Source organism: Brachyhypopomus gauderio, chromosome 11, assembly GCF_052324685.1.
Source record: "Brachyhypopomus gauderio isolate BG-103 chromosome 11, BGAUD_0.2, whole genome shotgun sequence".
NCBI lineage: Eukaryota > Metazoa > Chordata > Actinopteri > Gymnotiformes > Hypopomidae > Brachyhypopomus > Brachyhypopomus gauderio.
The window spans coordinates 9357719-9479601 of NC_135221.1; the positions used below are offsets into that span (position 1 = coordinate 9357719).

At 42.1% G+C, this 121883-nt stretch overlaps 6 protein-coding genes across 16 annotated transcripts; 3 read left to right on the top strand and 3 right to left on the bottom strand.

Annotated features, from left to right (window-relative positions):
* Nucleotides 1-21243: 21243 nt before the first annotated feature.
* Nucleotides 21244-47463, bottom strand: kctd8 (potassium channel tetramerization domain containing 8). 4 transcript variants are annotated; one of them, XM_077021784.1, is made up of 6 exons: nucleotides 47334-47463; nucleotides 45892-45988; nucleotides 43622-43684; nucleotides 41760-43146; nucleotides 40473-41515; nucleotides 21244-23422 (listed from the first exon to the last, which is right to left on the bottom strand). In XM_077021784.1, exons 4-6 carry the CDS (start codon nucleotides 41795-41797, stop codon nucleotides 22896-22898), a joined length of 1608 nt encoding a protein of 535 aa, XP_076877899.1. In that variant the 5' UTR covers nucleotides 41798-43146; nucleotides 43622-43684; nucleotides 45892-45988; nucleotides 47334-47463; the 3' UTR covers nucleotides 21244-22895. The 4 variants fall into 4 exon arrangements, with proteins under 4 accessions (XP_076877899.1, XP_076877898.1, XP_076877901.1 ...); XM_077021783.1 differs by having other exon boundaries at nucleotides 41760-42626; nucleotides 42773-43684; XM_077021786.1 differs by lacking the exon at nucleotides 41760-43146.
* LOC143526954 (C-C motif chemokine 8-like) lies at nucleotides 31858-34080 on the top strand. Of its 4 annotated transcripts, none has more exons than XR_013134003.1 (6): nucleotides 31863-32498; nucleotides 32752-32866; nucleotides 32998-33033; nucleotides 33408-33446; nucleotides 33616-33724; nucleotides 33845-34080. XR_013134003.1 is itself a non-coding variant. In XM_077021790.1 (6 exons), exons 1-6 carry the CDS (start codon nucleotides 32432-32434, stop codon nucleotides 33930-33932), a joined length of 459 nt encoding a protein of 152 aa, XP_076877905.1. In that variant the 5' UTR covers nucleotides 31864-32431; the 3' UTR covers nucleotides 33933-34080. The 4 variants fall into 4 exon arrangements, 3 of the variants coding, with proteins under 3 accessions (XP_076877906.1, XP_076877905.1, XP_076877907.1); XM_077021790.1 differs by having other exon boundaries at nucleotides 31864-32498; nucleotides 33403-33446; XM_077021791.1 differs by lacking the exon at nucleotides 33616-33724 and having other exon boundaries at nucleotides 31858-32498; nucleotides 33759-34080.
* loxl3a (lysyl oxidase-like 3a) lies at nucleotides 47419-63725 on the top strand. 4 transcript variants are annotated; one of them, XM_077021782.1, is made up of 15 exons: nucleotides 47419-47559; nucleotides 47783-48065; nucleotides 48299-48462; nucleotides 51458-51675; nucleotides 55717-55903; nucleotides 56418-56598; nucleotides 56896-57050; nucleotides 57805-57975; nucleotides 58755-58910; nucleotides 59187-59346; nucleotides 59690-59933; nucleotides 60955-61070; nucleotides 61278-61414; nucleotides 61837-61948; nucleotides 63125-63725. In XM_077021782.1, exons 2-15 carry the CDS (start codon nucleotides 47786-47788, stop codon nucleotides 63196-63198), a joined length of 2355 nt encoding a protein of 784 aa, XP_076877897.1. In that variant the 5' UTR covers nucleotides 47419-47559; nucleotides 47783-47785; the 3' UTR covers nucleotides 63199-63725. The 4 variants fall into 4 exon arrangements, with proteins under 4 accessions (XP_076877897.1, XP_076877893.1, XP_076877894.1 ...); XM_077021778.1 differs by lacking the exon at nucleotides 58755-58910; XM_077021779.1 differs by lacking the exons at nucleotides 47419-47559; nucleotides 47783-48065; nucleotides 48299-48462; ... (1 more) ...; nucleotides 56418-56598; nucleotides 58755-58910 and having other exon boundaries at nucleotides 55767-55903.
* A 649-nt stretch (nucleotides 63726-64374) lies between these two features.
* On the bottom strand, nucleotides 64375-67077 carry tubb4b (tubulin, beta 4B class IVb). Of its 2 annotated transcripts, none has more exons than XM_077021787.1 (4): nucleotides 66919-67077; nucleotides 65961-66069; nucleotides 65730-65840; nucleotides 64375-65546 (listed from the first exon to the last, which is right to left on the bottom strand). In XM_077021787.1, exons 1-4 carry the CDS (start codon nucleotides 66973-66975, stop codon nucleotides 64486-64488), a joined length of 1338 nt encoding a protein of 445 aa, XP_076877902.1. In that variant the 5' UTR covers nucleotides 66976-67077; the 3' UTR covers nucleotides 64375-64485. The 2 variants fall into 2 exon arrangements, with proteins under 2 accessions (XP_076877902.1, XP_076877903.1); XM_077021788.1 differs by lacking the exon at nucleotides 66919-67077 and adding an exon at nucleotides 66175-66464.
* Nucleotides 67078-68063: 986 nt separating this feature from the next.
* aup1 (AUP1 lipid droplet regulating VLDL assembly factor) lies at nucleotides 68064-76064 on the bottom strand. Its single transcript, XM_077021789.1, has 12 exons — nucleotides 75789-76064; nucleotides 74589-74726; nucleotides 73967-74117; nucleotides 73219-73406; nucleotides 72578-72650; nucleotides 71600-71673; nucleotides 71184-71250; nucleotides 70581-70686; nucleotides 70219-70362; nucleotides 69909-70057; nucleotides 69204-69292; nucleotides 68064-68542 (listed from the first exon to the last, which is right to left on the bottom strand). Exons 1-12 carry the CDS (start codon nucleotides 75827-75829, stop codon nucleotides 68497-68499), a joined length of 1266 nt encoding a protein of 421 aa, XP_076877904.1. The 5' UTR covers nucleotides 75830-76064; the 3' UTR covers nucleotides 68064-68496.
* A 6958-nt stretch (nucleotides 76065-83022) lies between these two features.
* kazald2 (Kazal-type serine peptidase inhibitor domain 2) lies at nucleotides 83023-85863 on the top strand. The gene is made up of 4 exons (XM_077021555.1): nucleotides 83023-83509; nucleotides 84279-84439; nucleotides 84686-84833; nucleotides 85748-85863. The coding sequence occupies exons 1-4, from the start codon at nucleotides 83023-83025 to the stop codon at nucleotides 85861-85863; spliced, it is 912 nt and encodes a 303-aa protein (XP_076877670.1).
* Nucleotides 85864-121883: the final 36020 nt, after the last annotated feature.

Here is a 121883-nt window from a genome sequence, read left to right on the forward strand (position 1 = left end):
CACTGTGGAAAGGTGACAAATTAATAGTAGTAGTCTCATTTATTGTATTTGAGTTTTGAAGATACAACATTTTGCATGATGCAGTAGGCTACAATGAGTTCTTCTGGATATCATTGTAAAAGACTAGTAGGTCATTCTCATGCTTCTTAAGTAATTACATTAATATGTAATTAAGTAAAGTTGTGGTGTCAGTGGAAGCAACTCTGTCCCACAAAAATCCACTTGAAGCGTCCCTGGCATGTAATGGCAGGAACGAGAATGTTGGAATACCAAGCCTAACTGTATTGCTTACAAATTTTTGCCATTCATACTATAGCAAGTGTTGCTGTCAGTCTGTGGTTTACTGGATGATATTAAGTATTACATTCAGTTCTTCATTCTGTTATTTATGATGGTATGTGCTTGTAGTATTGCATAAAATGCAGTTGAAGGTTAATATAGTTCCATTTTAATAGTTTCACTCCCATAATTCTCAGTGGTCATGACAAGTACAGACATGTCCTGCTGATCATTGAATCTCCTTAATAACCACAAAATGACCACCAGCTCACACAAGAAGGCACTTCAATCAGAGGTCATCATGTGTCCTCGTATTTTAGCTCAATAATCATGCTCTTAAAAATTCACTCTGACATTCACCCTTTTTTTCTTAAATTTCTCAGAGAGAGAGAGAGAGAAAGAGAGAGAGAGATCCTGGGTGTGTAGGGATATTAGCCAAAGATTTGTATCGAGCTATGACTATGGTTTCTTCTCATTGCAAATACCAATGCATATTCACATGCACATATTATTACTCACTATAAGAAATATATCAAGATAAAAATACTCAACTTTTGGTTATGCAGCTGCTGGTTGTTGGTGCACATGCAGATAAATCTTTTATCTTAGCTGGACAGGGCATAGTAGCACTGAGTGACAACACTGTTGAAATAGCTGCTCTACATTGACTGCTGCTTTTATTTTAATAGGAAGAGAGCATGCAAAGAAAAAAAGCAGCATTTCTGTTAGTTATCATTAAAATCTGGAAAGCACAGATATGACTTCCATACAGTAAAAGCCCATGTTGATGAAATCCTCCACTCCCTCCACTTCCAGTGATACGTAAAAGCACATCTCTCCCTCGTTCCAATTTAAGGCTATTTATCTGTGCCTGAAGCCAAATGATTAGCCTTTGAGTTTGCCACATGTCCCTCTCGCTCTGTGTGAAAAGCAAGAGGGCCGGGTGTCTCAGCCTCAAAGCAGGATGACAAACGGGCAGCCAGCAGCCGGCTGGAAATGCCAGCTTCATTAGACGGGGTTTTCAAGCACCCCGCAAACCCAGCTGCTGGGGCCTTTGTCACCTAGCGATCAATATTTAGCATTTTAATTCCATGTGGCCCGTTTAACGGCAGCGAGTTATGTAAAAGAGCAGACGCCTGGAGGCGAGCAGATAGGACACTCCGGGCTCTTCTGAGCCAGCAGGTGCTACACTGTGGGGAGAGCGGGCCATGAATCTGTTTATTCAGTCTTTAATAATTCAAGTTCAGGTGGGATGCTAAGTGCTCATGTTAGCATGTTGCTTTCGGGGACCCCCGAAATGGGTCTTAAGGTAAATAAATAAATAAATACATCTTGGCAAACTGGTTCTTTGTGCAGATAATTTATTCCACTGCCATCCAGGTGCTGAGGGCGAACTGTGTGGAGACGTAGCTATGTTGCTGTGCAAACATTCACAGTTTGCTTATTCTCCCAGCCATTTAAACAAGATATGAAGGTATAAAAATATATAAGCGTATAAAGACAGATTGAGGACAGACAAGGGTGACCTGATGTAGCACTATTTTTTAGCTGAGTTAAAACATCTGTGGTTCTGTAACAATCTCAAATACATAGTGATCTCATGTTTGCCCTTAGATACTCAACCCTTAACCCTTAAGTGATCTCTCTCTCTCTCTCTCTCTCTCTCTCTCTCTCTCTCTCTCTCTCTCTCTCTCATTCTCTCTCTCTCACTCTCTCTCTCTCTCTCTGCTGAATTCCGGCACAGGTCCCGTGTGAAATGAAGCTGTTTCTTGTTCTCTCTTTGCTGTGATGACCAGAGTGGTGTGAGGCCCCGCTACAAAGCAACATGATCCTAGCACAGAGTGGACATTTCAAACGGCTTCTGCCTTATCAGAATTGGTATCTTCCTTGCCTTTCTGCACCAATATTTTTTTTAAGTTTGTAACAAAAAATAAGCATTTAAATATAAATGCATGTCTTATTGTACATTACTGTAGGTGGAATGCAACATTATATTTTGTTATCTGAATATAACAGAACTTCAGCTACATTCTGACTTATTGTAGTTTTGAATTTATTTAAATATAGAATAACTATATAAGGTGTCTTTGAGGAATACTTTAAAAAGTGTCAATGTTTGTTAGAAACGTATATATTGGTAAATTGATTGTTATATTGCTACTGCTGTGTTATTGCGAAGTGCATAGTAAATGACTAATCTGGCAACAAGACAGCCATGTGTGAAGCACCAAACCACAGATCTCACTTCACTTCGAGTGTTCATTCATTATGAAAACATTATTTCTTCTTTTAGTTTTTATTCAGGAATGAACCTGCTGACTGACTGTCACCATTAATATCCATTGTAATTCTCAGTTTATCTGACAAACTTCTTTATATCTGCCATTTTCTTTATATGTTATCACATTTATCTAAATGCAAACTGGCCATGTGACTCAGTAGTAACAGATGAGAAAGGTTTAAAAACTCTTATGGGAAATGAGGATGTAGGTAAAACAATTCAGCTTTAGCAGTGCTATTAGCAAACACTTGAACACAAAGACCTGAAACAAAGTAAGCAAATCTTAATGATAATGAGAATGATAATGAGGCAGTGACAGCAGGACTGCAGGGTGGAGACCATGCCAGTGTGCACCAACCTGGAGGAGAGACACCACCCACCCAAGTGTGAGATAGATGGTGTCATTTCCATGGTTGCCCTTAAATAAATTATAAACGAATAAAAGTAAACAAAGTACTTGTTAAGTATTTAAAAATAATTTTGGTGATTGAAAACCACCAAAACCATCAACCATCAAAAGTTGCAGAACAATCAATGATCTAATATTGAAAACATTTGTTTGCTGAGTCTAGCATGTTGAATGCATTTGTAAAAATCAGAATGTCTGAATGTGTGTGTGTATCTGGGGTTTTAGACAAGCTCTTTAGATAGCTCTTGCGGTGCCAGCACACACGTACACATTCTAAGCCAGTCTTGGTCTAACAGAGGAGGAATTAGCTATCGAAGCACAGAAGTGCCTAACGGGGGGAGGGGGAAAGAGAGAGAGAGAGAGAGAGAGAGAGAGAGAGAGAGAGAGAGACAGTACGCAGCACATTTCATGACGTCTTTCCACTCCTGCCAAATCTGTCTTCGAGACCCAAGAGCCTACAGTCCGTCAAGCCATCCTAATCCTGAACACAGCCTGAGCAATGCCTGGACCACAGGCCTGTGAAATCATTTGGTTATCTGTGTGTGTGTGTGTGTGTTTGTGTTTATTCCCCTTTCTCAGAATCAACCCACCAAATCAACCTTTCCAATTCTGTTGCAAGGTGAAGTACTTACGGTACTGCTCCGCTCAGTGGGCAGACAACCGTGGTTGAAAGTTTAAAATACTCTTTTTTAACAGAAGCCGCTCGAAGAAGAACTTTAGGCTCACCTGTTGAATATTCATACGCTTCAGACATGTCCTGAATGAGGTGATGTACTGTGAGAAAAAAAAATCACCGGACCTCCATTGGGCATGAATTGCTTCTCGGTTGATTCTGACCGTGTCGGCCGCTCCATTAGCTTGGCTATGAGGGACCATCCTTGAGAAGACCAAAGCAACACAGCAGACCCGAGACACTTAAAAAACAACAATTAAAAAATCTGCTTCTTATTTGTGAAGTTAGTAAGATATGTAAAATAGGTTTTAGATTTAAATAAATTTTTAATGCCATGGCCAATTTGTCGACATAATGATGTATTTAACACTGCAACAGCTTTAGATAATGCTGTCTTATTATTAGTATTATCCAGAGTTTGCATTGTTATCAGCAAAATCAAACACAGCTTATTGTGGGCACTTTTGCACACTCTAAACAATGCTGTGTCTCATCTTGTCCATTATATTCTTTGGGTAGCATTAACAGAATGCTCAAATGTTTCCTTGATAATGACTGACAAGAATGTTTGTCATTAAAAGCACTTGGTAGAGCGTCTGTACGTCTAAGGCTGAATAACCCCAAGACAGCTGCTAAGCTTTGAGTCAGTCTTTGATGAGACAATGCAGTATAATACAGGCTGCATTCTGGTCAGTGTCAAAGGGACTTTGGGTTCCATTGCCCTCTGTACTGGTGTGTAGTCCATCCCCACAGTCACTTCCCAGATGAAGTGAGACTTCTCGGTTCAGAGCACGTGTCTTTGTGACTAATTGTTCTTCATGCCCTTCAGATTAATCTATTCAGAGGAATGTGCCACTGGCCTGCTGGGACAACGGCAACATGCATGTCAGCATCGCAGCCATATCAAAGATTTAATCGCCATCATGTGTACATAAAACACACTGAGGACTGTTGTTATTCTTCTTCAGCCTGGGCTTTACAGCCCGTTCTCAGTTCCAAGGATAAAGGGTACAGTGCTGTAATATTATACAAATGGATTATTTGTTGGCATTCATTAAGCACTATCTACACAGACGTAATGTGCACAGAAGCTGTCTGCAGTCTGCAGAATTAACACTGTCTATTCTATAAAGATAGCCATGTGCAATTGAATATGTGTGTGGGGGGGTGTCATATTGGTTTCATCTAAAAATTAATAATTTTACCAATATGGCAGCATGTTGGACAATGCAAGTCTGAGGGGAGCATTTTTCTACACTGAGTTCTCATCGACTGGACAGGCAAGACAGAGATGGATTGGAATTTGCCGGAAGGAGGAACATGGGCTGGCTTGTCAGTGTGGAGCAGCTTTTCCCTCAGTCTGCTGGTAGGAGATTAGCCATCTCCCCTTAGCCGTGAAACAGCCCCTAATCCCAACTCCTTAATCCTACATGCCACACAGAGCAGCCCTGTGTTTATTCACCCCGTCTGCCAGAAACTTGCTCGCTGAAGAATTTTCTTGACATGTAAGATGAGGAGTTACAATTCCCTGGATGTGACTGCGCTTTCTAGGGCCCATGACTGCATCGTATATTTTCAAATCCATTATTTCTAATGTGTGTTTAAAACAATGACATATCCACAGTTAGAGCACCGTTCTAGGGTTTTGCACTGTGAATGAGTCAAATAGGTGAATCAAACATGCACTCTGCCAGGGCACAAAGACTTTCCATTTTGCTGCAGTGTGGCAAATTTCACAGAATGAAGAAAGAAGAGTTCCTCTTCTAATTCTGTTGCCTTGCAGAGCACTAGACCTACACCGGGGAGGAGTCTGATAAGAGGGACCGTCATTGCTGCCCCTGTCCCCTCTTTGATGGAAGAAAAAAAATAATACTGCACAGCACATACACAATTTTCTGCCAATTATTACTGACAGATGAAAGTATAACTGTTGAAAGTCAAACTGCCGTAGTAGAAATGCTGTGCCTTGCACTTGTAGCTGTGAGAATGGTTCTCTTATGAAGACGAGATTGGATTATTGAAAACAGAAATGTTCAAGAAACGTTTTTAATTGATTGAGAAACACTTAAAAGATTTCCTCATAAGCATTGCTCCTACAATAAGCACATGAAACATTATACAATGGTTGACTCATTTTACCATTATCATTTATGACCCTGTTGTGCCATAGTCTGGTAAAGAAAGTATACTTAAAATAACTAAACTAAATATAGCCGCAAGCGGCAATTGGCGGGTTCACACACGAATAGGCCTCTTGGCCTCAATAGGCAGAGGCCCAAAAGGTCCTTTAGACCCTAAATGTGAAAAGAAGCTGTTTGAGTGGAAAAAAATGCACAAATAAATTAATGTGCAAAAAAAGGTTCAATTGGGGCACTAAAGGCCCAAAAGGATCAAAATAATGTGTATTGGGAAATTGAGTCAGATCACAGAACTAAATCACATGCTGAGATCAGCTTTGTGTGTGTTTGTGTGGTATTTCATGTGAGCAATAGTTTTCAGTCAGTTTCGGTGTTTGGCCACTAGATGGAGCCCAAGTACTACCATACTGATATCTCATTAATCTCAGTAATGCAATGACATTTTGGTGAATTAAAAGGTTCATTTCCGGTCAGGCAGTGCACTTTTTGTTATAAGATGTAATTGCAATGTTATAGAACTTATTGATCTGGATCATACAAGACCAATTAATTGTCTGTATTCTGCATAACAAGATTGCAGCATGAGTTTTTATGTTTTCTTAGGTTTTTGGGTACTGTAGCGCCCCCGACAGGCCAATTTGAACCAAACTTGGCATACCTCACAAGGACTTCAGGATATAAAAGCCATTCAAATTGGGAGTTGATTGCATACATGGTTTATGAGTTATAGCAATATAGGTCATAAATGGCATGGCCACAATGATATAATGGGTAAATGGACCAATCAGAAAAATAAAAATCCAAAATTCTTTTAATCACTTTTTACCTACAGAGTCTACTGATTATGCTTATAGCAATTTTTCCATAATTGGATCAAATTCCTATGACTAGTTTGTAAATAGCTATTTTCAAACAATTGATGAATGTGACAAAAGTATGCATTTTTTAATAGGACTTGTAATTGCAAAGTTGTCAGGTCTACTGCAAGGAATAAAAATAAACAAGTTGCATGTTCCTAAGTGAAAATTTGGAGGAGTTATGCATGATTTTCACAAATAGCGCCACCTAGTGGCCAAATGTTTCAAAACTGCACAGCAAGACACATAGTCCTGAGATATGCACACTGGTGAGGTTTCATGTTGTTTGGCCAATGGTAAGTCTGTCAAATGGCCAATTAATTAAAAAAAAAAATTATTGGCTCATGGCGGCCATGTTTTTTGAGTGATGATGTCATCATTGTGTGTCTTGATATCACTTGGGCCCCTGATGATGCCTGTAAAGTTTTGGCTTGATGTGACTAATGGTTTCTGAGAAACAGTTTTTCCCATGTTATAGCGCCCCCTATTGGACAATCGTGGCCAGCTTTGACCTGTGACCTCGGAGTCATGTGCCCTAACAACTGTTAAAATTTTATGAAGATCCGTCAAAGCGTTGCTGAGATATGGCTGTTTAAGTAAATTTGGCCACGCCTCGGAGCTATTGATTGACATGTGACAGCCAGACTATATGCAAATCTCAAAATGTTTTTAATCAACTTTGATAATGAGATTCTCCTGAATATTTTGACACCAACGTTGTGGTGATCCGATAAAAAACCAGGGACTAGTATAAAAAAGTAGGTTTTGCATATTATGCAAATTAGCAAAAAATCTAAGTAGGCGGAGCTTAATGGTTCTTGAGGCTTTTTTGTTTGGCTTGAGCCAAGGAATCCATCAGAAGTGGAATTTTGTTTCTAGGCCCTACGGTTTGGGAGATATGGACCAAAACGCAAAATGGTGCGCTATAGCGCCACCATCAGGCCAATGTGGGTCTCTGTGCTTTAGCACGGTCTCGCAAAGAGACTACACCATCCTGCCAAGTTTGGTCTCCCTGGGCCTTACGGTCTAGGCTGCAGTATGCGTTTTATCAGTAGAAAAATAATAATAAGAAAGAAAGAAAGAAAGAAAGAAAAAACCCGACAATAACAATAGGTTTCCCACACTGTGTGTGTGAACCCTAAAAAACGAAGAAAAAAAAACCTTTCTACTTTAGAATTCTCACACAGGTACTGTAATAAGGATGAAATTCAGTGTGGTACAATTTCACTTCCTTCATTCTTTTCTGCTATCACTTCTAGATAAAATTCAATTTGCCAATCTGCCCTGTAGTCATAATCTATATCTCCCCTCATCAAAGAGTTAATGAATGACTTACTCAGTGAGAAATCAATCACTACACTGTGAATGATGAAACCTGTATGCTTAAATCAGCAGGCCACTTCTTCTCACAGTGCCTTACAGCCATTAGACAGGCTATGCCCCTCATAATCACATAAATATGTTCTGACAAATGCATGAACTCAGTGTTTATTTTTCGTCACTCAGGGTGTTTGGAAAAATTTGGAGGAAGCTCATTAGCAGCTGAGCCGTCCATAAGTTTTAAAAATCCACTTGAAAATGGATAGAGACCACAAATCCAGTTTTAATATAAGACTGGAAGCATTCATCATCAAAAAATATTTGCAGGGTTAGTTCCCTGGAATACGTCTAGAGTAAACACTGACACAGTAATGCCCTCAGCCACTCCTCCTATACAGAATAAGCAAAAACTGTGGGATGATCCCCAGGATGCAGAACAGGGCATTAACAATGGAAAACGTTCTTTACAATAAAGTCTAGAACATTCCCACCAGAGATGCAGCATCGTTGGTTACCCTGTCTGTATACTAAATACTGGAGCCAACCTCTCCTTGGGAAGCCTAAAAGAGCCTTTACAGCATATGAAGGTGCCCCATCCACCAAGTGGACAGGAGGTGACGTGGTGTCCTGCAGTGGACCGAGTGCTTCCGGACAGACTCGTAATTGAGCAGGGAGCAGAGATGTTATCTGGTTGATGCATTTCATGATCTTGAATGGGCTGATGAATGTTTGGCTGAACTCAGGAACCTCTCGGCAGCTCGGGTCTTGTGCCTTCTAATTGCCCTCACCAGACATCTACTGGCAAACGTTCACACTTTCAAACTGACTCTAAATCGGGGGCCTCCACTTCTTGAAGGATGGCTGAACAGATTGGAGTTTTATTTTGTCAAAATCACAATTCCATTGTGCAGAGGTGAACTTAGACATAAGAACTATTAGATGGAGCTAGAGTGGATCTCCCAGCCTTTATGTCAGCACAGATTCAACTCCACCTCAACGGAGTTCTCCACCTCAACCACAGCAAATTTTTATGGGTCAACATGAGTCAGGACTGGTGTGGTTTTTTAAAATTATGCTTTAAGTCGGTGAATGACAGCGACCAAGCTGTCTGTGTGGAGGGCAGTAAAGAAGCCGCCACATGGTACTTATGTTACTAATGAATTGTGGCGCACACTAAAGTATGGTGACATTTTTGTTTTATTGATCTTAATTATATTCTAAATCACAGTGAGAGGATCACTTTCACAAACATCTGTTCATGACCAACAGGGAAGCTCCTTCAGTGCCTCATAGGGGTTCTGCGATGGTATACAAGGGGAGGTGGCTGGGTGAAGTATTGCGTTATCTTTACTTTTCTTCAGACGAGCAATAGTTTGCTCTGAGGAAGCCCACTCATATATCCTGTCTGTGTTTTCTCTAATTAAATGGAACATAATTCAATGTGATGGTGGCTCAGTTCTTGAGACCTTTAACAGAAACACCGATAGAAGTTGTAAGGGCTTCACATTATGGATCTGAGGCCGTTCCTGTGCTGCATATAGCCTGTGCTCCTACATGCGCACCTGACCTTGAGCTGAGACACAGCCAAGGTAGATGAGAGGTGGATCTTGCAGACTTAACAAAAAGTCCATCGTCCGACAATCTTATCAAGATGGCCCTCATGAGGTGAATGTATTCCTTCAGGCTTGTTAAGTAGATGAAGGTTTTATTGAAGTAAATGGTGGCAGACCTGTAGAACACGTTACAAAGGACCTCATTAATGAAGCACTAGAATAACGACTATCTTGCATAATGATTTACTTGTACTGGCCAGATGATGTAGAGAAGGTTTCAGTTCCTGTCCTTCCTGTAGATTGGTTACACCCAGTATATGGTTACGCCACAAAAAACAGCATAGTGACTGGCAATTTACATTCACGTTTTTTCTGGAAGAAACGTCGTAATCCTATTTTTCTCTCTCCAGTCATTTGACTGCGTTTTAATTTTAATCATTTCAGAATCAGCAGATAGTACCTAACAGCTCTTTACTAAAAAAAGCAACAGTGAGCAAGATACATGATATATGTGTGCACCAGAAGATCAAACCACTTTTGGTTTGGGAGGAGGCCATCATGAAAGATGAACAAGCAGAAATTATAATGGAAAAGGAAGTCTCATGTTATTTATTTTACAATATTAAAATTAGAAATAAATTTTTTACAATGCTCCAGAAAGTCCCTCTATTCATAGAAGGCCTTGCTTAGTCATTACCTGTGATACAACACTTCTGTATCAGGAAGATACACAGAGAGCAACTGGATGTTAGTAAGTGTGTCAGATTCAAAGTGGATGTGACCTATTCAGAGGTTTGATGTTGCATGTCATGAAATTTGCTGTTAATGTTTTTGTTACTGCTGCAACATTTTCCTCCAAACTAGATTCTCCTGACCAACAAAGTTCCAGCTCAGAGACACAGGTGGACAGCAGAGCAGAACTTATGAGAATCAGAACAAAGAAAAAGGCAATGACAAGCACAACAAGACATTATAAGCAATGAAAATGGCACAAACACATGGGAAGGTGTAAGGTCTCGCAAATACCTTATATTGGACACATAGTGATGAATAAACCAGGCACAGGTGCAAACAGGAGAGGCACCCCACCGAAAAAACCCCGCCAGGGGTGGAGCAGTGAGAGTCATGTTGTGGACATATAAACAATTAATTCTATGGCAACCAGCCTACGTGAATGTAGCACTGTACACAATTGTGTTGGCAAAAAGGGTTTTAACTGAGAAACTTAAGCTAGGTTTAGCAACACCAGGATCATGGATTTGATTCCCAGGGAGCACCCATACTGTCATACTAATAAATATATAAGCCACAGAAAGAAGCCTAAAAGATTTTCCTGTCATTCAAGATGGCAAGTGTGTGTGCGTGTGTGTGTGTGTGTGCATGTGTGTGTGTGTGAGTGAGCATGTGTGTGTGAGCGAGATATTTTTGTTGTGAAGAAGCAGATCATGTGCAATCATGATTACACTGGCATGTTCTGAATCCTGACAAGAGGATGTGACCAAAAAATGGTCTTGAGCTCAGTATACTGTCCTGGTACCAGTCACTCTACAGACACAATCCAGGCACTCTCTACCTGCTCTCCATGTCCATGTCTGGCATGACTAGGAAATCTAGGTGTTTTGGGACAGCATAGCTTGGTTCTGACTATCAGCTGAGGCAATGCTGGTCCACTGGTAAGTTCAGCAGATTAGTGAGAGAAAACAAGACCTCATCAGTTTTTAAACAAGGACCAGCCATGAGCAGCACTTTTGTTTGTAAGGAACCTTTGCATTGCCATGGCTTAGATCAATACATAATTTAAGATACAACTCCTCAGAAATAAGGCTATTATCGGACTTGTTTATGTGGTCATCAAGCTGCCATTGAATTTAATCATTTTATGAGGCTTCAAACTGGCTTCACAAACAACAAATCTATATCTCCTCGTGTCCTTCTGCTGCTTTGTGAGTTTTCTAGTGAGTGATTGCTATAGTTTGGCCAAAACAGTGATTTAGTGCATGCTCTCCTCTAACTGTACTTCTCTGTGAGCTAAAAAAGAGTCAGAGCTAAATGAGTCAGTCTACACTTGGAGCTAACAGAAGCTGTACTGCTGCTAAGCCCCTCTGATCTCAAACAACAATATGCCATGGCACAGGGCCGCAGAGGCAATGCCTTCTGAATGTAAAGCATCTCTTCTGTCATACTGGCAGCCTGCAGAGCATTTCTTTCTTGTGTCCTGACTTGAACTTCCTTGAGCAAATTACATGCCATCATTTTGTGCAATTGGAATTGTGAAACTCCCAAATATACATGTGGATAAGACACCTCTCCCTAAATTAAATATATTTATTTACCAAACACACAAACTCATGTTAAGTAGGGTCTAATGAAATGGTCTCCTATTCTAGATGAGAGGCATTTTCAAACTGATTTGTTTAGAAGAAAGAAGACATGTCAGAAGAAATGTTGTGTTATTGAAGAGTTTCTTCTCAGCAAGGTCTCTTTGCCAAGTGCATCCAATCAATAGCTACAAATCACACTTAGCCAAGGACACTTGTTCCCCTTCCAAGATACTTTTTTGACATAAAAGTAATATGTTTACTCTGCAGAAAAAACTGTATTTACAGTGCAAGTGTAATGATTTTATATATATGTGAACGGAAGTATAAAGTGAAGCATGCTTGGCTTAGCAAGAAATACAGTGGGTGGCCCACAAGTGAGGCCCTTAGGCGCACTAAACAGATGTAAAAAACAACGTCATCCAGCCTCAGAGACACATAACAGAAAGAGTGACCAAGAGCAAATGCCCTCTTTTGCCATACAAATTATACTCAGTTACAGTGTTACAGAACCTTGACCGTGTTGTCCACCAAGCGCTGATGCAAAAGAGAACTGGAATAACATCTGGGAGAATGAATCACATGTGCATGATTAAAAATTACAAACATGAAGAACCAGGAAGCAATGCATACCCCCAAGCTGTGTGAGCATGTATGCCAAAGGGTATTGGTAACAACACTGGAGGCTCAAGGCATCATCAACTGAAGGACAGACCAACTTAAACATTGAAAAAATGGAATCACTAGAAGCCAATTATAAGCTGACTGCTACGGCAAGGGAAAGGATGTCGAAATGTAACAAGCAACAGCATTATTAGCTTCACTCTGCGCAAGTAGCGCTCACTAACCACATAGAACATTCAATAACACAAAGAGAGACTCTTGACAAAGACGAGCACAGAACATTACTTTGACGCACACTAAATACCTTGAAATAAACGAGACCCAAGTGTTAACGAGCCACAGGTGAGACGGATGAACACACTCACATTGAACCACACCCACAGGAAATACATACATGGACATAACCAGACATAGACCACACCTACACACACCCAAGGGGAGGGGCCAGGGGCTGTAACGTGACATTGATATGATGTAAAAAATTACTTACGCTCTAAATAAAATTAAGAAAGCATCTATTTAAAAGCTAACAGCTAATTACTTTATCTTTAAAATACTTCTAAACATGACAGTTGACTGCAAAATACCAGCGAGCATCTGTGAGAAAGTCCTCAATGAATGGGCACGAATGGAACTAAATGGCTAAAAATAAAGCCATCGCCACTTGTATCAGGACGCGGTACTCTCAACATGAACCTGATCAAAAGAGATAAAGTTGCTGTTGTCATGTTACCAAATGGTTGCTTTGGAGTACCAGGGGGTTGCTAGAGTGTTACCAAGTTGTAGCTATGGAATCCCAGGTGTTGGCAAGGTGGTTCCTAACTGCTTGCCATGGTCTTACTAGGTGGTTACAATGGTCTTGCAGATGCTATTGCATTATAGGCTATGCAATTACTAGGTACTTGCTATGTAGGTTCAGATGGTTGCTATGGACCTATTAGGTGGTTGCTATGGTACCTCAAGTGGTTGCTGTGGTGGTTGTTGCTAAGTGGTAAGTGTTTTCCATGGAGTTCCAATTGATTAATAACCAGTATGTATAACCAGTTAGTGTGTAATTAGGTTTAATGTGCACAATCGTTTTGAACATAGCAGCATTCATTTGCTGGGGGGAGGTGGAGTTGATGGATGCAACAAACCAGACATGCACTCAAAAAGGTGTATACACGCACAATCGGACCGAGCATTCTGGAGTCAACATCTCAAAAACTACCAAACAAGTTAGTGGACAAGCACGTAAATAACCACAATAGTGATGCACAATCACTTACTATTGAGCGAACCACTGTAACGCTTATTTCTTGAACACGAACACATAAGCTAGCAGTGACAAACCTGTTACAGTAATGTGTGTTATACTGGAAATCCTGCTAATACCACTGAATACAGGTACTGAATACACATACTGAATACAGCACTAAAATTCACCAGTAAGGTGAGTCTGGAGGCTGCTGGATATAGACAAGAAATTAGGAGGCATTATTTGAACTGCTGATGACAACTGAAAGAAAATGTTTTGCATCGAGTATCTTCTTAATTGCCATCAGCCATAACAGAACATTTTATGATTCAGTAACTTTCACTGTTTTGGACAGGTATCTGCAGCAAGCTGTCACATAAAATATTTCCAGAGTACAGTTCCAAAAGGTGGAGGGAACAAAGACACGTCAGAAAGTGGTGGGGACGTGTCCCCTATGTAAACTATGCCAGCTGACCATAAAATGTGTAATATACCAGTGTGTAATATATCAAGACATGCCCAATCCTCACTGCTGTTCTGCATAGGGTGAGTCAGATCATCAGTGAGACTGGGTGTGGGTACAGATTCACAAACAGAATGACCAACTGTACGTCGGGACAGACAGGAGCACAGGGGCACCTGACTAAAACTGACGAAGGATACTGGATAGTATTTTGCACTAAAGAATCATGGACGATTAATAGAAAAATGAGGAAAAGTGACCAAGACAGAGAGACTCGAACCACTACAAGGTCATACAACAGACAGCTCGAAGTATCATGGGATTCTCTAACCGCATGGGAGCCATGAGGCCGAAATAAGAATGATAGCTCCAAAGGGTGAGGCAGGTTCTCAAGGGCCAGTTGTTAGGACACACGCAAGACATGTGAGCTGAGGAACCACACAGAGTGGTGGAGAACTATAGAGAATGGTGGAGAAACACAAGGTTACAATCCTGTGGGACCTTCAGATCCAGACCCAGATAAGCAAGTTGTGGCAAACCACCCACACACTGATAGTAGATGAAAAACAGAAAGTAGCATTTTGGAATAGATGTGACAGACATGAGTGATAGAAACATCCAGAGTAAAGAATTTGAAGATGTCGTAGATGTACGTCGAATCTTAGCATTAGTGTTGTCTCAGTGGTGGTAGGTGCATGTGTGAGCAATTGTGTAGGTTTGTGTGAGCTGGAGCACTGGCTACCACAAAACACATCTGTGGAATGAGAACGTCAGTCTTCATCCAGAAGATGAGTGCTAGACTGATGAACAACAAAAAATATGTGCCACACCCTCAAACTCTCAGGCTACTAGTAGAAGGACAGAGTGGAGGGAAAGACGATTTTTTTAATAGAGTGTGCTAGTTTGAAATGTTTTTAAGTTCATGTCACTAGCATGTGGCTAAATTCCAGCAACACTGATGTTGAAAACCTCATTCTGGTAGCTCTCTTTGTTTCCCGTTTGGTTTCCTTTTTATTCAGTGTTATTAAATCCTTCAGGTGGAGACCATGTTTTGCTTTCTTCCTTTTTTCTGCACATTCTTTGTCCGTGACAACTGTGTCCTTCAAACATTTTTGGAATCCCTGGCAGACAAATATACAAATTCCTCTATTACTGGGAGCCTTTGATTACACAATGCACTCGCTACACTGAGGGAATGTAAGGGTAAATATGTTCAGGACATAATTTGCCACTACTGTGTAAGCTTTATTTATAATGGCGACACATCATCACTGGGAATATTTTGGGATTTTTAACAGACGTTGTTAATCTACACTGTTAATAATGTATTTGCTGTTGAACTCCTACCAAACACAATTCAGGGCAGAGGTGTCAATTCCATGTTCAGAGAGTAAAAGTCCTCACCAGAATTTTGCTCAGGCTTCCTGGATTGTGTTGATTCCACTAATTTTACCTGGATTAAACTAATTAGAAAATCTAGCAAGCTTGAGCAAAATCCTGGTGAGGACTTTTACTTTCTGGACCTGGAATTGACACCTCTGATTCAGGGAAAATGGCTTCCAGATGGTTTTTTTTCCCGCACTAGATCAGAGCTGCTCTTATGGGAACTGGAATAGATTGAAGCTCAGTTGTCTATAATCCACTGTGTTTCGTGTTGTTGAATGATTGCTCAGGTGGCCTTGAGAACACCCCTGTATGTAAAATGATGAATAGCAATAATTAAGATAAAACGGGTATTTTGAGAGCAGGCATGTGGAACGGTATTATGCCAGCCACTACACTATATGGGAGGATAGATAGACGTATGGCGTGAATGGGTTTGTGTGAGAGGGAGAGTGTGGGAGTATGAAAAGGGAGAGAAAGAAAGCGAGAGGATGGAACATGGTGTTGGTGTTCCGTTGTGATGGCGGCACAGCACCGTGCAGTGTGTGTGCGCGCGTGTCTGCATGTTTTGTCTGGGTGTATTATTAAGGACTTCTTGTGCATTGATTCATTGTTAAGCAGCATCAGGAATATGCCAGTAGGAAGCACAGCACACTCCTTCTATAGACCTGTGTCAACAAGTACAACAATGACACTGAATGGCCTGTTAGTCGAGAGCCACATTGGGATATGATGTGCCAATTAACAGTCTGAATAAATATGATTCGTTGTGTAAAGATATTTTTCCTTGACCACAAATGAAATATGCTGCTTCAGCTTCACTCTTTTGCATTTTGCCAGTCAAGTAACTAAGTCAGATTATATTAACTGCCTTTATAAATTGGTATAGGTTGTGACTTCTGGACTCATATATACTGTAGGAGCTATAAAAATAGTGAACTGAAATCTACTCATGATCGTTTTACTGGTAATGTACAAACAGTAATTTAACAAACAGTAACAGTGCTTGCTTAAGCACTGTATCATTAATTTTTTTGTAAGTTCTAAGAAATTTCTAAGCAGAGAAGAGTTGGTTGCACAGAGTTAAGGGACACTGCTTGTTTTGTTTGTGGAAGGTTTACAAACAAATTACCAAATGACTACAATCGATAGATGAAGGATATCATCGTATATGTCTTCAGGGTGGATGAATACAGATGTAAAATCATTAGAATTACAGATTAAATTAACATTTACATTAAATGGCATTTGTGTGACTTCACTGTCAGTTCTGAAGAAGAAAACACTATGAATCTGTTGTAGCTTTTGTAGTATGAGAGCACGCATGACACCCAGCATAGTTACTAGCCCAGGCAGTACAGGCTTACACAGATAGAGAGACAACAACATGGGCACTAAAGCACGTGTTGGACGTCATTGAGCCTTTGGATGCATCTCCACCCGGTAGATGTCATGTGGGTTCATGGTTTTTTTTCTAAACTAAAAGAGCAAAATGAAACGGGGATCTGAAAGAGGGCAAAATGGGAGGAACAAAGCAAAACAACCGGAGATGCATGTGTGGAACACAGACAAAGGAGCGCTGACGCCAACCCTTTCCAAGACTGGGAACCATGCAGGGTCAGAACCGAAGAACAGTTTGATGTATACAAATAACAGAAGTTTGCAGAAAAACATTGCTTCCCCCCCACACTGTACACTACCGCTGATGCATTTACGTAGTACTTTAACACAGAGGTCTCCGGATGTCAAAACAGAAGTAGACAGGTTTTGGATGTGAGGGATGATGCCAGGGTTTTAGATTAATGCACATTGCAAATGAGACACAAGAGAGGAACACTGTTATTTTCATTAAAATGTAGTTTATTTTTCCTGTGATCCTAGAGAATGTCTGCCAGTTAACTTCTTTCTCCATTAATTCACACCTGTCATTATGCATAAGTTTATTCTGCAGCATGAAACTGCAGTATAGAAAACTGCTGACATGAGTTTAGAATAATGATGGTGGCTTGCTGGCCCAGAAGGGAAGCCTGATTAAAGTTTCGTTGAGAGAAAGGGAATTTCATTTCACCAGTACACGCCTATTTTCTGCTTTGTGTTTTTTGCTTACTACTGTAGAATACTGCTGAGGTCATCTTACTCCATAACAGTTTCTCTGACAAGATTCGTGACTTCTATTCTGTAACATCAAGATGTTTTATTTTTAACCTCAAGTTCGCATGCTTTGTGGCTGCCACTCTTATCAATACTATTTTGAAATCCTAAATTTTGACATCTTTGGAAAATACCTTTTAGGCTGTGTGAAAACCATAATATTAGCAGCAGTAGTAGTAGTACTAGTAATAATGTTTCATTTATAAAGTGCCTTTCCATGAGGTCACTGTTCACACATGAGCACATAAAAACCAAACGATCCATAGCGAATGCAGATTTAGATACATATGAACAACAAAATGCTGAAATGACAGATGAATAGTGGATGGTGAGGGGGTGTGTTTTTAGTTCGGTTTTTAATGAAGCAATGGATGAGCAGTCGTTCCAGTCATTGGGGCATAAGCAGTCATTGGAGCGTAAGTCCTATAAGTCCTGCATCATACGAGACTAAATCATTCAGCACTGGTAGTTAATTTTAAAGCAGTCTCTTTGCATTTCCCCTCTGCTGCTCATGCTCTATTGTGATAAGCTGACAGCCTTCAACTAGTGATTTTTCTTTCTTTTCAGGAGTTGAAGAGGAGATAAGCCTACGTGCTGTTTAATTCCTCGGAAACTTCGTCATGTGGCAAGCGTGTGTTCCATTATGCTGTGCACTTTACCACATACAAATGAGCCTTAAAAACGTGCCAGTCGCATTTGAAGTTGCTCATTCCAGCAGGTGTGTCTTTGTGTCCTTGATGTTCTGGGCTGTGCCTGCAGTCAAAGAAAAGCTTCAATTCTCCTTTTGCTTTGAGCTTCCATCAGTCCTGACTCAGGCTCTCCGCTGGAGCTGAACTGCTCCGCATGCTTTTGGGGGGGGAAAGACAAGGTTGGGCATATTGATGATCTTCTTGTATCTACATTAATATTCGAATCATACCTATTTGAGTGACACCTACTGTTTTCAGCAGAGCTGGCAGTCTGGCTGGAATCTGTGTTCGTCCCGCATGACAAAATCATCTCAATTTCGGAATGTGCATTACTTTCTCATTAGTAATTTTGCCCATTATTGTTTAGATTGTTGTTATTGATCGATTTTGTTGTCTGCTCATTGTTGGGGATGGGGGGGGGGGGGGGGGGGTCTTGCTTCCTCTCAAGGTTTTTTCCTCATGCTCTTAGGGAATTTTTCCTTGCCACTGTCGACTGTTGGCTGTCGACATCAACAAAGCTACTTTGTGACAACGGCTGTTTTAAAAAGCACCATATAAATACATTTGACTTGACATGCATGCTACAAATTCTTCAGTTTCTTTCTAGGTCAGAAGACTTTCATCAGTGTTCTAATCCCAGACTTCATGTAAAGCTCCACAGTGGTGATGTCACTGCCATTGAGACAAATATCCTAATTAAAACGTCGGCAAATTAAATTATGTCTCCCTGGAACATGGCTATTTTTCTGCATAAGCTGTATGTATGCATTATTCTAAAAGCCCCAGTCACTTCAGGTGCTTCCGTGACAATACAAATAAAATATTCATTGCCTTATTTGATGGGGTATTCATGCAAATCTGTGAAGATCTCAATAGCAGGTCGACAAGTGGAGACCAGCCGAAGCAACTGACAGTTCATCATATGCCCTTTTAATATTCAGGCAGTGCAACCTTTCAGACCCCTCTATCCATACAGCTATGCAGCAAGCCGCACATACTTCTAAATGTCACCTTTCTGTGAGCTGCCTATCAGCTGTGTGTAAGGAGCGTTTGAGGAACGGAGCGGGACAAAAGGGGCCTGCTCCCGCTTATCCGCGGACCTCTCACCCTGCTGCTCTTGTATTATGGATTCCTGAGTGGTTCATAATTAAAGCTGCTATTTCCTTGACAGCGGTGTGATCGTGTGGAACAGACAGGCCTGGTGCCGTGAGCTCTTTCGTGTTGGACGCCGGTGGGCTCGTCGACTCTGATACGTCGTAGACTGGAGGGGCATCTGCGGAACCAAACGAGAACCACTCATCTCGCAAGTTGCCATGGAAATCGCACAGAACAATACAGCGAAGCCTCCATCCTTTGTTGTTTCCCCAAACATATTTAAATGCCCCTCTTCTCCTGACCACAGGCTTTGAACGGGCCTACTTAGGAGAAGATGGAGGAGAGCCTGGTGTTTTTAGCAGGTTTTGTCCTGGAACAATGTCAGTTAAGAATTTTACTGTGTAGTGTACTTCATGTTAAATGTAAATCTGTGTGTGTTTGTGTAAATGTGTATTTACCGTAAATTCATACGTTTTAAGCTTGCATCGTTTATCGAGGAGGTGTTGTCTCTCACTGATTGGCACAGCGTTTCACTGCACTACTTTTACACGATCCGTTTAAATACTGGCCACTAAACACGAGTTCTCTAATTCATCTTTTTAATTTCCATTTGGAGTGGCATTTAAACGCTCCTCTCTGTCCATTAAAGAAAAGTTCCATTAGGCAGACAGTCATCTACAGACCAGACATTCATTAGTGTGCAAACTGTTTAGTTTTTTTTATGGATTTTTGGATATTCAGGCTTTCTTGGTAGCACTAATCTTGGAAGTAAATGGTTTGTCTACGTCCAGAAACATGTTCACACTTAACTATTCCAGGAAACGACAACACACACTAACAGCATAAAAGCAGACTTCACTGGACCAGAGCTAACAACATGATTGCATATTAAATGTTTGCAATTTATGTTAGGAAGCGCTATCAGATACTCAAAGTAAATGCATATTGATCTTACCTTACTGCAGCTTAGATGAAAACTGTAGAGTAAGCTAAACTGAAATTAAAATGATCAAGGGTCGAGGTAACACAGAAACTGCCAATGCAAATATCAACGTTAAAAATGTAAATGCTTAAATGAATTCCTCTAACTTGCAGAGGAAATAATTTTTATTCCTGAACTGGTATGGAGATTTCTTCCACATTATTTCAAATGCTTGGCACTCATCACACCAAGCTCCCTGAAATGGCTGAACTGCTGACAATCCGAAGACACTCTGACCCAAGTGCTCTCTTCCTTTCATGAATAAATCTACTCCTGACTTGATTAAAAATGAACACATTCTCACTGATTCTTCGGTCCCATCCGGCAAAATGACAAGCCCAAAGACATCCTTAGAGAGGATCTAGGCAACGACTCATCCTCCGATATGTTATTTTAAATACTAAACCCTAGAGAGAATACTTTAATACATAATTTAAGTAAATGATGATGAAATAAGTAAATACGTATAGGTTAAAACAACATAGCGTTGTATTTCTTAGAGCATTCCCTTCATTTTAAGTAAATCATAAAATGATTTCCAAACCATAATATGACATTTTAAAAATGGCTTTTCAAATGTGCCACCACAGGCCAGATGTGCTAAGTTTGGAAAAGTATTAAAACATAGTATGTGTTGTTACAAATGCCTTGGGCAGGTGTATAAAAGGAAGATTCAGTGTCCTCAGACATTTGTACAATACAGCAGTGATTGATGCTTACTGCACGTTTAAGATGAAATCATACACCAAACAGACAAATGTACTCCTCTTATTTTCACACACCATGTTTTATTAAAGAACACTGAGGCAATTCAAAAGAGGTCAACTGATAAAACAAAAGCTTAATTTCTCTTATTTCACATCTTACAACAAACTAACACTAACTCTTGTTGGAGAATATCTGTAATACTGCAACTGTATCTACTGTTTCACAGAGACAGCTCTATCCTTGTGCTTCTCAAACCTGTGATCTGGAAAGAGACCATGTGTTATCTCAATCCAGCTTTTACTGTATGTTTTGCTTTAAACATACAGGCAAACCTTACATGATAACGTCAGCCATAAGCAAAGGAATCCAGCATGAATGAAAACTAACAAAGCCCTATAGCTTAAAGTCATTTTCCAGTATTTTTCTCAAAACCATATTTGACACATTTTATACTATTTAAAATTGTTTTGGTCAGGTTTTGAATTATGTACTTACAAATCAACAATTATAATATGGCCTTAATTTAAATGAAATATAATAGATATACACATCTCAACAGCTTTAATAGGGCAGCTAGACTCACCCACTCTCAGTTTCCAAATGGTATTGTACAGCTGCAAGCATAAAAACATATATATTGTGTAGTGTTTCAATATTTTATTCAGCCAATAAATAAATAAATAAATACGTACATTTTATTAATAGTCATTTGCCTATTGCCTTCAAAGCTAGTATTCTTTAGTTTTTTGGGTTTGTTTATGTACAAGTTCAAGCGCTCCATTCTGTCATTATGAGAGGTTTTACCATAACATGGAAATAACACCATAATGGTATATTACATAAGTCATTTTTGCTCTCTTCTCTGTAGAAGCTTGTAATGGTAATTTAAAAAAAATTCACAGAAGGCTTTTAAAAACACCAAGAAAATATGCAAAAAAAGTATTTTGAGAAAAATTCTGGAAAGTACCTTTAACCATGTGTAATGTTTCATCAAGACTAAAATGCATGTTTGGTAGAGAACTGTACACAAAACACACAAAATTGATATGCGCACACAATTATTTATGAACTGAATCCACACAAATAATGATACAGTGCTAGGCGTAGGGGCCATGCTGACTCTGGGCAGTCTTCACCTATCAGCTAATGGTAAAATAGACAACTGCTCATGGTAGTGCATCATCTTCATGGACATTATAAACTTCTTTTAGGAGGTGGTGTGGAAATTTTATGAATCAATAAACTGTGTGCTTCTTTGAATTAGGACAGTGATTTTGGATTTCACCATTGCAGTGTTTAATGTGCACAATGTGCATTTGAGGCAAATAGCATTAACTTAAAAATGAGTTTATCAACTGTTGCCTTCATGGTTCTCAGTAAAAATACAAGAATCAGTGTGAGGTATAAAATGTTTACATTTGCACAATGGGACCATACATGACACATGGCACAAACCCTGTAGTGACTCCAAAACATTCCACATACAAGTCAACATAATAGGGAAATTCCAACTCAATCTTCATTTTGATTAGTTCGCCAAGAATATTGTCTTCTTAGCAGCTCGAAGTGAAGGCAGACCCCTAGATTTTGCACATTCATCGGTTAGGACTCTGCAAGTTCTAATCGATCACCTCTTCAATCAGCACTAAAACAATAGTACAGTAGACAGCTATGGATCAACTGTCACATGTGAACATTTAGTGGAGAGAAATTCAGACAGCAAAGATCTTGATTTTCACAGCCCATATTTCTGAAGCAAATCCGACTGCCATTGACGCTTGCGTTCTGGAAACGCCTGCGGAATCTTGATCTTATGGAAATCGTGGATACACTGCTTCATCTCCTCTTCGGCACTGGGTCTCTCCAGAGTCTTCCTCCGTGTCAGTCCGCCTACACCCCCCTCCCGTGGCCCCACTCCACTCGTCAGGGATTGGAAGAGCTCACTGTTGCGCCTCTTATCTGGTAGCTCCATCCACTGCACCGAGGAGCCCTTCTTGGGGGGCCTGCCTAGGGTGAGGGTGCTGGGGGGACGGGAGACTGAGTGCAGGCCTCCGCACGGAGCCAGGGATCCCCCGACCACCTCTCCTCGCGGTGCCAGGATGGGGCCTCCGTCCTGCGGGGAGGTGGCCTCAGAGTGGGTTTCAGAGCTGGAGGTGGACAGCTCGTTCAGGGAAGCACCACTTTCACTCCCCTTGTCCGCCAGCTTCTCAGGTTTGGGCTCCTCGCACTCAGCTCTGGGAGACACTGTTCTGCAAGCGGGCCCTGCCACAGAAACAAAAATATCACCAAGAAAATATCGGTTTATAAATACTTAACACAACATAGAGGAGGAGAGGTGCAAAATGTATTTGTAGGTCCAATAACATGAAGTCAACTCTTGGTACTGAAATAATGATTACTTTCCCTCATTGAGTATCAAGTGGTTAGTTAATTATCATGTGCTTCATGATATTTTTTGGCACAGGAATACTGAGGTCTCTTGCCTGTGGCACCAAAGGAGTAATTAAACCATGAACCTCCGTATGTCTTCAAACACAAAACACTGCTAAACATCCTCAGATTATCATTATCTCCAGAACCATATGTCACCTACTAAACTGCCATGTGTTTGACAAGTAAAAAGATACATTAGAATTACAGGAAAAGATTTATGGGGCCATCAAAAGCAAAATAATCATTGTTATTATTCTCATTAACTCGAGAAAATGCTTTTTTTTTTCAGAAGTAGTCCTCAGTGGGACCATGAAGCCTGCCTGAGTGTGCAAACGAATCTTGTTCGGCGGTGTTACCTATGCAACTTGCTCCTAAACATAAAGAGCAGGAATGTTCTGTAGCAGGGAGGGTGTATATCAGGTTGTTCACCAAAATACTGAGAAAGTACATTATAAATAGGCTGTCTGTGCCTTTTCATAGTGATGGCATTCATTGCACTGGCATAGTAGGTAGCTAGTTAGGTATCTTAGGTTAGTGGTACACACAAAGCAATGATACATCAAAACCCACATTAATTCACTGAAGTAAACGCCATATTTAACGTGACGTTAACAGCAAATATTGCCATGTTTCGTGTATATTGCTGAGGTATTTTACGTTTTGCGCCATACATGGTTCACCATTTGATGTTAGCGATTAATAATAAAAGCTCCCTTAAAAGATTAATCTGCATCTGGCTGATGGTAAATAAATCAATGCAATTGCTGATCATTGTTGATAAACACATAGCAACACACTGAGCTAATCATCGCCCTCGTATCAGATGCCTGAAGAATGCTTCATTTATCACCCCAAGACAAGTACAGTGAGACAGTTGTGGAGTAGGGCCATCTACAGTTTTTTTATGTGACGTAACTGGTTACTGAATCATTTCAGATGCCCCAAATTCATTAAGATCTCTTTGTTTCAACAAAACCTTGCTTTGTTTAGTAGAAAATGTAGTGGCGAATCAAGCTAATTCTAGCTAGCATTCTCTTCGCTTAACTCACTGGCTAACGTTAGCTACATAGTGGAGGTTCTGAACTCAAATGAGCTCATTTTACAACTTCGAAGTTTAGGTTGCAATGTGTCAGTAGGAGCTTTCTTTTTGATGCATAATTTATAGCTGGATGATATGAGGACACTGCATTAACTTTATATATATGTATATATATATTCATTCAACCTGAACCTGAATTTTGACACGAACCTGAATTTCAACAATCCGAACCAGAATTTTGAGCTGAACCTGAATTTTAACTTGAATTTTTGGATACCTGACTGAATTTCACAGGTTTTTCTTTTCAAGAAATAATGGTTTCAAGGTTTGAACCTGGAGGGGGTGGCGAGTGTACATTGTTAACGGGGGGGGGGGGGGGGGGGTTGTAAAATGGACACAAATTAAGTATTATATCGCTATCGATCGATCGCCAGTGGTTGGTGCCAGAGCGAACTAGTAACTCATTGAATCTTAGATTTGGATCAGAGGTAAATAAACTAGATTTTTTTTTTGGTGTGAGAAATCGGAAGTGTGGCATGAGAGCGTGTGAAGACAGTCAAATGTGTGTGTCTCACGCTCAATGCATGAGAGATGGCAACCTTGTGGTTTCAGGTTCAGGTTCTGGTGACACTGAAAAAGTTCCATAGAAATGAGTGAGATAGCAGACTTTGCAACTGCAATATTAGGAGGACATGAAGAGGAAGGTGACTTGGCTGATTTCTTGGTGACTTGGAAGGTGAAGGAAAGTGACTTGGCTGATTTCTTGGTGACTTGGAAGGTGAAGGAAAGTGACTTGGCTGACTTGCCTTTTCTGTTAGAACTGCAAATTTAGGTGTTACAGAGGATGAAACTATACACATACATGAGAAGAAAGTCTTGGTTAAAGTTTTGACAATGTTTATGCTACTAGCATCTTTGAGCGTGCTGGTCTCATTACTGGAGTTAATCATCTTTTGCTTGCTGTGGGTCATTAATTAAGAATGACAAACGTCAGCCATTATTTGCAAGCCAGCAAGCATATTTATTAAAGGAAACATGAAAAATAGTTTAATCCTGTCAACAATTTGTCAACAAAGCTATATTTTTTTAGGATATATTCCAAAAAGGAATAATCATATTCTTTAAAGTGTAATGTTATATTACACTAATTCTAACAGTTGCATAACAGTTGCAATTTTTTATGCAGTTGTTATTTCTAACAGTTGCATATCACAAGTGGACTACGTTTTAGCACTATGCAGATGATAAACTTACAAGGTTCCACCCTTCCTTTAGAGAATTTCAAGAATCCAGGACCATTTACACCTGTTCATTTCACAAGACTAGTGGATTGCATCCTGATAAATGTCATGCATTTACAAGTGGTATTCAAAAGCATCCCTGGTTAGTCATTTTGAAACGTGACCGCTGTGTGGTGTGTAATATGCTCATTTGCAATAACCACTTGCTTGTTTTTCTCATGTTTTTTTGTTTTCCTTTTATGCAAAAAAAAATGGCTTCTGCCTCAAATTGAACTTTTGAACGGTTTCATGCATTTATTTAAACGTGCCTTTATTTATACATGCATTTATTTAAAGGCACTAGCTTTGGCAATTAATGTTAGTGAGAAACTGACTTGTTAGACTAATTATTACAGCAGTGACCCTGCTCACAGCTGTAGCAAATACCCTGTTGTCCACAGATCAATTCTGGTGCGAGAACGGCTAATAAGCATTTATTTCTGTCCATGGCCCAACTGTGTGCATCCTCCATGATTAGCCTCCTTGCAGTCATTGACCATGTACATTGTGTGGTTTTGGTTGTAGGATGTGGCTTGTTGCATGAATGCATTATGGTAGTGTAAAGGCATGAATGATTCTCTACCTTAATCAATGGCGGAGCCAAAGGGGGGGCAGGGGTGGCAATTGCCACCCCCAACAGAGCCCTTGCCACCCCTAGTGCCACCCCATTGGAAATGGTAATTTTAAGAGAAAATATGTGTTTCCTTTCATTCATCATTTGTCAGTCTAGCTCCGCCCCTGACCTTAATGCCATAATGTCTCAGGCTATCTTCTGAAGTGCTTGGAGTCAATCAGTTTTAAATGTGTCTTGGGTGTATTTACACCTGTGTTGTTATGTGGGTAATCTCTATCCAGATATAATCCTGATACTAAAAATACATAAAAGAACAAGGTGTAAACAGGGACTAAGATGCACTTTTAATGTGTCAACAAGTATGACATCTGAACTGATGTGCAGTATGGTCTGGCTTGACTAGGTTTCTTGAATGGACAGACCTCTTGAGATAAATATTTTAAATGCAGCAACAGCCTAGTCTGGGTCTTAGATTTCAGCATCAGACCTTAAAAACATATTTTACTCAGCATTCTAGAGTAGCTTAAAATGCAAAAAGTATGTCCTCAGGAGGTGATGTGGGGCAGTGAAGGCAAATTCCCACACTGCTGAGATCCATATTCCACGCCTCCACACATTAAAATGTGGATTGCCCACATACTGACCACACTATCTTCAAAGGAGTCTGTGCGCACATTAACAGTCTCCTAGAGCATCTAATCCCCTGATCAATTTGAATAAACTAAGTTGAAGCACAAATTAATCTAGTTCTGCATGGAACTCTCGCTAGGCTGTTTTTAGTGAGAAAAATGTGTTGTGAAAGACAAGCATTTCCTGTGAAGTTCTCACCAATAATCCTGGGAAGTGTACCAAGAAACCAAATGTCATTATGTGAAACAACCTTAGTGCCATGGCTCACTGACCCAACACTGCAGATACTACATGAAACCCTCACACTAGCATTTAGACTTATTTCAGGTCAAGTGATGCAAGAGCATACAAATGTGCTAACAAATACAAACAGGTGTAACACTCCAACTCAGAATTTAAATACAGCATCACCATGCTCTGTTTCATGGAATACCTGAGCCCATATGGGGTGTAGTTATAAATCAACACACATGCTCTGAAACAAACAAAGCGTGTCAACGTTCTATAAGTGCCACAGCTGTGTGGCTGAAACATTTGTCCATGTGGTGAGGTCATAAGGTCGGTTTATGCAGCAACCACAGATTTCTGTCCAACCAAACAGCTGTTCCACTGACACTCCCTTGCCATCCTAAAATAACTTAAGCATTTTAAAAGCAAGGACATAAAAGCCTGTCCTCTTTTTAGCCATTTGATCAGATGACGCTTAAGTGAGCATTTTCCCATTGGCCGCCATATGGTGAGTGACTCATTAGCAAACACAGGGTTAGTTTGCACTTTAAACCTCCGAGGAATCATAATAGCTGATTTCTGTTTGCCATACTGCCTCTCAAACAGCAGTGAGCATCAATGCTTCACGGGCTACTTAGCAACTCCATCACCGAAAGCAATTACATATCTAGATCCAAAGATTATCCTTCACTGCTGTGCAATGTATGTTCATTTGCAGGCATGTACTGCCAGAGTAAACACAATGATAGAGACAGCCTGGCCTTTGCAATTATGTACACACTTTCATTTACACATACACATCACACACTGATCTTGCTGCAGTTTAAAATTTAGGATGGATTCAAGCATCAAAGGCAGTTTTTATTTTTTACGGAAACACTATACACCAAAAATGACTTTAAAAATATATACGTTTATAATATAAAAATTTGAGAGATTAAAAATGTGCTTCATGTTTTTGGCATGCATGTCATTTAGAAACAAGTTGCAGTACCTGACTAGCTGTCCAGAATATACTTCCCCATAAAACAAGCCTGCAGCAGAATCTCAGTTCTGCTTGAGGTCAGACAGATAAATCAGGGCATTTCCAACAGTAAACCTTCCTTTACATCCTGTACCTGACATTTATCTGTGTTGTTGCACATCATACTCACATGTATATTATGGTCTCCGAAAGGAAAATGTATACGAGCTTCACAGCCTTTATAGTATTACTAATACTTCTTATTTTGGGCTGGATTTTCAAGCATCTGTAGGATTAAGATCTATATGTGCCTAAGCTGTCAATCTTTTGTACGAGGTGTTTATTTAGAAACAAAAACTCTTAGATCTGAATGCAGTGGACTGTGGTAATTGCTATTTTGTATTACTGTTTTAGATTGAGAAATGAGTGTCATCATGCCTTGATTTATCTCAGGGTCACAGTAACAACAGGGCGAACAAAGAACCAAAGGTGTCCCTGTCTTTGTCCACTTTGTTCCTGTCTTTGTCTACTTCCAGCAGGACTTTCTGGGGAATCCCCAGGCATTCCCAGGCCAGGTGATGAAATCTTTCCAGCAGGTCTAGAGTCTACCTGCAAGTACTCCTCCCAGTTTGCCATGTCAGTGGGAGATGACCATAGGGACATCCATATTAGATGCCAGGTCCTTCATATCAGCAGCTGTTATACTCTGAGCTCCTCACGGATATCTTAGCTTTTCACCCTATCACAGAGAATAGGCTTTGCTACCTGGCAGAGAAAACTCATTTCAGCCACTTGTGTCCGTGATCTTGTTCTTTCAAGGATGGAAACACAGCTCTCACTCTGAGAGTACAAGGATCGAATAACACGCATTAGCAGCCCTGACACGCCATTCCCCCAGAGCACCTCTCACTCATCCACCCCAGAATCTCATCCACCCCTGAATCTCCTCCACCCCTCGTGCCTTGCCACTGGGCAGCTTTCCAACTGCGTCAGTGACTTTGGGCAGGGAAATGGAAGCTGACTCCTCACCTCAGTAGCCTCAGGCCCTAGCTTCCTCATGTGAGTTATGTTTCTCACCTCCATGCTTTCATGTTGTTGATGCCAAATTCTGACCCCCAATCACAATATCGCAGCAGAAATCGAGACTCATTAGACCAGGCAACATTTCTCTAATCTTCTATTGTACAATTTTGGTGAGCCTGTGTGAATTGTAGCCTCAATTTCCTGTTCTTAGCTGATAGGAGTGGCACCCAGTGGGGTCTTCTGCTGCTGTAGCCCATCTGCCTCAAGGTTCAACATGCTGTGTGTTCAGAGATGCTCTTCTGCATGCCTCAGTTGTAACGACTGATGCCGTTCTATCAGCTTGAACCAGTCTGGCCATTCTCGTCTGACCTCTAGCATCAACAAGGATTTGCACCCTCAGAACTTCCGCTCAGATTTTTTCTCTTTTTGAACCATTCTCTGTAAACCCTGGAGATGGTTGTGCTTGAAAATCCCAGTAGATCAGCACATTTCTGAAATACTCAGACCAGCCCGTCTGGAACCAACAACCATGCCACGTTCAAAGTCACTTAAATCATCTTTCTTCCTCATTATGATGTTTGAGCTGCAGCAGATCCATGCAGCAGATCCATGCTTAAAGTCTCATGGAAGACAAAGCTCCAGCCTATTCTCATTCCTGGCTCCAAGATGGTGGAACGATCTTCCATTAGCTGCTTGGACTGCAGAGTCTATTGCTATCTTCAAGCGTAGACTGAAGACTCACCTGTTTGTTGAGTTCTTACCAGAGCACTAACTCAGCAGATACCACTTGCCGTTGTTCTTAAATTGTATGTCTGTCTATGGTTTTTTGTGCTTCTTGGCAAACGTTTAACTTGCAAAACACTAGGTAATGATATTGACTCCTGTAGTTTAGTAGTAGTCTGACTCAATGGTGTCTTGAATTCTGGCCTATCCGTACTATTACCTAGGATGAATTCTGTGATCAGATGCAAAGCACTTTGTAAGTCCCTCTGGATAATAGCATCTGCTAAATGCCGTAAATGTAAAAGTCTACATGCCTACATGCAATGAGTTGCTGCCATGTGATTGGCTGATTCAACATTTGTGTTAATGAGCAGTTGGACCAGTGTACCTAATAAAGTGGCTGGTGAGCGTATGTTGACATGTCCTCTTTTGGATTGTTCGTAAAAACCCATAGCAGCCAACCATACCTATGTCTGCATACTTTATACACGAAGAATGTGTTAAAATCAAATAAACAACCTGAAAAAAAAAACAAATTCATTAGTAGAATGATAATGACTAATGAAAATGGTAATTATCGGCACAGCTGTCAGAAGCATGTTGGTAGAAGTGCGCAGAATTAGCACCCCTCTTGTCTGTGTGAGAAGACCAATTAGTCCAACAGAGACGTGCAGAGGTTAGAAATGTTGTTAGCACACTTTAGGGAAAGGAAAAAAATATCACAGAAATAAATGATGCTGGCTATTGCCCTGCTGTGCTCAGGCTAGTTTGTCTGAGGACAAGTAACAGAGCCTTTTTTTACAGTGGAAAGGTTTAACCATAAGGAAATTCAAGCAATGATGGTCTGTGATGCTAGTCAAATGCATTCTTCAGATTGATTAGTAAAAATATATTGTGATACTTCTGATGCCAGTAATGACCCCAAAACACGTCAGGCTGCTTAGCATTTCTCACCATTGCTAGCTGGCAACAGCTAAATGCCTCCTGACCTTTGCTAGAGGAGCATGGATTACTGAAGAGAGAAAGGTGGAGAAAGACTGGTTGAATGTGATGGCAATCTATAATTGAAATGCAGAGAGCATTTCTGCAGAAGCCTTGCAGTAAAAAAAAAAAAAACAGGATTGAAAAGAGGGGGAAAGCAAACAATCTGATAGGCATCTTCAATATAACTGTAATCCCACTGGTGCAACATATGTTTAAGATGGGTAGAAGGCAGCTGTGAGTCAGAGAATGTAGACCTAACAACACCTACAGGTGACTTTAATGAAATTACCAAAAGAGTACAAAATGAGTGATACACCTAAATGTGGATCTGTGACTGAAGATGACTATTTGAGGTGAGTTTAACTATGGTAAAATGAATATATTTCAGACCAAAATCTGAAGGACGTAACAAAGCCTATTTGATGATTTACTATTTCAGTAATAACAATTATGAGTTCATGCACTGACACATTCGTTTGTTCTGAGCTGAATCTGGAAATATCTGCACTGATGTTTCCACAGATGTCTGCAGGTAATTAATGAAAGCTTCAGTAATAGAGATTCCAATTATCATCTCCCATAAACAAGCTGTAGGCTGTTAAATATACACACACACATGCACACATACACGCACACACACACACACAACTGAACACATGCTCCACCTAACAACTGTAAACATGTTTATTTATTATTTTTACTTTTAAATCAGCTGACCATATTTTACTGTATTTTCCTTCCATCTCTGCAGTAGCTAATCAGGAGACACAGACCCGTGACCTGTGCAGAGAGCTAGCAGATGTCAGTCACTAGAACTCTTGTCTCTGGGGGGTGGAACTGTGTCCTAGAAATAATGTACGGCAGAACTGTGTAAACATATTGTGTTCTCTCATGCCTTCACAGCAATCAGACTCATAGAACGCTCCATCTGTGGCTACGTTCATGCTTGGACTAAACTGGCAAACACTGTCTTCTAACAGCTCTCATTTTCACTTCTGAACCACTGGTGCGTAGTATCATTTATGAGAGCTGATTTATTTATATGCAGGCAGATAGTTATTGTGCCCCATTTTCAATATGCCAACCGAGTCTAGCACAACCTACTGTGGTCGAATCGATTATATATCCTTTTTCTATTTCACCTTAAATAGGGCACAGCGCTTATCGGGTGCACATGAGGTGGAAAAAAAATTACCACAAACTTCACAAGAAGTTTCCATGATGCTTAAGAGGCCCCTCAGCTTTTGTTAAAGATCTTTTTCAAGTCGTTAAGAGTGCCAACTAGTTTTCACACAGATGTGATAGCAATATCAAGTAACTCAAACCTCCAACAAGCATTTTCTGTGTCTGTGAGAATCAATTCAACAGTGAGAAGACCTTCAACAATAGCGACATGGCTTCCCTGATAATTATGTGGCTTCTGGCTCAAACTCTCGACCCGCAGCTCTCCTTAGCCAAGAGTAAGTCTTTGTATCTCTTCAGAGAAAAGTACTTCATTACTGCATTTGTTAACAAAAAATTTAATTTAATCTCACCTACTATAATAGGTATACTATGTATGATACTCATCCACTATTAATAAGAATCACTGTACTGTAGCCAGTAAAAAGGACCTCATGGACTGTATATAATTACCACCTATTAATTTAGTTAAGAACATGACTGTAATAATTAACTCTGACAAAAATATCCTTGCTTATTTTTCTTGTACAGAGCATTCAACCTACCAAAGATTTTGCCTTGTTGAGACGAAGCACGATATCCATCAGGCAGATCTTCAACACAGATCTTATTACAATGACAAAAGTAACTGGCAAGAGGATAACAAGTCAGTATATGTCTTTATAGTCAGTCACTGAAAAAAAACTTATCTTGATAAAGCATACAATTTCATGACTTGAATGTTTTACAAGTAGAGACAACAAAATACATTTATTTCTGATTTCATATGTCTGAAAGAATGAAAACGTCCAGCCCTGACATACCTGAGACTATGTAAGTTTAGTACTGACATTACTTATGGAAGTAACAACATTGTTATACTGAGAGATAATGAGAAATTTAAATAAACAAATTTTAAACAAACCTTATAAACTTGTACTGGCTCAAAACCCACAACCACGTTTCCACCATTTAACGCTGTTAGTGCTGATGCTGTGATAGCAGTAATTTGATTAACCAAATAATATTGACCAGTGATGTATGGGGATGATGGTGAAAAAGTGTGTATGTCAACAGTTGGTTTACTTTACACTTAAAAAAATACAACTGCAGAGATTGCCATTTATACATGATACATGTCTTCATATATATTCAGTACTGTAATATTTTCCCTATGAATTTGAATCTCTATAATATTTTCAGCGCAGGAGAACCAATGAACCCAACGAACTTTTTTCAACCAAAAAGTAAGTAATATCTCATTTTGTTGATGTAGATGTAAAAGATAAAAGGATAGATATGAAAGATATAACTTTACTCATAATAATAACTTTACTCATAATGTTGCATGTTGTATAGTTGTTGTATGGTTATAACGTAATTTTTCTAAAATGTTTTGTTTACAATGATTATTAGTTACTAGAAGTAAAGTTTGCTGCATTATGACATCAACAAAGCAGATACCTTTTCATTTAATTAAATCCATTGAAGCAAGTCATCCTGAATGTCCAACACATGCTATAATGTAAGTAATAACTTAATGTCTTTATTTATTGCAGTTTCTGGTTTCCCTTCACATTAAGGCAACTGATAATACCCAGATAATACTGATAATATCCTGATAATACCCTTTATTAATTTTCAGTGTCATCACCAAAAGCAATAGGACGATTTGTGTTGATCCTAAAGTACACTGGCTAAAGCCTATATTAAAAAATATGAATGTTAATTAAAATGAATATGAAAATATGATCTTGACATGAGGAAAATGCACCTTAAATAAATTTGCCGACAACCTTGGTTATGGCCCTAAGAGTGTGTGACTTTTCCATCAGTGAATGTTAAATAAAGAGTTGTCTGAAATGTTTGGATTATATTTATGTTTGCCTTCATTAAGTTGCTTTATCTATACTCATTTTATCTACATAAAGTTTTTCTTGCTCACACTGTAAATAGCCTATTAATTTACATTTACATTTTGCAGACACTCATATCCTGAGTAACGTACAGATTATGAATGTCTATAAAGTTCACATTAACTACATGGTTCACTGCAGTGCATTTTCCAAAGTCTTTGTATTGTTAATGTATTTTGGGGATACTGCAATAACATGGTAGGTATGAGAAGTGATTTGCTGCTGTCAAGGACACATCAGGACATATTACTGTTCAGACTGTTCAGATGTAATGTGGCCTGATGCGTTCCAGATCACCTCCGAAAGTGGTTTGAGTAATCGGATTACAAACCGTCTGCGAGATGCATTGCACCCCATTCACATTTGTACTTAGTGCTGGCATCTTATGATCCGGTCATCCATGATGCATGTTAATGCCAAGTGTGAACAGGTCCATACTCTTACACTGTTAACAAATCACTAACACTACATCAAGAAAAATTGGTTATGCAGCAAAAGGATGTGAGACTGATGTCAGACTTCAAGTTAGCTAAAACGACGTCTTGCTAGTGGGTTAATGCGTAAGAATCTCCCATCTTTTCTTCTCCAGAGATGTAGTACTGTGCCTCATTTATACTCCCTGTTAAAGATGAGCTTTTATTAGAGGCAGAAATAAAGACCATTAAGTAAATATATTTTACAAATTAAGACATCATAATTTTATTGGCAAAAAAAACCCCTTCCACATCCTTTTGTATCTAGAACAATTCATCAATTGTGTTAGCTTCACCCGTAGTCTTATCTGAGTGTATTCAATTGTGCGGCAGTCATTTTGAAAGGAAAATAAAAGGTAGACAGATAATCTAAAGCTGGGAATCTTTTTTTTTTTTTGCATGGCCAATTCACTAAGAGTTCCTGTGTCTAACTCGGCGATGCTTATCTAAATTAATGAAAGGACTGCAAATGTTATTTAATTGACAAACCTCACAGCTAGAAGCCTTCAAGTTGCTTATCTGCATGATGGCAGCGTAGCATCTCATTCTACGGTTGGGAAAACACATCAGTTACCGTGGGAATGTTGATAAGTGACACGGTAGGGTTGAAGTTTAAGGAAGAACTCAGGGAGGTAAATTCTCCGGACGAGCGATCAAGTGTCAGATGGCGACCGCTCCCGGAGTACTGGGTGGACAAATCCTTTCTGGGATCAGTTTGATTAAATGTCTCCGCTTACACAGGTGACAAGTCACTGGACAATCACAGCCTGCTCTCATGCAGAAGACCAATCACGGCGTAGCATCCACGTTATGACTTCTACAACGTCTATCATCTAAATAGTGACTTCACACAGCAATTATTGTTTTTATGGTCGAGTTGAGATCTTTGCTGAGCACTACATGCTTATTTCTTCACCTTTCAATTTTCTTACATAACACTTTCCTTTAAGGACAATGGCACAATGGATCAGGATCGTTAGATAATTCTCAATTGTATGGATTTTCAAATGGTTACATCTTTCTAGATCCAGATGATGATGTGCTTTTTATCATGACAAATGGTAAAAAGGTGATTTTGTAGGAATGGCATTAAAGTCATTTTCTTGTTTTTTTCCTCAAATGCCCTTTTACACAATAATGTTTAGCAGACTTTGCACGAGCGCTGCAGGCCGGATGTGTCCTCATTCTCTGTGTATTACTGCTGTGGGCTGATGACAGCCTCCCCGTGACTTTTTGACCTTCAGATCCCAGGGGGATTTCCAGGAGATATTTACAATCAGCTGAGATATGAAAGCAGATTCATAAAGATGCAGCGAGGAGAGGACGGTGTCACAGGACACCTGCACAGAGCTGTGGTTGTTAGGGAGTTCAGGAAAGTAATGGATTCTTGGAAGGCCTGGAAGTAGACGTGTACACAACAATTTTCTTAGGCTGTAATGCCTTAGGCTGCATGTGTTATATACACTGAAAGTATAATGGCATACATCATTTTTGTACTGCCTACCCCAATATTAATATTACCAATTTTAACATTGTATTCAGGCTGTGTTTTTCAAATCTTGGATACTAATCTTAAATAATCATGAGATTTTTAATCAGAAATCCAGAAAATATCTAAGCGTTATATGAAGCGAGTTCCAGATAATATCCACAACATCCCAACATTTATCCTAAGTACAAGACATTTATTAATTCTTTACTTAACCAGGGACATGAAGGGTGAGACATATCTCCACAAACGTATTCTGTCCTTGTGAAGAGATACTGTACCTGTAAAGATACCGTGAAGCTCAGATCACTTGATTGATACACCAGCAACAAGCCCCATATGTTATTTTGTAAGGCTTGCAGCTATAGCTTATCTGTCCCCATATATTTGCTTTACTATCTCACACAGGTTTAATGTTCTTTCTCCTGAATAATAAAGTGGAAATGATGCCTTTAATCATTGTTTTCAACAGTGGGTGACAAGCATGAATACCAGACAGACTCTCTTGAGTCTTTGTGTCTTTTGTCCTCTCAAATTACTTAAACTTTGTAAATTTGATGTTGTCCAGTAACACGCTGGCAACACGGCAACAGTCTGGATGCTGCAGGAGACGTGGGGACCCTTTCAGACTGCGTCACACGTGCTTCACGTGCTCTTAATGATGGGACGGGACAAGACGCTCCTCATTTCTTACTGTTCAGGGGCCACGTTTCACTTTTGGCCCTCAAACACACGAAGTTTGGTTTACTTGCTGCTATTACTTTTGTTCATGAGAATATATGTTGAAACCGAAGAACCGATAAATAAAACCTCCTGTCATATCATATCCGTAACACCCTGTGCATCCCCACATCACCCACACACTCACCTTCACTTCCTCTTGACACACTCTTCGGTGACATACACACTGGCACAATACCTGCCATATGCTCATGCAGATAAGGCTATGGAGCCTCTTATAAATATCAATATAATACAATATCAGTAGGCAGGCATAGCCAATGAATAATTCAAGCAGGCCCTGGGAGGGTGTGGAGCAGCACTCTTAACTCCTCTGTTGTACTGTTTACACGCTTCCTTTATTTTTAGAGACAATAGCCCTGCTCCATAGGAGGGCATTCCTTGTCATCTGCACCCAGGTCACATGGGGAACATGATGAATATTTATAGGTTAAAGCCCAGGTATGCAGTGCTCTACTGCAAATGCATCAGATAATGAACTTCTTTTGAAGTTCTGAATGCATCAGCAGTAGTCAGGCAGTACTACAGGTTAGGGAAAATAAGTTATCGCTTTGTTATAATACTAATATCATAAAGAATGGAAAATATAGTGTGCTCTTAAAACACGAGATGAGACTTTTCTCTGGTCCTGAGAAGCTATGCTTTCCTAAAACATTTTACACAAGGACCTTTCAATCAGACTGTGATGGCAAACATCAATACTTTACACACCAAGGAATCAATATGCTGTGGTGAGGTTGATAGACAGACTACGTATAATAGATACATCAATATTGGGCTGCATTATTTATGTCTACGCACTACTTTGGCCATTGTAACAGCTGTTCACAAATTCCATTATTATCCTTTAGAAAGGTGGATCGATTCTTATGAATATTCATTGTACTTGGATCCATTGGTGTGACCCACCCCATTGTCTGTTCAGTACTCAGTAACAAAGACATTCATTGATTTTTTTAGTGTTTCTGTGTGTAGTCTGTTAAGTTTTGGAGTACTGTGTAAAAAAAACCCTTTTCCTCAGACCTGGTGTTAACATTTGCTAACAAACGGTAAAGTCTCCTCTTGAAGCTGTCAAAATCACCAATTTCTCACAAATTCCTTTGGGTGCTGACAAACTGGAAGTGTCAACAGTGACAACCCCTTCTGCAATTCAATTTAGTTTGTCATTTAGGAGATCGTGACATCAGCACCCCACCAAATTGTGTGTGTGTGTGTGTGTGGGGGGCGCAAATCTGACAAGGTCATTTTTGCCCAGCGACCAACACCTGGGTCGAAAACAGACAAACTACCGCAGTCTTATCCGTAATGGAATGTGAAAGGACTTGGACAATGAACATAGCTGACAGATGACAGGGATTTATTTGTCAGTCTCCTCTGTATGTGTCTGGGCCATCTCCTCTCTGACGGAGACGCAATCAGAGTTTAGATTCACCCCGAGAGACAGAGTGCCTGTCTAAGCAAACCACTCTCTCAGCAGGAATAATAATGAGACATGCCGATACGTCACTGTAGTGGGGACACACCCACCCACACACCCATCCTGAAGTACACCTATGACCCAAGTCCACACTTTCCTCTGAGATCACCACTGGTCTGCATTCAAAATAGCAGAGAGGACCTCCTGGTGGTCTAATATGAATTACGTCAGAGCATGAAGTCACAAGATGAAAGTAACGTTCATTCAGCTTCACTACAGTCAGCGTCACAGTGTCCACGGCATTATGTCAGAGGATAATACCAGAATACCTGAATACTAAGTATTCAGTATTCAGTATATTATAATCTGGAAGAGAAGAAAAATATTCAGAATCAGGGTCAAATGGAGAGATCTTAAGCTTAAGACGTAAGTTGTTTGAACAGGTTTTATTCCAGCAGTTAATCCAGATTTAATTTCATATAAAGCTGTAAGGGTGAGGCAGACGTTGGAGCCATGCTCAGATTTATTACCCAGATTCTGACCCTGTGGCTACCGCAAGGGAACGTGGTGGTTGTTATTTACCCATGAGCCTTTGGCGTAACTACCCATGACATGCCAAAACAAGTCAGTGCCCTTCCTTCGAGCTCCCTGGACAGCCATCATTATGCAGATGAAGTGTAGATGAGGATGAGGACGAGTGAAAAGGCAGGGTGGGGTCTCCGGCGGAATAGACACACATCACGTTAAGCTCGGACGGCAAGCGTGTCAACAGCCTACGCTGACGGTGCCTCCAGTAACATATCTCTCTACCTCTTTCCCTCCCTCTCTCTCTCACTTCCTCTCTCACTCCCTGACCCAGCTGCTGTAACCTCTACCTCTCTGGGAGGTCTGTCTGTCTGTCTGTCTCTCCCCTAGTGCTCTTCTCCTGACCTCTGTTTACTTGCCTGTCTCTACTCTCACTCTTTTTTCTCTACACTCTTTCAATCTTCCTCTTCAATCCTTTCTCTCTCTCTTTTAAGTACTGATCTTTCCTTCCCTTTTCAGTTCACTTTCCCTTAGAGACATGCTTCTCACCTCCATACATCTGCTCTCTGTCCCTCTGCTCCCCCCCCCCTCTCTACCTTTGCTCTCCCTTCTCTCTCTTTCTTTTTATTGCTTCCTGTCTCTCTCTGTAACTGCCCTCCATTGCTCTTTCTCTATATTCCTCTCTCCCTCTCTTTCTCTGTCACTGCAGCTATATTAAGAGGATTGAACCATCACAGTACAGACTGATGGAGTAGAGGTGAATACAATGAGTGGATGGAGGCGTGAGGGGTGTGTCATCGCGACAGCCAATAAAGGCAGGCGGAGTTCTGAGAGACAGTGAAGAGACCGTTAGTGATTTCAATAAGGAGGCATTTTGTCCTCATTAGGTATCTATAGCCTTAAGATGTAAGCAGCCCACCCCATCTGATAGAAACACAGTCTCATTATCTGCCCTGTGCACTGAACTTATATTTATTAGCTTAACCACCACTGCCTCCTCCTCTTCAATCATCGTACCTTTTTATCTCGGCGTTTCCGCCATGCTGTGTGTCAGTGCCTCAGCTCTCCATACATCCATATGTCCTCACAACCCCCCTCCACACACACGTTTGTGTGTGTGTGATACAGCTTGACAGCGTGGCCTGACAGCACAATCATAACTACGGAAATGAAAACACACGGGCAATAACTTTATCTAAGACATCAAATCAGACGTCTTAAATCAAAATCAGCTTGAATTTCAGGTTTGAGTCTGTCACAATTGCTCTTCATATCATAACGATTCCCAACACAACTCATAATAGGGTACAAAGGAAACATATCTTTCATAACGAGCAGGATAACTACAGTAGCCCAAGCAATCTTAATTTCAACAAATGATGACTCAAGAAATATCTGTAACTCACAGCTTAAGTGAGAGGCATGAGTTGTACTGTATGAGTACCCCAGAGGGGATGCTGGGAAAAGATTCGATTTGCATTCATATTCCTCCATTCAGGCCTGGGGCACCAAGTGCTGCTTCTATCACACACATTTATATCCACCACAGAGCAACAGCAACTCTCAGGGCTCCTAAGCAAACACCAAAGTGAAAGGGAGAGATGGAGAATGAGAGGGAAGAGAGAATCAGCAGGAGGATAGATGGGGAGAGTTCGGAGAGAGAGTGTGTGTGCAGGTGTAAATGAAGAGGGAAGGTTTCCTCAATTACTTACTGAAGAAGATGTACTCCGTGTAGCTGCTCCAGATCTTATCGTCTCTGTACTGGTTAATGAACGCGGCCGTTCCGGTCGAATTGCAAGCCACCATCTGGAAGCCAGCCTCGCTCAACCTGTCAAACGCCTGCTCCAGGTAGGTGAACTTCAGATAGAAGCGCGACGTGTACTTTTCCGGAGGCCTGTCGGGGTCGCGGCTCTCGTTCAGGGTATCTCCGAACACCTCCTTGGCCAGGGCGATGCGGCCGCACACCATGATCCGGGCCACGCGCCGGAACTTGGCGTCCGCCTGGTTGTCCCGCACCATGGTGTAGGAGCCGCGGTACCCGATGGTGATGAACCCTGACCTCTTGTCGGCGGTGGCGGCGGCCCCCCCCGCGCGTGCCACCAGCTCGCTGCCCTGCGAACTCTCCTCGATGTCGCTCTGGCAACCCTCGTCGTTGAGCGAGCCCTGCTTGGCGACCCGCGGGCCCAGCAGCCGGAGCAGCTCGGCCAGCTGGAAGTGCTCGGCCTCCCGCTGCAGGCGCTCGCGCTCGGGGAAGTGATCCGGGAGAACCAGCTGCCGGTCGCGCAGGAAGTCCAGCACGTAGCGGAAGAGGAAGCCATCGCGGTCTATGAAGAAGCGCCCGCGGCTGTCTCGGGGCAGCTCCCTTGGTGCCCGGCGCGTGAACATGGCGTGCAGCGTGGTGTCGGGCACGCTCAGGAGGGTGGCACGCTTGGTCACGTACACCTGGCCGCCGACGTTCAGCTCGATCACCTCCGGGAAGGGGCTGGACACCTCGCTGATGGGCAGCACCGTCTCCTTCATGGCCATGGTCCGGGCTGGCGGTCCCGGCACGGGGAGGGGTGGAGGGAGGAGAAGACAGAGGGGGACGACTGCGGCGGAAAGCCCCGGCGGGAGAGAGCTCAGGAGGTCAGAGAGGAGGAGCGAGGCGATCCATGGAGCGAGAGAGAGGGGGGAGAGACAGGGCAGAAAGGTCACACGGGGCTTTGGCGCTTCATCGGCACAGAGGTGTGGAAGTTTGAGGGAGAGGGCTACATCTCTGCTAGGGAGAACATGCAAGAAAGAGAGAGTGCAAGAGAGAGAGAGAGAGAGAGAGAGAGAGAGAGAGAGAGAGAGAGAGAGAGAGAGAGAGAGAGAGAGAGAGATGGGAGAGACAGGACACTATCAAGTTCTTTCAGCAGCAACACCTCTATGAAGGGAGAGAGCAGAGGAGTGAGAAACTGAGAAAGAGACAGAGAGATAGAGGGAGAGAGAGCGAGTAAAGCCTCACTGAGAAGACTCACATTATTTGTGCAAGGTCTGGGGGAAGCCACGATGACATCACCCACAGAGTGGGGCGGGCAGCCTGATGTCCCCGCCTTTTAAAGGGCCAGCAGTACACTAAAATACTACCAACTTACATTACCAAAAAGTCTGAAAAGACACTAATAGAGACACCGATATACAGACCATTGTTAATGAGTATAATGCAGATGCTAATCAGCTTGTCTGTACATTAAGATGTGAATGTGGGAATAATTTTAAATAACAAGCTGTGAGTCACAGTTGGTGTCTTATCAGGTTGCACTCCTGTTCATAGTTTGGCAGAGGAGGGGATGAAAACAAGCAGACAATGTGATAATCTCTGGAGAATAAAAACAGATTAACTGTGTTTCTCACATTATCACGGCCAAACAATTATAACACATGCGCATTCATGATTTTAAATACACAAACACACACGCACTCAATTTTCACATTGAGTGTACCACAGCTCCATCTAATGGACAATCACAGTTGGTGAATTACACTGAATCAAATGTAAAATAACACCGAGGAAAATGTGTGTATGCTAACTGCAATGTTAATAGCACTTACAGTAATAAACATCACTTTCCATATCACTGTACTGAACCTGTGTGATACAGATTCAGGTGAGTGCAGCAAACCCAACAGGCTCCTGTCCCCTCCCTGAGCACTGTAGCCAGGTAACACAGCAAACATTGCAACACTTCACTAATGATTCCCAGAGGAGAAGTACCAACTTATGCAGATTCTCTTTGCTTATCCCCCCAACACAGGCTGTCGCCAACATCAGCAGGTCTCACAGAACACAAACTGGGTGGCAAACTGGTTCGGTTATGCGAGGTCACTGACTAGGTCACACAACTCTAAACAAAAGAAAGAATACACACAAAAACAAAGAATACACAAGCTGTTTTTTAAATAAGCCTCAAACTCAGCTGAGGTGAACTATTTAAGAGCTATTGCGACACAATACAGTCGAGCTGACTGCATATTTTGCAGAAATGTTTACCAGCTTCTTGGACAGACTGGAACCTTCAATTCCCTGTTATTTGTCAGTGTCACATTAGGGTCTCTGTCCGTTCTGAAAAAAGCTCCTTTGGGGCGAACGCCGAATGAGAAAATGCCTCGGTGTTCAGAGCGGCGTCCTGCCTCCTGGCTGTGTTGACTCACAGAAGGGCGATTATGCCGAGTCAATATCTACGCTCAATTCACTGTCCGCTTGGCTGTTATCTTTGAGAAAAAGGGGCCAGTCTGTCCCCCGGGGGACGGGGATCTGGCCTGATCTGGCCTAATGACTCACACCAAGCTGCTGATCTCTGCTGCAACACAGACAGCATGCTGACTTAGCCCATGGACAGATAGCGTGATCTCTGACCTTAAGGCCTTCCAGTGGTCCGCAAAGTAGATGCATACACACACACACACACACACACACACACACACACACACACACACACACACACACACACACACACACACACACAGATGCAGGAATACATCAGTGTGAATTATGTGAATTTTGGTTTGACATTGCTGCCTATAAATAAGTGGCTGGGATGTTTTTCATTTATATCACAAAAAAAATCGAAACGTATGGAATCTTTCTAGTGATGTCTCTCTCTTTCCAATCTGTCTCTTCATCACTCTCTCATTCTCCTCCTCTCACTGCAGTGTACCCCCACCCACCCCCAACACACACTTGCTGTATATACTGTCATACATAGATAACAAAAGCTAAAAAAAGGCTTGTAACAACATACTAAATTAAGGTCCATCTTGTCTCGTATTTGGGTCTTGCTAAGAGATCTCATCAACATTACAGCCGATGTCCTCTCTGGCCAGACAGCGGGGGACGTACCTTCGGGAGTGACGAATCCTCCCCTTTCTCCCCCATCAATGTCACCGCAGCTTTCTCCATCACCTGGAGAGGAGATGTATGATGGAGGAGTTGGCGACCACCTCCATGCTGAAGAGAACTCAATAGGACTGAGGAATGGCACACTGACAGTGGCATGGTGCCCTTTGGTGTTCATTATAGTATCGTATGACAGGAGGAAATAGGAATACATGACAATGGAATAAAGAAATCATTGAGAGGACAGCAGAGCAGACTTCATAGCACAGTTGTTTCACACCATCACTGATCCAGTGCGAATAGGCTCAGTGAATGGATGTGGCTGAAGGTGACACTGTCAGTAATGATGTGCGGATGAAGTTGTCATAAAAGTATGACATTGTTTGCTCTGAGAGTGTTGATGATGGTCTCTTGCTGTTCTGGGGTGGATAGCCCTCTTCTTCCCCCATCAAGGGGTAGTTTAGCAGTTCTGCAAAAACATGATCTGAACATTCTACTGCATAAGCAGGAAATCAAACTTTACTGTAAGTTACAGTAAACAATAATATGGTACTAGTCCTCCTCTCACTGCAGTGTAACACATTTTACATTTTTATGGCATTTGGCAGACGCCCTTATCCAGAGCGACTTACATTTTTATCTCATTTTTTATACAAGTGAGCAATTGAGGGTTAAGGGCCTTGCTCAGGGGCACCTCAGTCATGGCCTCAGGTCTGAGGATCGAACCCACGACCCTCCGGTCACAAGACCAGTTCCCTAACCGCCAATGGTACTATGGTACTAACCGATATGGTACTACCGATATGGTATACACAATACACTACTGATATGGTATACACAGTTCAGTTCTGTGAGTTCAGTAGCATTAGCATTGGTCTACTTTTCTATTCTTATTTAAAAATGTAGTGTAGCATAACAGATTAAGCTGGACATTTTGCCTCCAGAAAATTCAAACCATGGTTGACCACATGGTCAGCCAGAGTGGCTATGATCTCATACGTTACGTTTGCTCGTTCTTTTCCTCTTTCTCATCCTCTGCATCGTCATCTCTGTGCAGTTTTGGACTCCATTGTTGTGCAAACCAAGATATGCAACTTGTAGCCTCTTTATAGGGCTCAGCCTGTGATTACTAAAAATTTGCAAAAATTAGTCAAAAGGGTTTTTACCTGGGAGGACTGGGTTTGGATAATTGGTAGGTGGCATGGACGTAATTTTGACTTCAAAAGTGGAGGGACATGGATTTGTCACTATTTAAATATTTGGTTTTAACCGTAAAAACTGGGGGGGACCAAAACCACCAAACCCCCCCCCCCCCCCCCCCCCCCCCCCAAATTACGTCCGTGGTAGGTGGGTATGGCAATTGCATGGCAGTGCAATGTTTTCAGTTTTTAATGTTGTTTCTAATGTAAGGAACTGTGTTTAATGGTTTGAAAAAAATGTGTTTTATAACTGCCAAATGAGTATAAGACAGAGAATGTGCTTAAGGTTTAATGCACCAAGTCAAAAGACTACACAGTCAACAGGCTACATCAGATAGTTGTTCCCAAGATTGCAGTAAGTAGCGGTTTTTTGGGTCTTAGCAACGGCAAAAAACTGTAATCACCACCCCACTCCCCCACACCACCCCGTCCCCCTTCTCAGCTGATTATCCACCCTTCACGCATCTGGGTCCAAGCCAGCCCTCGCACTCCACGCCGCACGCTCCGCTGTAGCCGCTGATTATGGATCTGCCCGCCCGCCCGCCCACTGCTCTCGAGGTGCCCGGGGGACGCACGCCTCGCTGCCTTTATGCGGCCCCGAGACTGACCTTCCCGCCGGAGGAGCGCGTGCGAGACCAGCTTCCCGATCACAGGGGTAATGGACTACAGCCAATGACACCGTGAATGTCAAAACGTGTCAAGCTGTTTTCCAGGAGATGAAGCTTGTGTTGTCTTGTATACGAGGCCTTACAGAAGCCACTCATTAGCTTTTGGAAAGTTTCACGGTTTGTTTGACTAGAACTGTGTATGTTCTGCCATGATTTTAAAGACACGTCTGGCTCCTCTTTGGAGGAAACTTTGAATACAGCATCAGACACCCTAAGTGCACCACCAGATTGCAGCGCTGTGATGCAGTGTGTCTGGGCAGACAGGTCCTCTGCAGAGTCCCAGATTCATGTTATGGGGTGGGGGTGTGAAGGGATGGGGAAGACGGGTCTAAATGAGTCTGCCTCGGGCTTCGTTTTCCCTCAGCAGGGTGGGGGCAATGAAGTCTGGCTGATCAGAGCTACTTACCTCCCGCCTGTCTCCCTTTTTCACATGAAGGCTTAGGAAGAGGGACGCTGGGGTGAATCATGGTGTCTCTGGTGCTCATCCTGCTGAATACCTCCCACTGGGAGAAATGAGGGAGAGAAAGAGTGACATTAGCATGGCTTGTTATCTTGTTGCGGCCCTGCGTCAGTACTGGATTGAGGGTAAAGAGGAGTATAACTGCCACCTCTCCTGACTTTTACTGTCACTGCAAATCAGTCCAGCAACACTGACACTGTGTGTCGTCCATTAACTGGGAACTCAGTTTTGGGGTGAAGTTTGTCAACGTCTTCTCCTATACTAACATTTCCCGATGGCCAGGCCTTTTCGGCTAGATATGTACAACCATAGGCGTGTCTAGGACCTTTTTAGGTTTTAGGCCGAGTTTTTTTACTTTTAAATTGAATCCACCTCTAAAATAAGATCTTTGTAAGTTAAAAAAAAAGTGTTAAAACAACTGAAAAAATAAAGCAATCCCCTTGCTTAGCGCTCAGCAAGCCCCCGTCAAAATGCTCTCAGCGCCCCGTTGAAATTCTCTCTGCACCCACCCTGCGACACGTCGAAGTTTTGGACTGTTTTTGTTTGAGTTTTACAGCCTAAAGCACCTTAACGTTAACTAATTATAAAATTAGCAGTTAAATGTTAGCTTTCGATGGTCCATTGGTCCTGAATGAATGTCCCAGTCCGGTCCTGACTGCAGCAATATCTGAAACGGCATTGAAACCCATGCAGCAGATAAACAGTGTTTAATGGTCATTGTAGTGCTGATGCTCAAAATCGCACCCAACGCCCCATAGTTCACATCAAAACCTGCAACGTCTGTGCTGCTTTCAGCTTCCACGAGTGTTCAGCAAAATCAGAATCACCAGAACAGCAAAGTTCCTTTAATCCGCACCAACATCACTAGTAAGCAAAACCACAGCGATGATCAGTCAGCACTCACTGTCTTCGTATGACGGCTCATTATTTGGAAAAGCTGAATACAGTAGAGAATTTGCATTCTCTTTTTAACTGTAATTACCTTTCAGTGTGTACAAGTAATTTAAAAACATTTAACGATGCTATTCAATTTATTTTAATTTATTCAATCAATAATTTTTTTCGTTGCAATTACTGATCTATTATTTCCAGCAGATGGCACTGCTATCCAGAGATTTAAAGAACTTCTGCAACGTCTGATATGTCAGTCATGGCAATATAGTTCGGGAGCGTTTTCATCCTGAGAGGTTGGTCATTGTTTCACCTGAAACATGCTGTAAAAATGCACTGATGACTGAAAGAAAAACAAGAGCAACGATGCTGTCTGAATACGAACCCCCAGTAGTTTAACACCGATCGAGTTTACATGTCAAACTGTCTGCTGCATAGCTACAGATCTGCGCCTCCCCCTATAAATGTGCAGTCACTCAACCTCCAGTGCTGCTCACCATAATCCCAGAGCAACCGCTGACTCCCTCCAGCTCTTCGGCTCCTGCCAGGGCGTTTAAGCGGAGCAGCAGCTTCTCTCTAGTTGTGCGATGTGCCCACAAATGTTCTGAACTTCAGCCGAGAACTCAGATTCCTGACACCGAAATGTATCATCTTGTTGTCTAGAGAAGGCATCGTCAGAAAAAAAAACCCATATCCAGGTGTGAAACGGTACCCCAAAAACAGGTAAGACCGAATACAGCTCACGAGTGAAGAAAAATGAAAGATAATACTTTGAACTAATTTGTTAAAACATGAAAGTATCATAACTTTCAGTTTATTGCTAATAATGAATGATCACAAAAATATTACTGGTGGTGAAGGGGGTTGTGGTTGTGGTTAATCACTGTCTTTTGAATGCTTTACCACAATGCAGTAGAACCTGTTTCTGCCTCGCTGTCTCTTTCAGACCATGGTGAGAACTTGGGATGTTCTGGTGATGTTCAGCTACATGTGGCTGCGCTCCTGTGTGTGCCAGACCGCAAGTCCTCAGGACGACAAGCTTAAGTTCCGCCTGGCCGGCTACCCGCGCAAGCACAATGAAGGCAGGGTGGAGGTCTTCTACACAGGCGAGTGGGGCACTATCTGTGATGATGACTTCACCCTCTCTAACGCACACGTGTTGTGCCACCACCTTGGCTTTGTAGAGGCTGTCAGCTGGTCACATAGTGCTAAATATGGAGCAGGCACAGGTTGGTATCAGAGACTGTCAGTGATTTTGAAATAGAAAAGAAAAAAATGAATGGCCCAGCCCAGCTTACAGTGCAAAACAAACAAAAGAATCAAAGAAAAAACACCCATTCTGTAGTAAATTGATCATTTTTGGTGTCAGATTGGTTGTGGCATGGCTGATTGTGTCACATTGATGTGTAGCCTACACTATTGGTGTGCTAAATGTAGCATTGCTCTATGAGTGTGTCTGTAGGTAAGATCTGGCTAGACAACTTGGTGTGCACGGGCTCAGAGAACACCATTGATGAGTGTCCATCTCGCGGCTGGGGCAACAGCGACTGCACTCATGAGGAGGACGCTGGCGTGGTCTGCAAAGATGAGAGGCTGCCAGGGTTTCTGGACTCCAATGTTATTGAGGTAAGTCACAGGGCAGAGGGACAAAGACAAAGACATGATGCAGTTTGGCAGTGCAAAGTTTCAATTCCCACTAATTGCCACTAAAGTATCAGTCAGGTTGTGGTGTTTCTGAATGATCTTGAATATTCCTGCTTTTTGAGAATCATAGACATTGGGGATGGATAGTACATTCATATATACAGTTCTGTTATTGTTTGGTTTAATTAGTATACACATGTTGGCCATGTTTTCTTGAAATGGTAAAGACAGGTATATTGTGTTCTTTGTGTTTTTATGTATCTTCATAAGTCATTTATTTTCTTTGAAATGCTCAAACCAAGTAATTACTAAGTAGCTTCTTAGAGAAAAGAAAATTGGGAGAATTCTGTCAAAGCAATGTGAGTGTTTGAATCTTTGCAATGATTACAGCTTATACCAGATAAGACTTTCATAAAATTGTGAGAAACTAATTAAAAATAGACTTATTAAACAGCCCTACCTTCTTATTTAATAATCTTTTAAATTATTTTCCTCTTGCTCATTGAAAAGGGAAATAATTCTGTAATTTTTCCTCTTCTTTCATTTTTTGTCCTCTTTCTTTAACTGCTTTCTCTCTCTCTCTTCTCCTCTTTCCACCCACTTTCTCCAGCTCTCCGGTTTCCCCCTCTCCACTCCTCCTTACCCTCTCGTCTGCAGAGTGATGTAGGGTTTAGCACGTGGGTGAGCAGCTTCTGTGCCATTGCCAGCAGCCGTTGCTGTAATGTGGCCTCTTATGACCTGCCTGTCTATCTGTGTAGTGAGAGAGTGAGTGAGTGAGAGAGTGAGTGAGAGAGTGAGTGAGAGAGTGAGTGAGAGAGTGAGTGAGAGAGTGAGTGAGTGAGAGAGTGAGTGAGAGAGTGAGAGAGTGAGTGAGAGAGTGAGTGAGAGAGTGAGTGAGAGAGAGAGAGAGAGAGAGAGAGAGAGAGAGAGAGAGAGAGAGAGACTGAAGTGTGGGCAGGGCGACAGATATGTCTGAGGACGTGAGCTGTTCTCCAGTGTTCTGTCCTGAACCGGAAGAGTGAAAGAACACAGAGACCTAGATCAGACCATCAGAAGCAGCTGCCTGCTCTCAGCTCTTCACAGCACACACGCCACCGCTTTGAACTCTAAACACTGAAGGCTGCAAATAGAAGATTTCAGATTCAGCATAATCAGAGAATGTTTGTCTCTCTGAGATTTCATACCAATTGACAGAAAAAAAAATCAACCACAAATGCAGATGAATCCCAGTAAAAAAAACCCCACACATACGCGCTGCTTCACTCTGCCTCTGCAAAGACAAGCGCTCCGTGGCTTCCGTCCAATAGCCTGAGAGCTCGGCCGTGCACGTGCATGTGTGCGCACGTGCACGTGCACACACTGCCCTCATCTGGACCCCTCACACATGGCCACAGCTGGTCTTGTTTTGTCAATCTGATCTTCAGGAAAGTAGATCCATGCGTGTGTTCATTAACGTTCCAGTGCTAGGGCTGCTGTGTAGAAGCAGGAGTTCCAGAGTAACTGTGTAAAACTAAGAGGGGTTTATAGACACGTTCTCATACTGTTTACCATCTCATGTATGTTTCCTCATAATAGATATAATACATTTCAGATACATAATTACATTTTTACATCTGCATAAATTCGTAGATCACACGTGTGACAACTGAATGTTGTATGTTGTAGGTGTGATGGTACATAAACTTCATGGTTCAGTTTACATTACGGTATGGACCCTACAGTCCAAATTTAAGAGGCTGGAGTTCCGTTTGAAACAGCCTACTACATACTACTACAGCCTATTGCATACTACTACATACTACTACAACCTACTACATACTACTACATACTACTACAGCCTACTACAAACTACTACATATTACTACATACTATTACAGCCTACTACATACTACTACAGCCTACTACATACTACTCATGTCCTGATTGGGCCAAGTCAGTATCCAGTATGCAGTATATAACCAAAATAAAAATTTCCAGTATGCAAAAGATCCCCTAATGATGTACAACATCCGCAAAACATAAAAAGATATACACAGAGATATCTTTATGGTGTACAGCGTCCTGTCATGCAACGCAGTCGTGACTTCCTAGGATCAGAGCTTTAGTTTTCTAGATAAAAACAGCAGCTAGCCACACTCCTACCTACCAATAACATAATGAGTGATTGGTGGTCCAGTGCAGCAGAGGACTGCTGTTAAAGTTTGTGCTGCTTCACGGAGAGCACCAGGTGTAGGAGAGAAAAAGTGGATCATACCATTTGTGAGGCAATTCCTTTGTTTGTTTTTTTCAATTTTTTGTTAAATTTAATATTGACTCATATTTTCAGTTTTTCATTTTTCAGCTTATTAGAGAGCAAAAACTTTTTTTTACTAAAAACAACTTTTTACTATTTTTTGAGATACTGGAACTCAATTTAGGGGTTTCTGGGTGCAAATTACCTGTGAATTCAGTTACGCATTACGTTCACTGGTCTTAGTATGTCCCTATATGATGCATGTACCGTGACTATGTGCAGCGAACAATGATCACCATACCGTGATGGTTCATTAGGATTACATGTACCGTTACACCACTACAGGCAACATTTAGCTTTATTGTCATGTAATTGTCCAGCAGACATTACCGGAAGCAATACATCTCAGTTTAACTTCTTTCTTTTTACTACAGTGCTTGGCTAGCTCAAAATACTGATACTGAAAAACTTGGTATTATCCTGTGGTTTGAAAACAGTTGCCACATTTCTTAATTTTACATACTATTTTCAATCTGAGACACAGGTTTTACAATCTGCAAAAGTGGTTGTGGCCAGCCTTAAATTTGGATACTGTAACTGAGTCAAACCTTCACAGAGGCAGCAGTCAGTTGCTCAAACCACTGAGCTAAAATCAGTGCAGCTTCTCCAGCAGGACTGGTGTTTTTTGAGCGGGAAGATTGTACCTCTGTTGTACAACTGAGCTAACAGTGCCGTGTGTCACAGATGCAGGTGGACGAGAACAGATTGGAGGAGATCCGACTTCGTCCTCTGTCTACGGCCGCCGCCGGCCGGCTCCCCGTCACTGAGGGTGTGCTGGAGGTGAAGAAGAAGGAAGGCTGGGCTCACATCTGCAGCGTCGGCTGGACCGCCCAAAACTCCCGCGTGGTCTGTGGCATGATGGGGTTTCCCTCGGAGAAGAACATGGGAAGGAAGGGAGACAGGTAGGAGATCAGGTTTCAGACGCAGGTCCAGGAAGAGCAGTGCTGGTTTATTGATGGCGCCGTTGAGCGCCGGGGCTTTTGATCCTTGAGCTTGACCTGTGGTGTGTAGATGATTTAGAGTTCTACAGCTGGAGTTGAGTCCGTGGTTCGTTTGTCTGGATGTGGAGGTCAAATTGTAATGAGCCGTGGTGTGACAGCGTTTAGACGCCATGACAACGGACCGTTTTACTAGGATCTCAAATGACAATGGCTGATTTGTCTGGAACAGTTTACATGTGTATTTAGTGCTTGTGACTTACTAAAGAAAATGTATGCAAATGACAACACTATTTACTGTAAGATTCTTATTCTCCATAACCAGGACAAGAGGTGTCACTACCGCTGTATTGTTTCTATGTAGTAGTAGCTCACTTCCTTATTGTCTGGAACAGTACTGAGATGGCCACATCATGTTGTCTTTGTACTGAATTAGAGCACGCAGAGTATAATTATAGCCGTCCATCAGGATCAGATGGATCTGTTGTTTTACGTTGAATTCAATATCATGTGGATACTTAAACTGTCCATTTGGGTTGAACCGCTGGTTTGCACAAGGTCTGTTGCATGGACTATAACACAGTGGGGCCTGCAGGACGTTGGTCTATGTCTCTGTATCTGCACTATACAGTAGGTGAAACGTGGGGGACAGAAGCAGCAGACACAGAGGACGGTGCCGTCTTCCCTTTATTGTCCATTTCCATGATAGACACAGCACAGCTCAGTCAATAGAGAATAAAAGAAAACAAAGAGCATAACGTGCTCTCAAACTCGTCTCACAAGAGTCACTTCCAAGTAGACGGTAGAGCGGCGGAATGAATGAATGAATGAATGAATGAATAAATGAATGTTTCCAGCAGCTCCGGAAGACACAAGGAATGCACAGCACGGGCCTGTGGGCTTAAGAATGAGTGTGTGTGATGAGGAACAGGTGTGCTTGATTAGTATGCTGGTGATTGAGACCGAGGGAGTGTACAGGAGGCGGAGTCTTGTGAAGTGGGCGGAGTGACAGGCCTACCGTGACAGGTTGACCACAGCTCCTCTTTTTTCCAGACAGGTGTCCTGCTGAGAATTCTAAAATGCGTAAAATGTCTGGAATTTGGCTTTTATGTTGACATTTGCTTTCTACAGTTGTCATGCATTTTTCATTACACATAGCTTTGGTCGATCATGTGCACGCCTTGGGCACACAACTATTGGGCAGACTGCTGCTCAGTGTTTAAGTGTAGCTTCACACACCCATATGGCCAGAGAGGATACATGAAGTTCTATACAATATTTTGTGTGGTGCCTTAACACCACCTAAAATGCCAATGACTATGTAAATAAATAAAAAGGCGGCAATATTCCATGCCATTAATCTAGTGGTATCTTATTGGGGTATGATAAAATACTCTAACATAATCTTGATCTTTGTAGTCTGGTTCTATGGCAAGAAATACTCCTATTTGTGCAGTAGTATTAGAAAACAAACCAAAATAATAATGGTAATATGGAGGATTTGCCATTTAGCTCTAAATAGCAGTCATTGCCTAGGACAGACAACTTGCATGGTCACACTGATGTGTTTTCATTGAGTTATAAACTCAATGTGTCTTCTCTATGTGCCTCATTCTCTCAATACCTCTCTTTCTCTGTCTGTCTGCTTCTCTTTGTGTGTCTGCCCCCCGTTCTCTGTCTGTCTGCCTCTCTTTCTCTGTCTGTGTGGCTCTCTCTCTCTCTCTCTCTCTCTCTCTCTCTCTCTCTCTCTCTCTCTCTCTCTCTGTGTTGAAATAGCCATCCAGGTCGGAGAGCAGACACACTTGCAGATTCACACCAGATGGTGAAATGTAAGCAGAGACTGCTATGACAGACCATGTTCATCAGCAATAAATGTGTGTGTGTGTGTGTGTGTGTGTGACAGAGAGAGAGAGAGAGAGAGAGAGTGAGAGTGAGTCAGTGAGTCAGTGAGTGCATTTGAGACAGCCAGACAGAGGTGGGGGGGTCGCAGCGGGGGGAATCTATACAGACAAACTGACAAAACTCAAGACAGAGAGACTGAGAGACAGAGAGAGAGACTGATAGAGCCCATAATGGTTGACCTCTTACAGTCAGCTACGTGGAAAAAGTGACTTATGTCCTGGACTATTAAGAGTGCATTGTGCCAAAATCACTTTACAGGTTGTTTTATTAGAATCTACAGACTAGTTGCACAAACATGCACCTGGATAGCCATTCCTTAGCATCTTTACTGGGAGGTGTGTTGTTTTACATTCATCTGGATTTTGTGTTGAGATGAGTTGAGAAAAGCACTGTGTTTATGGACACCAGGTTTCTTTTTAACATCAGGTGATCTCAGTGGCATAATAACTGATTTAAAAGATATTCCCTTCTTAAAAGATTACATTAGGGAACTGATTAGGGAAATTAATTAAAAACTAAAAGGAAAATAAAATATGAACTTAGTAATTGCATGTTTTGGTGATATATAGAATGAATTTGAGTTGACAGACACAGATTCCACCGGCAGACAGACACAAATACACACAGATAAACAGTTGCAGGCCTCCCCTCCCCCACCCACACACACACACACACACACACACACACACACACATACACACCCACACACTCGTGCATAATACTGCATAATACACACATGCGCACAGGTAAGCAGGTGGATGTGAAAAACCTTATGATGCAGTTTTACCTCAACACACTGCCCTATGTCATAGTGATGTTATAGCAGTGATGTCATAGCATGGTCCCATTACCATGTCATCATCACAGCAACCAGCTAGGAGCCCAGACATGTGAAATATGCGTAGGTACATGTAAGAGCCTGTTAAGGACAAATACTGCCTGGTGTACATGGATACAGTAAAGGTAACTGAATAAAATAAAAAAATTTGGAAACTAAAAACTATCAGTGTTCAAGATTTTTATTAGCTCACATTTAAATGGACTCTTACTAGAAAAGCAAAATCAGAATTCATCTTCATACTTTCTTATGTGGGACTTTTCTCGACACCTTGCTGGTAGAAGGTGGACATTGAACACAAAGCATGTGCTCAAAAAGGCTCAACAGCGGCTGTATCTCCTGAGGAGACATTTAGTATGTCTCCCAAAGTCCTAACGAACGTCCACGGCTGTGTCATTGAAAGCCTCCTAACCAGCTACATCACCATGTGGTACAGCAGCGTGACTGTGATGGACCGTAAACGCCTGCAGAGTGGTGAAGACTGCTAAGAAGATCACCAGAACTCCACTACCACCACAGGCCCCGCCCACCCTCAGCACGGAGTGTTCACACCTCTGCCCTCATGTGTGAAATGCAAAACCTCGAGATTAAAGACCTCTTTCTTCCCCACTGCCATCAGACTCTTGAACCTACAGCATCAATACGGATCTTATTTATAACTACATGCCACTGACCTCACTGTACCACGTCACTTTATTGCACTTTTGCAATATCGCACATCTCAATCATATCCCCGCCTGTAAATTATACCTGTATATTTTTATACATATTGTAAATTTCATTGGACACTTTAAGAGCATTTTGGATTAAAACTTTCATATTTATTTAGTCTATTATTCTTTGTGTACTGTGTTCACCTCTGGCATTCTTGGCAAGGACCTAAGAAAGAATTTCACTGTGCATAGAAACCTGTTTCCAAATGCAGATGACGATAAACTCTCTTGTCTCTCTTGAATGCTAGAAATGTGTAAAATGAGTTGAATGGGTGATGCCAGATTACCCCATCATACCAGTCGCTGCCTCTGATTAAAGAAACTATGTCACACAATTAATAAATGATGAGTAATATAAAATTATATTCCTGTATTGACATAGCTATGTTTTTGCTTGTCTATTTTTGAAAAATTATATGCTTACACTGTTTGTATGGGGTCTTGTGTATGACATCGAGCTTGAGCTTAAAAATTGTGTGACAAACAAAAAAGTTTGTTTTTGGAATGTTTTGTGTGTGTTTGCTCATTGTTCCATGTCTCTTCTCTCTGTAGTCACCAAGGCTTGTACAGGATTCACTCCGTGGCCTGCACTGGGCATGAGGCTCACCTCTCTGCCTGCACCATGGAGTTTAATAAGAACACTACTGCCCCCTGCCCTGGTGGAGGACCTGTTGCAGTCCGCTGTGTGGCTGGGCCCCAGTTCACTCAAGGTCACAAGCACAAGAGAAAGCCACCTACGGTAGGCCCAAACCATTAGCAGGGTCGTTCGCTTGGAGTGAGATTTTATAACCTGCCGGTGGCGAGTGTATTTTGTTGAGCGGGGGGGGGGGTGGGGTGGGGGGTGGCGAACGAAAGTTGCTGAGCGGGGGGGGGGGTGGCGAACGTAAAATGGACACAGATTCAGTGTTATATCGCCGGTGGATGGCGCCAGAGCTAGCGAACTAGTAACGTATTGAATCATATCAGAGGTAAATAAACTGGATATTTTTTTTCGGCGTGAGATATCGGAAGTGTGGCGTGAGAGCGTGTGAAAACGGTCAAATGCGTGTGTCTCACGCTCAATGCGTGAGAGTTGGCAACCCTGCATTAGGGTTCTGATCAGATTTGGGTCAAGGAGGCATTATAACAATAATCCCACTGGTAAAATCTGTGAAATCAGATCAGACTCAAAGCTTATTTGAGTGAACAATTTTTACGGACAGTGTCTGAATTGTTGAAGTCTGTTATAATGTAGTTCTCTGCCTCTGGCCCAGTCTAAGGTGCGTCTGAAGGGTGGTGCCAGGGCGGGTGAAGGACGGGTGGAGGTGCTTAAGGACTCTCAGTGGGGTACAGTGTGCGACGACCACTGGAACCTGCAGTCGGCCAGCGTGGTGTGCAGGCAGTTGGGCTTTGGCACAGCTAAGGAGGCGCTGACGGGGGCCCGTATGGGCCAAGGTGGGGTACAGCCATCCAGCAAGGACAAGCTTGTGGTCATGGGGCCCTAATATTGCACAGGGCCCAAACAGCAGTGTTATCTTAAATGAAAGACTGAGTGTTCTGTGTCATTATTCTTTCACAAGTCATAACACAACATGGCATAATGGCGATTATGCCATGTTGTGTTATGACTTGTGTAGTCTTATTAATATATGAATGTTTGAGTAACTTTTAGGCATCTCACAGACAAACAGACCACTACAGATATTTTCCCAGTGGAAACACAGTACATGTTCTTTTTTGCCTCATCCACAGGTATTGGGCCTATCCACATGAATGAGGTGCGGTGTCGTGGCGATGAGAAGAACCTGTGGAGATGCCCTCACAAGAACATCACCGCAGACGACTGCAAACATATGGAGGATGCTTCTGTCAAATGCAACATTCCTTACATGGGCTTTGACAAAACGGTCAGACTGTCTCCGCTCCTAGAATCATAGGATCAGCTCCTAGGTTAACAGAGTCAAGGGCAAGTAAAGGAGTTTTGTAAAGCTGAAGTATAGAAATGAATATGTCAAATACAGTTTAAATTCTAATTTTAAATGCACATTGAAAATTTGTATTCTTTAGTATAATTAAAATATACAAAAAAACACCTTTGGAATTGTTCACCTTTGTTGTATAGCATTGAGTTCTTTATTATTTGTTTTATAATTAGTATTACTTCTGAAAATGTATTAACTTTAGAAGCATGCTTTATAATTTGCTTTCTGCTAACAGACAATTGCTGAAAACACCATAACGGCTCATTTATGCCGTCTGCAAACGCCTCAAAGCATGTCCAGTGTTAAATAGCTAGACGTGCATATGGTTCCAGACAGGTCTAGAAATAGAGTAAAAATCCTTCTTTTCTGTGATTTGCCTAAATCTAACACACTGATGTATCTGAATTAATCAAGAGCACAGAACTTTATTTGAATGGAGTTGAATATAAGCATCTTTCAACAGGGTCTAAAGAGAGCTGTCAATCCCAGATATTTGATCCAAGGATGTTTTTTTTTCCAAAGAAGAGATAGCTTGAGTACAATATACTGTGTATTAACGTATATAAATTGTTCATGGCTGAAACTGCATCTGATCTTGTGGTTCAAGCAGCCTTGATGGCTAATTGACTGTTGCACTCTCTTCCACTCTCTCACTGCTTGCCTCTAACCCCAACCATAGATCCGTCTGACTGGGGGCCGTACGCTGTTGGAGGGCCGGGTGGAGCTCCTGGCTCCTAACGCCAGTAGTTTAGAGCAGTGGGGGCTGATCTGTGGGGATGGCTGGACGTCCCGCGAGGCCATGGTGGCCTGCAGGCAGCTGGGCTTGGGCCACGCTAGCAGTGCCCTCAGAGTAAGACACTCCCCCTCAGAGTAAGACACTCCCCCTCAGAGTAAGACACTACCTAGAGATTTACCCTCCAACACAGTTGGTTCCAACTGATATAACACACACCTGGCTCTAATATCGAGATGTTCTGGAAGACTTTTGTAAGTTGAATCAGATGGTGAGAACTAAACTCTGTAGGGAGGCATCTTTTAGAAGAGGGTTTCTGTGCCTTTGGGTTTCAGAAAGACAGTGTGCCAGTGTCTCGCCATTTACTGACTGACCAAGCACTGACCTAACAACAGATCAATAACTGCAAAAAGAAGAGAGTAGGGGTGAGTTTTAGAATAGTAATGAAGAGTAGCAATTGTAGACCTAAACTAGAGACCAAAACGTAGACGTGTTCTTCTTAAATAGGTTTCTGATGGATTGTCATTTGCATAGAACCTGTGAAGTAACAGTTCATTAAAGGTCACCAGCACACTTGACAGTTAAGCAGAGGAATCCAAAAGGTAAAAAAAAAAAAATGCTTCATTAGGCTTTTCATTGCTGACATATCTCATCATAATGTACCATTATGATTCATATGGACCATACTAAACCATTCATATCATAACTAGGCGTGCTAGTTATGATCCAGAAGCCAAATTCTACATTTGTCTTATTGTATAGTATACTAACCTAAATTAGTATACTAATCTAAATTAGTATACTAATAAACAAAACGAATAATATTGCAGATTAACCACCGATGGCTCAGTGGACAGATTGCATGCTTAGCCATTGCAGTGGGGGACTGTCTGCAGGTGCGTATGGTCGGGGGCAGGACGCATCAGGAGGGCAGGGTGGAGGTTCAGGTTGGGTGGAGATGGGGCTTTTTGTGCAGTGATGGTTGGAGCACTAGAGAAGCCATGGTGGCCTGCAGACAGCTGGGCCTCAGCTACGCCCTTCATGCCATCACCGTAAGTAAGAAGACGTAGCTTTAGGTTTAGTTTACTGTTAGCACTGTAAATATACTGTACACTACCAAATATTAGCAATATGTCATGGTAAATAAGAATAGCTCAATAAACAGAACGTGTGGAGAATCAGTGTTATATCATGCAACTATACTCCCAACAATATGCCACAGAAACACTGTCCAAGTTGTTTAATCTTACAATCCTGCTGGAATTACTGTACATTTCATATAACTTTAATCCTTAAGTAATGTGGCCTCTCTCATCTGTGTTGCTAAGGAAACCTGGTACTGGGACAGCAGCAATGTGACAGAGATGGTGATGAGTGGGGTGAAATGTCGTGGAGATGAGATGACTCTTACCGACTGTCAGCATCATCATGTCACCAGCTGCACTAGGACGGACGCTCAGTTCGCTGCTGGAGTCATCTGCTCAGACTGTGAGTGAGATGCACGAGTAATCAATCTGCCGGAGTCATCTGCTCAGACTGTGAGTGAGATGCACGAGTAATCAATCTGCCGGAGTCATCTGCTCAGACTGTGAGTGAGATGCACGAGTAATCAATCTGCCGGAGTCATCTGCTCAGACTGTGAGTGAGATGCAAGAGCAATTAATCTGCTGGAGTTATCTGCTCTGGCTGTGAGTGAGTAATCAATCACAAGAGTGAGAAGTGCTTTGTGAGGAGGAGGATTACGATTACTGGGCTATTTAAATTCCAAGCAGGGATTCTGCTGACGTTGTCAACCGGTCCAACCCACCTTCTCATCTCCCACGTTCCTCAGCGTCATCAGACCTGGTCCTGAACGCCCCTCTGGTGGAGCAGAGCGTCTACATCGAGGACCGCCCCTTACATTTGCTCTACTGTGCGGCGGAGGAGAACTGCCTCTCCAAATCGGCCGCCCGTGCCAGCTGGCCCTACGGCCACCGACGCCTCCTACGCTTCTCCTCGGAGATACACAACATCGGTCGGGCTGACTTCCGGCCCCGCCTCGGCCGCCACTCCTGGGTGTGGCACGAATGCCACAGGTAACCGCAGGGGTCTTCTCACTGGTTCGGGCTGGTAGGGCTAGCAGGTGGGGCTGGCAGACAACCTGTGGATCAGTGTGTACCGGTGCGTGCTGATTAGCAACAGTGTGACTGGAATAGAGAGAACGGTGATTGCTGGAGGGGTGTTTGGTTAAAGGCAGTAAAGGCAGTTGCGTATATGATCAAACCAGTGCAGAATATGACTGGAATAAAAATTGCTTGTTCCTAGTAATTTAAAACTGATTCCTGAAAGGAATCTTTTATGTTTACTGGACTGATGAACTTTTTTGCTGATCCTATATGTAGATAAATGTATGTATAGTTGCAGAGGGAACAATGTCCATAATTTACAGAGTTGACAAGGGTGGACCTGGTTTGCGTTAGACACGGTTAACAGCTTAGGACCCCATATGCTCAAGTAGGTGTCTTATCTTAGAGTTGTTTGCATGCTTGAAAGAAGGAAAAAATACGGATGCATGACTGCAGTTTTTTTGCAGCACTAAAAATCCACATTGGGATTCTACACATGAGAAATACATATGGAAAACTGAGTAAACCATTACTAATGATCACATTAATGTAATGCTATATTTCCTTTCTCATACCCAAGCTTGCTGTACTAACCAAAAAGTCCCATCAATCCAGCATCATATGCTGCAAAAATAAGTGGGCCTTCCTGGACCAGTTTGTGGTGACATATAATTCTGTTCAGGTCTCCCAGAACACAATAGGTCACCCAGTGTTTATGCTTTGTGCAGTTTTAATGGGAAAACGTGGTGTGCTAGAAGCTATGGGGCATACAGTGCACAGCGTCAAACTTGAGCCAGACGCAGAGAGAAAATAAAACATTGATTTTGATCAGGATGACATTTTTTAGATATAAATTCTAGATACATTTAGTCACTTCACCAGGCACGAAAATGGTTTGCTGTTGCTTCATATCCTAAGATGGCTCTGAAGACAATAAGCTGCTCTGCTCTAGTAGTGCAGTACTAATGAAACGTCTCATCACCTTGCCCAGGCACTACCACAGCATGGATGTCTTCACCCACTACGACTTGCTGGCTCTCAATGGCACTAAAGTGGCGGATGGGCACAAAGCCAGCTTCTGTCTAGAGGACACAGACTGCCATGAAGGTAGAATCCAGATGAGATCCTGGCTACACTGAAGCTTAATGTTACACATCTAGGACCATTTTTCATTTTTCTGTTTCACCAGGGAGTAGTGAAGATATATAATGGCAAACACTGTCCAGCACACACCACACACAGAAAATACAACTCTCTCTCTCTCTCTCTTTCTCTTTTTTTGCAAATTATCTGATGGCTGCTTCATTCTTTCAGGTGTTTCAAAGCGGTATGAGTGTGCTAACTTTGGTGAGCAAGGGATCACAGTTGGCTGCTGGGACACATATAGACATGATATTGACTGCCAGTGGATTGATATTACTGATGTTCAACCTGGGAACTACATTCTGCAGGTAATAATCTAAACAAATTATACAAATAACAAGTTTCAAGATGCAGTTTCAATGCAGTAATGCTGAATGTTTGTCTGTTGTATGTACTACTTTTGGTAGTGCTGACATTATAATGACAAACTTGGTCCCAAAGGACCCCACTGAAAGATGCATGAAAGATGGTGTTGACGGACTGCCCTCTTGTGGCAGATACATGGTACTGCAACTATGGTCAGTTAAGAATCTTAGGATCAAGATAATGGCAGTAGTTGAATTTCTGCTGTAATTAACCTTTTAAGTGTTCAGAAGGAAGATTAACACTTTTCAAGTTTAAGATTAGCCTAGAAAACACAGGCACCTTTTGGCTCTTTCTACATTCTGGCCCTAGATTTCCACTATATGCAGTACGTATTTATCTTCCTAATTTTTTTATTCATCCACAGGTTGTACTAAACCCCAACTTTGAGGTACCAGAAAGTGACTTCACCAATAATGCTATGCGCTGCAACTGCAAATATGATGGCAATCAGGTCTGGCTCCATAAATGTCATCTAGGTAAGACATGCTTGCAGTGATTGTAGCCCTAATTCCTAGACAAACACTGTATTCACAAACCCACACAAGCACATCACATGCTCAGTGAAAGAATGTTGTGCTTTGAAGACCTAGGGAACACATTAAAAAGTATTTTACATTTTCTAAACACTAGTATTATATTAAACACAATCTTTTTATATTAGAAGGGGACCCTAATAACAGTTTTAAAACAACCAAATTGGCCCATTAATCATATCTGAAAACAATCTGGGAAGGGTCCTAATATCCTATTAAGCACAATTGATGCACGACTGATGTAGAGCAGAATATGATGGTACACGGAAGGACAGTCAGAGAGGAAGGACTGTACGCAAAACTACTGATAAGTATACTGATGCAAAACATTCTGAAATTCAGACACCAGATACGTACTGAATACGGATGCTAACAGAATGGAAGGCTTTTATGTTTTTATCAGAATGAAAATTTAACTATATGCTCAGACACAAGTGTCTAGCTCTGTGGATGCTAACCTTGGTCTGATTACCTTTGGATCACTGTTGTCAGAGCAGCAGTTTTGATACATTTAAAATTTCATTCATTTTGATAAATAAATTAGGAAACAATCTTGGTCATATTGAAATAATTTAAGTCAACAATGAAATGAAATTTAGAACTAGAAATAAGGTGTTCTGCTCAGAATGCTTCAAGGCAATTACTAAATTTATTGATCCATGTGTACAGAATACAATTGAAGGCTTTTCTTGCTGGATAGCTGTCAATCGCTACCTAGCTAGTTTGCACAGACTGAGTGTTTTGTGAGATATATATAAGCTTTACTTTCAACAGTCAAACAGCTGATAAGTTTTACACAAAATAAGGACAACCTAATTTAAATGGAGAGAAAGTCTAGCTAAATAAACTAGAATAGTATTTATAGGAATGTTCTAGGACTTTGTAAATGTGCGAACAGCAATGAAAGATTAACCTAATTTCAAAGAAATCTTTAAATATATAGTGCCTGATCTTTAAGAATGATTATACACCAGAGTATTTATATAACTGTGTTACAACTAGATATATATTCACTGAAGAATACATGTCTGAAAGCCCTGGGTGACTCATTTTAATGTGTCAACTAGTCCGTTTTTCTTGTTAAAGAGTGTAAATTCATTCTTATTGTATTGTTCTCAGGCGATTCGTACAGTGAGGAGGCTGAGAAGCAGTTTGAACTTTATCCTGGTCAGCTGAATAATAAAATCTCATAACACCAACAACTAGGCATTGGAACTACATTAGGCCATTTTAGGAAATGTAAAGCTTACACTATACATTTAGTATTTATTCTTGTTGTATCTTGTTATATACTTATTGTACTCATGAAGCCATTATCAAAAAGGTCCATTTTCGATCTCCTTGAAATACACTCATGTAGTTTTCTCTTGGATCAGTTAAATCAATATAGAAAACTAACCACCTAACAAGAGGTAACAAAGCATCCAGGATCATGGCTTAAATCTGTCTGGGCCTGCCAGACCTGGTAAAGGATATTGGGAAAGGAACTTTAGAATAGCCCATTGTCTATTTGAATAAATGGAAGTAGCTTAGAGGAACTACACAAATGGACACTTCCTCATTCAGGAACCTGTTCCAGCAGAGCTTCTTTAAACCTGATGGAACGCCATTTTCCTGCACTGGATGAATCAGGTTAAACATTCATTATCATTGCAAATGTTATGTACTTTGTTATAATGGATGCATTATTAACATTGATAAATGTGCTTCAAACATTTTATATTGAATGTTGTGTTCTTTTGCCCTTGAACATGACTCACCTGTAGGGAGATCATAAAATGGTAAACGATTTGATAATGTGATTCAAATGCACCAAAATCGTTGCACTTCTGCGACTGGAATCTTTAGATTTGGGTGAATGATAGAAATGTTAAAAATACTGTTAACTTACTAGTGAAGCACCTTAAACTGATATGGGTCAATGAATTGTTTTGTGCTGTAAAAGGACATTGTTTAGGTATTTAATACAGTCCAGACAAAACACTAGGGAATGTTTCAGATTACTAGTGGATTTGTTTGAATGCAATGCTCAATGCCAGGAGTGTTTATAGCCACAGAGAAAATGAGCTCAAGGCCTTAATCCCCTAAAATGGTGTTACTCAAATCAATCCTCAAGGTCCAGCTAGTACAGATTACACCCTCCCAGTTCCCTCATATGAAAAAGTTACATTAATCATAATTATAAAAACTGGATTGTGGGTTCAAATTTGAATACCACTGCCCTAAAACACTTCACAGGAAGCTTGCATAAAACATTGGCAATTACAGCAAAAAGACACCGTGCACCGTTAGTGTAATTTGGTGCTGATCCTGTTAATCTTGCTGCACATTAAACCATTCACCTGACCAAAGAACTGCTTAAAATAGACTGTACTTAACTGCATGTTTTATTAGTGTTCAAGTACAACTCAGAATGCAAGTGACAGAACAAAGGTGACAAAATGAAGTTTTCGAAAACACAGAAAGAGATGAGCGACAACTTAGGCCAGCTCCTCGTCCGCCTCCTCTTCAAACTCCCCTTCCTCTTCGGCAGTGGCATCCTGGTACTGCTGGTACTCGGACACCAGGTCGTTCATGTTGCTCTCTGCTTCCGTGAACTCCATCTCATCCATTCCCTCACCCGTATACCAATGCAGGAAGGCCTTGCGGCGGAACATGGCGGTGAACTGCTCCGAAATGCGCTTGAACAGCTCCTGGATGGCAGTGCTGTTGCCGATGAAGGTGGCGGCCATCTTGAGGCCACGGGGCGGGATGTCGCAGACAGCGGTCTTGACGTTGTTGGGGATCCACTCCACAAAGTAGCTGCTGTTCTTGTTTTGCACGTTGAGCATCTGCTCATCCACCTCCTTCATGGACATGCGGCCGCGGAAGACGGCGGCCACCGTGAGGTAGCGGCCGTGGCGCGGGTCGCAGGCAGCCATCATGTTCTTGGCGTCGAACATCTGCTGGGTGAGCTCAGGAACGCTAAGTGCGCGGTACTGCTGGCTCCCCCTGCTGGTGAGCGGGGCAAAGCCAGGCATGAAGAAGTGCAGGCGGGGGAAAGGAACCATGTTCACGGCTAGTTTTCGCAGGTCGGCGTTGAGCTGACCAGGGAACCTCAGGCAGGTCGTGACGCCGCTCATGGTAGCGGAGACGAGATGATTGAGGTCGCCGTACGTGGGCGTCGTGAGCTTGAGCGTGCGGAAGCAGATGTCGTACAGAGCTTCGTTGTCGATGCAGTACGTCTCGTCTGTGTTCTCCACCAACTGATGGACGGAAAGTGTGGCATTGTATGGTTCCACCACCGTGTCAGACACTTTGGGAGATGGCACAACGCTGAAGGTGTTCATGATGCGGTCAGGGTACTCCTCTCGGATCTTGCTGATGAGCAAAGTGCCCATGCCAGACCCAGTGCCCCCTCCCAGTGAGTGGGTGAGCTGGAAGCCCTGTAGGCAGTCGCAGCTCTCCGCTTCCTTGCGAACCACATCCAGGACAGAGTCCACCAATTCTGCTCCCTCTGTGTAGTGCCCCTTTGCCCAGTTGTTACCAGCACCACTCTGGCCTACAGGGAACAGTATTCATTATAAGCAAAGCTACAGCCACAGGCTAGGAAAAAACATGCAAATCACAAGCCAACTAGCAGTCAAATTTACACTTATTTGAATGTCAGGGTGCAACGCACCAATCAAATTGATATCCTATATTACAGCAGTACTGTTGGCAAAACAATGTGGCGAAAGATTACCAAACACAAAGTTGTCAGGCCTGAAGATCTGTCCAAAAGGTCCAGACCGAACCGAGTCCATAGTACCCGGCTCCAAGTCCACCAGCACAGCACGCGGGACATACTTTCCACCTGGAAAACATTTTTAAAAGCTCAATATAAGCACAATAGTACGCCCAAGAATGTCTCAATATCTAAAACCCATGAAATGGTCTCCCCTTTATTTAGAGAATAAAACTTTTGAAAGTTCACCTGTGGCTTCATTGTAGTACACATTAATTCTGTCCAGCTGAAGATCACTATCGCCATGGTAACTGCCAGTGGGGTCAATACCATGTTCGTCACTGATCACTTCCCAGAACTGCAGGTGATACGAGGGGTACAGTGGTTAGTGCAAGATAGAGACAAGTATTACCATTTTTATTTTCCACTTTCCTTCTCAAAATGATTAAAGATCACAACACACTTAATCAGGACTTCAGACCCCACAGACGATAATCTTCAAATAATCCCGCAGCCACGATTGTTATTCCCCATCTGACCTTCCAAACAGGCAAAATGGAGTTTGCCAAGTCACTGAGGCCATTTTATGCAGCTACGGCAGGCCGGCCACCTTAAATAAAACGATTTCTAAAAATAAAATAAAAAACTACATCCCACTTAACGGACATGGCTTTTAAAACGCTTGGTTATTAACGGTCACAACAGGTCATCGGGTGTTGGCGCGGCTGGGAACGCGCAAGTTTCTCGGAGGAGAACCGGATCCAACCGGCCACATCACGCCGATGCGCGCGCCACATCACGCCGCTGCGCGCGCCACGCCAACACCCTTCAACATTGTTTCGCCATTAGTTCATCCACAGAGAGACGCAGTCCGATATTAACGAGTGCGCAGAACGACGAAAATCACTGAAAAAATCACAATTTTGAGATAAACTTAAGTTTGGTACAATTGTAAAAAGCAAGATAATTTGTTTTAAGATGTTTCTAAGCTACATTTTAATTTATACGATTGCGCTCTTGGGCGAAAAGCAGTTCTTACGTACAGAAATAAGTAATCATAAAAAAAACCTTATATTAAGAGTATCGGTCTTATTTTACGTTATTTGATCAATTCGCTACAACAGACCAATGGACCAAAGAGGTACAGGTCGGCTCAATCAGGGTCGCCATTTCGAATAAAGTCAGAAAAAAGCCTTTAATTTCTTACCTTGGCACCAATTTGGTTGCCACACTGTCCTGCTTGCAAATGAACAATCTCCCTCATTCTGAGTGGTGTGGAACAAATAAGCAAATAGGAAAAAATTCACGTCTAGCGCAGTCCAGCGACAATGAGACGGTAATTTGAGAACTACTGCCACTTATTCAGTCTGGTAGAGTCGCCTAGATAGTTACGCCTCCGATTGGTTACTCCAAGTGTTGCGCCCGCCTATTAACTGATATAATTGGTGGACATTTTTCCAGCCGCCCCTGTAAAAGTGCGTGCCCATTGGCTGGAGAGAGAGCGTCCCACCGGATTGGCGGAGCAGGTTACAACAAAGTTTGAATCTTTTAATCTAGTTCGTTCCATCAAAGTAACTGGATTTGGGCAAAGAACATTACACGAAATAGGTATCACTCCGCCTCTGAGGTGCGTTCGTTCGTTAATGAACGTTAATTACAAAACGATCGTAATTTAACGTTAGACTGGCAATCTTTGAACTGTGCTGTTAACTCATCGGAACCAGACATACCACCAAATGCAAATAGGAACACTTATTAAACGCACATCTATTATTATTATCAACTAATAAAAATAATACTATTAACTCAAACAGCTCTTGCTGAACTGTTGTATAAAATGTATTGAATTCCTGCACGGTTGACCGAACCACAGCCGTGCTGATGTTCAGTATAACTGCGCTCAATTTCGTGTGAGGTTACTTCATTTAGAAATTTAATCTGAGCACATTTTACTTACTTGACAGTCGTGATCGGTCTCAAGACTCGTCTGTCTACGTTTATGTTGAGCTACAAACACATATGTAACCTGTAATATCCAGCATGTTAAAAAAACGCCTACTTTTCGTCAAAAGATGAAATCCATTATTTATATTTATCATCCGAGGAACTGCATGCAGAAACAAACCTTATTAATAGGCTAATTAATCATTAGTTCATGGTTTTCTTATATACAAGGCCAATTATTTCCATTATTAAATGTTTACGCTGTATTTTTTTCAAATTTGAGCTTGTGAGGGAAACTAAAAGTTAAATTTTTTCATGCATTTTAAATCAAACGAATAACCAAATTATCATTAACCCATAAGCATAAACCACATACATCAGGATAAAAATAAAAATAAATGGGGCCTCTTACTTTTATAAATGATCTTTAATGTCTTTAAAAGCGGACACTGAATCAACACTTTTCTTTACAACGTAACTTCAAACTGTTTTATTCATACCACACAATGCCAAACTCCTGCTTTCCAATTCTGAACTTTATAAAAATAATATGAGATGTTTCACTGTCACTGCGGTGCAGTACAAATTGTTTACCAAAATAATATTTTCTTATTCTGTCGTAGAGAGAAATAATTAAAAAGACATGCATGATTGCCATGCAAGAGGATTAAAAAAATCCACTGATTCCAACTTATCCCCAGTTCTCTTTTCTGGATGTCTGGTTAACACAAATGTTTTGGGTAAAGTCAACACAATAATTTCTTCTCCTTGTTTCAGTAACAGTGTGTGTGAAATCAGTCGTCTTTCCATAACAAGTCCTTGGGAAGTGATTTGTCCGTACTCATGATTCTTCCTCCATGTTGAGTCCATGTTTCTCTATGTAACGTCTGACAGAAGAGAAAACAGAAGACAAGTTTCCCTCAAAGCACATAATTTCCAACAGAATATTAGACAAATTTAGTTGATGGGTTGTAGTTGTAGTTTTTCAACCAAAAGTGAAATAGCTGAGAATGTGACAGTTCCAAGCATTTTTTTTTTGCCCATAGAGAAAATCATCTTAATTAATTTTAGAGGTTTACTACCTATTAAATCTAAAGGCTCGTGCAATGGAGATATTTTTTTTGTGAGCATTTGTTCAACACTCAATCTCTGGACACTTCCTGTAAGACTGATATGTCAGAAGAAGACATTTTAATCATGACCCATAAACCACCTCCGTAGTTCTACCCTCTTCCTCTCTCTCCAGCTCTGCAGCAATAGGAATGCTGACTGGTGACCTGCCAAACGGCTCTGCGGCGTATGTGCTGCCGCTTGCCTTCTAGCACGATTCACTGAAAGCACCCACAGTATTTTTAAACCTCAGGAAACACAGATACCCCCACAAGTCTTTTGTACAGACCACTCTTGCTTTCTTGAAGAAAAACATCTCGATACAAAACTCACTGAATAGTTAACATGCCAAATTTGAGTGCATAAACAATTGCATATACAATGGATCTGCTATCAACCTGGAGTATTTTTACAATGTTTTTCACACCAAGCGCTTACCTTCTTGCATATTCATACAAGGCCTCTTTTCTATCCTGTAAAGACATGTGTCTGTCGGCTGGTGATCTTCCAAAAGATTTGGCAGCTGGCTGTAGATTAGGTCAACAAAAGAACAAAATAAAATCAGACATGGGCAAATATGCACAGCACTCAGAAACGTATGGCACTGACACAGATCGCAGATAATGTACAGACAACCCTCAAGAGTATTGCTGACCTGAACAGTTAAAATACTCCCATTATTTGTAACATTGCTATTTTACACCTGATCCAATATTCTGAAGTTGTTTAGTATATTTTTATCCTTTATTTAATGGCCTTTATAACATATTTTGAGGACAGAGCATTGCTTTTGTGTGGCACTTGGAACTTGGCAGGCCACATACCTTACACATTTCAAACATCGCAACTTCATTGTATCTTTATTCGATCACTACAGACCATTTTTAAATGTGAACATTATTTTTAACAGTTATATGATAAGTCTTGATAAATCCAAAATACCCATTTGAAGCAGCAACAAATATTCAAAGCCTATGAAACAGTACATGGGCCAGTCCCACGCAAGAGTGCCGTTTTACAGGGAAAATGAGCAAAATTAATATAAATTCAGGAAAAAACACATGTACTATGTTAACATTCCAAGTAAATAAGTGCATTTCACAGACTGAGGTGTGGGTGTTTACTGACTGGGGTCTTCCTCACCTTTAGAGTTGCTGGGGACATAACAGAATGGGTGGAGGACGTTCGTGGTTGCACTGGGCCTGATGTACCGCCCTCTGCAGGCTCTGTATGGTACTGCTCAACGCTTTCCAGCAGGTTTGTAATTGTTGTATCTACACAGTTTGTTCGCACTACACAGGCATACATGACCAACACATGTAACAATAGAATCAAAGGACACACAACAGTCATAATGACAAAGTAAAGCAGAGGTTTCTATTTTGTTCAAATGACTACAGGCAAGAGTTTTTTAAAAACATAAGACCATAAGGAAAAGCCAAAGTCAACCTACGCAGATCTCTGGTAATAACACTAAGAGGGATGTCGGGTAGGACTTCTTTCACTTGATGCACCATGCGTGTAACTCTAGGGTCCTCAGCCCCTGGGCTAGTGCCTAGAAAACCCTGTGGCAGAGTGCGAGGTCTGGCACCCAAATCTATACAGGAAAACAATCATAACCCAAAATCAATATACATGATACCATTGCAAAGTACAGTCTTTTTCACGCTCTAGCCCAAAACACTTGAGTGTTGGCAGAAAGTGCTACTCATTATTACAGCCAGTCAAACGGCTCTTTTCTGTTGAGCAAACAATCGCGTATTGGATCACAGTGCAGCTCAGTATTCGGTTTCCCACCAACCTCAGTAGACTCACTAGAGTGTGTGGTGTGTGGGGCGGTGTGCCTGTTCCTTTTGATGTGCTCTGCTTTGTCTGCCTTGGTGATCTGGGTGGAGACCACACCAAGCTCAGTGGCCAGAAGCTGGAGAAAAATAAGAACAAAACAAGATCAGACATGGAGACGTATTTCTTTTTGGCAATTTTCCTTTGATGTACTGGACTTAGATGTTTGCAATAAACCATGTTCAACACTAAACAATTGAATAAAAGCTACCCATTCCATCTGATGAAAACCTCGATGAGAACTAAGGATATGTTCAAAGGGTTTTGTTGTTTGTGTTTAATAAAAAGGTAAAGTCTAACACAAATGTACGAATCCAAATGGCAGTCTAGACATGACCAGTTAATACACGGTTAGATTCTGCACCAGCTGTATTAAGTCATATGAATACAATCCCATCCATAAGTTTTGCCAACTGTCAATAGATCAAGCTCTGCCTTTATTTATTGTTATCTTTTATTTGTACATATTCCTCTGCATTCGTTTCTGAATTCTGGAAACCAAGTAAAACTGTTCGTCCATGTGTTTTTATTGTACATTTTACAATAAAATACAAAAAAGAAATTGAGAATCATAACCTCTTGGACTCTACTGGCAAACTCTTGATGTGATTCTCCATCTTGTCTAATAACTGGAAGAAGCCATCTGGCGGCATTAAGAGACACAAGAGAGCAGGATCAGACACCCAAACCAACACCCACGACTGTTTTATTGAAGTAAAATTATCTGTCAAGAAATGTAATAAACCCCCCCCCCCCCCCCAACATATGAATGATGAATATAACATAATGAAAATATAGGACTTCAATAAAACAATAGCCAAGTCAACATTAAGCACCCCAAAATAATTGCTGTTACACTGAAGTGTCATGTGTAAATGAGGACAGAGTTCAAGTGCACAGACAGGAAACAGAAGTAGAAGCAAACCCAAACACATTAGTCAAAGCAACATCAACACATCACTAGTAGTAAGAGAGACAATAATATGTAGTACCTTACTTGATACACTGTAAACGGGACAAAAAACGTCCACAGCAATTCCGCTAGCCATGAAGAATCCGGTACGTTCTAAGACAGGAGACAGCAGAGTCAAGCGCTAATCAAAGAGATGTTGTTTCATACGCGGCAGGAGGTCTGTGGCCTTGTCCTGTCCTCTGGTGCAGTGTGAGTGGTTAGTGCTGGTGCCCTGAGCTCACGGCATGGATGCTGCACCACACACCAGCTGACCCGGACCTAATCGCACTCGCTGTCAAAAAAGCGCCACCATACACTAAATGGCAGAAATGTCATGGTGATGTATACGAAAGGGCCATCGCCACAGAACAGCGGGTCGTGGAACTGGGGCACGATGTCGCTGATCTGGTGACATTCACTGGGTCTCACAGTCGTATACTGTGTGCCACTTACAGTGTAAGCCACCAGTTTCTATAGATACTATTAATAAGGCAAGATCTTAGACAAAAGGCCCTTTATAGGAATACTGTGGGCAACATCAGCACTGAAAGGGATTTCCTTTTAATCCAGGTCAAAGGTCACTGTAAGACTGTGGAGCCTGTAAAGTGAGTTTCACACCTTCAGAAGATGGAATAGCACAAAAGCATGTTCACACGCTCTTCATCTTATGCCGAGGTAGAAGATAACAGACCGATACTGAAGTCATGTTGAAAACATGCAGCTCTTTCCTACAGTTACAAGGCTCAAATTACTGAGTGTTCAGCAAGTTCGAGTTACATGCAGAGTAATTCAGAACACTCCACCTTTTCATTTAACAGCTCTAAAAATAAAAATATAAAAACATCTGTGAAAAGTGTAATTGTGTGAAAGTTATTTTGCAGATTTTCTTTAAAAAAATTAAAATAAATAAGTGGTTTTATTTCAGTAAAGCATTTCTGAAAAGAACTAAGGTAATGGAAACAATTTTCTAAAAAAAAGAAAAAAAAAAGAAAAGGACAATTCTGACAATGATATTTACCACAGCTAAGAGAGGCCTCTTCACGGTCAAAGCTACAGGCTGTATGGAGTCTGACACGGAGAAAGACCAGGAGCTGCAGTGGAGGACAGATACATTGAGAGAGGAGAGATGGAGAGACAGAGGTAGACAGTAGGGGTAAGGGAGAAATAATTGTAAACATGCATTATAAAATGTGAACTTGATTAACATTTGATCATTTTCTCTGTAGTGTAATAAATTCTATACCCCTAGGACAGACTAACAATTCTTGTTTTTGCAGACTGATTAACTAATCACCAGGCTGGTATGGGGAGCTTCAGGGCAGCTTAGCCTCGCCGATCAGCTCGGGACACCTCTGACAATAATCACCAGAGTTCTTTTGCAAAGGACGTTATGCAAGCATGGCCAAATGAAGACTTCCTTCCCAAGCCATTCTCAAAGAGCTATTTCCTTGCTAATGTTCACCAGAACACAGCAGAACCTTTAAACTTTGATAAACAGGCTCTTCCCTAAAACTAACTTGGTCCTAGCAGCCATCGTACAACCTACACTAAGGATTGTAGTTAAAAGATTATGTGTCTGCACACAAGAACAAGTTCGACCTCATGTCTGTATTCCTGAACAACGGTTACAGGGTGAAGACAGAATCCCGTTTACTACACCTGAACTTCAGGAGGCCGGCGCGGCCGTTGGTGGTGTCCTCCTCTGGGAAGAGGAGCAGGGGAGGAGCCGAGGGGGCGGAGCAGTAACCCCGCAGGGAGTCAGCCAGCTCCGCCCTGCCCACCACACTACTCAGCTCCATGAAGCCCCGGGCCCAGCACAGGAAGCCCGGAGGGCCCTCCAACAATGGCTGCAAAGCAAACATTGAGATTTCAGAGACAGAAAGTCTCAACTGGTCAGCATATTTTAGCCATCATAGGTTTTCCTGGTCTTGTTTTATGTACAAGTTCAATAACTTTTTTTTCCCACTTTTTAATTACTACCTTAAATAATTGGGAAACATTATCAGCAAAACCCCCTGTACGTGTGCAGAGCAAGGTGAAGAAACCTCTCTCAAACATGATCTCACTTATCAATGCTTTAATAATCTTTTCATTTATTCTTCTCCTTTTTATTATTGTAGAAAGTATATACTACAATGGAAATAAGATTCAGCTGTGCATTAAACCCTACCATTAAACTCTACTACTAACAGTGTTGATGCTCAAATATCTAGAAAACAAAAACAGCAAACTCACTGGACACTGACCACATATTAAATCACCACAACTGCAAAGCTATGAATAGGCCTGACAATGAGTATAAGAACCAGTTGGTCAGAGAGCAGCTGATGAAAAGATTACTTCAAGTGAACAAAACTGCATTCACACCCCCCCCCCCCCCCCAACCCCCCCAGGAGAGTACACTCACAGTGTTGCAGGAGGTAAGGAGGTTAATAATGTTGTGGTCAAAATGGGTTACGTGATTGCAGACATACAGCTTGGTGTTTTTGTCTCGTAAGCGAGGGCTGTTCTGTCTTACATGCAGGCCCAATACAGAGCACATGACTCTTACTATGAATCTGAAACAGAAGGAAAGATGTAGACACATTCAGATATGTTTACAGGCATAGAAACTGGCCATGATGAAAATCTGAGTGAATGTTTACATTCATCTGAAACGTCATATGTTCCTTATATGAGCTTGTGAAATAATTCTAGTGATGAGAGCATGCGTCTTGTGATCCCCACAGCATTTCTGCATCATCATGCATCTCATCATTTGTGCCAATACCCAGCATTCAATATGAGCGACACTAACTTTAAAGCCTCAACTACAGCAGAGCTCAACATTTTCCATCTAAATATAAATGGAACCTGAGCTAAGGCTCTGGGCCTCAGGGGGCAGTTACAGCGTTGCTCAGGGGAGGGGGGAGAAGGAGGTGGAGAGGGGAGGGGGGGAGAAGCGGGAGAAGGGAGGGAGGGAGAAGGGGGGAGACAGAAGGGGGGGTGGTTTTTTTCAGTAGTGACAGTGCTTACGCTATCCTACTTACCTTCTTACAAAACTGTCAGGGAGTGCACAGCTCACTAGAAATACATGGACACCGATAAATATTCGCAGCAGCACCAGGCACAAGCCCACAGGAGAATAGAGCAGTAGCAGCAACAGGATCAAACCATCGCTTGGCAACCTGTAGAGACAGAAGTAGACCACGTTCATGAGCAAACGAGAAAATGTTTAATGAAAACTACTAGATTACATATTTTTCTCTATACATTGAGGCCTGATCTTAGGAGACCTCACGGGTATATTTTTAATATTCTTGCACTGCTGAAACACCAGTGTCACCGTGACCGGTCAGTCCAGGGTCACGTTGTGCCCTCTGCTATCCTGCACATTTCAGGATTTCTGCTACTGGCCCACAGTTGTGGTTGTGCACATAGTCAAGCTGTTTCTTAATGACCAGGAGAAAAGACCATCATGAGGACACAGCACTTCCGGTCAACTGTACATTATCATACATGTTTTATATAGTGGGTGGAGAACTGTTTATCTGACCAAACGGTGACAGGTTGCACTTCATGCATATATTTTATTTATTTAGCAATTTAAATCGTTATCCATTTAAAACTTTAATACATTCTTTTGTCTTCAACAAAACCTTAAATTGTCTGTAACTGCTCCTAGCTAGCTAAAGCTAGCTAACGAGGATACACGTCCATTGTCTTCCTGACGAATAACGTTACACAACTCACAAAGAAGAGGACATCATCGTTTATTAATGCACCGCTAGCTGGCAGTAAACCTTAAACTTAGACCATAGGGACTCCACAGTAGGGGTTAGGGTGACACAATGCACAGAAGGACAGATATGCTAGCTAGCCATCTATCAGGGCAGATAAATGAGCCAGCTAGCTAGCTAACACGACGTTAGCGGTTACACCGGAAGTTAGCTGCCCAGCTAGCACGGCTAACTCGGGTTTGTGATGACTAAGTATTACTAGCAGGGGGCGTCTGGCTAGCCTGCTAACGTTAGCGAGCGCACTATCACGAGTGGTTAGCCGTCTACGTGTTCATTGGCGATTAATTCGCGTACTAACCCAGCAGGTCCACACACCAAGTCACTATTATATGCTGCAGTAAGACCTCAGCTAGCCAGGCTGACGTACATCGCAGCACTTCGTAATTCAAAGCTAGCCTAGCATTAATGCTAAACAGCTAGCCTAGCATTAATGCTAATTCTGAATCTTACCGCTGGAAGTCAAACATCTGCTCTATACCCCGTGTTTCCATTATTGACGTTTTCTATACGTTTCTATCAGGACTGACTCGTCGGTTTCCTGCATACTATTCTCCAAGGTGCTGCAACTTAGCAGATTGTGACAGGAGCTCGTTAGCTTATATTGTTTATCTGCAGCGCCTCCGTCGCCATATTTAACTCTTGATGGGGAAAAGGCGCCCGCTGCGAGTTTGTGGTTTATACTGACGTGAGACCAGTTCTACGTGACCAATCCCATGTCTAGTCACTCCCGGAGAATCGTGAAACCGTTTCTAGATCAGCGTCCAAGGGCGACTCCATTGGCTGTGGACGGGGTAACTTAGGGTCTGGCTGGACATTATCATGTTTTAAACACTGACATCTACCGTTAAGGAGTGTACCCAATATCATTCTTTAGGTAAAATAATGTTATTTCTCATAATTGAGTATCTCTGAGTGAAAAACGGAGTATTAAAGAGTAATTCATTTTCAGAATCATTACACCAATACCGATAACTTCCCTAAGGGTGTAAACATGTAAAATATTCACTGCACTGACAGTCTATAACTTCTAAACCTGGAACTAGTTTAACACAATCAGGAATTACATTTGCCTAAGGATAAAACTTTGCGTAGCACCGTAGTTTTATTTTACATGTACACACCCAGGACATAAGAACTGCAGCCCTCGGGCACACGTTACCGACACCTCAAAACAAGGACAACCCGTTTGAGGGACAGTTTTTATAACAGTTCACCGGTAGGCAGATGTGTTGTCTGCCTACAGGGACAAGTGCAATCAATAACTTATGCTGCTAAAATACAAATGTGCAATAAATGATGCTGCAAATGTAAATTTCTTCCACTTGTGTATATAGGAAAGCTTAGTGTGTAAGAGGAGAGCTTAGTTCATTTATGCTTATGCCTGTATAGTTAATTGTAGCTCTTAATCTGTTATTTAATTTGTTTATATTTAAGATTTTTCTATTTCATTTTTAAAAATTCTATTTTCTATTGCACCAAGAGGGGCTGTAATCCAATTTCGTCGTGCAATGTACAAGTCCAATGTGTAATGACAATAAAGGTTCATTTTTCATTTCATTTCATTTTATATACAGATTTTTTATTCTGGTCTTTGTCTATAGAATCAATGCCATGCAAATATATAGGTGGGTAAACAAACCCTACAGCATTAGAGTTGGTCGCTTCCAAAGAACTGATGTCTGAGATAGCTTTTTCAAGAGAAAGAAGCTATATAGCTTTTTTAAAGTCAAGGACTAAGGGGTTGTGGATGTAAAATGAATTAACACATAGTAAATAAAGATTATGCCATAATATCAAGATGATATTGCTATAGTATAATTAAATTTGTTATTTTTTAAAATGTTGAACCTATCTTTTCAACCTTAAGAGGTCATTAACTACAACAAATAGCATGACGTGGCATCAACAAGGCTGGATCGTATTATACAAAATGCTTATTTAGACTGAAACAGGCATTGACCATTTTTGCACACTAGAGGGCACACTTTTATTCTATTCTTACCTAGTCCCTCATCAACAAATACCTTGGTGCATTTCATTACTAAATCAAAAATAAAAGTGGATGAGTAGTGATTCTTGTTATTGGGATCATTCCACCATATATGGCCTCGTGGTATCTTCATATAAGGTGGTACTGTCAGTTCTTTTAGAGAATCATTTTCAAAGAAGAAAGTCCAAAACTGAAGTCCATCTCTTCTCCTCTCACTTTGATGAATTACAGTGCAGCTTCTTCACTGCAGTGCATTTGCGTCCAGCTGCATCTCCCCAATACGTCTCTGCAGCAAGAGATTGAATCTGCCCCATTCATTAGCCTAAGTGGATGAGTCTCCTAATAGAGGCTCCCCTTCCCCTCAATAATTGCCGTTGATTGGCGCAAATTAGACCCTAGTTGCCAGACGAGTGATTCTCGACGACGATAATTCGATTCCCAACTCAAACTAATAGGATTTTAACTCTAGCTTGGCCTAATGTCCGTCTGCACGGCCTGGCCGGCTCTGCGAGGCCGACCCTGCCCCTCTGCCCCTCGAGCTGTGCTCCACTCTGAGCGCCAGTGGCTCAAAGCTCGCTTTCTGGATCAGGACCTTTGGGGAAACGTGCACTCGTTCTCATGCTGGACATGTGATAGTGTGTCAGCAGAACTTGTGTTTGAAGAGTGAAAAAAGAAAGACATTATGTCTCTTTGGTAAGAGAAGGGATTTGAGTTACACACACATCATATAAATTGAATTGTATTTTTTTACGCTGTGAAAAGACAAAAAAGTTCAACCTTAGCAATCCAACCTTCAGACCTTCATCTTATCCTCATGAAATCTGCCCCCACGAGTTCAGAAATTGTGTAACTAATGCCATTCATATTGGAAAAGTGTGTTGCAAAAAGTTCAGACACTGTTGTAAAAATTGAGATGCATGCATATTTCAGTCAAAAACCTCTTTCAGTTGTAGTAAACACAAGTGATTTGTTTGGTGCTACATAACCATTTCACATGTAAAGAAAATGAGACCTTTCTACAGAAACTAATGAAGACCTCCAAATGAGGACACACATATTTGATAGTATTTGTCATTGGGCTGATAAGAGGAGATGGGACGGCTGCTGAGGCCCGGAGTCTAATGAAACTCCACTCCATTAGAGCTGAATCGGACAGATTGCCCTCCCGGAGAAATGAATTGAGTTTTTTGTATTTGTGAGATCATTCTCCCTCCATTAACTGCTCTTTATCCCGTCTCTTCATCACAGCCAAATCAGGTTAGACGGCCATGATTAGCTGGGGTGGCCTCCCTTTTTAAGCAGTAATTGGGTTTGGCGGCTCAGCTGATAGCGCCATTAAAGCCAATAACGACTGGGCTTGGCTTGGAGAGTGAAACAGATTCTCGCCGAACAGATGGCGGCTGCAGAGAAAGGGCTCTGATTTACGGCGGGCGAAAACAAAGTTTGTGTAACTGTAGAACTTTGGCGCTGGGCTGCGGCCCGGGAGACGCCGCTCCACTTCCGCCTGCCGTCTGTCCTGGGGGTCATTGCATCATCTCACGTGATGCGGCATTGTGAAGTGTGTCATCAGCAGAGCAAAACTGTAAATGTGTCATTTGTAGAGAGAGAGTTATGGAAATATGGATGAATATTTATACTAATGGATAGATGGGTGGACCTAGATGGCAGGGATAAATTAATGGATTCATAAATATACACATATAGATGGATCATCATATAAATAGATGGACAAATGTATTATTGACATTTGAGGAGGACAGTGAGGAGAATACCCAAATAGCCCACAAGAGTCCAATAATGGTGTGGTTCTGGTTTGGTGATGTCCATTTATGTCCAGTGTCTTAAATTAAAGCCATTAATTTAATTCGTTCCAGTTTAGACTCAGCCGTGTGCATATTTGTCAATACCAACATCAGAAAATGACATTCTCTCATGGACTTTTTTAAATGCTTAGAATGACCTTTTAGAAAACAATTGAAAAATAATAACTGCTGTTTGCTTGATATAAATTCATAGAAGTGAAATAGAAAACGTACATACATAAAGAGCTACATACCTATGAAGCAAATTGAAGCAAATTAGCTTCACACACACACACACACACACACACACACACACACACACACACACACACACACACACACACACTAGGAATGCTGTGTAAGAAATGTATAATGGCTTTAAAGAGCAGTATATCTTTCCCAAGCCTCATTAGGATTAAGTGGAGTGCTGATTTTATTTATTTAAGAGTGTTTCATGGTACTGCTTTTCCCGCTCAAACCCTTCCCGGCGGGACAAATAATGAGGGCACTTTAAATGAATTACTGTATGCACAATCACTTTAATTATTCAGCTCTAGCTAGGCATGGGGTGTGACTGTTGGGAAATACAATGCATAATGCCCAACTTTACCTGTTATGTACTGATACAATTATTGTAACAGTAAGACAAATGATGCACTTAAAACACCCAGTGCCAACAGTTCTTTGCAGATAAGTAGCAGGCACGTCTTCTTGGGCAGTCTGCACTAAGGTCTCTGCATATCAGTGCTCACGTAGGAGCCTTGAAGCTAATGCTCTGAGTCTAATGCTAGTAGTACACAAGGGCTGCAGTGAATCAATTTCTAAGGGATAGAAAAGTGTGTGCTGGGCTCAGTAATTACTAATGGCTGACGTGGTTTGCAGATTTGCTATGAGATTATGAGCTATTTCCACAATAGAAATGGTATTGAATTAGAAGAGGGACACAAGCCCGTCCTTCCTCAAGCCCTGGGCAGCATTTCTATTTGTTTGACTGTCGATGTACGTTTGTCTCTTACTGCATGATTGCAGAGAGCTTCATGGCCAACCTTGTGTAATTTTACAGTGTTTGACAAATAGTAGATTAGCACAACATGCTTTGTGATATATAAAAATGTTGTATTTGTTTTTTTTGTGCCAATAACCACAATGTCTAAGAAGTCGCCTAGTTATAACATTGTAATTCCCTTGTGAATTGATTTCTTTTTATCCACAAGACATGTATATCAGTTCAAATAAAAGAATAGTTAATCCATATGAATCAATTTGCAAGCAGCAAGAAAGAGATTGTAACCTTCCTCCAATGCAAGCATTCATGTCCTCATAAGACCGTATGAAGAATCCCTAGAGTTAGGTGTAGTCTTCCCCTGTTTGCACTAACCATAATACAGTTGCAATTCACGTGCTATACAGCAACCAGCCTTCATGGTTTTACAAGCATTTGCTCCATCTGTGACCTCCCCTCTGTGACTGTGTTCCGAAAGAATCGAATTTGTCGAGGCTCCGCGCTGACTGTGAGCTCCTCCTGTTTACCTCCTTGTATATTGCTTTTATAAGAGGCAAGAGGGGGAGATACTTGAGAGAGAGAGTGAGCGAGAGAGCATGTGTGTGTGAGAGAGAGAGAGAGAAAAAGAGAGAGCGATAACAGAGGAAGGAGAAGATAGAATGATGCCATGGATCTTCATCGCTCTGACACTGCCTGTCCATTTGAAAATGAATGATAAGAGGCCCTCACCCATTATAGGAACATTTACAACCATGTTATTGAAGCCCTTTTAAATGTGCTGTGTGTGAATATTATATGACTAAATGTAAATCGCAAATTGATCAGATGTACTTTGTGTTGCAGCAGATGAGATCAGATTTAAAGCTGTGTAGATTTTACATGCTCCATTTTAAGTGTATGTTAATGCTAGCAGCTTACATAACCTAATATCTGTTTTAATAAGGAATTGGCATGATGTAGCAGTTAAAGAGTGTTTATGTGTGGTAGCCTAATTCTTTCTCAGATGTGTTCGACAACACCAAATGATTATGATAGCATGGACAGAGATGAAGTATCTAAAATAAAACGATGAAAACCTCTTCTCTTTATGCCTCCCCGTAAAGGAATGTCTCCTGTCATCTTCTAAAAAAACACCAAAAATTTTTCCCCTTAGTGCTACAAAACAGGATTTAAAAAATATTTTCTTTTGTGTAGAGGTTTCCCCACATAAAAACATAAAATACATTTTAGTAATGAAATGTCAAGATGTAGCAGAGTTGCAGTCACTTCATTCATGGCTCTTCAAGCCCTGCTCCTGTTTGCTCTTTGTCAGGAGAAGTTTGAGCACGTGTCCTTCTCAGATAATGCAGCTCCTTCTAAAAAAGATTGAGGGGTGGTGACAAACGTCGTAATCACACCACTGATATAAGCATGCAACAACCCATAACACCACAACAGAAGATGTTCTAATGGGTTATATGATTATATCACTTTCAGTAGATGAAGTAGTTATGGTGAAGGATAGAGTTCTTGTGCGAAGAATGATCAATTCTGGGCTTTTTATATTGAAAATAAGTTAACATGCTCTGATCTTATCACCTTGTTAATTAGTCTAACCCACAGCTCCACAGCTCAGTGTGATGCTACCTGAAGCCTCCCTTGCAATGCATGGAAAAACCCATTGAGTGCAGCACTCCATTGAGATGGCGTGAACTAATTAGCTTGACTAAGACCGGCTCATTAGGAGGAATGTGCTGAATGAGATCTGCTCACTGTGGCTAATCAATATTAATGATGGATTATTTACAATTAACAATGAGCCCTTAATGGCTGTGTAATTGTTTGTTTTGCTCTAACACTGAGAGGTGAGAATTGCAGGTAGAATGGGGAGATTAGTGAGAGGGGGGCTAAATACTGAATTACTGAAGAACGTCTCTGGAAACCACCCAGTGGACTCTGGCTACTTTCTGGCCCAATATATAATGGCACAAACTACGTTTATTTGAATACTTCACAGAAATAATATAGAACTCAAGTCATTAAGTTCAGGATAGCAGATCCATTCATCAGTATTTGAATGCCTCATTGTTAAAAATTGGCAAAGAAAAAAAACCTTTAGGCTGAGTAACAGCATTCATTAATATTTTTTATAAGGTTACTACTTTATAATTTATTGCGCCTGTTTACAAAATAGCCACTGCTACACAAATCAAAGGGATCATTCGTATCTCTCCTCTTTGAAAATGAGGCACAGGTCAAGGCAAGACGGTAAAATAGCCATGTATTACTATACATTTGAACCTAAAAAAGCCCCTGGGCCTGCAGGTAATTGGGTCTCTGGTGGAACCAGGTGTGTATGGCTGAATTTATGACCTTTCTTGCTATCTGCTATATTTGGGTTGGACCAGTGCCCACACACCCCCTCTCCCCCAAAACAGAATGCTGTGATTGGCTATTGCCTGTCCCTGTTCACTGCTTTCTCCCACCTTGAGGGCTTATCTTGCCATTTAAATAGGGCTCCCAGCTAATCTTTGACTGTTTTCTGCTTTTCTGTCCCTTTCTCCCCCCAAGATCTCGCCTCCCCCACGAGCACTTGCCTGGGCTGCAGCCGTGGAGAGACGTCTGACAGGGGGAGAGCTTAGGCTGGGGCAGTGGAGGCTGAGAGTCTGCCACACTGCAGGCTGCTGGATCCCCTGATCCGCTCTCGACACTGGCACCCGGGACCGGCAGGCCCGTAGCCTGCTGAGGATCACTCATCTCTGTCAAGAGCTCGTCCGACAGACTGCACCCTTCACTGAGATGAAAGGCCCTGCTGCCGCCTGACGGCTCCAGCAAGATCTAACGGGCCAAGAGTCAAGGGAGTCACCGAGCCGTGCCGGTTATCAACGAGCGGAAGAGGCGTAAGGGCGAATGGAGTGGCCCACGGCCGTCCTTGTTCTGCTGCTGGTCTCCCTCTCAGAACCGCTCCCTCTGGAGCACCTCCGCCACTTAGACTGGCAGAGGGGCTTGCGGCCAGGCGAGCGATGCCCAGCAAAGTGCCAAGCGGAGCAGTGCCCGGACGCCCGGCTCCTGCAGAGCTGTGCGTCAGGGCTGGTGCGTGACCCCTGCGGCTGCTGCTGGGAGTGCGGGAACGGCGAGGGTCAGCTGTGCGACCCTGAGCCTGGGACAGGACGCACGTTCTTCGGCCGCTGCGCCCAGGGGCTGCACTGCAGGGTCTCGCGGCGAGAGGCCGCCACCAAGGACAAGCCCAGGCCCGTGTGCGTGTGCGCGGAGCAAGAGACGGTGTGCGGCACAGACGGGAAGACGTACGAGAACGTGTGCCGGCTCCAGGCGGCCCAGCGCAGGACAGGAGAGCGGCAGAAAACTGGAGTAGAGCATCTAGGACCCTGCAAAGCAAGTAAGTCTGTCTTCTGTACTCCCGTAGACACCCGTCTTAAGAGTGTACTATTATATAGAACGTGGGATATTAATATTTCACTCAGCAGTAAGGTGGATGAATGCATTTGAGCTTTAACCAAAATACTAAGAGCAACTCATTTATTTTATAAAAAAAAAACAAACACAGCCAAACAAATCAAACATAAAAAAGTAACAGGAACTAATGGGATACTTTCACCATTCTGGATTCCTGCTCACACGTCTCATATTTTAAAAGGCATTTAAGTTGAGACGTAGGCTATATTTTTGGTTTTGTTGCTTGTTCCCTGTCAATGAATGAATAACTGCTACAGTGGGAGAGCACAAATCACTCATAACACCTGTTGAAATAAATCAAAACTACTCTCACTGTTATGTTTAGATTTGGCGGTCCATTGTGTCATCTTTTACTCCATCTGCTCTCTTACGAACAAAACAAAACTCAGAAAACAATACAGCCATGTGCACATGCCCTTCCATTATTATAGCTGTATAGAATATACAGCACCCCCAATATGTGAATCTATGAGACTGATGGACATCAATACACAGCGTATTTGTCTCAGTAGTATGAACCTATATATATCCTGGAAGCCTGGCTGTTCAGAGTCACAGATTCCTCGTCTCTTGTGTAATTCCACCTCCTTGGCGACATCGATTTTTGCAAACCGAGAGAGTGCCTATACTCTTGATGTGCACCCGTGCATATTTACCTAGCAACCAAAAATTTCTGTCCTGTTAACTGACAGAGCCAATCATCACCTATGCCCCACGTGACATCATCGCTCCGGAGGGCCGTGATGTCCTCCTCTCCTGCGAGGTGTCCTCGTACCCGCTGGCGTCCATCAAGTGGAGGAAAGAGGGGGACAGCTTTTTCCTCACGGCCGACAGCTCGAACAGAGCAGTACAGGTACGGACACACACACACACACCGGACACAAAGAAAAGAACTCTGTGAATACGAGACTCTGGATAACCTCCAGCGTGCATGTCGTAGCTTTAGAAGGCCCGTTATAACGCGACCTGCAGGACGAGGTGTTGCACCAAGGTGTGTGCTGAGTCTGCTTTGTGACACTGGTGTGTGTTGAGACTCACTCAGGTCCAGAGTTCCAGCCCCTCACATGTGGTTGATAAGCGCCTGTCTCTGTAATTACAGGCCCGCGGCGGCCCGCGGCGCTTTGAGCTCACCGGCTGGCTCCAGATCCACCGGGTCGGCCCCGATGACACAGGGGTGTACACGTGCACCGCCAGGAACGCCTTCGGCGAGGTGTCTGCCTCCGCTAGATTGCTGGTTATGCACAGTGGTATGTCCCACACACACACACACACACACACACACACACATATACATGCACAGACACACACACACACACACACACACACACACACACACACACACACACACACACACACACACACACACACACACACACACACACAGCTCCCAGCCCCAGATCCTTCATTATGTTAAAGCTCACGTTAGAGCTCATGGCAACACACGGTGCCGTGCCAGTCCACGCCCCCTACATGGGCGGCGACAGCGGAAGCCAATCGATTTCAGGCCCCAACTATCTGAACCCCTCATCTCCACACAAGCAAAGGTGAACTTGGCCTTTCCGAGAAATCCCACGGAACTGCAGATAGCTTTACACCAGTCACTGCCTTTTTCTGAAGGAACGCGGCATTAGTGGTGACGTGAGATCAAGAGAGGATGGAGATGAGGGCGATGTGGATGAGCACATCCAGGGGCAGGGTGGTGGGGGTGGAGGGGTTTGTGTATTATGTGGCAGACTTTTGCTGTGACAGTCTGGTTGTTATCTCTTCCTCTAGAGGGTCTGCTCCTCTTCTGTCCCCCTCTTATCTGAGCCACAGGCTATCCCCCTCCCAACCGTGCTGTTTCCCGGAATGTCCCCTCTGCAATGAATTCTGGGATTGGTGGTGGAGAAAGGTGACTCTGGACATAGGACAGATCGCTGAGTTTTGAAGGAGTCTGGGGGATATAAAGTGCAGAAATTCTGAAAAGATGAAATTGTGAATAATATTTACCGACCCAGTATTTAGGTAGCTCCATACAGTGTCTGGCAGAAGACCCACTAAGCTATACCTGGAGTCTTGGCAGCTTAAATCTGCTGTTTCACACCCAGTTCTGCTTTTTGGTCACAATATTGTGCTTCTCCTTTGTGACAGCAGCTGTAATTCTTTCTTTCTGGTTGTCCAGGGTCTGAAGGAGGGCTTCCCAAAAGAACAAGTAAAGATCACAGTTCTGTCAACGAGGCTCTGAGTGAAGACGATGAGGATTATGAGGGGCAGACAAGCGGACATATGTATCTGTAATATATCATACTATTCAAAAAACACACCCATGTAACAAAGTTCTGTCATTGCTTCATTTTTTTTTTTTGAAAACCAGACTGCATCTTAACATTTGATATCTTATGTAGGCCCCTGTTGTGTAAATAAATAAATAAAAATGTATTACATGTTAAAAATTTCATTTTTTTATGAATGAACCATAAATTCCTTCAATACAGATTCTCCAATGTAAAATATTATAATTCACATTTTTTATGAAAACAAATCCAAAACAATATAGGCCAGTGCCAGCTCCATTCGGGTTTACGGCAGTAGCCAGATAACATGTTTATGACATGCCTGCTACATTTCCCACGTAGCTACCATCTCAATCTGGACCTTGATATGTGATTTACTTCTCCCTACAATATTAGCCTCATTGTCAGTATGGTTGAGGTTATGAATGTGTGTGTGTGTGTGTGTGTGTGTGTGTGTGGGTGGGTGGGTGGTCGAGTGAGTGAGTGTGTGGGCATGCCTGCAATGTATTTTTAAAAGCAGAAAAGCACTAATTTAGCACGCACTTACACAGAGCCCCTCCCCTCGTACTGAATAAACCATCAGTGTCTCCATCTCCGTCTCCACCACGAGATGCAGCAACAGAGTAAAGGGAGGTGTGTGTGTTGTGGGGGGGGGGGGGGGGGGGGGGGGGCAGAAAAAGCACCCAGGTTAAGTTGTTTGAAAGCTCCGGTATTAAGAGGCGTTTTACACTTAAGAAGTTGGTTTCGTTGGGTTTTCTGTTTCCCTCTCTTGTATTGATTGATGCTCAACTATCAATGCATAATAGAAAAGCACTCAGAACAAATGCGGGGTTATGGCCTTCCAAAGAGAGCCCAGACGAAGCCGAAGCCGAGCAACATTACTGCCCCGTGAGAGATCCCTCGGGATGAGGCAGGCCTCTCATCAGCACACACCAAATACCCAATTAAAAAGGAAGACCTTTAAATCCTCCCCTCTTTCCTGGGCAAAAAATCAATTTGAATTCAATCTGGGTTTTGGGCCCCGGACCTTGGTGATGGCTCATCGTGAGCTCCAGGTAGGTGACAGCAGCGAAAACAGAGAAAAAATAAATAAATATCATTGTGGCTGTGATGCTGTGTGGTGTTAGCTTTCATCACTGCTGAGAGAGAGAGGGAGAGAAAGAGAGAGAGAGAGAGAGAGAGAGAGAGAGAGCGAGAGAGAAGGAGACAGAGGGAGAAAGAAAGAAAGAAAGAAAGAAAGAAAGAAAGAAAGAGAGAGAGAGGGTACCTTCTAGGTGATAACGCAATACTGTTCTTCTTAAATGCTTATATACAATTTCAGTATGACATTTATTTTTAGCTGCAGGAGGCAGGTTTTTTTTCAGTTTGACTGACAGTGACCAGATGAACGATCTGACTGAAATCTTTAAAATAACTGCATCATTTAAAATAAGTGGTTCTCAGATTCGTCTGCTGGAGAGGTTCATTGAAAATGAATCCTTGTCTAAAGTGACACTCTCTTATTCTCCAATGGAGGATGGAGGAGGTCTGTTAATGAATGGAAGGGGGAGGTGTTTGTGTGTGTGTGTGTGTGTGTTTGTGTGTGTGTGTGTGTGTGTGTGTGTGTGAGAGAGAGAGAGAGAGAGAGAGAGAGAGAGAGAGCGAGAGAGAGAGAGAGAGGATGGAAAGACAAAACAGAGGGAAAGAGGGAATGCAATTAAAAGATGATTCATTCTCACTTCTGTGTAACTTTATCTGTGGATATTAGAATGGACACTTTCTCAGGATAGTGTTTGGCTGGCTAAATCTCTCCCCTGGCCCTCTTTCTCAAGGTCAGTTTAATGACTCCCTTCCCAGTCAGACTGTGGGCTGGTGTTGAGGTGGCAGGCAGAGGGCCAGCGAAGCTCGGTCCCTCTGGCCAGTAACACCATGTGTAGAGGTCAGTCAGGGCCAAAGGTCATGGGCAGAAAGCTGCGATTAATGGACATCTCAATAAAGCCTAGGGTTAGGTTACCCTCTCTCCAGCTTGACCCTACACACGCACACACATGCACATACATGCGTGCACACACACACACACACACACACACACACACACACACACACACACACACACATACATACAGATCTCTCTCAACTACAGCAACTCTTGAGCAAAGCAGAGAGATGAAGGGACAAGTTTGGCCATTTGGCAGGATCTCTGAGATCTACCTATGAAATGACCTTTAGCAGACCAGTCTAAAAAAGCACACCTGGTGGAGGGGATAGCAAGCTTGTTTGAGTTTAAATTCTACTGTGATATGCTGGAAATACAGCCCATTTATTGAACCTGTCTAGACATCTGTGAACGACATTTTTAATATGCTATGGTCGATGGCATAGATTGTGAACATATAGAGGAGAGTTGGACAGGGATGATACTGACTGCTAATCTTGGGAATCTGTATAGGAAAATAAACTCCCAAAGAGCTCTTGGATGTCAGGTGAAACTGAGATTTAATTTACAGAATATTTCAGGAAATTCTTGGATGTTGAAGGGCTAGATGAATAAACCCATGGTCAAACAGAATATCTCATTCTTATGCGTATATAGAAGCTATGCAGATAGCACAGCTCACGATGGACCTCGCTGTTATTTTCATTTTGTTCTGGGGTCCATGTATGCGTGAATGTTCCTAACTCTACATATTTGCTACAGTGCCCTGTAGATCCTGCTTCTAATTCACATCTGATTGTACAGCAGATATATATGCATTACACATATGTACTAAATTCGCCGTTTGACCGTAATCAGGTTATATATAAAGAGCTGCTATTTGGTAGCTTTTCATTTGAGATTTTCATTTTTGAACGCCCACAAACGCTAGTTTTATTAATTCTGAAAATACACCTGTTGGCCATCAGGTGGCGCATGTTCCTCTTGAATTCCGTAGCAGGCGCACATCCAGCTGCGGCAGCAGAAGCGAGAACTCCTCCGGTGTTGGCTGGCATTTAGATTATGGATTTGGGGCGCCCTCATTAACTTGCCAATGACTGAAATATGTCTCTGTCTCCCTCTGTCGCAAAGTAATAAAGCAACCGAATTCTTCAACACAGCTGCACATTATTGCGCGCTCTCAGCTGGACGCTTCCCCCCCCCCCCCCCTGTCCTAATTGACAAACGAGAGAATGAAAGGTTATTATTGTCCGCTCATCTGAGGTGTAAATGATTTTAGCCTGCTGATAAGGATGATATAGTGTTTTGTTTACATGTGCGATTATAGCTGCGTCGTAGCTATTAAACTTTTTAAAAAGCAGACAGCCACATTAAAGCGTAGCCACGGGCAACTTTATAAGTTTTACGCAGTGTTGGTTAATTATCGGATTTAAAGTTATTAACACAACAATTAAACAGGATCTTCATGCAGGTTGTACACGACTGTGCCTAGGCTGACGTAATTTGGTTGTAATTAAGTGATAATAACAACAACAAAAAGAACAACAACAATAACAACAACAACAATAATAACAATTAACCTGGCATTATTTATTACAGAAATGTATAAACATAAAACAAGAATATTTATTGGTTAATAACACAAACACAAAACATGAGCTAAATATATTTGGAAAATGTTCCATTTAATTTTAATTGCCTGCCAGTTGCTTTGGAGCTTTTGTCTGCAATCACATTTAATTGCATCAATCTCTCTTCCTTCATTCTTCTCTCTTCCTTCATTCTTCTCTCTTCCCTCTTTCTTCCTTCCGTGGTACACGTAATATATGAAGTGAGCCAAGCTTCTTGCCTTGTGTACAAATACACAATCAAACTTGCATTTGCAGTATCGTATCATTTAAGAATGAACGTTTCTGCACTCCTCTCCCCAGAGAGGGAATCTTTCACTTAGCTTTTCCTGTGCAGGCCAGGATTTGATTACCAGGCCGATGCAGGTATTTCCCGCCTGTCTTTGCAGCTTGTAGACACAGCACCGAGGGCCTCACGGTGAGCTGCTGTCCTTCGCACCATCTCCTTCCTGTTTCCGCACCAGCGCAATCACCTCACAAGTTTGGCTTTGTCAGCAATGCTCACACCTGCACCTGAACCATCTCACAGAAGAGTTCCGAAGGATTTTTCATTCTCAAAAAATGTTTGCAAGAATGATTATGATTTTCTGCAGCTTAATTGTATATCGTAACAGCTATTGTGACAAGCGGTATCATTTTACATTTCACATTTATACTGGTTAAATCTTAGCATGCTATTATTTAAATTGACTATTAAATAGTTTTATTTTGCCATCTTAGGTAAACCTCACCCAGTGCCAGTGTCTGTGAACAGCACTTTGTAAGCTATGCTCTTTACTTGACAGACGATTATTAAAATCGCACATTCATTTGCTTTATACCAGTAAGGCAGCGTGGTGACTGACAGGTATATTGATCCCCTGAGAAAGGCACTGGCAGGATGATATGTGCATGTGTTTTGTTGCTCATTTTCTCCCTTTGATCTGAGCTTGCAGCTGCCGGGGTGGCTGGTGGCTCTGCTTCCAGACCTGTGAGCTGTAGTCGAGACAGGCACGGTGTCCATGGCGATGAGAACGGGATGCTGCAGCCTTCGATATCTGCCTGTCAGTGGTGGTAGGATGCCACGGGGGTGGGGGTGGGGGTGGGCGTGGTGGTTGGTGGTGAGGGTGGGGTTGGGGTGTGTGTGCTTGACAGCCACACCTGCAGTTGCTGCCACTGACATAATGAAGCAGTGGTCCAGGCTGACAGGAATCATTTTGGTGGCTTCTGTAATTACCTTTGTGTTTCCACTTTCTGATGGAGTCTTTTATCCTGGAATCAGATAAATTGTATGTTTTTTTCTTTATTTTTATAGTAATTAGATGTTCTATTTTCATTGTATTTCTCTCTCATTGTATTTAAGAACACGTAACCCTGGACAGGTTTTTAAAATGTGAAATATTTATTCAATTAAATAGTGCACATTGTGGTCCCATGTGAACTGTGAATTTTAAACAGTGTCCAGTAAATTTGTGTTATTTCAACATCTCAAGTTCAACCATCATTTAAACTGTAGTGCAAGATGATTGTGGCTCACGGCAGCAGTACAGACCAGCTTGATGGGGTGATTGTTGCTCACAGCTACAGTATGGTTCTGTATTGTGGGATGATTGTGACTAACGTCACAGGAAGTGACCACCCAAAAAAGTAATTAAAGGCCTTATCCAGTATATGACGTGACTGGGCACAGGGCTGTTTTTTGAAAGATGATTAGGGGGTGGAAATGGCTGCTAGAAACTATGGGTTTGAGCTAGATGGGATATTGTGTCTTGCATCAGGACCAAAAGGTACTGCAATTCAATGCAAGGTGGATATATTGGCGAGGAACAGGTTCCATCTGAATAAAAAAAAATACATTTCTTGTCAGTGAAAACTAGAGCCCGTTGTTAAGTGCTACTGATTGCTCATCACACAGCAAGGGAAATTAAGTTGCATCATTCAAACAGTAATCATTACTTCTACCATTTTTGCTTAATGGTCTTAAGGTCTCATTAGCAAACAATTAAACTCATCCTGCTTACTGCCATCCACAGTTGGGTTTCAATGTCTCAACAGTCATCTCTTCACTGGCTGATATATTTCCACAGCGGGTAGCATCCATGGGAGGAAGTGGTTTATAAGACAGAGGTGAATGAGCTCTGTTGTTGCCAGAACACGACTTGAAGGGAACATCAGAGCTCCACAATCATCACCACAGATTACACGCTGCCAGTGGCTAAGGGACAATTTGAGTGTCTGCAGTGAGACATAACACATGGACACGTCTCTGTGCAGGACCTGGTCTCAGAGTATTATGGGTAAAGAGCAGGATTATGGGATTATGGGACATTAGAGCACTTTGTGGCACCCGAATACTATGCAGGACAATGACATCATAATACAGAGCCTCTGAGAGTGAGAGAGAGAAACAGAGAAACAGAGAGAGAAAGAGAGAGAGAACAGTTCACATGCTCTAGTGTCATCCTCACAAAATGAGAGAAAAGTGATCTAACAAAGGAACACGAGGAAACGAGACACAATGCGATTATCTTCGGAAAAAAGAAACTAAGACGATGGACGTTTAATGCACAAATGCAGGAAAAAAGTGATATTTTATTACAGCAAAAAGGCTTTCAAAAATTACAGGAAAAGGCAGGAAAATGTGCCTGCTGTCGATGGCAGTAAAACCCGGCTTAACAGGGCCATAATTCACTTAAGCCTGATGTGTCCCGCCATTCACACGCTCAGATATGCTGCCCTGAGCCCTCTCACCAGCCGCAGAAAGTACACTTTTGTAGAAAAAGCACTTTGTTGCTATTACTGAGGTGTTTCAAAGAGGAGTAAGAGCAAAAAAATTGATGCTTCAAATTTCATTTTTTGATGTCCCATTCAATTGATCAGTTTATACAGTGAAAAATGAGCATGTTTCCTTTCAGAGAGGGGAAGGCCTTTTGTTACATGTACTATGCATTGCTGCATAATTAGATAACAGAGGTCACATTAAAGATGATTTATGCCAAAGATTATATCCATGGAGACGGCCCTTTCCCACTGCAGTCTCATATATCTTTGAAAAAATACGAGATGTGTGCTATGATCACTTCAAACAAAACTATTAGAACTATATTAAAGAAACATCAATTATTTTGATGCCATCAATTTATGTCAACTGATATTTGACGTTACAAAAACCAGAACATTTTTAAAGTCATAGATGCAACATAAGCCTCTAATGAATTTCAAAGATTTTCTGTTAGCAAAACCCAGTGACACTCGAACAGTACTAAAGCTTAGACAAAAAGATTCATTTGGATGAATTTAAAAAATCATGTTAAACTCAGTAACACAAATACACACAAAGCCACCCATAAAAGTTCTATTGAGTGTTGATTGAATATTATTCTATTTATCTTTCCTTCCAATATAAAGAAATAAAAAAATAATGAAAATATATTGTTTGATAAGTCAAATAAACACTTTAAACAAACTAATTAAAATATTCTTATCAGTCATTTACCTCAGAACAAGCAATCCAAATTCAACAAACAGACACTAGGCTCTTACACTTTCACATTTGGTTGTTGAAGCACTCAAAACAGTGTATGACCCTGTGGCTTGGGCTTTAGCATTAGTGTTAGCATGTAGCCTGCAGTGCCTGAGCACAGATCACCCGAGCATAGCAGGAGGATCATTAACCTTAATTACCCCTCTAATCCACTCCCAGCGCTGCAGAGTAAACAGCCAGGCCCATTAGGTTGGAGGACTGTCAGTCTGCAGGGCTCTGTGACTCCTCTGGCACTGAATTCTGCCTTAGGGAAGATTTTTAGGAGCACCAATCAGCCCTCAGTTCTGGATCCCTTCTCTCCCTCCCTTCTCTCTCTCTCTCTCTCCCTCTCTCTGCTTCTCTCTCTCTCTCTCTCTCTCTCTGCTTCTCTCTCTCTCTCTACTTCTCTCTCTCTCTCCCTCTCTCTCTCTCTCTCTCTCTCTCTGCTTCTCTCCCTCTCTCTCTCTCTCTTTCTCTCTCTCTCTCTCTCCCCCTCTCTCCCTCTCTCTCTCTCTGTCTCTCTCTCTCTCTCTCTAGGAGCACTGTTCTCCCCTCGTCACCCTCTCGACCCCCCTCCTATTACTCCCTTGCTCCTTGACATAGGACATTTGTGTGTGTTTGTGTGTGTGTGTGTGTGTGTGTGTGTGTATGGGGGGGGGGGGGGGGGGGGGGTGTTGACACACACTGGCATCCCTGATGCTTTTTTTGTTGTTCTTCTCCCCCTCTTTCATGTACCCAGATGGTTCATTTTGAAGAAGGTGGTAGCTGGTTCCTCCCCTACACGCTTATTTGGAGTGTTTTTTCTTCTATCTGCCCTGCAGGCACCCTCTCTCATTTCCCCTCAGCCCCTCCCCCCTGCGAAACGTCCTTTCATGATTACCTTCTGTAAGCTCTTTTGCATTTTCAGCACTTTTGCGTTTTGGTACCTTCGACTAGCCTTGTGACTAACGTGACAATGTCGTTGATTTTAATAGCTGCATTGAAGTCAAACGTGTTGTACCCAAGCGCATGTAAACATGAAGTAAGCATAAAGTGCTGTACTTCATATCATGCAGTATTGCAACCAGCCTGATGAGGAGGAAGAAAGATGGCGCCAGGCAAGTCGTTAATACATGTGAGGTTTCTTTCTGCTTCACTGGGGTTCATCAAAGCACGCTTTCAATGGTTTTAGATACCGAAACGTAGCCCTCTCTCGCACCTAACCCCCCTCCTCCCCCCTCAGTGTCTTTCTCTTCCGTGACTTTCCGTCGTGGATTTAAACCCCTTGATTTTTCCCTTCGTCTTCCCTGAGGTCCATCTTCCCGCACTTTTCACGTGCGAGGAGATGGCCGCGTTTTGCCACACTTGAGGTGGAGAAAAGGTGTGCGGTGACGCCAGCGGCTAACCGTTGGCGTGTTTTCGCTGGCAGTAATCCAAAGCTATTTGTCTCGACTCTGGCCCAACTCCAGGATGTTATTAAAGTTTTCCTTCGCTGTGTTGTCTCCGGGTAGAGTGCAGAGTCGGTGCTGAACCGAAGCCAGACTAAACGAGGAAACGAGACGCTTTCAGAGCCCTGAAGTTTAAAACTAAAGTAGCTGCTGACAGTGCACCTATCTGACCCACAGCTTGCTCCAGTGGATTTGAGATTGTGTCAAGGACAGATATCACTCCAGTGAAGACCGTTTGTCTTAAGGTTTTAGCTGATTAATAGAGTCGTAGAAGTGTATCAGGACTACCCTTAAAGAGCGGAGCATGGGAGGGCGCCATTTAATGATAAAGGGATCAGTGAAAGAGCTGTAGGTTATTTGTCTGGGGTCTGGATGACAGGTAGAATGGTGTATGATTTGCTTCAGAGCTTGTTGGAACTACAGGGATTAAGAGTGAATTGCATTTTCTAGCAATTAAACTTTCCCTTTTATAATGAACATTTGCAGATTATTCTTCAGGCGCTGTTCATTATTTTCGCTACATTTGGACCGAGAGAAAATCAAATTCATCATACCGTTTGCGTATTTAATTTTGATTCATGTGGAATATGAAAGTGGATTCGCCGTTGGCCATGTAATTCTAAAGGAATGTTCTCTACTGACTTTGTGAAGCTATGTGAAAGATTCAAATGTCCATAGAGGAATACAAGAATAATTCAAAACCAAATAAGGTCTAACAGCAGCAATCTTTCACAGAGCAAACTCGTCTGGTGCTGTGCGACTGGCCCAAAGTCTTTTGATACGTTTATTGCATGAGCACAACATGAGCCCAGGTGTTCTCGTCTGTCTCCGTGACATCTGTCCCTTTTGATCATAAACAGTATTCCCAGCCAACCTGGCTTCCCAGATGAAGAGGCCCGCTCCCTGCGGCACAATCGGCCGTGCTAAAAGCCGTCCAGCCCCTCAGAACAACCGGGAAACATTAGCCCTGGCTGCTACCGCCTGGGCCAGGCTCTAATGGATCGCTCTCATTTCATCAACCCACTGACATATAATGAATATATATTTTATCTCTGCTAGGCCCCTGTTATCGGAATGCCCGCCGTGTTCCGAGAAAGCGCCACCCAGGGAGCATTTGGGCTGGTCCAGAAGATCCTCCGGCATGGCACCTGCACACCAATCTCCGACATCCCCTCCTCTTCTCCTTCCTCCTGTCCTCTCCTCCTCCTCCTCCTCCTGGCCTTCAATATCACATGTAGATTAATAATTCATGGGCAGTTATTAGGGCCGGTTCAATAGGAGCCGTGCTGATGGAGGACTGTGAGCACTGAGCGCGCCCGCAGGGGAGAGAGAGTGTTGTTGTGTCAGCCCCCATCTGCCAGAATGCAATAAGGAGAACAATGGAGGCCTTGATTTCCACCAGCAGGCCTATAATCTTTAAATGGCTATTAGCAGAAGAGTGCAACCAGTCAATAACCGACAAAATCCTTTTAAAAGCTGCTCTCTCTCTCTCTCTCCCTCTCTCCCACTTTCTCTCTCTCTTTCTCAGTAAATCTTAGCACCACAATCATACCAGCAATCTTCCCAACTGTAGCTAGAGACAGTTGATGTAGAGTTGGAAAGAGGTACCCATGCTGTAGTTGATTTGTGCACCATTTCAGTGCATTAAAAACATCTTTATAAAAAGCGCCATGATATCATATTGCTTCTCTAAGCTAGTGTTATAATTCACCTGTACTGATAAGGAGTCATAAGAAACACACTCCTGCTAACCCACAGGGCCTAATCTCCCTTCTGTAGGAAACTAGCCTGCCCGAGATATTTACTCCATTTCATTAAACTGTGAGTCAGGAAATGAATTGAATCACATTACAGTAGTGCGATGTGATAAATATATCATATTTATTATGGCTATGAAGTGAATGTGCATCAGCGTACAAACATTAGGAGAAAGGTGTGTGTGTGTGTGTGTGTGTGTGTGTGTGTGTGTGTGTGTGTGTGTGTGTGTGTGTGTGTGTGTGTGTGTTTGTGTGTGTGTGTGTGTGTGTGTGAGACTGATTTGCATTCTCAGGTTTGAATGTAGCAATGGGGTGTTGATCATCTATCAGCGGAAATAATTGGAGGAGGAGCCCTTTATCATTACTATAATATAGTAAACATCAAACTACAGTGCAATCAGAGGAATTGTTCACTGGTGATGTAACTCTTGGCCAAACATGGATGCATCCTCACAAAACCCCCAGGGACAGTAGAAGCTTAATTGTGTGCATATTAAAAGTGATCATTATGGAATCACAATAATGTTTATTAGGAAAGTAATGCAGGAATATCATAAGACACACTATATCAATGTTCAGATTACTGAAATTAATGGCTAATTACTAAATCATGAGGTAGAGGTGCAGTTTGATTAGGAAAGGTAGTTGAGATATAGAGAGAAAAGATAATTATAGATTAATATTACATTTAGATCGAGGAGATGAGATTGTTATACAGTACTTAGAATGCATGTTGGAATAATCTATCTAGATGTAACCCCAGAGATGCCTGCTTTTTATTGCTTAACATTCTGAGGGGATGAATGACACTACTTGAGTGCAGAATGATCAGATTATGTCAGAGGGAGCCTTTCCTACAGCTGTGAAGTATGGGACATCTTGCTTTTACCCAGCACGCCGTCTCCACACCTCGGGCAACACTGTAACCTGATCACATGACCACAACCAGTTGGGTCATAGGTCATGGGTAATAAGTTAGTGGGGATAGCAGGACTGCGGAAAATTGCAGTGATATCTGCATTAGTTTTGACTTTTGGATATTCATAGGAATAGTAGGTGTGTAAAGGACATTGCTCTAAGATATAGAAGATGTTTGTGGTTCTCCTTGCTGCAGCCATCTTTGACTACCTCTGTGTTGCTTCCTCCCCCTGTGTCTGCCTCCCTTCCCCCACGATGTCTGTGAGGTAATCTGTCTTCATTGCTAAGACATGCGCTGTGTTGTGACAGCAAGGATGCTGGAAGAATCTGCTGGAAAGAAAACAGGTACCGAAAACAGACACACAGTCAACCAATCACAACACGTGCCATCTCGAAGATTCAGAGGCTGAACGGCTCTTAAATAGGCAAACGCACAACACAGGAAATGAAGAGTGGATCGATGCAAATGAGCATTCGTATTAAGCGAAACCCATTTTGAAAAGCAGAGATTTCGCAACACAGCTACTGTCAAACCAGTCAGGAAAACGTCCTCAGCCTTGCGGAAGGAATTCTGACTGCCGACTCAGTTTGCTCAGTGAAGGTTACATATTGTCTATGTGCCGTGCGGGTCTTTATTCCTCATTCCTTATCAGCGACGTGCTGTCAGGGCTCATTCAGACATTGTTCTTCGCAATGTGGCTCACGACTTCCTGTTCCCGTTCGTTCGGCATGTGCTACAGACTCTGTATCCCTTCTCCCTCAGACAGCCATATCCCACGAGGCTTTGCGTCTGTCGTCGAGACGAGAGTGGAGGTAGAGGACGATGTCATCGGGAAGTCTGTAGACTAAACGAACGACTCTCGTCTCTAAGATCCTGAGTCTCATCACTCTGCTGATTATTAACACATGCCAAACAGGAAGCAGAATTGGCCAATACAGGCCTTGTGTAACACAGCCAAAAGCAAGTAGTAATTTACTGTTGTACAGCTTTGATAAAATGCATCTCTGTAGTTTACAGAACAAAAACATTGAGGTAGAGTTTATATTTCTCAGTGAACAAACATGGAGTCAAAGGAGAGATAACCAACAGGTTAAGATTGACGGTGGTGGATCATGGATGACATATGAACTGGAACTCATATGAAGACCAGATACATGCGTTCCATAGAGCTACTGAACTCAGACAACAAGACTCTGAAGGTCTCTGGGGGTGACTCTGTTGCATGTAGATATCTGTGTGTAGCATGTACTCCTTCCTGTGTGTGAGCTGGGGGGAAACAAGTCGCTTCCACTTGGATTAAATGCCAAGTAAGCAGTCTTGGTGAGACAGAGGTTAAACTGCTCCAGAGCGTCTGAAGACATTTGATGTATGAATTTGAAAGTCAAGACTTAAGCAAACACATGCACAACACTGCCCAGTCGCCCAAACATCATTCATCATCTTCATCACTCTAGCTGATTGAGGATGTTCAGAACGGTATGTGGTATGTGTATAGGAAACGCACAAGTATGCGTGTGTTTGTGAGTGTGGAGGAAGAGAATAGGCTACTTAAAGAAGATTAATAAGTGATCTATAATAGCAATTTTTCATCTAGAACTTAATTTCAGTCAATCTTCATATATGCACTGCTTCATATATGTGCTCCCACTTATTTAGGAGAAATGGTATTAACAGTATCACTGTGACTAGCTGTAAACCCTATAGGTTAAATGATTTCCATATAATTTTCATAGGGAATTCATATAAAACTGTTTCTGTTAGTGACTCGTGTTTTTGCTATTGTGATAATGAATTATGAACAGCGACCTTTAGAAGAAGAGAAAATAATTTTGATTTCTGAATTCATTGCCTGCCAAATGGTGACAAAGATTACACAAGACTGTAGCTATTTATAACCCCACATGAAACATTGGGCCTGCATCAGAAAGCAAGGTAAATAAACAAGAAAGGTGTTGTGAGATGACCTTGTGTTGACTTAAACCTGCAGAGGGCATTTATCTCCAGTTGTGCGTCTCATCCACCTTCTCTGCATCATGGTCTGACAATGTTTACTGCCGCTCTCGGGCAAATGATGAAACAATGCAAGTAACCTGGTCTTAAAAAATGAAATGAAAGAGAGGAAAAGAAGAAAGAAAATAAGGCTGAATGTGAAGAAAGGGGGGGGGGGGGGGTTATAGAAGGTTATGAAATGCTTCCAGATTGTGACAGAGAGGAATGAGGGTGGAGGTGAATGTGGTGCTGCAGAGACACTGATGGTGTGGAGAGGGTTTTCTTCAGATAGACACTGATGGTGTGGAGATGGTTTTCTTCAGAGAGACACTGATGGTGTGGAGAGGGTTACCTTCAGAGAGACACTGATGGTGTGGAGATGGTTTTCTTCAGATAGACACTGATGGTGTGGAGATGGTTTTCTTCAGAGAGACACTGATGGTGTGGAGATGGTTTTCTTCAGATAGACACTGATGGTGTGGAGATGGTTTTCTTCAGAGAGACACTGATGGTGTGGAGAACGTTTCCTTCAGAGAGACACTGATGGTGCGGAGAGGGTTTTCTTCACAGACACTAATGGTGTGGAGAGGATTTTCTTCAGAGAGACGCTGATGGTGCAGAGAGGGTTTTCTTCAGAGAGACACTGATGGTGAGGAGAAGGTTTTCTTCAGAGAGACACTGATGGTGTGGAGAGGGTTTTCTTCAGATAGACACTGATGGTGTGGAGAGGGTTTTCTTCAGAGAGACACTGATGTTGTGGAGATGGTTTTCTTCAGAGAGACAGTGATGGTGTGGAGAGGGTTTTCTTCAGACAGACACTAATGGTGTGGAGAAGTTTTTCTTCAGAGAGACACTGATGGTATGGAGATGATTTTCTTCCTCTGTAGCAGCCCAGTGATGCACCTGATTGCCACAAGAGAACCATACAGACCCTTCAGCTCAGAGCAGGCACAGCTGTTCATAGGAACAAAAGCAAAGTAAACAAATAGCATTTTGGCAGTGAAGATTAGCCAAAATGAGGACACAACCATTTATTGAACCCCAACGTCACATGGTAGTCTTACAATGCACCAAAATGCATTCTGCTTCTGTTATTCTATTATTCCTACTATTATTATCAATATCATCACCATCATTATTGGGCAAAATGAAATAGACATCGATTAAGAGTTTCTATAAATTCTTGCGTATATAAATACCTTTTTGGTTGATAAAATGTTACGTCAGACGTTTTGTTTTAAGACGCGGTGTACTCCAGAGCGTGTGCCCTGCCAGCACACTAACAGGAGCTGTGAACCAGCATGCCTGACAATTACATCTTACAAGATTAATCATCTGGGTGACAAATAATGGTATAAAGGAGGCATTTGGGGGGAAAACTGTCCAGCAGCTGATGGATGGTTGAAATATGAGTCTGGAATACAATCAGTTATTATAGGGCTGTGACAATGAAAACAGATAAGGATGGGAATAAAATATGAGCTCTAAATGTGTCAGCCACAAACAGGAGAATCTGTACATCGATAATTAGAAGAGTTTTGTTATGGCAAAGGAAGTAATCCGCTTAAAGAATGGAGGACCGTACAATTGATTATAGCCTACGCTATACGGCCTACATTTGCAGAAGATCATACATTACAATATGAATGTGATCAATGCTCAATGTTGTTCGCCTCATTGTAAAAAACAACTCGTACACGGGACGTTTACACGGCCGTGAAACGAAGGGCTGTAAATTTATGGTCGCATAGGCATTCATAGGCATGTACGAGGACGAGAACACTAAGGGGAACACGGCGAGCCTCGTTGCTCGCCAGCCGGATTTCCTCCGGTCTCCGGTAGCCCTTCACCGCGGGTAGCGTTCAGGCTCCGGGGCGATGCGGTGCACTTTATCATTCTTATGAGCGGGAGAGAGACAGCGGCGCGGCGGCCGCTCGCCGTAGCCGCCTTTAATTCATCATCCTTTATGGAGAGTAATGGCCGTCGGCCCACACGGGGGAACCGGAGAGCGAGCGGGGCGCGCTGGACGGCACAGAGACGGTGGAGAAGATACCACTTCCGGGATGAGGAAAACACGAAATATCACGCGAACCTGGAGGGAATAGTGCTCACTTGTGCTTTGTGATGTTTGTTGTGTTGTTGTTTTTTTGCCACATACGTGCGATTCTCTTAGTGAAGGACTACAGCGCCACAAAACCCATATAAGTGTATAACACATATAGACCATGCCACAGCACATTGTGATGGTATTTTCCTATGTGATGTAATATCTCTCGCTCTCTCTCTCTCTCTCTCTCTCTCTCTCTCTCTCTCTCTCTTCATTCATTCCCTTTTGTAATTCATGTGGAAATCTATTTTCTGCTCCTTGCCCATGAACTATTCACAGAAAATGGGGAACTTAACAATCTAGCCAATTTTAATGACAGAAAAAGCTTTTAAATCTCTTCAGGGCTAAAAATGTCCAAACATGACACATACTCCATCATAAGTCCTGCTGCTGATACTACTCCTAAAACTTTATGAGACTCTTCTTCCCCTGAAAAGCTATTAGGAGAAATGGGTTTGAATAATAGATGGAAGTTAATGCAGTGTAATACATAGCTTATGTAATAGTGTAAGGGCTTTAGCGTAGTATTGCGTACACAATCTAGCCTGCTCATCTGAACATCTCACAGCATGCCAGACTGGTCATTGGCATCACAAGATATATATTTCAGGCAAATGTATTTCTTGCTAAATGAACAGGTTGTTTATTCATATGAACCGTGGCATCAGGTAAGTCGCAGCTTTAATTCTTCTCCCTGAAGCAAGCTACCGAGAAGATGCTGCCTCAGACGCCACACTCTAGTTATGAAGACCCACCAGGAGCCTATTATTAAACTCCCAGTAAGTGCTAATTTCATTTCAGTACAGTCCCACTGAGGGCACTCTATAAGAATATTTGATGAAAAAAGCATTTCTCACATGACCCTAAGATTTACCTGAATGGTGTATGCAGGCAGCATGAAAGTTCCAATATCCCTAAACTAATGAAAGATCTCAATATTAAACTAATATTGGATAATATTCAAGGAGATGCAGAGGTGATTTCTGCTTTTTTGTTTTTACTTTTTTGACTTCCACTCCTTAAATTAATTGCCTTTACCAACGTCTCATATACAGCATATAGTGTATGACTGCTATTTTTTGAATTCCTTTCTTGCCTGTAGAGTGTTGAAAGGTTATTATCAAGTCTCTATCACTCAGCGAGAGTGAAATGCAGAAGATGCCATCTGTTGCTTTGGTTCTTTTTCCTGGAACCTCAGCCCCCCCCTGTTACTCTGTCACTTAAGCAAACAAATCTGACCCTCCTTCCTTTCTCTCCTTCTGGCACTTTCTACATCTTCAAAGTTTGGTGAATCGATCGGTAACTTTGACGCCTTCACTCTGGCCGGGGGCCAGAAATGATAAGCGCTCATAGGGGACCTGAGAGCTAAGTGCTAAATCAATGGTTCCATGTCTCTGATGTGGATAGCGTTACTGAGAGGAGCCAGTGGCCAGAGGTGGGGATGATGTTTCCCTGGGGACGTCTTTAAGAGACGCACTGGATGCCCCATTTTGGTGCAATCATCCTCATGATCAATCATTTCTTTCCTGGGAAAAAGATTCTTCTCTTCTTTCATTCACCATTCCTTCACCACACTTACTTCAAATTTTTCCCAGTTGAACTCACACAACTGATTCACTTAAAGACTCATGGAGATGATCTCCAGATCCTGAGGCATCTGCATTTGTTGTTGAGAATTATGTTCATGTTTGGGGACTCAAAACATCAGGCATAGAAATGTAATTCATAAACAGTTTATAAATAATAACAATATCTGATTTAATATTTATTGTTTTATATGTAAATGACAGCACAAACAGAAGGCCAAACTGTCTTACTTTGCAATTCTTCACGTAGCTAGCAGTCTAGTACAAGTTTCATGTCTGTAACTCGAGTTTGGAAGATAAAGCAAGCTGCTGCTCAGTTAAGGCGCTCCAGTCTCAGCTAAGGAATGTCTGTCACCATAGACTGTTAAGCAATGGACAGCAAGAACACAACCACCTCACATCTTGATTATATTTATGAAAGTCACAATGATTACACTTCCTGTCAGGCTGATGTCCGTAAGCCTGATTGTGTTCACACTTCCTGTCAGGCTGATGTCAGTGAGCCTGATTGTGTTCACACTTCCTGTCAGGCTGATGTCAGTGAACCTGATTGTGTTCACACTTCCTGTCAGGCTGATGTCAGTGAACCTGATTGTGCTCACACTTCCTGGGAGGCTGATGCCAGTGAACCTGATTGTGCTCACACTTCCTGTCAGGCTGATGTCAGGAAGCCTTTCTGTGCACACATTTCCGGTAAGGCTGATATGTTGTTGTGAAGAGTGTCATTTTTCAAATGGTCTCTCTGATTTCCTTCTGTGTCTTTTTCAAACTAACAACTCATTTGTGACTGACAGCTAATCTTTGTAACTACAAATATCCAAAATACCTTTTGAGTCATCATTGGCCAATTTTGGGTACATGTTGCAGTACTCATGCAAATATGCTACAGTCCATTGTCCACTCTGTAACTAGTCTCTGTAATATTTGAGTTGTCAGTGAAGTCAAGAGAAGTGAATGTGATTGTTAGCACTTACCACGAATGCTAGAAAAGTGCTGACTGATTGCTGTAAATCTTGCTGTAACATGCCTATTAGCCTAACGAGAAGAAAGCACTTGCATTTGAAATGTGCTCCCCTTGTTTAAAGTACAGTAAGAGGGTTAATTCCAGGTCATTGGGACAGCATGTCAATGCTATCATCTGGAATGCAAGGCTATGTGAATTAGATTTTCTGTTTTTCTCCACACATGCCATCACTTGTTGGAAAGTATGTTAGTGCTGACACACGAGGCACATGCAAATGTCTTTGATCTGTTGAATTTCCTCTGATCTTGAGTAATTCACCTAGTATCACTGTTTAAATACCACTGAACTATAAATTCCAGAATGCCTTTGAGTTAAGATCTGTAGAGTGTAAGGTGATGTGAGGACTCTGGACTCCATGTTATCGACATACATTGCTCTTTCCATTTCAAACCCTCTGAGACCAGAGATCATGGAGACAAACCCTTCTGCTCCCCAGACACCTGCCTGGCTTCTCTAATGTCCAAGGTTTCTAAACTAGGGTGCATGGCAGATTGGCCACAGTTGTCGGGGGAAACACGAGCACCCGTCTTCGAAGTTCACATGGCTGCAATTGGATGGATCAATAAGCTAAAGCGAGGAGCCATTGACACGTTAAACCTGGTAGCAGACAGGGGCAGTGAGCACACATGAACGCAAATGATGTGCATGAATGCACATGCGTGCACACACACACACACACACACACACACACACACACACACACACACACACACACACAAATGCATGCACATGCACACATGCATGCATACACGAACATGCACATGTGCATGCACATGCACACACAAACACGTACACACACAAACACGTGTGGAACACGTGCACACGGACACATACAAACATTGCAATGTCCATTTCAATTTTGCAGTCTTTGCATCTTAACACTAGGTGGAATCTCAGCGACATAAGCAAAAGCTAAACTGTTCTGGCCATTTAAATCATATGAATATCAACCACACGTTATTCCTGGTATGTTCTTTTAGATGTCTCAGTGCTCCTTCACATTAGAGTTTTATAATATCATCATGTCATTTCAATTGCCTTAATGAGAACAGTAATTGGAGCAGCCCCTTGTAGCACACTGCTTTATTTCCCTATTGTGATGTAACAATTACATATGATTTGAATTTTTTTTTTCTCCCAGTTAAATTATGAAGAATCAACAGAGGAGTCGAATGACAGAGATTGCAGCCATGAAAGCTATGTCATGTGACTCCTATGAGCTATTATAATGTCGGCGAACTAACAGAACTAATAGTGTAAATGTTTCCCATGATGCATTGCTTCCAGCAGCTCTTAATATTATGGTGGTCTAATTAGTTGGTGCTAAAGCGGTGGACTCCCAGCATGCTCTTCAGGACAGTATTGAGACATGGATCATATTTGCTGCCACTGCTGAATGGTTCTACTGGGGCAAGTGAAGCCCCTTTTTATGTCTGACAGGCTTTATTGCAGCAATCTCAATGAAATTTAATGTGATTTGGCATTGTTTGTTCTGACCGTTAAGAGCTGAGTTATTGTTCCTTACTCTTTGATGGTGCTGTTTGGCAGATTATGGCTGTAACAATGGGCAATGATGGCGATAAAGTCTTTTTATGTGTGCTAATAAACTCTGACAAATTTAATCTTTTCTGATGACTCCAGACAAAAATGATTCAACATTCTAGAGCATATCGGTTTAACTCCAAGGAACTGCTTAAGTAACTTATAAAATGGTATTAAGTTTTCCATTTTGAGAGATGATATTGTTTAAAATATTGACATGAGGTCCATGAGGTTAGACATCAGTGGACATCCTACAAATCAACATAAAAATGAACAGTATAACTTTATACACAACTTCTGTCTTTCATAGCAGAAACAATACATCTCTGCTACTATATCACTCATTACATTTCATTCCTTTCATTTTCAGGTAGCAGATGGAAAATATGCAAGTGTCCATAACCATTTCCATTTTCCATGTCCATTTTCCTGACAAACTTACATATATAGCAAGCAAGACAAAAATGTCATAGCAATTATGTCATTAAATTTTTGGATGAAAACATCAACCTGCAGTCCCATCTGAAGCACTTCGGATCATATAATCACTGAAAGACCCAAATCTTCAAGAGCCATGTGAGAATGTGCAAGAATGCTCTGTGTATTCTAGCATCATCCAAGGTTCCCAGCCAATATTTTCTGTAAGACTTTTCTGAGAGACTTTTTCTGAGAGAAAATTATTTGTTTTAGTTTTGGAGAAACTTGATTAACTGAAATTGAAACTGCAGTGGAGCTATAATGTGAAATGCTAGTTGTATCTTGCAGATTTTTCTAGAATGGACACTTCAAAAAAAATTTACTGATCAGAAAAAAGCCTCAGCAAATTTCAAACTGTCCAACTTTTCCAACAATGAACTTTGACCCAGTGTGGGGTTCACCCATGAGTCTGAAAGGTCAAGCCTCTGATCATAATAGGTCAAGGTTATGGAGACTCTAACAGATGGTGGCATGGAATGGCCTGTCACTCAAGAAGAAATATTGATAGGAAACTGGCACCTCTTAAAACCAGCTGGATCACTATATTTTGGTAAAGGCACAACCCGTATTTTAAACTTGCATAATCTTTCACTAGTAAAAAAATAAATGACATAGTCTCCTTGCCAAAAAAAAAAATGAAACTGATACCTTATAACAACAGTGAGAAATAAATGTGGTAGAAAATATATTGCAAAATAATAATAAAAAGTAATAACTGACAACCATGCCTCAAGAATGATTCAACATCCTGTTAAATGTCCACAGAAATAACTGACATTCTGTACATACACTATCCAAAATGTAAGCGTTGCATAACTGACACGTACAACTGTTGACATCTTTCACAAAAGAGGCATCTGCTCCATTTGCCCCAGATCGTTCGGTGGAATTCCACAGAGGTATGCAACACCTTGTCTGACACGACTTAACTGTTTCTGTTTCACTGATTGTTGAACACACAAAACCGTTCTAATGCAAATAATTTCACTTGGGTAATTTACATTTTAAATTAGCAAAGGTGTTGATGGAAACAAACAAGCTGCAAAAATGAGGATGAATGTCAATCACCCAAGGCAAGTTGTGTAAAATTCAACATCAATTGTGATGGAAAACGTTACATTTATGCTTAGGACCATGTTGGAGATCAACGTTCTGCCCGGCTTCACCTTCATACAGAAATGAAGTGTCCATGAAGTATCTTGTGAGAGGGATTTGATTCTGAATGTTGACCTATTTCCTACTGAAATAGGAAATTGGGATGGGTCATGTCTAGGAGATTGACAGTAAGTAGCTAATAGCTTTCCGGCCTCAGGTACCACCCCAGTTCCCACTCTGAGGGTAGGTAGTAGCTACTTAGATAACATAAAGCAATAAGGACCAGTTGTGGAATATTTCTTGCCAACACCTTTGTGCATCTCTGCCAATTGAGCAGATGTGGCCAGAGATGAGACTACAGACAAGAGGGAGGAGGACCACAGCAGTTAGCTATTAGCATCTATCGATAGCCGTTGGCACTTGGAATTCTGGGAGAAGGACATTATGGTTCTGGTGGCTCATTAGTGCCGCCCTGCCACACACAGGCATTGCAGCGTAGCCCTTTATTTGCATACACCCCCGAGCGGAGGACGAGATGATTTTTCAGGAATCTACACACATATATAGTTGCACATCAAGTTAAGGGGCGTGTACCAAAAGCTCTGAATCAGCTTTGCTTTCATGAAAGCTATAAGAATCTATTATTACTAATTAGCAATGTGTTATTTTATTGCAGAACTTGGCTTGTCGTATGGTTTACGGGCCCATCAAACCACACACTCACGCTACGTCTGTTTCACCGTCTTCCCTTTCTGCTAGGGTTTCATCAGATCAGCAGTCCTGTCAAAGATCCTACAGTGGGATAAAGCTGTACTGCTTTCTGAAAACATCCCTGTACTAGTAGACAACAGTGTGCGGGAACCATCTCCCCATCACCAACGTTTGGTCATGTTACCACAGCAGATCCTCCCCCCAACAGATGGTCCCCTTGGTCTTCCTGTTAAAAACGCACCCTCTTGCCCTTGAGGGGACAGACTCTAGAGTATCTGTTGCCCACAGCCCCGGGGGCCGATGGCGCAGACGATCAGGGGGCCACGCAGGCCTAATTGCTGCACTCATGCTAGCTGACGCGGCCCGGCCCCAACAGCTCACCCCGCTGCATTATTCATGCCGGAGACAAGGGTAGCACTTACAGGCAACAGAAACAATCCACAGTGCTGGGGTGATGTCACGCCAGAGCCGGCACCACTCGGGCGGGCCTGGGTCTAGGTTCTAGATGGTGCATGTGTGTATGTGTGTGTGTGTGTGTGTGTGTGTGTGTGTGTGTGTGTGTGTGTGTGTGTGTGTGTGTGTGTGTGTGTGTGTGTGTGTGTGTGTGTGTGTGTGTGTCTGTGTGTCTGTGTGCTGCAGCAGAGGGGTGAGAAGACCGACCCATCCATCACAGCCACTTATGTGCCATAGGATCTGCTGAGCACGAGGGCCAAATCACGTTAGCCCTCGCTGCACATACCTGCTGTCTCATTAGTGCAGCCCTGCCACACGCAGCCTCACACTGCATCCTGTAGCTGCAGTTAGTTATTAGAGTGCTATATTTAAACTCCCGCGCAGCAGACCCACCAAAGCCAGCACTGTGTTGTCATGAATGCAGTAAATGAGCGGCCGTGTGGACTTCACGTGGAGCTTCTCTTCGCCGCAGGTCCTAATCAATTGGGCTGATTTATTTTTACATGTGGACCTACGGAACAGAGAGCGTGAGCGTATGTCTTCCCAAGGATCCTGACAAAACAATCTGTGCGATATCACCAAACATCATTGACAAAACAGTTTGGATCTGGAGGGAGGCTTTCACCCACAATATACGAGGTGATTAAATATCTGTAAGGTGAGAAGACAAAACACATCTTTGACAGGCACTGCCACAACACGAAGCCACAGTCTTCCCTCCCGAAAATGCATTTCGGGTCGGGCAGAATAGCTTAATGCTATTGGAGCTCTGTCACTTTGGTTGCAGTGCTGTGAGATGAAGTGCTTTGTGCTCAGCTGAGGTGTTTCATTTCTGACAGCTGAACCGCAATCAAGATCCCAGCACGAGCAAGATGACTGACAGCTTTTAATGAACAGGAGCAAACAGATGAGTGGTGCAGAGAGAGAGAGAGAGAGAGAGAGAGAGAGAGAGAGAGAGAGAGAGAGAGAGAGAGAGAGAGAGAGAGAGAGAGAGAGAGAGAGAATGAGGATAGCCTTTACCGGCAGCCTTAAGGGGTATGGTATGTGCTTTGTCACAGCAAAAGTGCTGTTACATTGGCACACAAACAAAAGAGAGCTAAGCTGAAGATAGCTAAAGATGTTTCACTCTAAAAGTGTCAGGAGCTGTAAATAATGTCAGAAAAGTAAATCCTAAAATCCTTAGTCTAACATTTGAATGGAAAGTTCTACAGTAATGACTCTAAATCGTGTGTGTTTGTGTGTGTGTGATATATCTTTATGTGTCTGTATGTGTTGATGTGTATTCTGATATGTGTATGTTTGTGTAAGCACATGTAGAAGTACTGTATGTATGTGCATTTATGGGGCCATGTTTATGAGCCAGAGAACTGCAGCTGTACCCGGATCATGTTACAGACAAATTAGAGCGAATCTGCTCCCAAAGACTGCAGCGTTAAATCCACGTCATTAGCCGAATTCAGTCATCTGCTCTCCTTCACACCAGACGAGAGCAGAGCTCAGACATGGGCTATCTGAGCAGCTGACGTAGGACGGCCTCACATGCAACTCCACATGAGAACAATTCGGCTGCAAATATTATTTAGTTTCTAGTGGAATTTAACGAGCTTTTTAATGAATAAAAAAAAACCCAACATTAGTTTTCTTTGGGAATCCTTCCATGACTCAGACAACGTTCTGATTTGTCCTCCATTTCCGGGGAGACACCTGGGATTAATGAACAGGAAAGAGGATCGTAAAGGATCAGCGGGAGTGATCTGCTTAAACGTGTTGTCTTTAATATCATCAAAGAGGGTGAGATCTAGGGGTAACTTAACTCAACCATAGCAAACAGCTGAAGATGGTTTGGAGATACAGTGACACTAGAGTGGCTAAGAACCAGCACGCTGAAATAGAGCCATGATGGTAGTATTTGGATGCCTCCAAAGGGCCCTCAGCACTGGTTGTGTGAAGCTGGGCGGATAGTTCAAATACAGCTGCCTGAGCAAGGCGTCATCTATCAGCAGAGCCCTGATGCTGGATGAAGGTTGCTCACATCCTGTGAGATGAGCTGGAGATGTGTATCATGCCATTTCCCAAGTAACTAATGAGGGAACTACAAAGATTCTCACTTTAGTGGAACTGCGGCACGGCGGACGCGTCTCACACTCGTGTGTGTTGAAATGTCTTTGAATTTATTATTGCTTAATGGTTTGGAGAAGCACAATTGGGGTGAAACCTGATTAAAGTGGTGAGGAAAGACTTTATGGTTGAGTGAGTGACTACTGGGAGATGGCGAACCGTCCCTGTCACAGAACAATATCTCTGATTTAAGGCCTATGGCAAGTGACTGCACACTTCAAGAGGAAAGCACATTTTCAGAGAGAAATTAGTTATTAAGGATCTTACTTCATAGAAATCATATGATATTTCACAGGTCTGAATAGTTGTAAGCATTAAATTTTAGAGCATTTTAATAGCTATCAGACATCAAAACAATAGAAAATTCTTGTATCATTCATGCCTCATCTTACCTGCTTTAAAATGTCAAAAGTGTGTGTGTGTGTGTGTGTGTGTGTGTGTGTGTGTGTGTGTGTGTGTGTATGTGTGTGTGTGTGTGTGTGTGTGTGTGTGTGTGTGTGTGTGTGTGTCACAAGAAAATCCCTCAGGGAAACACAAAATGTACAGTAGGCTATTCCACACCACCTCTGCCTGTGGTCTACAAATGTGTGTTTGGCTATGATCTTAATGGGCAAGGTTCCTAACACAAGTCTGTTAAGTCACATAGACCAGATTAGATATTAGCATTCTCCTCAAAGAAAACACTCCTGGTTGACTGGCCAACCAGAACAAAGACAAACACAAAACATCCATCCATCTAGTAGATGTTGAAAAAATGTCTAGAACTCAACTCAGCAAGGTCCAGATATGTGTTTGTTTTTACCGTCTCTCAGTCATGTCTCAGTTCTTCAAACTTAGCTTCAACTTCCAATCACAATCTCACTTCTAAGGCAGATCATGTTTCTTTGGAATATGCTGTCAAATTTTCCGACTCTTTCCCCTTGATGTCGAAAATCAGTTTCTGTTATCAGATTCCCACCAACTACAAGCCAATTGGACAGATACATTTTCAGTCCATTAGATGACAACATTCGCTTCATACAGAGGTGTCAATGGTGAAATGTCTTCTGCAGCAGAAGTGTTATTAACATTAACTTAGTGGTCAGCTGGTTCATTCAGGATTTGATTTATTTTCCGATTGGTGATACCTTATTACATAACATATTTGCTGTCAGCACAAGTAAACAATATGGATAGTATTAAGCAAATATTACATTACTCATGCCTGCACAGCTAATTTAAATGTAACAGATACTAAGAAAAAATGAAACAATTCACAATTCTTTATTTTCTGTCATTACAAACAAGTTAAACCCTCATGTCAAACATAAGCAAAAACAGAACATTCCTCCCCATCCCCACCCCCCACACACAAACAGACACATAGGCAAACACATCCTCACACACACACACACACACACACACACAGCACCGGCTGGAGAGCACTCGTGCTTGTGTGCTGTCATCAGTAAGGCCTGAGGGGCTGTGTGGGATGACAGGTGGAAGGAGACATGTGAAGAGGTGGGAGGGAGGGGACGAGCATTGTGGGACGGGGACGGCACAGAGACAACCTCAGTCAACACAGACAACCTGGTCAACACAGACAACCTCAGTCAACACAGACAACCTGGTCAACACAGACAACCTCAGTCCACACAGACAACCTGGTCAACACAGACAACTTCAGTCAACACAGACAACCTGGTCAACACAGACAACCTCAGTCAACACAGACAACCTGATCAACACAGACAACATCAGTCAACACAGATAACCTGGTCAACAGAGACATCCCGGTCAACAGAGACAACCTCAGTCAACACAGACAACCCCAGTCAACAGAGACAACCCAGGACAATAGAGACAACCTCAGTCAACTGGTGAGCTGGCGGAAGAGGCAGACAGACCTCTCTACACAGACAGACCACTCTACACAGACAGATAACTCTACACAGACAGACCACTCTACACAGACAGATAACTCTACACAGACCTCTCTAGTCATGGCCTGGTGGTAGGGAACTGGTCTTGTGACCGGAGGGTCGTGGGTTCGATTCACAGACCTGAGGCCATGACTGAGGTGCCCTTGAGCACGGCACCTAACCCCAACTGCTCCCCGGGCGCCGGGCTAGGGCTGCCCACCGCTCTGGGCACGTGTGATCCACAGCCCCCTAGTAATCATTAGTGTGTGTGTGTGTTCTAACTGCACAGATGGGTTAAAAGCGGAGGACAAATTTCGATTGCGGTGTAAAAATCACAATTGACAAAATACGGCACATTTACATTTACACAGACAGACCTCTCTACACACAGACCACTCTACACAGACAGACCTCTCTACACAGACAGACCACTCTACACTGACAGACCTCTCTACACAGACAACTGTACACACAGAGACCACTCTACACAGCCAGAGCTCTCTACAGACAGACAACTGAACACAGACAGACCACTCTACACAGACAGACCTCTCTACACAGACAGATCACTCTATACAGACAGACCACTCTACACAGACAGACCTCGCTACACACAGACCTCTCTACACAGACAGACCTCTCTACACAGGCTTTTCCCAATGAACCATTACTCAGGGAGTCAGTGCACTCAGTGCTTCAAAGACCTAGAAAAAACACACCCTTTCTCTGCCTGGGTCTCCCTCTTTATTCACTATTGATCTTAAGGAAGTATATTCAACATGTAACATTAACAAACATCTTTTAAGAGAGTCATGTAAGCTGAGCTAATCGTGAAAGGTGAACTTTGAAAGTGAAAGCAGTGCTTTGCCGCAGCATAAGGTGGGTTGTTGAAAAATAGATTACAAAACTCTTATTGCATGCAAATACATGAAAAATGTAAATAAAATAATACACCAGTGAATACAGAGAGACAAACTTTGGAAAGGCCCCAGAAACGTTATTCGGCACCTTGTGCAATTGCTCAATATTAGACCGTTTTGATGTGTTCCATGAAATCTGACATGGGTTTTAAACCAAATGTGCAGAAAAGACCTGCAGCCTTTATGACACAGCTGGTCAAAAAGCAACAAAAACAAACCAAAAACAACAAATGTTGGACTTCATGCATTTTAGGAAGTGAAAAGTGTGAACGAATAACTCTTGGTAATGAGAGGTGAAGAAATTTACATTTACATTTACATGAAGTTGGTTAACGTAGGTGTGTGAGGCCATTGGAGAATTGCGTTGCAGCAGCTGTACAAAGGAGAGGAAACACCAGAAGATTGCTGGAAGTGTCCGGCAGCACCTGTGAGGATTTCTAGCATCTCTTTCAACAACATGAGCCTAATGAACTTGCCAAATTTAAACCCACACATAAATCTAGAAGCTTTATATCGAAGCCACCTCCTTTATTCTGGATCCAGTTACTTAAACGTGCCCTGGCCCTTTTTGTCTTTCACAGCTAATGCATTTTCCTCCTGGGCCAAGCTATGGCCGGAGGACCGGGCCCCTTCCTTCAAAACGTGTCCAACGTGGAAGCCACTGCCCCGGGCTTTAATCCAAATTTTTCTTCTTTGACATTTTTATGGAAGGGCCAGGCAGAAGAGCATTGAAGTTGTATTACAGTGGAACAAAACAGACCTCTCGCTACAGTAGCCAGGAATCCAACCATAGAGGGAGAGCACAGATGTGGCGGATCGGGTTTCGGGCGAGGCTGAATCTACGCTGGGCTGCAAGTCTCTGCAAATGCGCAGGGCGGGGAGAAGACGACGCAGCTCTCTGCCGGACCGCGACGGGACACGGACGCGTGCGTTCACAGCAGCGTCCATGCGTACCTGCGCAGATCGATACTGCGCTCTGAGCATCACGGATCAGCCCTTCTGCGCCATGCGTGTTTGAACATGGCCTGCGGACGACGTGGCGGAGCGAGCCGCCAATCTCCACGGCGGCTGTGGGCTCGCAGTCTCAGACTTCCCACTCCAGTGTTGTCAGGACAAGTGGGTTGACCTCTTTTTGTAATGTGAGATGGTGCTGTAGTGTGGAATTCACAAACCTTCATCTCCATAGTCAAAACCTTTCAGCACAAGTGACTCAGAACTTTCATCGGTCGCTGCTCGTTTACTGAGGCAGAGTGAAGGTATAAACACAGGCTGTCCACGTTTGTTTGGACTCCTAGATGGCTTATGGGATTTACACAGTATACAAATGGACATGGTGAAAAATAACGATATGGGGTTTAAAAATAAATCACTCGGATAATAAAGGGATTGCAATGTAAATTTATCATATTTCTCACAGATCCCTAATTGGCGGGATTATGAATCAATTAATTCTTCTGAACTTCAGTCTGTGTATAATATAACATACACTCACTCACTCCTGCATTATGTTAGAGTATTACATTCACTGGACACATATTAGGTAAACCTATATTACAAGTGTATTTTATAGGTGTACAATTACAGACTATTAGGTCATCTGGTGGCATGCAGCTTATGACAGCTGCCTCTTCCCAGCTGATCACAGGTCAGTTTCTGACCATACAAATGCACAACAGTGAAAACAGCAGTGCCAGTGAAAATGGCAGTGACGTGGTCATAGTTGCTGGGCTGTTAGTGGTTCATCAGGCTGCTGGATTATTTTAAACGGTGTATGTGGAATGTAAGAAACATTCAGCCAGCTGTGGTAATGGGCACAAAACCACCAAGTGATGGATGTTTAAATGTAAGCGTACATGACGTACATAGTTTTATTGAAATCAAAAGCTTGTGTAAACCAAGAGATTGTCACACAGTTGATGTATAATCTATGGCATCATTAATAACATGGCGAACTAGGGTGCAGTGATGACTTGACAGTGATTTGGAAATCCCCAGAAGAAACGCTAGAGCACGGCTAACATCATTTGGATTTACATGTATAGCACATGACAGGCGCTCCTACCAGCTTACAGAAGTGCTTGTGATCTCTTTGGGGAAACTTCTCCTTATGTTAATACAACCAGGCTATAGATCAGAGTCAGAAGACACCCTCACTCCAAAGACTATCAAAGTGCAAACTGCAGGCAGATTAACTATATTCTTATTTCATGAGTGTATAAGTTTTAGTAAAATGTTTATCGTGATTTGCGGGTTTGGTTCATAATGTTACATAACACTTTTTAAGAAAATTACTTGGTATTGCTGGTATGGTTTTGTTTATCAGTGGTGCATGATAAAAACAGTGCATCAGTGGCCTGTGACGAATTAATGGTTCCACTGGCATGTTTGCTGCATTCCTGTTCGTTCCATCAGTTCACTTTCAGGTTGACCTCGGCCACTGCGTTGACTGGAGCTCTTCTGGCACCGCACGTTTGAGCGTAATGAATATTTGTGTTGAGAAGTGGAGCGTTAAGGTGGACGACACAGACTCACCCTTTAACTGCATTTGATTCCGTGTCCTGTTGAAACATCTCTTGATCATCATTCATCAGACGCTTGCAACACAGCTACAAGGCTCATGTGCAGTGAGGTATGTATGCTGACACGTTCTACCTTCTATACCTGACGGATGGCTACCTTACACACACTTACACATGCATGTAAGCATGCACACACACACACACGCATGCACACACACGCACACACACACATGCATACACGTATATATACACATCCACACGTACCTGCACGCACACACACACACACACACACACACACAAACAAAACCACAGACACATTAGCATCTGGAGATTTTTTTCCCATGCACAAGCATATATACATAAGATGTGTACACACCTAAGTGCACACACACTTTCACACACACACACACACACACACACACAAAAAACAAATACACCTAGCTGGATGTGAGAACTAGGATAAAGGAAGTCAGCTACTGCTGTGAATTTACCTGTCTTTGTCTCCTTGAGAAGTGCAATCATTTTCTCATTAACCCTTAATTAATCTCTTTTTCACTGTCATACAGACCAGCTACCAGAGAGTTTATCTGGATGCTCTTAATTACTGAGGGGATCCCTTCATCAAAAATGAATCTGTTTCAGCCGCCACTGCAGGGCAGAAGGGAGCCGAACACAAACAACACAGCTCTGATTGTGTCCCCCCCCCCCCCCCCCCCCCCCTCAAGATTGATGTGGTCATGGAAAGACTGACCAGATCGATTTGGCTGTGTTTTGCTGGGCTGTAATGAAGTCCTTGGACTGTGTGCTTTTATGGAGTTAAATAAGGTAAGGAAAACTAAAGAACTTGTTACTATCAGAAACAGAAGACTGTGCCTGAAGGGTGTGCACTGAACTGTAATAAATGTTAGTGTGTCCATTTCTCAGAGTAACCACATTTCCTGTGCTTCTCTCTGGGCTAATATACATTATTGATCAGCACATCTTTTTAATTAGACATACATGAAAAGAACCGATAGAGAAATTTTGCTTCACACCTCCAGGTTTTCTGATATAAAATACAAGTAACAACAATGAAAAGTCTTGAAGGAAAGTGATTCCTTAGATATACTACAGAAACGGGTTAAGTGAAAGATATTAACGATGACTTTTAAAAGTCACATTAGCATATTAGTAAGACATAATTGCAAAAAATCTCAAATAAAAGTCTTTTAAAATATGAAGCTGAAAAAAGGTATATGGTGCAGATAGAGCAACACAAGAAGTGAGAAGCTTGTGCAAACATGGACTGTCACAAGGTTGATGTATGATCCATGCTCTTGTTAATAACATGCAGACTTTGGCTGCATGATGACCTGACAGCTTGGAACTGATCTGGAAAACCCCAAATGACATGTCTGGTCAGAAAGATGCTTTCACACCCATTTCGTAGCCTCGAACCTGTTTTTAACCCCAGACCCTGCCAAAACCAGTGAGAGGGCTCAGAATCTCATTCCTCACACTTGTAACTACATATAACTACTTCTAGAATAGTTTCAGTGGCTGGATAATATTGCTTGGGATTGATAACTACACCGGTACAAATAAAATGGATTATTATAATTATTTCCTAATTAGCTGTAGCGGATGAGATTAAAAGCCTAGAAGTCTTTTACTGCTATTTGACTTTAACAGATTAGATTATACCTTGGTAAGGATTTCTTTCATTACTGCCTTGTCATTCAAACGAATATCATAGCAACCTATTGTAAAGGTTATTGAGATTGTAGATTGCAGATTTTCCAAAAGCTTGTGCATAAAGCATGAGTGCCTCTCCAGAAAAAATGTCTCCACTACCACTTCATTATAAACACTTACCAGGACAGTCATTAGACTGTGTACCGACATTCACCTCTTTAATAGAAAAAGGACATTGGACCTGGACTCTCTAGTCCTCACCGGACACTTCATTAGGTGCACCTGTCTTATAGGTTTAGGACAAGTTGTGCAATTACACACGCAGGCCCATGTGTGCTCATGCACGGTTTGTTTAGTGGTGTTCACCCCATTCATTACTGATCATTTGTTTAATCATAACTGTGCACTTCCATCTCTGTGTCTTATGTGACACTGCAGCAAAAAAATCAAAATGATATTCATATAGCTTTTGGGTACTCATACATGGTTTCATTCATTGTTTTATGTTGCTCATTATTTTCCAAACACTACCTTCTTTGTGTAACTGATTCCATTATTACTGAACCTCTGTTGTCATATGCAGGGTTAAGTTTGGGAGACATCTGAGTTAATTGCTGCTAATAGAACTGATTCCAACAGCTCTGAATTGCAAGACCATCAATCTAGCCTGGTGTTTCTCACTCAGAGGGAGTCATCAATTAAGACACTGGTGATCCCTGTGTTTGGCCCAGACCTCTTCCCTCCCCCACGCCCACCCCCGCCGCCTACGAACGGCCTGTCCAATCTGAGACTGTGCAGAGAGAGAGAGAGAGAGAGAGAGAGAGAGAGAGAGAGAGAGAGAGAGAGAGAGAGAGAGAGAGAGAGAGAGAGAGAGCACAAAGACATGAGATGGTTTTGGTAATAATAATATACCCTTAGGCAGCTCTGTTGTTCTCTTTCTCTCTTTCTCTCTCTTTCTTTCTCTCTCTCTCTCTTTCTCTCTCTATCTCTCAGCAAAAGACCAAAATATTGGGTAAATGAAAATATTAATATCAATGTTCTATTGGTCAGCCTTTTATGTAAAACAAAAATATAAATATATAAAGTACATTTTAAACAGCATTAATTGGTAGTATTTGTTGTACATTTCTTAGTAACAGACCCATGACTATGTTGAACCTCACAAAGCATTCTATTGAAGTGTGGGTTGAAGGATTTATTTTCTTTTTTTATTGTAAAACATGAAGGTTCACCTAATCAATCTACATTACATGCATGCAAATTTAAATTTTGTGCGTATTATACCATGTTATGAATATTAGCAGTTACTGACTATTAGCTATTTTCAAGGGATGTCCCTAAACAACAGTTGTGGGACGTTGTATTGCACTTAAGATTGGCAACTATCTGAAAATATCTACCAATCTTTGTCTCTGCAGCTCACTTCACATCTCACTCTACAACTCACTCCACAACACACTCCACATCTCACTCTACAGCTCTATATTCTATTTTCTGAAAAATAGAATGTTTTTAGAACGATGAACACTTATATATTACAATGATACTATTACAGTGTAATTATCACAGCATAACAAATGCAATAACGACAGAAGAGTCTGTAATTAATAAGTGTAAATAGTTTCAATGTCTATAGAATAAGCAGAGAATATTAATTTTCCTGTACATCACACTACAATTAATAATTTAAACACATTGTAGTAATGGTCATGTAAAGTGTTATTGTTTGCTTGTATTTTAATACGTTATCACCATAACATATTGCTTACAGGAAAAACAGAACGTTTATTTTAAAACAGCAGTTGGAATTCGTTTTCTTTTTTATGAAGAAATATTTTTTTTCACCCTCTAAATGATAAGTAGGTCCAGGACGCAGTACAAAAGATATTACACTCCGGTTTAAGTGTAGTGTTTCCCAGATGACACCACCGTGATATTCCTCCCCCGCAGGTGTCTGGCAGAAGGCCCCAGTCCGCCCAGCACCCTGAGGGTACACCAGTTCAGCAAGCTGGTGGCCGCTCAAGGCGACGGAGGAAATTAAATTACCGCTCACGCTGCATGGTTTGTAAACAACACAAAGCCAATGATACGCTTAATTACGCTTTTGACACTTCGACGCAAGGCGTACGTAAATCCGCAGATGGGCCTGAAACGGAGATGCTCGGACTATATGGATTACAATAAGCACCGAATAAACCTCAAATAATGCATGTATGTTTTTGAAATAAAAAATGTGGATATGGTAATGAAAAGTAAAAGTTAATAATAAATGTGTATTAACGCCACTATGGATGCGCCCGTTAATCCACCAACCGCCACAGCATGTTGAGTACATGTTTTTGTTTCTGTCCTTGTTTCGTATCTCTGCTTTTCTGCTGCCGTATTTTGGATCACCATTGTCTTTCGCTGGTTCCTGCCCAGGTAGGTTCTCCGCAGTTGAGGCTGTTAGAACACTGTCAACAGATGTGTGATGAAAGACTGTCTGGAGAACTTTGCCACGGGGCTCAGACTAAAGTTTAAAACAACCTAACGCGTAACCCAACAAGAGATGGTTGATGAAGGTCGAATATGCGACACACACACACACACACACACACACACACACACACACACACGCACACACACACACACACACACACACACACACACACTCATAAAAAAAAACTAGTGTTTCACTTGAGGCATATTTTGAATATTTTGAATTTCTTTCGACAGATGAGTGAAACAACATACGTCGTTGCTGGAAGGTATAATGTACGGGAGCTGTTTCCATCGTTACATCTTTTTGCAACCTTTTTTCCTTTCTACACCCTCGACCTTCCTCCGAGGTCTCGGGCATCTCAGAGCATCACTCCCGCTGTCTCTGACAAACATGAAGCTAATGAACACCGTCAGATCGTTTGTTAATCTTAGCCCTATTTAATGTACAATTGAATGTAAAATTCAATAGGATATTGTTAAAAGTATGGAAAATACACTCATTTATAAACATTTCAAATTAGTATATAAGCATTCTAGACTTAAGATGCACAAAACGTTCAGTTTAAAAAGAAAAATATTTTACAATGAACAATAATACGCGAGTTTATAGCCAAATACATCATTAATCTTTATTGCTTTACACTGGAAAATGTAGCAAAAACTTTAGCAAACAAAAAGAGGATTCCTACCTGTCAGATGTTTTACCGCAAAATGTGCGGGTAATAATGTCCTTATTTCTATTACAACAGAAACAACAACAACACTCGTACCCTTACAACTAGCCATCTACAAACAAACAAACAAACAAAAACAACAATAAAATCAACAACAAGCACAATAACAAGTTCAACAACATCAATAACAATAACATCAATAATAATAATAATAACATCAATAATAATAATAACAGCAATAATAATAATAATAATAATAATAATTATTATTATTATTATTATTATGCAATAACCTAAACATAAAACGAATGCAAACAAAAAAATCTCAACGGCAGTAATTTTCTTTTTTACCGCCTTCGTTCTTTCCAAAACGCCCTCTCTGCGTGCGGAATTCATATCGACAAAGTGAGTAAAACAATTCATTAATCCAACACTTTATCTATTTCAAGTCACACTAGACCCTGCGATGTTATCCTGTCCGATGGGTTACACACACCTCCTCACCCCCTCACACCTTACACTCATCCCACATTACCAGAGGACCTATCGGAGTTCCTGGGTGTGCGCACAAGCGCTTTTCCTCCTCGCCGTCCGTCCCGTTTAAGCCGTCTGATCGGGCGAGGAGGCGCCAGGTTCTCCCGGGGGAGCAGGAAAGTCAAGGACTGTAGCTCGCAATGCAGAATAAAGTAATTCAATCTGCTCTGAATTCAACCTAATTACAGAAGAAAGCACAACAGGAGGGGGGAGGTAGCTTGACAGGCTCATCAGCGTTATCCACATCTTTCAGTCACTCAGTGAAGCACACACACACACACACACAAACACACACACACACACACACACACACACACACACACACACACACACACACACACACACACACAAACACACACACACACACACACACACACAAACACACACACACACACACACACACACACACACACACACACACACACACACACACACACACACACACACACACCAGGGGCAAGGGGCCAAACATAGCCTGCACAGACACACAAGAATATAATGCACAAAGTGACACGAGGAGAACAATGTTTGGAACTTTCAAACATTTTGGGGTTTTGAGAACATCTAATTATGTTATTAAAATGTCCAGCAGTGTCACCCAACAGCAGACTTTCAACATTTAAAGTTTGAATTCATCATTATTATTGATGATTTAGTCATCATCAATAATAATGATGATGACTACGATGTTGGTGATGATGATGGTGATGATGATGATGATGATGATGGTGATATAGATACTAATATGGATAATGTTCTAGAAGCATAGATCTAATGCTTCTCTGTACTACTCGGCGGCAACAATAACAGCAGCAACAACAACAACAACAACAACAATAATAATAATAATAATAATAATAATAATAATAATAATAATAATAATAATAATAATAATAACAATGAGAGGAAGAAATATAAGAATTCCATGTCATATTTCTGCTGTTATTTGTCATGAATAGACTTTCAGGATGTCTTTTTAAGAGATGATAACAGCGGCAGGTAACAACGAAGCTTGAATATGAACCGGCTCTAACTAACCAAATATTTCAAAAATAAGCTTTTAAATAAGTA

Excerpts from the sequence above, each read along its gene's own strand:
- LOC143526954 (XM_077021790.1), top strand. The coding sequence starts at position 32,432 with ATGGCTTCCCTGATAATTATGTGGCTTCTGGCTCAAACTCTCGACCCG. Across the intron at positions 32,499-32,751 it reads GCAGCTCTCCTTAGCCAAGA|AGCATTCAACCTACCAAAGA; the intron begins GTAAGTCTTTGT and ends TTTCTTGTACAG. Across the intron at positions 33,447-33,615 it reads GAACTTTTTTCAACCAAAAA|TTACTAGAAGTAAAGTTTGC; the intron begins GTAAGTAATATC and ends AATGATTATTAG.
- kctd8 (XM_077021784.1), bottom strand. The coding sequence starts at position 41,797 with ATGTCATCGTGGCTTCCCCCAGACCTTGCACAAATAAT. Across the intron at positions 41,516-41,759 it reads CCAGACCTTGCACAAATAAT|AGATGTAGCCCTCTCCCTCA; the intron begins GTGAGTCTTCTC and ends TCTCCCTAGCAG. Across the intron at positions 23,423-40,472 it reads CACGGAGTACATCTTCTTCA|GGCCCGCTTGCAGAACAGTG; the intron begins GTAAGTAATTGA and ends TTTCTGTGGCAG.
- loxl3a (XM_077021782.1), top strand. The coding sequence starts at position 47,786 with ATGGTGAGAACTTGGGATGTTCTGGTGATGTTCAGCTACATGTGGCTG. Across the intron at positions 51,676-55,716 it reads ATGGGAAGGAAGGGAGACAG|TCACCAAGGCTTGTACAGGA; the intron begins GTAGGAGATCAG and ends TTCTCTCTGTAG. Across the intron at positions 56,599-56,895 it reads GGGGGCCCGTATGGGCCAAG|GTATTGGGCCTATCCACATG; the intron begins GTGGGGTACAGC and ends CCTCATCCACAG.
- tubb4b (XM_077021787.1), bottom strand. The coding sequence starts at position 66,975 with ATGAGGGAGATTGTTCATTTGCAAGCAGGACAGTGTGGCAACCAAATT. Across the intron at positions 66,070-66,918 it reads GCAACCAAATTGGTGCCAAG|TTCTGGGAAGTGATCAGTGA; the intron begins GTAAGAAATTAA and ends TATCACCTGCAG. Across the intron at positions 65,547-65,729 it reads GCCTGACAACTTTGTGTTTG|GCCAGAGTGGTGCTGGTAAC; the intron begins GTAATCTTTCGC and ends TGTTCCCTGTAG.
- aup1 (XM_077021789.1), bottom strand. The coding sequence starts at position 75,829 with ATGGAAACACGGGGTATAGAGCAGATGTTTGACTTCCAGCG. Across the intron at positions 72,651-73,218 it reads GCCGGCCTCCTGAAGTTCAG|CTCCTGGTCTTTCTCCGTGT; the intron begins GTGTAGTAAACG and ends CCTCCACTGCAG. Across the intron at positions 71,251-71,599 it reads TTTACAGTGTATCAAGTAAG|ATGGCTTCTTCCAGTTATTA; the intron begins GTACTACATATT and ends TAATGCCGCCAG.
- kazald2 (XM_077021555.1), top strand. The coding sequence starts at position 83,023 with ATGGAGTGGCCCACGGCCGTCCTTGTTCTGCTGCTGGTCTCCCTCTCA. Across the intron at positions 84,440-84,685 it reads GCTCGAACAGAGCAGTACAG|GCCCGCGGCGGCCCGCGGCG; the intron begins GTACGGACACAC and ends CTGTAATTACAG. Across the intron at positions 84,834-85,747 it reads ATTGCTGGTTATGCACAGTG|GGTCTGAAGGAGGGCTTCCC; the intron begins GTATGTCCCACA and ends CTGGTTGTCCAG.